We start from the raw sequence: 140,789 nt of genomic DNA on the forward strand, positions 1-140,789 counted from the left end.
TCCACATCTATCAGATGTGATTGATACTGTGCCTGAGTAAACTGTGATAAACCAAAGGGGAATGTACATTTTTATCCTTTGCCTTAAATTCTACATAAGATGGTGAATAACTCCGTGATAGCAATGATGCAGAGAGATGCCACTGCTCGTGCAGCAATTTAGTGACTATAACCGGGAGTCTAATAATAACAATAATAATCCTTACAATTTCAATAGGGCCTCATCTGACCTTTGTTGTCAGTGCTCGGGCCCTTTAATTGATAATGAAGATGCAGCCCTGTGACAATAATTAAATTGATCAGATTAAGCCTTAGGAAAAGTGTAAATACCTGGTATCAACCATCAGGCATGGCCACACAAATATAGTGTAAATTCACTAAATGTCTGTGTGTCTTCATTAGGCTCATTTCCTCATTCTCAGTTGTTGTAATTTAAGAAATTTGCCTTCTCACATGATAGATGTCACAGCTACATGATGCTTATCAAAACAACTCTTTCATAATCATTCATTAGGGCCCGAGCACTGACTTCAAAGGTCAGGTGAGACCCTATTGAAATTGTAAGGATTATTATTATTATTATTAGGGCCTGAGCACCGAAGGTGAGAGGCCCTATTGAATTTGTAAGGATTATTAGGGCCCGAGCACCAAATGGTGAGAGGCCTTATTGAATCTGTAAGGATTTTTATTATCATTATTATTATTATTTCCCTTTTGGGGGCTTTTTCAGGGTCTAGACATGCTCAGAAAGTTATGAAACTTTGCAGGAAATTCAAGGTCTGCGGATATTTTAGTATTCTGGAGTAATTTGAAATGGGCGTGGCAAAATGGCTCAACAGCGCCCCCTGGAACCAGCCCCCAGGTTTCCACATTACCGATTTTCACCAAAATCGGCAAGAGGTGTATCATTTTGGCCATTTTGGCCATTTTTACTTGAATGTACTTGTCCAAGGGCTTTCATCAGATCAACTTCAAATTCAGATGAGTGTCATCACAACAATCTCTCATCATCATCTCATCGTCATCCGCTTATCCGGGGTCGGGGGAGCAGCTCAAGCAGGGGGCCCCAGACTTCCCTTTCCCGGGCCACATTGACCAGCTCTGACGGGGGGATCCCGAGGCGTTCCCAGGCCAGTGTTGAGATATAATCTCTCCACCTAGTCCTGGGTCTTCCCCGAGGTCTCCTCCCCACTGGACGTGCCTGAAACACCTCCCAAGGGAGGCGCCCAGTGGGCATCCTTACCAGATGCCCGAACCACCTCAGCTGACTCCTTTCTAAGTAAAGGAGCAGCGGCTCTAATCCGAGTCCCTCACGGATGACTGAGCTTCTCACCCTATCTCTAAGGGAGACGCCAGCCACCCTTCTGAGAAAACTCATCTCGGCCGCTTGTACCCGCGATCTCGTCCTTTCGGTCATCACCCAGCCCTCATGACCATAGGTGAGGATAGGAACGAAGATCGACCGGTAGATCGAGAGCTTTGCCTTGCGGCTCAGCTCTCTTTTCGTTACAACGGTGCGGTAAAGTGAACGCAATACCGCCCCCGCTGCTCCGATTCTCCGGCCAATCTCACGCTCCATAGTACCCTCACTCGCGAACAAGACCCCGAGGTACTTGAACTCCTTCACTTGGGCTAAGGACTCATTTCCTACCCGGAGTGAGCAATCCATCGGTTTCCTGCTAAGAGTCATGGCCTCAGATTTAGCGGTGCTGATCCTCATCCCAGCCGCTTCACACTCGGCCGCCAGCCGATCCAGTGAGTGCTGAAGGTCACAAGCCGATGATCCAATGAGGACCACATCATCCGCAAAAAGCAGTGACGAGATCCTCAGACCACCGAACTGCAACCCCTCCCCACCACGACTACGCCTCGATATCCTGTCCATGTATAAATAAAACTGACTTAAAAAATCAACTTTTCGTCACACCGTGGCGTGGCGTCAAAGTTTGATTAAACGCCATCAAAACACGAGGTTCTGTATCTCGGACAAACACGGTCCAATCCGGTCCAAACTAGACATGTGAGACAAGAGTGACGGCCTGATGACATCTACACAGAAATCATTACTTAAAATCACAGCGCCCCCTGGTGGCAACAGGAAATGTGTTTTTTGCATGTCTTACACTTGGATGTCTTCCTCCTCATCCATTGACCTCAACCATGTCAAACTGTATCAAATGGGTCTCAAGACATTGATAATGAAGATATAAGATTACTGTGACTTTTCGTCAAACGCCATATTAATGGCGTGGCATCAAAGTTCATCAACTCGCCGTGAAACACGATATTACTCTAACTTCCGTGTTCATGGTTCTATCTCACTCAAACTACATGTGTGTAACAACAGCCCCCCCCTGAAGATATTCATATGGTTTTAAGGAATGGGCGTTGCAAAACGGACTAGCGCCCCCTAAAGGGTAGCCCCGGCGCTACGATTGGCGGACTTGTACAAAAAATTATTAGGGCATGTGTTTTTACATTACAAAAAAATAAGTCTCTTGGATCGATAGGTTAAACCAAACAGGAAGTCCGCCATTTTGGATTTAGTGGCCATTTTGGCCATATTCCACATTTTTACTTTGACATACGTGTCCCAGGGATTTCATCAGATCAACTTCAAATTCAGATGAGTGTCATCACAAGAAGATGGAGATAAAACCTGACTAAGGGATTGATTTTTCGTCACACCATGTGACTTTGGCGTGGCATCAAAGTTCATCAACTCGCCGTGAAACACCAAATGCTGTAACTTCCGTGTTCATGGTTCTATCTCACTCAAACTACATGTTCGTATCAACAGCCCCCCCCTGAAGATCTTCATATGGTTTTAAGGCCGTGTGACTGTGGCGTCGAAGTTTGATTTAACGCCATCAAAACACGAGGTTCTGTATCTCGGACATATATTGTCCAATCGAGTCCAAACTAGACATATAAGACTAGAGTCCCGGCCTGATGACATCTACACAGAAATCATGACTTGAAATCACAGCGCCCCTTTGTGGATACAGGAAGTGGCATGTTTTATACTTTTATGAACTGCTCCTGGCTGTGTTACGATATACAACTCAAAAGAGCTCAGTCAAGTCATTGGTTCATGGTCAGAATTGTGACATTTCCTCAAAGCGTGTAAACATTGAGCTGCGGCGAAGGATCATCCTTCGCCAAAGGACACAATGTTGTCATAACTCCACTCTGCATTGTTCTATCACTACCAAACTTCTGTCACCTGATCAAAGTCCAAGCCTGAACAGCTCTGTGTCAATATTTCCTCAGTGTCATAGCGCCAACTACTGATTTGCCATGAAACAGGAAGTACTTTGTTAATCCACTCGGCATTATCCAACCGGCTCCGAACTACTGACCTATGATCACAATCCTGACCTGAACAGCTCCATGTATTAATATTAGTTCAAGGTCATAGCGCCACCTACTGATCAGTGTGAAAATTAAGTTGTGGTAACATTGTCCAATTGAGTCAAAATTGCTCACGCTTCATCAGAGCCCCTACTTGAACAGATCCATATGTCTGTGCACAATAATAGTGATTACGCCACCTACTGGCAACAGGAAGTAAGCTTTGTTTTACAACTATCATTCGACTTACATAAAATGTTCACAGTGTAATGTGCTATTTGATAGCGTGGACCGTAATGAGCAATTAGCAGGCAAGGATCAACGTTGCGTGACGGACGCAGGAAGTTAAGCGTTTATCCTTGCTGCAGTGCGCAACACGCATGCAACATGGAGACGTGCGCTTGGTCATCGATCGCTCTCTCCACCGACCGCAACAGGCTTCAACGTGCGGGTGCTCGGGCCCGCAAGTGCTACAACGTAGCCCTAGTTATTATTAGGGCCCGAGCACTGATCAAAGGTCAGGTGAGACCCTATTGAAATTGTAATTAGTGCCCGAGCACTGATCAAAGGTCAGGTGAGACCCTATTGTTATTGTAAGGATTATTTATTAGGGCCCGAGCACTGACTTCAGAGGTCAGGTGAGACCCTATTGAAATTGTAATTAGGGCCCGAGCACAGACATCAAAGGTGTCTGGTGAGACCCTATTGAAATTGTGATTAGGGCCCGAGCACAGACATCACAGGTGTCTGGTGAGACCCTATTGAAATTGTAAGGATTATTTATTAGGGCCCGAGCACTGATCAAAGGTCAGGGAGGACCCTATTGTTATTGTAATTAGGGCCCGAGCACAGACATCAAAGGTGTCTGGTGAGACCCTATCGAAATTGTAAGGATTATTAGGGCCCGAGCACTGATCAAAGGTCAGGGAGGACCCTATTGTTATTGTAAGGATTATTATTATTATTCAGGCAAATGAATTGGCTTTTTGATGGCTTTAACATGCTCAACTTCTTACCAAAATTTGCAGAAAGTTAGAAAGTGGTGAAAATTGACGTTTTCTGAAGGAATTTTCAATGGGCGTCGCAAAATGGCTCAACGGTGCCCCCCGAGACCCCTGGAACGTGTTCACATTGACTGGTCTTCACAAAAATCGATATACAGGTGTATCATGACCAGACAAACAAAAAAGTCTTAGGTGCAATTGGAAAAACACAACAGGAAGCCTGCTATCTTGCATTTAGTGGCCATTTTGGCCATATTCCACATTTTTACTTTGATGTACTTGTACCAGGGTTTTCATCGGATCAACTTCAAATGGAGATGAGTGTCATCACAACAAGATGGAGATAAAAACTGACTGACGGATTTTTTTTTTTCACACGGTGTGACCGTGGCGTGGCGTCAAAGTTTGATTACACGCCATTAAAACACGATGTTCTGTAACGCGGTCCCACATGGACCATGAATCCTTTGATTTCAGTCTTCCTAGATCAAAGGAAACTTTATGTCTTGCAAAGGTCACGTCTCTTTCTCTCTCAGAACTGGTTATTTTTGTTTTTTCAGACAAAAAGCATGCAACGCTTCAAAATGCATGTGCTCGGGCCCACCCAGTGCTGCTTTGCAGCCCTAGAAATTTTAGTTATTATTATTATTATTATTCAGGCAAATGAATTGGCTTTTTGAGGGTTTTACCATGCTCAACTTCTTACCAAAATTTGCAGATAGTTAGAAAGTGGTGAAAATGTACGTATTCTGAAGGAATTTTCATTATTATTGTTATTCAGGCAAATTAATTGGCTTTTTAAGGGCTTTACCATGCTCAACTTCTTACCAAGATTCGCTTATTATCCTGACTGTCCTCCTATTTCCTCACATCCGGTGCAGCCTTGCCTCGCTTTTGATTGACACTGAAACAATTCAATAGTTGTGAAGCTGCCGCCCACAGCTCCACTGTGATTGGTCACTAATTTTGTATATATATGGGCCCGGCGTCCATCATCTTTCTTTTTATTAGTGCATTCTATTATTTCCTTATCACAGTAATTATCATCATATAACCGTTGCTCATCAAAAACAACATACATTGATCAATTTTGTATAGTCAGTTAGTACTAATCTTAACATGCATTTCCATTAACTTATTAAACCATTGTCTAAATGAAACCTCTAATTTTATTCTACTCTCTGCTGCCACTTCCTGATCCACCTGTAAGGTCTTCAACGCCTGGATGACAGCTTGTTGCTCATCATCCCCTGAGGGCTTGCTCTCTCTCTCTATCACTGGTGTTGTAGTGGCTATTTGTCTAAAAGATGTTTCAGTCAAAAATAAACTTTGCCTCTTTTAGTTCATTTTTTGAATTGGTCGGTGAAAGCTTGCCTTTCATAACGTGCACTGAAGAATGCACATCCACATGAAATCCAAAAAAGCCAACAAATGTTCCCTTTCCCAGTTTTCTTGTCTATTGTTCTTTGTTTTGTCGTGGAATTTTCCCAATAGTCAAGCACAAGTCATCACAACTGTTCTTTCTGGAAGTTTAATTCTACATCAACATATGGGCATCAACGTACAAGACCATGGCAAGGATTTCATACAATGAGCAGTGATATACAGGAGACACAGCAGTTTTAAACATTTACAGGCTCCTCCTGTAAGAGGAACACATGTTATCAATTAACCTGTTTGATCTTAGAAATAGGTGATCAGTATCCTGTCTTCTACTTGGTCTCAGGCCCCTTGAGTGAACAGTTTCAAAGTAAGTTTTTTTATTTTATTCCAAAGGAAGGCTTTGTACTTTGATGTCCAACTGAAGTTTATTTTACTTTGATGTTCCAAAGGATGTTTTTGCTTTAATCCAAAGGAAGGTTTTTAACTTTATATAGTGACTATTAGTCCAAAAGGTTTTGTCAATATAAACTTACCAAAACCATTCAGGTCTAGTTGTTTTTTTCTCAGGCAATTGAAGAAGTCGATTGTCCACGCTAAATTAACGGTTGGGTGGATTTATTTTCCCTTTCAAAAACAAAGATATACATATGCATCAGGCAGATGCAGCGTTTGGGTCTTTGTCAGTTTGGCCTAGATGTTGTGCTGTCCTTTCCTTTGTCGACTTCCCTCTTAGACTATGCATTGATGATATATATATGCAGATACAAATCCCCTTTACTTGTTAAATGGTTGTTTATTGTGGATGTTGCTTTTGAAGAATAATTATATTTCTCTTGTTTTCACAGATTTTTCTTACTGTAGAGTGAGCCTTACTTAACACCATGTCCAAGGACAAGAGTGGATATCCTGGTATGGGTGAGACCAAGCCTCTTCATGACAATGTGTACGGACCCCCTCAGCCAGGTTTCAGCATGCCACCTCCCAGCTACAGCCAGGCCACAGGGGAACCTTACCCACCAGCAGCTGGCTACAGTAAGCCAGGCTTCGCTCAGGCAGGCCCAGGTTTTGCCCCAGGTCCTTACCCTCAGATGCCTTGTCCTCAGATTCTCTACCCTGAGGGGCCTTACCAGCAAGGAGCCCCACAGCCAGGCTTTCCCGGAGACCCCACTGGTGAGTAGTTCAACTAAAGGTTTGAGGCATTGATGAGTAGAATTTTACCATATATGGTCAACCAATTTTTATTATTTGATACTTGAATACGCCACAAGTCATAAAGTTTGACATGGCCAAATTGTGGAGCTATACCTGATATACCGACTTTCAGTTTATTGGACATAAACCTCAATGGGCTCAAACATAACTGCATCGCTTTGCTCTATAAAGCTGTTTGTTGATTGATTGATCTGCACATTAAATGCACATTTATATGAAAATAGTGTTGCTGTCACAGGCAACAATAAAAATAGCTTGGCTTCACTTTAGATCACACTTAACACATCTGACTAAGTAATTAATGAGATGATCAATACCACACGTGGAGTGTGCTGAAAAAAACATCCAATTGTTTAGCTTAGTTTTTAACAGTTGATTATTTCATTTTTTTAACCTCTAATTGTTGTCATGTTACTGTTCACCAGTACCTGCTGGCAGCCCTGGTAACCGTGGTGATGTAGCTCCATCTTACTACGACAACGAGATGTTCACCAACTCTGGCTTTGAAGATAAGACCATTCGCCAGGCCTTCATCACGAAGGTCCTTTACCTTCCTTTTTCTTGGAGATTGAATGGATCTCATATAAGACTTAAAACCATATATGATGTGATGTTACTACAAAATACCAACAAAATATACTTTCCATCTCTAAAATATGCCTGATTTCTTTTTCCCATCAGGTCTTCATGGTTCTCACAGTGCAGCTGTCAGTCACTTTTTCTCTTGTTGCCGTGTTCACCTTTGTCGATGAAGCCAAGACCTTTATGCAACATAACCCGTGGACATACTATGTGTCCTACGCATTCGTTTTTGTGTCACTAATCGTCCTCAGTTGCTGTGGAGAGTTCCGCCGCAAGCACCCCTGGAACTTGATTGCACTGGTAAGAACTTCACATCATTCCAGCAGGGGGCAGTAAAGGAGAAGACTATACTAACAATAACACTCTTTCCAATTCCTGCTGATTTCCTCTTCAGTATAAATTCTCATTAAGGCCTGGACTTAGAGGTTGGCTCATCTGTACTCCCCTATCTTCTGCAAATTTAACTCTATATGCAGCTGCAGATTTTTTGAGAGTGGTGAATGAAGTAAAGTACTGGAGAACTTGAATTATCAGAAATGTTCAGAGCTGCAAGCCCCAGCCCTAAACTTCTTGTATTTTTTGGAAAATACCTTCCCCACTGAGCAGAACATTTTGGGTGATGGTAAAAAACATTTCCCTTGAGCTTACTTAAGGCTGAGGTCCCTGTGGACCTTCCAATGGTTTCTAGTTCTGGGGTATTGCTCCTGCCATTGAAAACAATTTTTTATCTAAATGAGAAAGGGAACCCTCAGTTTTAAACACATATTTGTAACTTTTTTGGTAAACACTGGAATGGACTTTCTTCCTGGAGAGACAAACAAATTGTACTCTTCATACATAAATAATATTATAATATAATAATTGTAATCATATGAACTATTTTCTGATCCAGTATTCTCTGGCACATGATCTTACACATTGAAAGTGTATCTTGAGTCGTGTTCATTTGCATTCCTTCCTGTGTCTTGCAGTCCCTCCTGACCCTGAGCCTCTCCTACATGGTGGGTGTGATCGCCAGCTTCTTCGACACAGAGACTGTCATCATGGCTGTGGGCATCACTGCAGTGGTCTGCTCTTCTATGGTCCTGTTCTCGGTAAAGGTCAGTAAACACAGACTGCCACTGGAATAAATATATTTTAAATGTCTACACTGATCCAAACATCACAACCTGGTTCTTTGTCACTTGAGTTAAACGGGAAGCAGGAGTGAGAAATCCTTCTGATTAGTTATTCACAGTGATATGCTCAGACCAGTCAATCACACTCACAAGTATTCAAACCACTAGATTAGATTCTTATGAATTATTAAGGCTGCATTTGAAGAACATTTCTTTTGGTAATCCAGATTTCTCTTGTCTTCTCGTTTTATCATGGCTCATATTTTACAATACCTTACTTTTCTTGGTCTTTTCTGAGCACATTTTCCTCTGTTGTTCTTTTCCACAGAACAAGTCTGACATCACTTCCTGTGGGGATGTGCTGTGTGTGTGCCTGATCGTGCTGCTGCCCTTCTCCATCCTCTGCCTCTTCATCCGCAACAGGATCCTGCACATCGTCTATTCCTCACTGATTGCTCTGCTCCTCACCTGCGTGCGTATCACACTTATAATGTGTCATCAGTTTGGAGAAGTTTAATCTGCTCAATAAGATAATAACATCGACAGAATGTTAGGAGAGTAAAGCAGAAATCAAGCTACTTTTTAGCTACTTTCCATTGAAAATATCTGTTAAAGGCTGTTCAACAACAGTTTAAAAAAACATCCTCTATTTCACACAGTGACCATCCACAGTCCAGTTATATGCTTGGTTTTAGCCTAGTTCACTTATGCTACTGCAGTACCCGTTCAAAATGTGCCTGTCTTTGTTAATGCTGTTCTGTACCACTCTAATAGTATCTGACGGATGATGGTGCAGAAAGTGTTGTTGTAGTTGTGTTACGCCTTTCTTAAAACCTTGGCACGTCCACTCTGTAGATTCTCTGGACTGTGTGACAATGTTATCTTGAATAACAATGTATAATGAGGGTACTTTCGTCGTGTCGCTTTTGATTGTGTATAATGGTCATAGATTATGACAATACATGGATATATTTGATATATATGTTACTACAGCATCTTAAATAATTGCAGATATACACAACTTTTATGTCCCTCATTTTAGATCCAATGTTTCTAAATCTATTGAAATGACTGATTCCATCCTCCTTCCTCTCTGCAGGTTTTTATTGTTGACACTCAGCTTCTCCTGGGTAACAAGAAGATGGCTCTGAGTCCGAAGGAGTACGTCCTTGCTGCAGTCATCCTCTACACTGACATCATCAACATCATCCTCTTGCTCTTGGTTATCATGGGACCCTCCAGTGTATGAGGCTGCATTTTTAAAGAAGAAAATAAAGCAGGGAGACAGAGAGCACTTGTGAAATGTCTTTAACATGCCCTTTTATTTCTGACTCCTTTTACTTTTCCCCCCATTTGACTCCTAATTTCCCTCATACACTCACTTCTTTGAAAGAGGTAGTAGGGCTGTGGAGGAGATTGTCATAAAAGGCAGATGAGCGGGACGCTATTTATCAAATTGCTGTTGTTGACAGAAAAGGATGATCTCTCTATTCCTCGAGTTAGAGATCATTGCTTGCTCCAACTAACTGCTTTCACTAACACAACACAGTGTCTATGTTAGTCCCGCACAACCCCTTCACCACAGCAGAATACTTGTTATCCTGTGAGTGCTCGGCATTAAACAGAGATAAAACAGGGTGGAGAGAGAGAGAGAGTGGAGAAGGCTTCTGTAACCTTCAATACTGATGTGAAACGTTTTTGCCTGAAGAGTGGAAATTAGTGCTAGAAATACCTCTTCATTCAATCTGTCTATTTCCCCAAAAGTATGTCTCCCTTTTCGAAACTGCTGGTGTAAAGTAACTCTGCATGGCAACACTGGAAACACAACTAAAGCTCTGTTACGATTCTCTTACCAGACCAGAGGAATATCTCTAGCTTGCTTTTCGCGGCTTTAACTAGTTTATTACTGTATGTGATGCCACTCTGCCCCTGCCACTGAAAGGCATTCTGAGGCGATTCATATGGATGTGCTGCTTTTTGGGAAACGTGTGAGCCGGTCTCAGAAGTTTGCTGACCCATTATAGTTACTTAAAACTTGACAATGGCTTAGAACGAAGATCGGTGTTGGATGTATCCAACAAACATGAACATAAATTAACATTCAGGAAGTAAGTTATCCTTTTATCTTTTCAAAAGGAAGGAAAATTCTACTTTCGAAGCTGAGATGTTCACTTATATTTAGTTTTTTTTCTTTACTGTTGTCACAAACTCCCTCTTGTCTGTTCATCAGTGTGAAGTGACATTTTGGTGTTATATATTTTCTTTCTCCTTGCAACTGTGAAATATTGAAGTGCTAGAATGTCTGGCCACTTTTATACCAAGCTAATCCAGGTTTCAGCGCTTCTGATATTCTAAAACAGCTAATATGAAGTCGATGGACACAGAGCTTGTAGGAAATGGTACTTGTATCTTTTCTGTTAATTAGGGCCTGAGCACTGACATCAAAGGTCAGTAAGTGAGGCCCTATTGAAATTGTAAGGATTATTATGATTATTATTCAGGCAAATGGATTGGCTTTTTGAGGGCTTTAACATGCTCAAATTCTTACCAAAATATGCAGAAAGTTAGAAAGTGGTGAAAATGTACGTATTCTGAAGGAATTTTCATTAAGCTTGAAATAGATAGCAGGGTTGCTTTGAAGTAGCTATAAGTGGTGTTAAGGAAAAACAAAACACTAAAATGTGACTGTACTTTAGTTTATTGTGGAACCATAGCATTCTGGTTGCAGAACATACAAAGTGTGGCAGGCTAAAGGAATCAATATGCACTGGAAGCCAAACGACTCCTACACACAAACACACACAACTTGAATGATTTATTTAACATGAAGATTTTTAATTCTGTAACTTCTGTTTTGAATTTTCACCAATTGCATGACTCTTTCCTCCCGTTTGCATGTGCTGATGATGCACACTGTACAGGTATTACAGATACACTGTTGTTTGACAGCCCTGTTAGACTTTTATTGTTTTTTAAATCTTGTGTTTGTATCCAACTAATGTGTATGTGTGTATATACAACCCCGTGGTAAGTTGTGGGCTTTGTAGGTCTGTTTGCATTGAATATTTGCATTAAATCAAAATTTAACCACATTCCTCAACACAGCTATTGGACTTTCATCACAGCAGATGCAATGTAAAGGTGTTAACTTTGTGTTGGTGAACAGGAAAGTGCACATCAGAGAAATGACATATAACATCCAGAGCTCTTTTGAGGGCTGTGCTTTTGATGGTTATTATTAGAAGATTAAATCAGAGCATCTATATATTGGAAATAATATATACTTTAGTTGATTCAGGAGTATCTGCACTTTTGCTTAATATGTCAGGTACAAATAACCCATGTCTAATTTAAAGTCTTTATTTCTTATGCTCAGTTGTCAGTTTATTAGGAACACCCAGGTCAAACTAATGCAGTCAAACACGAGTCGTGAATTAAGTCAACCAACCAGTCAACCACTCCACAAACTACAGCCTCCATAACAATCATACAGATGAATAATTGCTTCTTTCACAAAGGACAACTGTGGTGTTAGACTGCATTAATTAAACCTAAGTGTTCTCTCTTCGTCTTTCTTTTCTCTCTTTAATGAAGATTATATCTTCCAAATCCTGTACTAGTCAGGTTTAGCAAACTTTAACATAGTAGCTTTAAACGCTCCAAAATTTTAAGCTGCAGTTACAGTATTTATCTGTAACCAGTAACTTTTACAACTTTGAATAAATATATATTAGTTTCTTATTCTACTGCTGTGGTGCATTTGCATGTTAGAAACTGTTGGCGCCAACCGTTACTTCCTCTTGCCCGCCTCCCTTCTGCCACAGCTCAGGGTGAAGTAGGAAGTGAAGTCGCTGAGTCAGGTCAGGAAAACAGCTGGATCAACATGAGCACGTTTTCAGGTTGGTTGTCTTCAATTTATCTTGAGCTACAAACCAAAGACTGTGGCTGATTCACATCCATTTAAAATGATATAAAGAAATCTTAGATGATGCAGGTTTCAAAACTCAGCTCCGTAGCATCACCTGCTAAGATGAACTTGAGAAAACGATGGTAACAGTGAGACAGAAGAGGCAGAAATGTTCATAGTAACTGCTGAAATATATCTGTTTAGTAAGTGGCAGTATCTTATCATCTTATTTTTTTTAACAATTTATGTTACCTTAGTGGAAAAAGTCAGAAGTTTTAGCTAAAAGCTAAGCTAGCGTTAGCTGGGTCTCCATCTTTGTTAGCCTGAAGCTAACGCTAGTACTTGAACTGTAGTTTCCATGTGGTCGCTCAGTCGGTGCCGAGACAAAAACCATAGCTGTGCAGAAAAGCTTCTGAGTTAACGTCAGCCCAGCAAACTGTTTACCATGTTAGCTGCAAATCAAGAAAACACGTACAAATTAAGAAAACTAAACCAACAACTTAACGACACGTGTGCCAAAAAGCCACAACGCAAGCAAATACAGAACGAAATGAGTACGGAAATGTTTCCAGGGGACCCAAAAAAGTGATGACCCTGGTTGTAGTTCAATGCTTTGTGAAGTTATTGAAGTCAGCTACTTGTCAGCGGTGATGGTACTTCACAAAGCGTTGAACTATAGACCGTTTTGTCACTTTTTTGGGTCCCCCGGAGACATTTTTGTTGTCGTTTTGCTTTTTGCAGTGCGTTTCTGTATTTGCATGTGATGTGACTTTTTGCAGCGCATGTGTCGTCAAATCGATGTTGTTTTCTTAAGTTTCATGTGTTTTTTTCTATTAGCATGTGCTTTATTTTATTTGCAGTGCGTTGAGCTCTCTCGGCCACAGAAGAATTGGCTCATTAGCTAGTTACATGTTTTCAACTGCAAGTACTAACAGGTTTTCACTCCTCTGACATTTCTTTGTGTTTCACCATTAGGATTCAACCTTGAGGACATGGTTAATGTTACACCACCCAAAACAGGTAAACCAGTCCCAGGTGAATGAGGTGGACTACTCATGAAACGTTTTAATCAAGGCTGATCGGTTTTTATGTTCTGCTCTGTCAGGTGAAGAACCACAGGAACCCAAAGTGGAACAGCTGATGAGCAAACTGAGGCGGCTCCAACAAGGTAGAGTTTCACTGACTTTTGATTCATTCAATTGTTATTAAATCAGATATTTTAAATGGCAGGCAATTTACTGCTTTAGAGAAATGTTAGTGGACATGGAGGGTGGATGTTGCTGGAGCCTGATAATAAGGAATTACAATAATCAAGTCTGGATGTAACAAAGGCGTGGTCTAGTTTTTCTGAGTCTTTTTGGGAAAGGACATTACTCAAGTGAAAGAAGGCGATCCTCAAAATTTGTTTTAAGTGAGAATTAAAGGACAAATCGTAGATTACTCCCAAGTTCCTGACTGTTTCATTGGAAGCAAGGGCAATGTCGTCTAGTGCAGCTATATCATTATATAATGTTTTTCTAAGGTGTTTAGGGCAATGCATTAGAACCTCTGTTTTATCTCAGTTTAATAAGAGTGAATTGCAGGTCATCCAGGTTTTTATGTCCTTGAGACATGCTTGAAGCTAAATTAATTGATTAAACTGTTCTGGTTGGATTGACAAGTAGCAAGTGTCATCTGCATAACAGTGGAAATTTACCAAGTGTCCTGATAACGTTTCCTAGTGGATGCATATATAATGAATAAAATTGGGGCGAGCACAGAGCCCTGTGATACACCGTGGTTAATTTTGGTGCGCACAGATTACTCATCATTAATTTGCACAAATTAGAATTGATCTGAAATGTCTGATTCAAACCGGTTTGGGGTGGTTCCTTTATTGCTAATTAACTGTTCAAGTCTCTGGAATAAAATGTGGTGGTCAATAGTGAAGATTAGAATGCTGCACTAAAATCTAACAGAACGAGGACAGACACAAATCCCTGATCTGAAGCTATTAGAATGTCATTAGTGACTTTTGCCAGGGCTGTCTCCGTGCTGTGATTGGCTCTGAACCCCCACTGAATGTCTTCATATGCATAACTTTCCTGGAGAGGGTCCGACATCGTCTTTGCAAAAGCACACACTGACTCAACGTTAACTTTAGTGACCGCCGACATACGAAGCCGGAAGTCGTTGCTGCCGACGTGAATTACCATCTAACTGTGTTTACGTTTAGCTTTAGCCAGCAGCTTCAGTTTGGATTCGCTGTCGCCGGCTCTGGCCCCTGGCAGTGACTATGGTCGCTGGTGTCGCTAACCTCACGCTTCTCAGGACCGAGTCGCCAATGCGTTTACTTCTCAACTAGCGGGGCCTTGTTAGATATGAGATTTTGACTCAGCCGGATCGGGATGGGGGATTTCTATCTTGTCACTGGTTAGTCTTTGTGAAGCTGCATTTCCGCTTCCGCTACCCGGTCGCGTTGACTTATCTTTTCTTGAATTACGTGAAGGTCTGAGCAAACCGACCACACTAACCACGTGTCGTATATTCTCACGACATAACTCGGTCGTACACAGTAAAAACGCGTCAAACACGGAGGTCTGAGCTGGAATGAAGTCTTTCGTAAAATGCACCAATAGCAAGGCATGTCGAGCTTCCGGTATGCTAATGAGCACGCACTTTCTTTTACGGTTTAAGCGAAACAACAGCATATTGAAGAAAAACACAATAAACTTACGATCACGATCTGAGAGTAAAGAAAAACGCGTTGTAGTCCATGTAACCAGTCCAAATTCAGCACATCCACTGAAAGTTGAACCGTGAGTGAGGTTGCTGAACGCACAGATCATAGAGGAACAATCAACGTCATTCCAGTATCTTCAGTGAGGTACATCCTTACCTGTTACTCTCTAAGGAGAGTATCAGATCATGATGAATGGAGAAACATGAGATATGATTAATATCTCCGTCTTGTAGGGAACTGCAACACCCTACAAGAACCATTCTGATCCTTTTTTTACAATGTCTAAAAGAAAGAATAACAGCTCAATCCTGAATAGAGGTAAAATACTACTCTGTTCTATTTCACGTCACTCAAACTATTTACACTATTTCTAACTGAAAACAACTCGTCGCTTTTGCCAAACAATAGCATATTGAAGAAAAACACAATCAAATTATGATCACGATCTGAGAGTAAAGAAAAACGCGTTGAAGCCCATGTAACCAGTCCAAATTCAGCACACCCACTGAAAGTTGAACCGTGAGTGAGGTCGCTGAACGCACAGATCATAGAGGAACAATCAACGTCATTCCAGTATCTTCAGTGAGGTACATCCTTACCTGTTACTCTCTAAGGAGAGTATCAGATCATGATGAATGGAGACACATGAGATATGATTAATATCTCAGTCTTGTAGGGAACTGCAACACCCTACAAGAACCATTCTGATCCTTTTTTATAATCTCTAAAAGAAAAAATAACAGTTCAAGCCTGATTGGAGGTAAAACACTACTCTGTTGTATTTCACTTCGCTCAAACTATTTACACTATTTCTAACTGAAAACAACTTGTTTTACTGTACATCACAATATCTCTTTACGTTTATGTACAAAACAGTTTACATACTCAGCATTTATTTTTCTTCTATTGCCTTTTTTATAGTTGTATTCTCTCACCGACCTCATTCTGAACTGCCTGCTGTTTTAACAGCTGAATTTCCCTGGTGTGGGGATCAATACATTTTTATCTTATCTTCACTCAACAATATCAAATAATGTGAAACTGAAAACTAAATAAGTTCTCATTACAACAATTCAAATCTAACTCTAATAGGAGTTGCCATGTTTCATTTGCATTGTGTTTTGTTCAAGGTAAACGAGCCCTGGAAGAAGAACTCAAGGAGCTGATGTCAGCCTGTGACTCATCGCAGAAAGAACTGGCTACTTGTAAGATACACAATCACATCTAATCCTTTGGTCTGAGCCACATGGATTGTGCCCACTGGTTGTATTTGTTGCTGAGATTGAAGCTTTAAGTCGACCCTTTACACAATTTGTTATGTGTCATGTATGATGGCATTTGGTTGTTTTTGCAGTGCAAACTGAAGGTTACCAACTGGAGGTAATGCATAAAGAAAAAGAAGGTACGGGTTACAAACTGCTTGTGTGTAGTTGAGTCTTTACATTCCAGAGAGTATTCAGAAGTCATACCTTTAGATAAGGTTTAGGTTGAGTATGAAAAACAAGCTGTTCATATTTTGGTTGATGCACCAACAATACATGTATGAGCACATTTATTACTAATGTTTTCTTCAGAGCTGTGCAGGAAGCTGCAGTTCCAGTGTGAGGAGTCTGAGCAGGACTCCGCCAGGTGAGCTCTGCAGCAGCCTGATTAAGATGATTATTTCATGTCTTCAACTCTGAAAAGTGTGGTTCAGTGTTCTGCTGAAGTCTGAACATGATCCTTCTCCATGTTTGTAGGCCTTAAATGTGTATTTAAGGTATATAACACTAGATGGCAGTCAAGAGTCAGGGCAGCCTCCTGAATATTTGTTTTTCTTCGTTATGTCAGACACTTCCTGAAGAAATATTAATAAATTCTGACTTATTGAAAAAAAACAGGCCTGTTATTGGGTGTGTCAGCTTTTAGATTTTTGTTTCCTTCAATAATTGTACTATTTATCACAACCTTTTGAATATCTTGCTAAAGTATCTATTCATAATGTTGAAGCTTGATATTGAGCAACTGAAAAAAGAAACGTTCTTTTTCAGTGGCATATCCACAATACAATCTGGCTATTAAAAATAATATATGTATTTGTGTGTCTGTAATCCCTTAACAACACATTAAAGTTGTTGAGATGATCATAGTTCAAAATAAAACCCCTTTGGTAAGTGTTGTGTACACATTGTATTTATATATTGCATTGCGTGATTACTTGTGTGTGTTTTGCAGACAATTAAATCAGAACAAGAAAAGTGAAGAACTGCTGGAACAGTACAAATGTGAAATCCAGGGATTCAAACTTAAACTCCGAAAGCAGCGGTAATTGAATGGCTGGTGCAGCTAATTGTTTTATTTTGAGAAAAATCCAAAGAATAGTTTGGAATATGTGAAGTTTATACCTTTTTCTTTCACGGCAGGATGAAGTTTGAGAAGCAACTTCATCAGCTGATTGAGCAGCATAAGAATCTGCACTCTATCTTTGTAAGTTTATGAAAAATGAGTAGTGCCTTCCGCCTTATTATACTTCAAATAGAACAACGAAAATGTGACTTGTTAATTTCTGTTGTCCTTCAAATTGATATTTAGTCTCCAGAAAGGCTCCCAGATGAAATACAGAGTATCGAGAGCACAAAAAGTCAACTGATATCTGCTGGTAAGTCCCTGATCAATATCCATGCAGTCTTCTGTAAGTGAACTTGCAATCAAACATTTCCTTCTGAACATGCCTATAGTATTAACTGTGTCCAGTCTGTTTGATGTGGTCTTGTTCTGTGATTCTCGTAGAGCAGCTGAAGTTGGCTCAGCTGTTCCACCTCGACGAGGAGCTGGAGGATGTGAGGAAACAGGAGCAGTTGGGAGCAACAGCTGCAGAGACTGTGGAGCAGAGACTCCATATGCACTGGTGCATTTAGTGAATCACAGGGAATGGTGACTTGTTGTATCCCCACCCAAACTGTAGGATTTATACCACTGACCTCCAATTAACATGTTTACCTACTTAACTCTATTTATTCCTGTGTCGTTAGCAGAGTAGTTACTGCTTTTATATTAACAGTTCTGTAAAGCATGTGCTTGTTTTTATATCCAGTTTGTTGTTGGAATATATGAGAATTTCATGGGTTATTGAAATTTATAACAAAATATCACATTCTGTGACCAGTGAGTAGTTTTTTCAGATAGATAGATGCCAGTAGTTGAATCCTGGTTGCTACAATGCTCATTTTACTTTTAATATTCTGTATTGATATAATACACAGGTGTTCATATTCAAGTGTTGAGGTACTTTTGTTAAACTTGTCTTATTTTCTGTATCTAATAAACCAAAACAGTAAAGTCATTCAATACAACCCACTTGCCTACTGTGCACATGTGTACACAGCCACATTCAATTTCAGTTTAGACAGATTTAAAAATATTTAATAAAACACTTTTTGCAGTATTTCAAATACAATGTAATACTCTCTGAGGTTTTAAAAACACATTTACCCTGTACAATTGATTTCCCTTAATGAATTACTTTTTACAGCAAAGACCACATGCTTACAGTTCAAAACTGACATAAGGCACATTGATAGTTACAGCAATGGTGATCTTAATCGAGTTTGTTATTCATAATATCCACAAGCTCTTTTTATATAAATACTGCGTGTACAATATAATCCTGCATGGAAAATAGTGTACCCCCTGAAGTGTTAATATAGAAATAAATCCTCCTAGCTTTTGATTTACAGTCGAGAAACAGGCCGCAACAGGATTCGATGAGCTGTTGGGCAGCCTGGGAACTGCACCATAGTAAAAGTAAATCTTTGGTTTAACAGTGTGACCAACAAAGGAGTTAAAAGTCCTGTGCAGGGCGTAGTTCTCAGAAGCTGAACGTCTTATATAACGAGGCATGGCCCTGTTCCAGTACGCAAATGTACCTGGCCTTTTACTCTTCCCTTCCTAAGAGATGATGACCAACTCTAAAGTCCAGGGAAGAAAGATAAACAGGGGCACAGCATTGAAAAATTGTAAAAATTGTCTTTTTTTTTCTACACAGATTCATGTCACAGGTAAGTACTCAATATTTTTATTTACATTGCATAAGTCAAAGACTGGTACACAAACATTATTTTAACCCCTCTCCCTCGATGCAAGCTCTTAAGGCTCCCTCTCTAAATGGTAACTTGACACTTTGGACCCTGAGAAGTGGGTCCACGCCTTAATAGAAAGGTACATAACGCACTCTCGAGAGGATAAGGTTCATCAGAGGCTTTCAATCAAAAACGACAACTTCTGCTGCTGCCTCAGCATTAGATTTACACATTAGAAAACACATTTTCTCAATTTCTGATTTGCTCTCACACTTTATAATTCCACATACTTGCCCTAAAATGTTCACCCTTCATCAACTCTTACTCAATTTGTCTTCATTCCATCTTCTTTACTTTTTTGGCTGGGTTAATAATGGGAATGCCCCCCGGTGGGTTATTGGCACATGGTGAATCCACTCTCTCACATTCAGGTTCAAACAAGTCCCAGTTACACTTACACATACAAAAACACACAACACTTTTGCAGTGATTTGCTGATTTTGAATTTTGACTGACGAGTATTTTCTTTTCCAGGGTACAATATGTCCTATCTTTCCCTCACCTCTGATTCCCTGTCACGTTCATACAAGCTCAGTTACAAGTAAAATGCCCAACCTGTTTTTCGGGTAGATGCAACATCAGCCCGTGCAGCCAGTATGAAAGTGGAGTGGCTTGTCTCTCTCTCTCTCTCACCATATAAGGTTGAAGTCGTACCCAGTCTTGGCAAATGGGCACATTCCAAACTCAATGACTTGAGTTTGTTTTCAGCATTTTTGTACATACGTGTAGTCTTTTCAAGTTTTATTACTCAGTGTGAAAATCCAGGAGAGGCTGCAGTGTTGAGCCACAGAGGTACTTTGATAGTGTCGCTGGCACAAACGGACTTTTTGATCATCGTGCATAAATAGTTTCCATTTAAAAGGGCTGCTCCTCCATCTTTCGTTAACCCAGGTTATTCCCCATCTGTGAACAGAACAACAGGTATAACAGTAAATGACACAGAGAATGAAGCCACGTCTGTCTCTCTTTACCCTCCACCTCCTCCTCATTATCGCCATTATTATCGGGCGTCAGAGGAAACTCTGCTCAGGTTAGTGACACTTTAACCAATACACAATGCTCAATTTAAAGTGATAATCTATAACAATGATATCTGCATATTAAAACAATGAACATTAGCTCGTCCACCAAAATCTATTTTTACAGCTTATAACCAGACACTGTTCGTCGGCCATTACTTGGGAATAAAAACTATTTTCTAACTATACAAAAAACGTATATTAAAAAACACATTTCTTTTTGCAAACTAGCTTAAATTCTGAGTTCAATGGGAAAATTAATATGAATAACTAAATGTGATTTTAAACATATATGACTCATAAGTAGCAAAGACATTGTACTCATATTTTACTCTAATAGCACCAAATACTATACTGCTGTAATAGATCAATTCTAGTAAAACTGAATTTTGTCTGTATTTTGAATATGTGGCTTTGATGAACATGATTCAGTCTAAACCTACAATCCGACTACTACATTTACTACTTTACATAACACTTAACGCATTTGTCATATTTCTTTCTACCCTATCCCTCTACACAACAAACATCATCCTTGCAGTGATAGACTACCTCAAAGCGGCTGTAGACCTTCTTCTCCTTCCTCAGACTCTCTATCCTCTTCAGCAATCCCTCCCGCTCCTGGACGTTACCCGCCGGCCGCAGTAATCGATTCCTTTTTGCGGAGTTCTCCAGCGCCTTCTCCGCGGCATTTTTATCTCGGTCTGCTTGCGTTTCTTCCCGCTCTTGACGGTGTTTCTGGCTGTTGGCCGAGATCTGCTCCAGAATGACTTTGGTGTCGTCTCGTAGGTTGCTATTGAACAAAACAGAGCTGCCCGGGGCCTGGTACCGGGACGAGCCTGACGTCCCTGTCAATGTCTTGTGATTTGCAGTAGTTTGGTCGGTAGTGGTAGATGCTGTGCCACGAGCTGATGAACTCTGCTTTGTTCTTGAATCTTCAGTGACCTCTTTGACTATGCTCATGCCCTTATCATCTCCTGAAGATTTCTTATCTTTTTCCTTCGGCCCAAGGAAACCCTTTAGCCTCTGTGTCTGCTTTTTGAGGAAGTCGAGTGTTTTACCCTCACCCTTTCCCTCGCCAAGAGTATTGATGGATGTATTCGATCCCATAGCTTTATGGAGACCATCCTTGGAATCACCATGTGTTAGAGTTGAAGAACTATAAGAGCGGCTCTTTTTCAGTTCACTCTTCTCTGCATCTGTGGCGTCTGTGGTCAGAACCTCCTCACCACTGGAGATGCGACGTTGGCTCAGTCCTTTGAATTTCAGCTGATCCCTTATGAAGAGCTTCGGTGAAGGAAGAGGCTTTAGTGACTTGAATAAATCCTTCTTCAGACCCTCTGAGCCGTTCTCCTCTTTCTGCGTTTGAGATGTCTCTGAAGTCGTCGGGCGAACAAAAGGCTTGGGACAGATTATAGAAGGTTTTAAGGAACTAAATGAGGGTCTGCGAGTCAGCTCTGCTAGTTTTGCGGCAATGTCGGGCTTCTTTGGTTCAGGTTCTGCAGAGCTGACAGAGACAGTTGAGATTTTCGTTGTTTTTATCGGAGGTTTTTCAGAGAGGTCTGGCTTCTTTTCAGCCGGCTCTGGGGCTTTTAGTGCTGATTCTGTGTCCATCTTTGGAGCTTTTCTTTTGGCAGCCAATTCTTTGAAATACTGTAGTCGACTGGCCGGGTCATTAACATTCAGTGATGATGATGTTGTGACTTCAGATCTTTCAGTGGTTGTGGTTGTCTTTACATCCCTGTAAGGTTTCTGAGATTCCTCTTTTGCTTTAATCTCAGCTTTCAATCGCATCTCCTTCTCCTCTTCCTCTTTCTTCTTCTTTTCTTCTTTCTCTTTCTCTTTCTCTTTCTCCCTCTCCTGATCTTTTTCCTCAACCTTCTTTCTCCATTCATAAGGCTCACGAGACAATGACCTTCTCTTTTCAAGGATCTGGGACACAATCGAGGAGGTGCGCAATGTGTCTAACTCCTCATCTTCCTCTGTGGCTGGTTTTAATCCCAGGCTACCACTGTGCATCTCAGCTTTGGAAGATGAGAAAATTAGCGAAGAACGGAGACGAGAGCTACGTTGAAGGAGTGGATTGACACGTGAACGAAACGATTCGTGTTTGGACAGGAAGAGATCTGGATTCTCTTTCACCTCAACATCCACACCCACTTCCCTTGCCCTCTGTGGATCTCTCCCCACCTCCAGTGCATATGGCCTCAAGTCACTGACTGAGGGCTGCGGATCCTGGGTTGTTGTTGAGTCTTTATTGCTGCTCTCAGGTAATTTGGGCTTTCCAAAGCGTGGTCTCAGGATGTCTGGTCTTGGCTTTGAAGGAACTGTAGGTGGCTCCTTTATTCCAAAGCGAGGACCTGAATTTTCCACAGCAGCGGTGGGCTGCTGATCTTCAAATGCATCAGGCCCCAGTGGTTGGGGCAGGCCTTCTTCTCCTCCGTCCTCATACGCACTAAGATAGGAATGGATTCTCCAACTTCTTAGGCCCTGCCTAACACTTGGATCTGGATCCTGCTCTTGATCAGATTGTTTGAAAAACTGTTTCTTTTCAGGTGGGTGGGGCTGTGTAGGTGAGCTCTGGCAGGCATAAGCCTGACCTATTGTTGGCCTCTTATGGGCAGAGCCTCCTCCATATCTCCCAGCTACTGGAGGCCTCTGCTGACCCTCAGATCCTATCAAGTCCTCAGATGAAAAGTAGTCTTGGCCATAGTTTCCCGGTGGAGGCTCCTGATCTGAGCGATAGCTTGAGTTTGAATATTGGTCAACGGAGAGGTGTGAAGGACCCCTTTGGAGTCTGTCGTAGTGTCCGTAGCCAGAACCTGGCCCAGGCCCTTCACTGTAGAAATGGCTACTTTGGGTATGCTCCCTGTAAAGAAATTAAAGTTATTGTTATTTGAATGAGTATGAATTGTGCTCATGTAAATTGATCAGATACAGGTATTAAAGTTCGACTACCTGTGAAAGTCTGTCTCATCCAGATTATTCATGACCCTGCTCTTCATGTATTGCCTCGAAGATGTGTAGCTTTCCTGGGTTCCCTCTGCATAGCTGTGCCTCTTGAAGCCAGTGGCACTCGTCTCCATCTGCTTGGAAACTATGGATCTTCCCTGCTCAAGATAGGACTGCTGCATACGAAACTGTTGCTGAGAATACTTCCCAATTGTTATTCCTGCACCAGGCTCAACGGTATGACGAAATGGGTCGTTCCTCCGGAAGGGAAGTGCAAGGTTCCGGTCAGAATCTCCATAGGGGAATCCAGAAGTAAGCTCAGGCTGCCTACGGAAACCTATTGGGTTACGCAAAGACTGGGTCCTCTTCAAACCGAACTGGCTGCCAAGGTAACTGCTGGTGTCAGGTTTCGTAAGTGCTACATCTGACGGGTCAATGACTATAGGCTCTGACTGAGCAAAGAGGATGCGGAACTCTTCATCAAAGGTGGAAACCAGCTCCCCGAGGAAGAGGTGGGCAATGCAGCGGTGGATCTTCTCATAGGACCACATGAAACTAACAGAGAACAAGTTGTGTTTACAGATTGAAGCGCATGGTAGTCTTGGCAATTGAGTAGACTCATTGTTAGCACAATTAACTGACTCACCTGTAGTTCCCAGTGATTACAGCCCCACAGTCTACCAACAGGAAACGATCTTTCACTTGTCCCTTAAATGATTTGCCCGTCCGGGAGTAATAGGTCGTTCCTGCCACAACCCTGACACGCATCATCTATTAAACAAAAAAATTGTAAAAATAATGTGTTCCAAGTTATTAAAAATAACAATAAATGCCACAGGATTGCCAGCTATTTGTAAAATATTGTCACAAATTGTTACGTGAAGCCAAACTCACATGTATTAAGTCCAGGTTGACTTTGCAGTTGATGACCATAGACACAAAGTGATGGGCTTCCTGCTCATCCAGCAGAATGTAAACAGGAACGTGTCGAGCTGCTGCGTCCAAGAGGTCAGCAAAAAGGTCAACGTCAGTAAAAATGTCCATCACCACGGCAATAACCTGAAACAGGAGAGCAAACAAACTAGTCAAGGTTTGTTCAGTATAATATGGTCCTTTGTATTCTGGCTATACATTTACACAATATAGCATATACAGGTTTACGACATACTGCACAAAGATTAAACAAAATTAAGTCTAGCCCTTTATAATCAATGAATAACACCTCGTGGCAAAACACAGTATCAGTCATACGTTTTTACAACAATTCTTTCAGTTTTTATTGGCATTTCAGCAGTTTAAGTCCAGTGAATAATTGTACAGGGGTAAGTTGTTAACTGCGATATACCTACAGTAAAGGTTAAGATCAACAACTGAAAAATCATGTAGATTTCATAAAAATTGGGCCTATTTCAGGGAATAACAAATTGGTTGCAAGCAATTCCTACAGGTGCCCCAACATATGTTAGTGAATAAGAACCCCTCTGTACTGGGGCAGTGTAGGACAAAAATGTGTTACTACACCTTCTGGTGCATTATCCGAACAATCCTGTGGGATGTAGTGTTGTGAGGACAAAGACAAGACACAAAGGAAGACAGACTGGTTGTTCAGACTGGTCGGTCAGGGCTTCAGCCTGCAGCGACATAATGACCCCGAACATTAGAAGAGAAGAACGACTTCCGTGACTTCAAACGGTCCCAACAGCAAAGTCTTAACCTCATTAAGCTGGTTTGGGATCAGCTGGACAGAAAGTGAAAGCTGAGAATCCTACAAGTGCAAGATATTAGTGGGAACTTGTACAAAAGTATAAATTTCCACTGTAGGAAGAATGATACAAGTGTGTCCGGCCTAATTCCTCGTCTTTAAATGTATTATTTATTTGTTCTTTGTTTTAATTTCAGAGGGAAGTTAGACTCTGTTCGTTTTGGCAATAAAAGAAAATGATTTACCAACTTAAATAAAATACTTTTACAATTAATAACTTACATTTGAAAACACAATTCATTCACCAACTGAGTTTTTTTTTTCAGTGAACTGGAAATATTGAGGCAGTCTAAAACTAAATTTTAGAGCATCAGCAAGACAATCAGCTCAAAATGTATAAACCAAACCTGGGCTAGTAAGATTAATGACTCCTGTCTCTAAGAACCTGTTTGTCCTCTGTGTATATTTTGAAACACTTCACTTTGTGCATGTAAGTGACACCCTCGTAAATTTTGTCCAAAGTAAAAGCGTCAGACCTAAAATCCAGACACTGACAGAAGGAAGGACAGCAACATGACCCACCACACCGACAGGTTTGACTGCTCGTGATGTTTGGCATACACTGCGGCTTCATTTTATTTTTAATTTAGCCAAAGGCCAACCACTTAGGAAAATCTTCTGAAAGGGAGTGGTGGCAGTGGCAGATAAAAAGTAAGATTAAATAAACAAAAGCTGCTTTCAGACATGCACTGCACAGTTCCTCTGTATTTTCTCCGGAGGGGGTGCATGTGTCAACGCAAAATTTCCGAGTGAGACGATTCTTTAGTCTCTGCCGAAATCCAGGGGAGGACGTGAATCACCGTGAATGAGTTGGGGGATTGATGATGCTTCTAACACGCGATAAATAAAAAACAACCTCTATCTCTATAGTGAAAAATCGCTGTCACACACGTAGAAGACAACAACGGAGGTGTAAAGAGGATTTGTGGTGATGAACGATGACGCAGGTGTCTGTGTGGAAATCACGTGATTTCCGCAGCAGAGTTAATACGTCGCTTCCTCTCTCTGTCTGCTGCACCTGGCTGCGCTCGCCTGAACAATGTGGAGGATTGGTTGCTGCAGTGAACGCGTCTGTAAAGAAAACTCCCCCCTGTGTTGTGCATGTCTGAAAACGGCTAAAGAGTCACTGGCAGCCATTTATCTAATCTCTTTTTTTTGAAGACACCTGATGTGTACAGTACATACTGATAAGAAAGAGAAAGAGAGGATACTGGTGTGTTGATTTACTATGTTGTGTGTTTAACACCCATCCGTGTACATCAGACATTAGAAGAAGTGTACACATCCCTACACATTAAAACAACAGTATGAAACATGTCTAAATTTGTATTTATTTAAGTTCACTACTTTGATCTCGACTTCAGATGCCATCTTTTGATCAGGAATACCTGTTGAAAGCAAACTGGTTATGCAAGTCTGTCGTCTCAAACGTACCCCTCCCTTTTACTCACTTGACGTGCATTCTTGATGAGTCTCCTGGCATGCTCCTTGATGCTTGGCATGTCTGGGTCCGAGGGGTTGACCAGAGTCGTGACCTCTGTGGGTCCAACGAAGCTGGGCTGAGGCCAGCCTAGGTCCAGCCCTGGGGCAGCCAGGTCGGACTGCATGGGCCAGTAGGTGTCGGAGGAGCCATCGGGCACAAGAGATCCCTCATGGTATGTCAGCTCTGGTAAGCTGGAGCTCTGACTGGGCAGCTGGATTGTGGACTTGATGAATTCAATTTCTGGCTGTGCCAAGAAACTGACCACATCTGCGCTCTGGAGGAACTCAAAGTACCCCTGGTGTGACCGGAGACACAACCAAAATGATCACATCATAAATTCTAACATGGCAAAACTATCATAGACCAATAAAAGGCACAATTTGGAAACTGCAGTCTTACCTGTATATCGTTTTCTATTAGGGCATCGATAGCTAGGCGGTACTCCTCGCGGTAGTGGGGGGGCAGGAAGTTCGGATCCAGGGGGTTGTCGCCTATGGATGAACACTGAGATCGGTGTGTCATGGTTGAAATTCACCCAAGGGGGGGATTCAGATAAGGTGAGGAAAGGGAAGAGGAATTTGAACCTGTGCAAAAAAATCGAGAAAACAGGAAAAGGTTAAAGGAATTGACCCCAACGTCTGCACAGCCCGTTGTTTGTGGTTTAGAGAAATATCATATAGTATTCTTGAATGTCAAATATACAACAATAAAATATTGTCCAAGACATATTGCTTTAGTCGCTGCAAATACTCTGAACTACTCTGTCCATATTCCAACTAAATTTCTTTCAGGCAACGAGAGGAAGGAAACTATTTGTGTGTAAGGATACACAAGCAGACAGGTTACCCCTGACCTCATAAACAAAGTGTCCATTGTCTCTGAGTCAAAGCCTGTGTAGTCAGTTTAACGAATACTCCTTTGAAATTATCACACACACCTTCACCAGTAAACAACACCACCTGATTACACTCCAGCAGTGTCATGTCTGTTTTCTGTATTCTACCGGGAGGCTGGTGGTTTGTTTCTGTCAATGTCATTAACACCACGTGAATGCATCATAGAAATTGTTTGTATCAAAAATAACTGTGTTCGACTTGATGACATCGAACAATAATAAAGAACAATACAAAATATCTGAGCTTATTGTGTGCATCGTGTTTGGTATCTTATATATTGTTTTATTTTATAGTAAGACTGTGATTCAATGTTAAATTGACTTAGTAATCTTTCAAGGCCTAATACACGCAGTTTAATTTGATGTTGTTTGACATGACATTAACACTTTTATGAGCCATAAAATATCCTGTGCTAGTGATTAACTGAAATTCAATCTGTTTTTTTGAGAAACCCACATTTAAGATGAAACAGACATGTGGGAGGAAGAGAAAGAAGAAAGTCAAGTGAGAGAAAAGAGACACGTGAAGGGAGAGGAGGGAACGGCACAAAGAACTGTAAAGACAGGTTCTCTCGTATCTCCGATCAGAGAACTTGTCACGCTGGTGCGTCATGCTTCAAGCTGCTGCTCAGGCCCATCCCCCCAAAATATGTCAGTTATGGCCAAAAATTGGATTGAAGAGAACGATGAGTTTGTTATAAGGAAGGTCATCATCATTTGAACGTAATTAAGGGATTGAAAGGAACACTGCTGCGTAAGAACTTATGAATGTGTGATTGTTCGGTTGGATTAGAGAGCAGGGTGAGTTTAGGATTCACTAATCCACCCAGAGATGAGGGACAACTTCTCCAGAGAGGCACGTGAAATATCATGTAAGGAGGATTAAACTAATGAGATACATCACCGACAGTAAAACAAAGTCCCGGTTAGAAAAACAAGTCGAGCTCCAGAGAAAACTATGTCCCGCCCCTTTTAGTAACAGCCAATCGCTTGCTGAACAAAGAAACATGGCAAGTCTGCCGTGTTGTCCTCCTGATGCAAGCGAGCAGTTGAAGTTGGTAACTTTTTTAACAATTAAGGGGCAGTGGGGGGAAGAGGAGGAGAACAAAGAAAAGTGAGCTGTAACAACTGTATATAAAAAAACATCAAATTTAATTATGGATTAATTCGTAAAAGAGGCCGGGTTTTGTGACACCTTGCACCTGTGTAGTGGAAGTGTAACTAGTGGAGAAAACTTTGAAAGTGATTTTCTACACATGTAGGTTTGTTCGGTGTTGGTGGCCTATAGGGGCCTGACCTTGTTATCCTGAACATAACAGTAAAGATGGCTGCTCAGTGGTGAAACCGACCTATCAGCAACAAGGTGTTATGCACCATCAACTGAACCGACCAGGACAACCCCTCATTGATATTTCATGTGGTCCTGACAGCTGCACCGGGGATGGGTCATCTGAGGGGTTAACAAACCAAACTGGACGTGTTCAGTGCAGCTGGTTAAGATACAGAGCAAAGAATCTACTTTGGTATCTTTTGACAATTGCAGCAGGTTGTCAAAACAGGATTTTTTTTGACTGCGAAGATAAATCACCAGGGAAATGCACAGGAATGTCTCAGGAACTGTGGCTGACTGACGACATAATCAGGGTGTGTGTGTGTGTTTGTGTGGGACCTGGGGTCTGGGTGGGAGGGTGACTTTTTTAAAATGTTACATACTTTTAAAAGTGTGTGTGTGTATGACATGTTCTAAACATTCTGAACTTCCACACACTCTTTGGTAATCTGCAAAGGGCCCAAGTCCCGACCTGCAATCACTGGGACTACTGGGTTTAGTTAGAGGTCCTGTGAGTCACCCAGCAGCCCGGCCTCGCCTGGGGACACAGCTCTGCGGTGATTCATCTGCTGGCTAAAATGGCTGACATCCTGTTTCCTTATTCATTTCTAGCAATCGTAATTTGCTCTTTGCGGTGGCCTGTTGAGCTTTCCACTGTTTAATGGTGGACTTGAAGCCATGCTGGCCACGCATGCAGGGAATCATTTGACTCGCGCCAAGTTTCTACGAGTCACAAGCACTTGGCTTCTTTATTTTAAAGTAATCAAACCGCCTTGGGCCTTATCTGTACAGAATCACATACCTGTGCTCTGTCATAAACTGAGAGATGTGCACCTGCCTGTCAAAAGCAGCTAGAAACCCCTGCGAGTGCGTTCATGAAGCGGTTAGTAAGGCTGCTATTGTCTCTCAGTTAGAAAATAGGAAAGCTCACAGGTAGTCAGGGACCAGTGCAAATCAGCCCTGTGGTGAATATGAGACCTTAAGAGCACGGCAGCAATAAGCAGAGCCCAGGGGTGTCTTATTCAGCTGGCTGACCTGTAGGTCAGAGCAGGATGAAGGAGAACAGCCCAACGCAAGAGGCCCGAGAGACTTTCTGCATCTCACCTGGCCGAAAGGTTGGATATTCAAACAAATATGTCTGCTTTGTTTGTTGTTATAGCAACTGAATCAAACTGAAGAAAGTGACACACAACGGTGGAGATCTTCCACTCGCTCTCTCTCTCTACGTTCCACCTTTAGCTATGAAACTTTCTGTTGCCCGCACAAGGACGAGCCCATAAACACTAAACCGCATTGAAACAGTAAACCGCCTCAGGACAGGTGGGCGGCAACCAACTGCAGATACTGGTGCCTGATAAATCCAATATTCAGATGCAGCCAAGGTTTGCTCACCGAGCGTGATAACGGCTCAGTCCCAGCATTCCTGCAAAAACTCCGACATTAGGAGAGGTGAGGGAGGAACAGTTTTATGTCTTGACATGTGAATCGGGAGAATTAAGCCTGAGGAGGCGCAAACTTTTCAAAAAACAGTTTTCACCGATCTCTCTCGGTCACACATATATCTGAACACACCTCACTAAACAAACACTTAGATTGATCCGGCATTCCCCTTTGGTCGATTCGTTTTGTGTGATAATTCGGTGTAAGAATACCTGAGAACAGGTTTGGAAGGAAGAGCCAGTTGTGTCCTGATGCTACTGTCACGACCTTTCAGTGCCAAGGTTATGTCAGATTAACACGCACACAAATGTGAGATAAGAGCAAACAGAGCAGCGGGCGAAGCTTGTGTGTCATCTCACATCAGTGCGTCCGCTGAAGGCCGCACAAATGACAGCTCAAGGTCAGGCGAATGCGTGCCGCATGTGTGAAAACACACGTTGGAGTTTATCCTCCCTTTTTTCTAACCAGCAGCAGTGCAAGAAAAACAGGTCCACTGACGTCCTCGTAACTTTTTCCAAATGCCTAAATGTCTGTGGTCAGCTCGAGCAGAAAGGAAAGCAAAATAGTTTTGACATTGCTTTCCATATTGTTTCATGTTTGCACGATTCTAAAGAGATGCTGACCCCTTAATGAATGGTCTGCAGCCTTGGCCATATGGATGGTGTGACAGGGTGAAATCTGTAATAAGAAGCGCACATGCACCACAAGAGCAGCTGGCACGAAAACCTTTTCCCTCCAAATTATAAACACATGTTGGACTATTCCATCTCCGTGACTCACTGAATGAATTTCGGCACAGCTTTTAAAATGTTACGTTGAAGTCAGTTTGATCTTTTTTCCTTGTAAAGTTAGAATCAGAGCCTATTGGGCGACAGCAGCTTCTTCTTCTCCTCCTTGGCCAGCGTAGTATGATAAGAAGGCCAGGGATGGATATTATCTCACCATTTATCCTCAGGTTGGCCTAATGACAGTGGCGCACAAAGCATTGTGCAACCGAGCCATTGCACACGCTTGTAAAAGTGTCTCTGCCTTTTCAAGCACAATTCACCACCCACGGCTCCCATGCAGCTCAACACAGACAAAGCCCTCCTCAGTCTCGAACCATGTTATTTCTCAAAGTGGCAGTTTCCCAGCCCCCCCCCCCCCCCCCCCCCTCTCTTCAGTGTCTTCAGAGCACTGTGGAAAGTGGGCAGCACAGCTTGTCGGAGCCAGCCAACATGGAGCCTTCTGTGTGTTTAAGTCTGTTTCAACAATGCTGATCAGGGTTTTTTTTCTTCACAGCAGCTACCTGGATGACTTAATCCTCCGAAAACAACAGGCTTCCTATGAGAAGAGTCACCTGCTCACCACTCACATTACTGGAGCGACAGATAGAGAAAGAATGGAACAGACATGATAATGACAGTTGGAGGAGGATCAAATACAGTGGAGTAGAAGAGAGCAGGACACAGTTTGAGCAGAGACTAAAAGAAGACAGGACACAATAGATCAGTACATGGATAGTCTACATGTATTGAATAGAACAGAATAGAATAGATCAGAATAAAATAGAACAGAATAGAATAGAACAGAACAGTGTTTGTTTGAATAAGACAGGAGCATAGTCTGTATGTATGAAGTAAAACAGAATATAATAGAACAGAACAAAACAAAACAGAATAGAATAGTGTTTGTTTGATTAGATCAGGACAGAAGGTATACCGTGTATAGAATAGAATAGTGTGTGTTACACAACTATAATATAATATAGTAATGACAGTATAGAGAGGAATAGATAGTGATAGAGTGTCTTTATCCCAGGTTGCACACTTCCTCTTTACTTCCACTTCGTACCTCCTGGAGCTTCGCTGCAGAACTCGTCCACTCTCTGTGTGTGTGTCCTGAGAAGCTCGGTGTCTCCTTCTCTGGTGAAACTGCCGGTGCGCGTCTCGCTCCCTCCGTCGCCTGCGTCCGTGCGTCACATTCCTCGGATCGGGGTCGGATCTCCCGCCCTGCCCCCCCCTCCCCGATGTGTGTGTGTGCAGCCTTCCACCGGCACCAGGGTCTCCTGAGCTCCAGGCCCGGGGCTGAGCGCTTCACTCGGCGGTGTGGGAACCTCGGGGAGCCGCCGCCACTAGAGGCACGGAGCTGAAAGAGGAAGAAGAGGGCGCAGGCTCCTGTGTGTGAAGGCAGGGCTTTCCCACCGGTGAGACTCCTCCCAAGCATCACTGGAAACAACGAACCCATTGGAAGTTCACTCCCAGTATTTCAAATGTGCTGGCCTTCATGCCAGGGCTGCTGCTGCTCGGTGTTTCCTCCAGCAGGAGTTGGAGGAGACCTCTTTCTTTTGGATGTGACAGTTTGGGCTCTGAGCCAATATTGTTCTGGTAAATCAGAGGTTTTCACCCCGACCTGCTGACTCTTTACATTTTTTTTGTCCCAGCACTTTTTGTCCTGGTTGTGTAAAAAGGTCGAATGTTCACTGCTGTCAGTTTGTTGGGTCATTTGTCGGCAGGGTTACGAAAAAACTGGCTCAACCAATATCCACCAACAAGATTGACAACTTGCTAAATGTACTGTTTTTATATAGTCGAAGATATTTTTTTTATTTTTGCGAGTTGCATTGTTTACTCACATCGGATTCTCCCGACTTTCTGCAGACTTTATACTAGGAGACCAGGTGGAGGAAGTCTGAAGATGATCCGGAGCTTCTCCTGAGGCACAGCTGCCCCCAAAGGTTGGGGCCTGGGCCAAAGAAGAGCCCTTTACAATTTGTTGTGGTTGTGGATTACAGATGAGATTGAATTGATAAATACATAATATAGGTTGTCAGACCACTTATTTTGCTCTTCTATATTTCTACTATAAGAGGCAGACAATCATGTGTAGGGCTTTTTGTTCTTGGCCTTTTGCAAATTTTTCTGGGGTAATTTACGTCACCAAGACATATTTGTTCCCTATGTTGACCACCGTGTTTGCACTGATAATGAGTTCACTGTAGTTCCCCGACAAACAACATGTCATCCCTGCTGTGTACTTATGTATGGATTGTTTGACATTGAACTCCTGTTGAGTCTTGAGTCCCTGGAGGTTTATCAGCATCAGGCCCCAGGTTCAAGCTGCACGCCACGATTTGTGAAAGAGGAAATAACACAAATCTGTCACTTAGAAATGCAAAATTGGATTCACAATAACAAATATGCACAATTTCCCAAATCAGTGCTCGAAAATTTAAATTATAGTTTGTTGTTTTTGGCTATAACTGTTCAGGTAAGACAAGTAGCCTATCGTAGGTAATATTGTCTCATTTAAGCGACTTCGATGGATATTCTTATATAAGGAACATACTGAGTCAGTTTTCTTCAGACTTAATGACTGTACCAACAACTATTTGGCCAGTTTCCATTATACTATAAACAGCAATTGTACCCTCAGTTGATCCTGCTCCTCATTAGTTGTACAATCTGTCTCTGAAACCCAATAAAAATATTTTTCAGGTCACGTATCTGTCTCAGACGTTGTGTAAATCCATCACCAATTGTTTTTTCTCCACAGCAAAACATTTGTGCTGAATCAGCAGGACTCCGACAGTTCCTTTTGTGCTGTACATGAATCCTCTGCAAAGCCTCCTCCTTGCTGCAGGCTGCACCGCTCACTTTCTCCCTCCTTTAATAATAAGGGCTGGATTTGGGAAGCCCATGGCTAATGTCCATGAACACACTGTGCAAGTCAAGTAGATCCAGGGTTCAACTATTGGTCTTGGATGTCCCAGTGCAAGTATAGAAACCATTACTTGTACTAGATTTAGCAGACTATTCTCACAGTTTGGGCCAAAAAGAATTGTGATTATTTGGTGTGAAATCCTCTCTGATGTTATTGATGTTGTAATATGATGAAAAACTACTTCTCAGACTCAATAATTTATTGGTTATTTTCTCTTTCCCCTCATTTTCTTTGAACAATTTCTCTTCTGTCGTTCTAAATCACCTTTTCTGTGTGTGATTCATAATACGCCACCAATCCTTACAGGAACACAAGCTGTAATACGGGTAAAAATGTACACCAGTGTGTTTGCACTTTATTTGAATTGTCCTTTGTCCTGAAACGTGTCTATCAGACAGAACACACCTTGTTCATGGCCTCTGATAACAACCCACACACACTCTTGGGAGTGTAACTGTGTTCAGTCCTGCTCCTACGGGCGTGCCCACTGCTTGCATGTCTGCCTGAGCACCTATTTCATACTGAGTTGTTGGACACACACACACCAACACACACACACACACATATTAGGGGCCATGTTTCCAAGGTCTCTCTGTGCCTGTTTTTCTATTCATGCAAATGTGCAACATTCTGTGTGACGGAGATATGAAGCGAGAGTTTGCATGCAGGCGACTATGACAGTGCAATAAACACAAAGTATTTTGAGTGTGTGAAATGATTTGATAGAAGTGCGAGTGCCAACAGAGAAGGTCTGCTTAGGTGAACCAGCTCTGATAATAAATAGTAGCAGGTATACAGGCACTGAGACGCAGGGCGCGGCCACTCCACGGAATGTGCTCAAGGCATCTTACCACACCCAACCTCCTTCTCCTTTCCTCTCCCTTTCTCGTTTTCTCTCTCTCTCTCTCTTTCGTTCTCTCTCTCTCTTTCGTTCTTCCTCTCTCTCTCTCTCTCTCTCTCTCTCTCTCTCTCTCTCTCTCTCTCTCTCTCTCTCTGTCCTACTGACTCAGCCTCCCCCCTCCCCCCACCTGGCAGCCATTGAACAGGTTTGCAGGTCCAGGCAGAGTCCGGGGCAGCAGAGAAATCCTGCACCTCAGCATGCCTCCAGCTGAGAACTCGGTCTTATCTGGATCTATTTGAATTCAAACTAGCTTTATTGATTTAGCTGTTACAGGTTAATGTTAACAATGCAGATTTGTGCAAGCAGAGTACAAACTCCAAAGATAGATCAAGTGCACAAATGCATTTGTCCTCCATAAAAGTCCACATGTCTGACTCTCCAATTGTTTGAAACTTTACTTGATGATTGATCGTTACCTTTCTTAAACATGTTCCCTCATTAGTTGTTTTGGTGTTTGTGGTGCAGAGCATTATCTAACACTGTGGTTCAGAATCTGCCATGAGTAATCCGCTGTGTTCTGAAGACTGCAAAGTTATGTCATTTTAATGCTCATCAGACCAATTCAGTGGCACATCTATAACATCTTATAGCACATCTTTCATATTTTGGCTTTTGGATTTTGTCACTTTTAAAAAGAAATAGCCTGTGTTTCTCCCTGTTTCCAGTCTTTATGCTAAGCTAAGCTAAGCTAAGTGGATGCTGGCCACACCTTCATATTTATACAACAGATAAGAGAGAGGTATCAATTTTATGATGTAACTCTCAGCAAGAAAACACATGTGCACTTCCAGAGTATCAAACTATATCTGTAATGGTAATAGTGAATTGTTAAACATATAGAAAACAGTCAAATGCAATTAAACATATGAAGATATACATTGCATGGAATTTAAAAAGTTTGTAAAAAGACATATATTGTCTGCGCAAAACTGAAGATTTGAGAATTTAGATTATTTTCAACAGGCTTTTCATTTTTGCATGTCTTGTTTACAGTCCCACCATATTGTCTATTAGTCCATCCGTCCATTCATTCATGTAGCCATACTTACATCCATTATCTTTATTGCTTTTCTTTTGATGGTCCCGGGGGAGCTGAAGCCATCTTCTATTAGTCCTCCAGTTTAATATCTATCAGCCGAGGAAAGTCACACATACACTTGAAAGCAAGTTATGGAACATGTGGTGAGAGAGTTATGTCAACATTGAGAATGAAGTCTGTATGGTTTTCGCACAGTCGAAGCTTGAGTCCAATGATAATGTTGTATACACCCAATTGTCCAATCACTATATAGACTGTGTATAGTGGGAATGAATATGACATATTAACGTCATACATGTTATAATGTTTCTAATATTTTATTCATTCCATTTTACTCAGGGAGGCCCAAGAGAGACAACACATGGTACTTTTGTTCCTAAGTAGATTTAATTAGCGTTTCCTCCGATCAATAGAAATTTGCTCCATAGAAAGATGATACAAAGAGGTTACTCTGTGAGTGGGCTCTTGTGTGGTCTCTCTTTCTTCTCTCTGTTTGGGGCCTGCATCTCTGCGGCCCTGTGAGATTTCCCAGCATGCTTTTCTCACGCTGTAATGTCACACCAGAGTATAAGGTGACTCTCTGGAGCCTGGGGCTCTGAGGTCATCTTTGCACCAACCTGCCTGGAGGAGAGGTGCACAAGAATGGCCAGTTTGACACTCTACAGTGGCTATATGTAAGAGTTACACTGTTTTTGAGTTGAGTGTGTGTGCACACAGTCACATGTTAATGAGACACTACACCCTCATTACCACCCACCATATAATGACATGTCATTTCACGATATGTTTCTCCAGTCTGCGTCGGGTCCAGTGACTGAGACCCACAAAATGTGATCCTTAATGAGTGAATCAATATAGTTAGATATAGTTAGTTAATTTTTAGGTGTGTGTATGTATATGTGTGGGTGTGTGAGTAAGTGTATGTGTATGTGTATGTGTATGTGTATGTGTATGTGTATGTGTATGTGTATGTGTATGTGTTTGTGTTTGTGTTTGTGTTTGTGTATGTATATGTGTGTGTATGTGTATTTGTATGTGTATATGTGTAAGCATGTTGTGTGTATATTTTTGTTTGTACTTTAGTTTTTTTTAAGGTGTGCATGCTGCGTGTGTGTGTTTACTAGGAGACTCCGACATGCATTACTCGCAGTCGTATTTTTATTGGGTGGAGCATCACTATGAACTATGAACAGTTCCAGCTATAGAAGGAAAGTCCCCACAGTGAGTGAGTTTTTTCATTTGCAGCGTCACTGCATACCTGCGTCAGGTGTTGTCATTTTCCATCTATAATTACATCTCATGAAATGACAGTAATGATTATTTAGAAAACACTATGCATAACTTTACAGACAGGATGCACAAACAAGGATTCTATCTATCAAACCAGCTCGACTCTGGCATGAGCCGTTGTTTCTAGTGTGACCAACTCTAATTAATAATAACAAAAGCTTTGAATCGTAAATCATCCAAGAGCACATGAACATATCCACAGACTTAAACAAGACTTTCCGTTTTTAAAATATCTTCACAGGAAATCCTCCATTGTATATTACAGAATGTGACACACCCACAAAGGTCCTTGTGAAGGCTTGGTCTTTACCTTTGGACTTTCTTTCAGCGGGATCGGCTGCGCAGGAGCACCACAGCGAGCACTCCTGCCTCTTACAGGAAGTTCAAGCGTTGATAATGTGCTTGATGTTGAAATCACGCATGCTTCTCAGGTTAAGGTGTGAAAAGCACTTTAGAGGTTCAAAAATAGCAGACAGCAGCACACCAGAAACATTCAAAGTGGAGATGTGACAAAGATCAGTGTTTGCAGCATCGACTCTTGCTATTTATTTTTCCTTGAAAGTGAAATGCAGGCTGTAGATGAGAGAGGCGGACGGGACTGATAGTGGCATAAACATGAAGCAGGGCGCTGATTGATATCAGTAACCAAACAAAGCAGGTTAACAAGGCAGTAAAAACCAAGCCTATTTGGGGCAGGTGTTGTATGCAACCACAGCACAGTGTTGAAGGATTAGTTCAGGAAAATTAGTTTAACCTGCTATTTAAATTGGTGTAGGCCGGTAGATTTAGTTTACTGTGAAAAGCGTACTGAACTCAAAAATGGTGGATACAAGACGCCTATCTTTATTTATTATTTATTATCTTTCTTATCAGCTGGGTAACCACTGCTGTCTTATGACACTATTATCACTGTAAATATTTTTCATAGTTTCCCTCTGGCAGGACAAAGTTGTTAATCTGGTCCAGCAGATCTATATGTGGTTTCGTAAGGCAACTGAGTCACTCTAGTAACTTTTAATAACTTTTAATGGAAACCTTAGAAGATTCCAAAAATAAATGCTTCCCCTGTGCACCAGAGTATTCCAGCCCTGTGTTCAGCAGCTCTGCTATTATGTTCCCCTTTGCGTTTGGTCTGTGTGAAAACCAGCAGCTGTGTCATACTGCTCCCTAGTGAACTGAACTGGATTGTGTGCAATGAGTTCTTGCATCATATTTCGAAAGATTACTGCAGTTTCTGTAAATGAAACCAAAACAGAACTGAATTTTTTTTATGTGCTGCAAGGACACAATTTGACACGAGTATGAGGAAAAAACTCGATAAGAAGAAACTTAGATAAGTTCCTGGGCAAAAATATGAAATATGAAAATGTTTTTTTATGTCTGGGGAAAATATGAATATGAAAACACAACAGCTGAAACAATGTAAATGGGCTTGAGATGAGTTACTTGGCAGGCTTTTTAATGATATTAACTTTTGTCATTTAAGGTGTTTGATACAATACCTGCTTTACAAAATCCCTGCAACCAAACGTTATTAGTTATTAGTAAAGACAGAAATTATGTTTAAAATGTCATTAAACATATAACAGTATAACATAAAAACAAACAAAAATAAATAAATGATCAAATAAAGAATAAATACATAAAATACCAGAATATGATCAATAACAACAGGACACTAACTTTAATCACATACAATAATAACACAAAGTAAAACAGTGTGCTCACTTGTTTTGCTTTTTGCTAAAGGTTAGTGTCTGAATGCACAAATTAAATTATATCATAACATCACGTGGCATCAATGAGTCACCATTGGGGAAGGGAAAACGAAACTCTGATGGTAAGTTTCGTTTTCCTGAGTAGCAGCTGATGAGACACAATAAATAGAGGCTGCGCGCAGAGGACATTACAGACACTCCTGCAGAAGTTAAAGCGTCCCTTTGCCTCAGCTTTGAATCTCCGAGACCAGAAACTCTTCAGAAATCCCATCGTCGAGGAACCATGCCGGTATCAACAGGTAAGACTGAATACTTTTTGCATAGTAAACTTTGTTTGTATTCTTCTTAGTTTGGTGCAACCTGTTTTCGTTTTGGTGCCATCGCTGCGACGTCTCCAGTGTTTGTAGTTTACAGCGTTTCTTATATTTTAGATCTAGTTCATTTATGATTAAAAAATATGGAAGAAGGGTGTTAAATATTTTTTTTAAATGCTGAATTGTCAGAATTATTTGGAGCTTCATTTTCGTACAGTTTGTTAATTTTTCCAGTTGCACAGAGATACATATTTTTTATGATTATTGAGCTACAACCATAGACTGAAAATAAACATGTTATCACTTCCTCCCTCTACCCATCCATACATGCGTTTAACCAATTGCAACACAGTCTGAGCAATCAATCAGGAAATTTCACCACATTACTATAGCATCAAATAACTAAATCCAAACTTACATTAAAATGAGCACTTTTGCCAATATCGGTGTTTTAAGAACTACCTGAAATGCTAGAAACCATTCCATATTTCGTCCATGTCCCATCCAATAACGTAATACTGTAGTCAGCCACCAGATGGCAAACGAGACGCTTTTGCTTCACTTGTGGGGAGCTGCCTTGCCGTCCATTTTTAGAAACAGTCTATTAACTACCACCTTGACTTGTACTTTAACCTGTTTCTTTTTTCACATCCCTGCAGAATGGGCTCCAGCCTTATGGCGGGACACTTTTGACGAGATGCTGAATGATGACAATGAGCTGGACTATGGAGACCAGTGGACTCTCAACTTTAACTACAGTCAGGCCGACACAGTCACCAAAGAGGAGAAGAAGAGAGGCTGGAAGGTCTACTGCCACAATGCCCATGGAAAGTATGTATACAGCTATATTCTCAAGATAAATAACTTTACAGTATATCATATACCAAAGATGGACAACATGACAGCTCCCCTAATTGTCTTGATGCCCCCTGGTGGCCGACTGCAGCATAGTTGATAGGGCATGGACTACACATTTTTCTCAAACATGGTTTCTGTCAGGTTATTCCTATCACACTGTTGTATGTACAAGTGATACTTTTCCCAGCAAGTTTGTTTTCAATATCTGATTTGATTAAAATGGGGTGAGAGGTCATGATTAACAGCTGAGACTGACGTTTGCCTGTCTTCTTATGTCCCTCAGTTTCGAGTGTGCATCCTGCTCCAAGACCTGGTTCTCGGCTAGGATAGTGGTGTTGTTTCGTTACCGGCTACAGAATGGTCGAGGGATAGTGATCATGCGACCCTTCGGTCAGACCTGTCGCAGCTGCAGTAACGATCAGTTTCAGCGACCTGGTTTTCCCCAGGATAAAGTGGAAATGGCTTTTGATAGGCTGTTTTCCAAAATCCGGAAGAATTGCTACGGAGAAGAGTCGGATAATGATGATGATGATGAACCGAGAGAAGAAAAGCTGACCAAACCCCATGAGAGCTCCCTGTGTGAAGCCTGCATGGCGGGCATTTGCTCTCAGAATAAGAACAAGAAGGCAGTTTCGAGGTGTGCGAACTAAACACTCAACAAAATCACGACTGTTTGCTGTCCTGGCTCCTGAATGGTTGAACGAGCTCCCTGATGACTTCAGGACAGCAGAAAGTCTATACATCCTCCGCTGCAAACTAAAACCACATCTCTTCCGACTATACCTTGAACAAAAAATTAAATTAAAAAAACTATAGTTTATGCTATAAATTTAGTAGCACTTAAATGGGACTTACTTATAGCACTTTGTGGTTTGGCTATGTTGAAGAAAATTGTACTTTCTTTATTCTTGTTGTTCTGGGTTTGTACCCTCATGGTTGAATGCACTTATTGTAAGTCGCTTTGGATAAAAGCGTCAGCTCAATATATTGCAATGTAATGTAGAGAGAGAGAATGGCTTAGTCTTAGTATGACAGGTGCAGAGACTGACAGTGACAGTTTTGTGCAGGTACACATGCTCTTTATCAGATAAGCAATGGAAGTTATTTTTTGTAGCCACATACATATTGTAAGTGGCAGTTAAAAAGTTGTAAATAAAGTGTTTTGTTATTTGGTTATATATATTTTTGTAGTTTTGTGTATGCGTAAGTGGTAAAAATTACTTTTACTTTATAACACATTTGCTCATATCTTAACAGTTATATTAATTAAGTTCTATTATTTCTTTATACGTGATAATGTTAGATTCCAGTTGTACAGTCAAATATTTCCCGTTCAAAGGATATGGTCATTCAAAAGTTAAAGAATAATCAACATAAATTAAATGCTCTTCACTTTGGCTGACCATATTGAAATAATGATTTAGTCTAAGAATTGTGTTACTTGATTTGTATTTATCAAGGATATAAAGGGTGTCTAGTTATGTGAAGTTATAAACAGCCTATTTTCTTACTCTTCTGCTTGGTTAACCATTCAAACTGTATGGGATGATATTGTACAGTTATGTAATTAAAGCCAAATCAAAAAAATCTTTAATCTCAAGCATCTATCTTCCTGCTGTTAATACACAAAATACACAAAATTGTAATTTATCCTAACAAGGTTGCACAAGACGCTTACATAGCTGGCTCACTAGCTAGATCAGTGACATGAAAGTAAAACTAACATTGACAAGTGACATGAAATAAAACAAATCTAATTAAAATAAAAAATATATCACTATAAAACTAACTTGTTAGACTCATGACATGAACTACCCTTAAAGATAACCAATGAAGAACTAACTTACTATATCATCAAATTTAACATTAGAAACACTACAATTTCAAATATTTAATTGTTAATAAATAATAATTTGTTATCGTGTCATAGTTAGTTAATTTGAAATGTGGTTGTGTCCACTGACATCATTATTGTTTTAAAATGTATTTAATATGTTTAATATCAAAACTTTGGGTTTCCGTTTAACGCAACATTATTTCAAATCCAAAACTGGCCAAATACAAATTGAAAATTTAACGAATAAGTAGACAAAAGTACGATTCAGCGACATAAACAAAATTATTAAAAATAGAAAATTAAATTACTCATGCATAAATAAAAGCAAATGAGCAGATAAAAACATTACAATAAACCAAGTCTACTCATGGAGTAAGGTAGATTTACTTCTCTGGACCAGTACTGGTTTTTGTGTTGAAATACTTCAAGTGGTATAAACATGCAGCAGGGCGCTGATGGATATCAGTAACCAAACAAAGCAGGTTAACAAGGCAGTAAAAACCAAGCCTATTGGGGGCAGGTGTTGTATGCAACCACAGCACAGTGTTGAAAGATTAGTTCAGGAAAATTAGTTTAACCTGCCATTAAAATCGGTGTAAGCCGGTAGATTTAGTTTACTGTGAAAAGCCTACTGAACTTAAATATGGTGGCTACAAGACGCCTATCTTTATTTATGATTTGTTCTCTTTCTTATCAGCTGGGTAACCACCGCTGTCTTATGACACTATTATCACTGTAAATATTTTTCATAGTTTCCCTCTGGCAGGACAAAGTTGTTCATCTGGTCCAGCAGATCTAAATGTGGTTTCGTAAGGGGACTGAGTCACTCTAGTAACTTTTAATAACTTTTAATGGAAACCTTAGAACATTCCCAAAATAAATGCTTCCCCTGTGCACCAGAGTATTCCAGCCCTGTGTTCAACCGCTCTGCTATTGTGTTCCCCTTTGCGTTTGGTCTGTGTGAAAACCAGCAGCTGTGTCATACTGCTCCCTAGTGAACTGAACTGGATTGTGTGGAATGAGTTCTTGCATCACATTTCAAAAGATTACTGCAGTTTCTGTAAATGAAACCAAAACAGAACTGAATTTTTTTATATGTGCTGCAAGGTAACATTTTGACACGAGTATGAGGAAAAAACTTAGGTGAAGAAAATTAGATAAGTTGCTGGGCGAAAATATTAAAAAGGGAAATAGTTTTTTATGTCTGGGGAAAATATGAATATAAAAACACAACAGCTAAAACAATGTAAATGGGCTTGTGATGAGTTACTTTGCAGGCTTTTTAATCATATTAACTTTTGTCATTTAAGGTGTTTGAAACAATACTCGTTTACAAAATCCCTGCAGCCAAACGTTATCAGTTATTAGGACAGACAGAAATTATGTTTAAAATTTCAGTAAACATATAACAGTATAACATAAAAACAACCAAAAATAAATAAATGATCAAATAAAGAGAAAATACATAAAATACCAGAATATGATCAATAACAACAGGACACTAACTTTAATCACATACAATAATAACACAAAGTAAAACTGTGTGCTCACTTTTTTCGCTTTTTGCTAAAGGTTTGTGTCTGAATGCACAAATTAAATTATATCATAACATCACGTGGCATCAATGAGTCACCGTTGGGGAAGGGAAAACGAAACTCTGATGGTAAGTTTCGTTTTCCTGAGTAGCAGCTGATGAGACACAATAAATAGAGGCTGCGTGCAGAGGACATTACAGACACTCATGCAGAAGTTAAAGCGTCCCTTTGCCTCAGCTTTGAATCCCGAGACCAGAAACTCTTCAGATATCCCATCTTCGAAGAACCATGCCGGTATCAACAGGTAAGACTGAATACTTTATGCATAGTTTGTTAATATTCTTCTAAGTTTGGTTCAACCTGTTATGGTCGTTCTGGTGCCAACGCTGCGACGTCTCCAGTGTTTGTAGTTTACAAAGTTTCTTATATTTTAGATCTAGTTCATTTTTGATTAAAAAGATTGAAGGGTGTTAGATATATTTTTTTTATATGCAGAATTGTCGGAAATATTTGAAGCTTCATTTTCATACAGTTTGTAAATTTTTCCAGTAGCACAGAGACACATATTTTTTATGATTATTGAGCTACCACCACAGAATGAAAATAAACATGTTATCACTTCCTCCCTCTACCCATCCATACATGCGTTTAGCCAATTGCAACACAGTCTGAGCAATCAATCAGGAAATGTCACCACATTACTATAGCATCAAATAACTAATTAAATCCAAACTTACATTAAAATGAGCACTTGTGCCAATATCAGTGTTTTAAGAACTACCTGAAATGCTAGAAACAATTCCATATTTTGTCCATGTCCCATCCAATAACGTAATACTGTAGTCAGCCACCAGATGGCAAACGAGACGCTTTTGCTTCACTTTTGGGGAGCTGCCTTGCCGTTGATTTTTATAAACAGTCTATAACTACCACCTTGACTTGTACTTTAACCTGTTTCTTTTTTCACATCCCTGCAGAATGGGCTCCAGCCTTATGGCGGGACACTTTTGACGAGATGCTGAATGATGACAATGAGCTGGACTATGGAGACCAGTGGACTCTCAACTTTAACTACAGTCAAGCCGACTCAGTCACCAAAGAGGAGAAGAAGAGAGGCTGGAAGGTCTACTGCCACAATGCCCATGGAAAGTATGTATACAGCTATATTCTCAAGATAAATAACTTTACAGTATATCATATACCAAAGATGGACAACATGACAGCTCCCCTAATTGTCTTGATGCCCCCTGGTGGCCGACTGCAGCATAGTTGATAGGGCATGGACTACACATTTTCTCAAACATGGTTTCTGTCAGGTTATTCCTATCACACTGTTGTATGTTCAAGTTATACTTTTCCCAGCAAGTTTGTTTTCAATATCTGATTTGATTAAAATGGGGTGAGAGGTCATGATTAACAGCTGAGACTGACGTTTGCCTGTCTTCTTATGTCCCTCAGTTTCGAGTGTGCATCCTGCTCCAAGACCTGGTTCTCGGCTAGGATAGTGGTGTTGTTTCGTTACCGGCTGCAGAATGGTCGGGGTACAGTGATCATGCGACCCTTCGGTCAGACCTGTCGCAGCTGCAGTAACGACCAGTTTCAGCGACCTGGTTTTCCCGAGGATGAAGTGGAAATGGCTTTTGAGAAGCTGTTTTCCAAAATCCGGAAGAATTGCTACGGAGAAGAGTCGGACAATGAGGATGATGACTCACCGAGACAAGAAAAGCTGACCAAACCCCATGAGAGCTCCCTGTGTGAGGCCTGCATGGCGGGCATTTGCTCTCAGAATAAGAACAAAAAGGCGGTTTCTGGGTGTGCGAACTAAACACTCAACAAAATCACGACTGTTTGCTGTCCTGGCTCCTGAATGGTTGAACGAGCTCCTCGATGACTTCAGGACAGCAGAAAGTCTAAATATCTTCCGCCGCAAACTTAAACCACATCTCTTCTGACTATACCTTGAACAAAAAATAAAATAAAAAAGTGATAGTTTACGCTATAAATTTAGTAGCACTTAAGTGGCACTTACTTATAGCACTTTGTGGTTTGGCTTTCTCGAAGAAAATTGTACTTTCTTTATTCTTGTTGTTCTGGGTTTGTACCCTCATGGTTGAATGCACTTATTGTAAGTCGCTTTGGATAAAAGCGTCAGCTAAATATATTGCAATGTAATGTAGAGAGAGAGAGTGGCTTAGTCTTAGTATGACAGGTGCAGAGACTGACAGTGACAGTTTTGTGCAGGTACACATGCTCTTTATCAGATAAGCAATGGAAGTTATTTTTTGTAGCCACATACATATTGTAAGTGGCAGTTAAAAAGTTGTAAATAAAGTGTTTTGTTATTTGGTTATATATATTTTTGTAGTTTTGTGTATGCGTAAGTGGTAAAAATTACTTTTACTTTACCACACATTTGCTCATAACTTAACGGTTCTTTGAATTAAGTTATGTTAGTTATTATTTCTTTATAAGTGTTAATGTAAGTTTCCAGTTGAACAGTCAAAGGTTTCCCTTTCAAAGGATAGGGTCATTAAAAAGTTAAAGAATAATCAACATAAATTAAATGCTCTTCACTTTGGCTGACCATATTGAAATAATGATGTAGTCTAAGAATTGTATTACTTGATTTGTATTTATCAAGGATATAAAGGGTGTCGAGTTATGTGAAGTTATAAACAGCCTATTTTCTTACTCTTCTGCTTGGTTAACCATTCAAACTGTATGGGATGATATTGTACAGTTATGTGATTAAAGCCAAATCAAAAAAATCTTTAATCTCAAGCATCTATCTTCCTGCTGTTAATACACAAAATACACAAAATTGTAATTTATCCTAACAAGGTTGCACAAGACGCTTACATAGCTGGCTCACTAGCTAGATCAGTGACATGAAAGTAAAACTAACATTGACAAGTGACATGAAATAAAACTAATCTAATTAATATATCACTATAAAACTGTGATATATATATATATAAATAGTGATATATATATATATAGTGATATATATATATATCACTATATATTATAGTGATATATAATCCGATAATAATTTGTTATCGTGTCATAGTTAGTTCATTTGAAATGTGGTTGTGTCCACTGGAATCATTATTGTTTTAAAATGTATTTAATATGTTTAATATCAAAAGTTTGGGTTTCAGTTTAACACTACATTATTTCAAATCAAAACCTGCCCAAATACAAATTGAACGAATAAGTAGACAAAAGTGCGATTCAGCGTCATAACAAAATTATTAAAAATAGAAAATGAAATTACTCATACATAAATAAAAGCAAATGAGCAGATAAAGACATTGCAATAAACCAGGTCTACTCATGGAGTAAGGTAGATTTACTTCTCTGGACCAGTACTGTTTTTTGTGTTGACACACTTCAAAGCTGTTTAATTCAGATTTGAACAAACTGTGAAGAGTGGTTTGTATTTTGTTAATCTGCAATTTTTCTTTTTTTTTAAACATATATTTATTGGTTATATATAGTTTTATACATTTACATCGATTTACATACATAGAAGAACCTTCCCCAACCTGAACATATGGCAGCATAAATGGGAATAAATAATACAAAAGTCACAGAAATTGCTAAAATATGATTACAACATAAATTCAAGTACAAAAAATTACAATGAATTAATCATTGTTATCTGCTATTTGGATTAATTATTATTTTTTTACCAAATAATTTCCGTGTTACCAAAACCAGGAGCCAATCAGGTGAGGACCCTCGGTTGTGACAGTTGGCGTCTGCGCATGCGCAGGGCTCCTTCCTTTCTGGCAGCAACAACAACAGTCGGCGCGGATCGACGGCTCCTCTTCGCTCCCAGCGGCAGCATCACCGTCGTCCTCGCCGGCTCCGGCGGTGGCAGAGAGGATGGTCCAGCGGGGAAGCCCCCGAGGCTGCGAGTGACAGCGACCAGGACGATGGCCCTCGACGTTCGCTGGTTCCCGAGTGTACGACCAGTGACCGAGTGAAACCCCCGTGTGAGTAAAACGGTGATTTTCGGTGTTGTCCCCGCCGGAGGTAGTCGAGGCTAACGCGCTAACCTGACCCGGGCGGAGCTGCTAGCTTCGACTCCCCGCAGGAAGGAGGGCTTCTCCCGGGGTGGGAAGCGGCGGCACCACCCGAGGTGAAGCGGGTTTTCCTGTGGGCAGCGCTTCGCCCAGCGGTGGCTGTCCAGCTGCTTTGCTCGTTCACTGGCGCTGACAGTGTGTGTTGAACAAAGGAGCTTTAACCCGAGGGGCCGCATGGACACAAACACACACACACACACAGAGAGAAGTCTGCTGCTGTTTGTTTTGTGTGATCCATTTCACGCTGACACAATTCTACGGGGGGAACCACACGAGGTGTGACCTGGATGCTGAGCCCACACACGGTGACCCAGCTAATTAAATGCCGGGGTAAGTTGCTCTGTGGTTCATTAATGTGCCTCTCGCCGGACTGGGACTCTCCCACAGAAGTTTCATGTCTCTTCTGACAACCTGACTCTGTCCCTGCAGCAGCAGCAGCAGCAGCAGCAGCAGCACGATCCACCCATTCTGCTGGTTAAGCTGTTAATGTGTATCAGCTGACCGCAAGTTGTGATGTGAACAATGACAGCACAGTGGCTGGCTTTTGTCTCGGAGACATGCTGCACTCACAGTAATACACTGGACTTATATGGCTCCTTTAAAACAACACAGTTTACATGCTGCTTTACAAGGTAAGAGTGAAGACAACTGGAAGGCAATCTGAAGATCACACAGCTTGAGAGCACAGACACGAAATGTGTTACTGTCAAAACCAAATGGAATAAAAAAGTATTAAAAATCTAAACAAACAGTCAGTGTGAGTGCATTCATCCACCAAGGCCCAACAGTCCCCTTGTGAAACACATTTAAATTCAATAGATCCAGATTTGTATTTGGATCTGTATAGTTATCCGTCTAGTCGTTGCTTACAAACTAACAGACATGGGTGAAATCATTTAATCATTACCTACTTATATCGAAACTAGATAAAAACCTGAGAAAGCACACCCTAAGAAACGTGTTTTTCAGAGTTGTTTAAAGGATGGAGTGGCGTTTGATTGACAGATCTCCTCAGGGAGATTGTTTCAGACAGCAGGTTCCCGGACAGAAAGGGCGGTGTCACCTTTGGTCCTCAAACGGGACGGTGGAATGGTATGTGGCATCTTGGCTCAGGTTATGACCGGGCACACATCGTATCCAAATAACTGAAATGTGCTTTTCCAGAACAGACCAACGTGCTGATATCACCGGAGTAGTGAGTGTTGATTTGACTCTTGAGGCTTTGGAGCTGAAATGCTTTGTTCTTGTTTGGAATTCTTTCAGTAAAATCTGCCATCAATCATTGCTGTATCTCAGAGCTGAGATGCTTATCAGTACAATAGTATTATTATCTCAGTGTGACAGGCTTTTCTCATTGCAGGACTGCAACCGATGACTGTTTTTTTCACAATATTTTAATTGTTTAAAATGTAAACTTTCAGTGATTTTGGTCATTGATGAAAAACTGCCAGACACTCCAAAGATCAATCTTGACAAGTGTGGATTTGCTGTGTTTCTTTGTTCTTCTATCACAGCAAACAGGAAATAGTTGTGTTTTAGAGTTCTTCCCAAGCAGAACAGGATATTCTCTTCTGCTTTAAGAAGTTGTAATGGCCAATTATTTTTGATCGGAAAACAGGTTGTTTTCCTGACAAGTTGTTATTAATCTTTTGGTTGAATCCTAGTCACACTTAAATTTCACCATAAATATCCGTATGTTTTGTAAAAGAATGTGTTGTGTGATCTTGTCATCATAACGCATATTGCTGTCTGCATTAGAAATAGGTGCCTTGACTTTGACTTTTTATGCAGATTTCAAGACAGGATTTAAGTGTTCGGTGCCAAGAGTTGAGTGGTTGTTGAAAAGAATGTCCCCTTGTTGGGACTTTTCCACAAGCTCGTTGGAAAATGTCATGAAAGTGAAGGAGACTTTATGAGGACTTAGACTCGACAGCTGCGATGCTGAGAAACTCAGACTGATCTCACACCAGGCCTCTGTTAAAAACAACTTTATTTATTATACATGTAAGATAAGTACAGTGACAAACTTAATACTGTAGAATAACAGTTCAGGATTCATTTATAGGATGCTGGACTTTTTAAACCTTATACATTGAATTATCATTTGCTTAAAGGAAGCAAAAAGAAAAAAGATCTCGAAAATTAAAACAAACATGATTTAAACATTGGAATGATGTTACATTAATAAAGAACATAAAACTCGAGTCATTAAAATAATAATTTAATTAATCAAGGAATTGTGCTGGAGGCCAGAGTAATGTGAGTATATGGCACTCATGACTTTTCATATAAATTTGTTAAATATATAATTTTTTTGTTCACATGGGTTAGTGAAGCGTTGATGTTTCGTTTTAATTAATAAGGTGATAATACTGTGAACAAGAAATTCAACACGCTTGCTTTTTCAACATTACTCATTACAATAGTAATGGATTTGATGCTAATGGAAATAATTCAGGAAGTAGCAACGCTCTTTTACTAAGCGCAAAATAATTTTTGTCGTTAGCCAACACGACACTAAATTGTCCTGCTGATCGTGGTCGTGCTTCATTCTCTGCTTCATCTTCATTAATGTTTATATGGGGGTTTGAGTAGCATTACTGCAACCTAGTGGACTGGAGTTGCCACACCCTATTCGTGGACTCGTGTTCCATACGGGGGGGGGGGAATCAAGTGCGATGCCTTGTGGTAAAACGTCTGGTTCAGTCTGGTGTTTGGCTTGAAACCAAACCGGTATGGCCATTTTTACACTGGCACAACACCAGTCCAGACTTCCTGTCCTTATTCAGTATGAGAGACAGAAAGAGAGGCAGAGATGCGCAGAGGACTGAAGTGAACTGGAAGTAAACCGGTGTGACCAAAACAGAGAAACAAGCACACAGACTGACCTATTAACTATAGTGAACTCCCGTCAGCAGCACCACCCCCCCTCCAGATATACACAAACACACGCGCACACACAAGATCCAGTCCACTGCGTCCATCACAGGAGCACAACTCACAAAATATTGGCTGTTATTTGTCGGCGGTGGCAGCTACTGTGCGACCCCGTATGTCTTCCTCTGTCAGGGTGTGTTTTCTCTGTCTGTCACCGCACAGAAACGGGAGGCAGACGAGGGGAAGGCAGCCAGCCGCGTTATTCAAATGTTCTCCAGCCCGGGCAGCCAGTGGCCAACTGTAGCCGGGGCTAAGAGAGGCTCTTTGTGAGGCCCAGACAGATGGCCATAGAATGAAGACTGTAATGATACTCTCAACGGCCCAATACACACACACACACACACACGCAGGCACATCCACTGACTCAACTCATTACAGGGTGTAATGGTGTGTGTGTGTTTAGAGACGGGACATATGTGCATGTATGTTTGTGCTAGTGAGAGAGAAGGAAAGACAGAGAGGTAGAAAGGGAAGGAAATGAAGCAGAACATGATTATGGACAATACACGACAGGAGAGAGTGCGAGTTTGTTTGTTTAACACCTGTTTCTCTCGACTGCACTGTTTTCACCTTAGTGACGCATTTGTTATTACCTCAACCGAGGAGGTTATGTTTTTCACCCCTTTTCGTTTGTTTGTTTGTCTGTTGGTTGTTTTTTTACATGAGTAAGATTATACAAAAGCTACCGTTTGGATCACCACTAAACCTGGTGGTTGAGGTGCAGGTCAAGTAGGAACTCATACGATTTTGGTGCGGCTCTTTATCGGGGGGCTGATCCAGAATTTTTTTCACTTTCTTTAAATTAGCAAGATAGGGTGTTATTTCTTGCTGTGGCCATTTCCCCTTATATCTAGGGAATAATTTATGGATCTTGATAGAAGAAAACGTATTAGCAGACTGATATCTACAGTATAAGTGTGCAATGTGGTGCAGTTTGATACAATTTATGGGGACTATTAGGCCTTGGTGGAGGTATGTGCTCGGGAGTGTTGTTATGTGGTATAAATAATACTTATCATGTCATCTTGGTGAGTTAAAGTCACGGGGAGATAATGAAAAGATGGTGATAACTTACAGGAGGGTGATAGGCTGTTGCTAGGCAGGTAAACTCAGCTGCAGCAACCATAGCTGTGATTCTTGTGATTCTTTGGTTTAGCCCCTGGGAGGCAAAGTAAAACTGGTTTGGGCCCCGGTGTGTTAGTGCCGCACGGCTTCACACATTCACACTCGTCTCTTCAGTGATACAGTACGTCTAAACTCTTAACTCAGAGCCTGACTGAACTCGCAGTGGCCAGCTGAGGTGATATTGACCATGCGTTTCATCAACTGACTACCAAATCGATGGCTTGGATATCATTAACTTTCCTCTGTGGCCTGCCGGCTGTATAATTATCTCTGTGTCTTTCTGGCTTCTTTCTTCTGTCCCTCTGTTTCCCCCCCCTCCTCTATTTCTGGTAAGATAACATCCTTGCTGCAGCACATCAACTGATCGATGGATGGACTGATTGATTGAGCCTCTCTCTCCTTCCACCTCCCTCCCCCTGCTTCTCCAGCTCCAATCTCCTGTGTTGTTATTTTAATTTTTTCTCCATTTTCATACCTTCCTTTTCCCCCTCATTATTTCTATTCTTTCCTCTTCTCGTTTTTTTGTCCCCCTTCCTTTCTTTTCCTCTAATCAATCTTACCCTCTCTCTCTCTCACTTGCAGGGCAGGATAACGCTGAACCATGTTGCTCTAAGTTGTCACCTGTGGTGAACGGGGGAGGAGGAAGAGGAGGAGGAGGAGGAGGAGGGAGACGTAGGCAGGCAGGCAAGCAGGCAGACGGGCATCTGCCACAGCTCCCTTTTAGGCGGCCTTTCGCACGCTTGAAGCCATGGGCAACACAGCCACCAAGTTCCGCAAGGCCCTGGTGGGTGGCGACGAGGCCCTGGCCTGGCAGCTGTATGAGGGAAACCCTCAGTTCAGGGATGGCCTGGACCCAAACGCATCCTATGGAGAGCAGTACCAGCACAACACGGCCCTGCACTACGTCTGCCGCCACGCCATGACACGTCTGCTCAGGTAACACTCGTGGCTTTTTTCTTTTTTTTCTGGGTTTGCATTTGTTTGAGAAATTCAATTGAATCATTCTTGAGGCCCTGGTTTATAATGCTGTTATGCAGTTGTCTAATAGAGTTACAAAGGCAGTGAGTCATATTAAATTGAATAATACTTAGCAGAAAGTCAGCTTTCAGAGTCACCATTTTTGTAATTGGGTTTTTAGGGCAACTTGCTTTACAGATGTACAAGAAGGCCGGCTGCTTATATTGTTCATGTAAATGATGTTAAAGGCAAAAATAGTTTATTAGTCACGGGGGGGAAGTTGGGCGCTTTCTAATGATGTCATCAGGGTTACCTTGAACTGGGCTTTAGTCTTCAAACGTGGGCATGTGGAGTAAGATTTGGAATCCTTTTGAAACGGAGCAGACTAAAGAGTAGTGACGCACACACACACAAACCAACATACTCTTCCTCTAAAAATGTCATGAGAGCAGCTATATAGCAGTGTAACATAACCGTAAAGAAACGGGTCAATCTGAAAAACATATGGAGGGCAAGACATCAGTGTGTCGTTTTGCCCCCTGCAGGGATAATTAAGCTGCTGGCCATGACCAAGACAGCTGATTCAGTGACTCAATAGCCGTCCTCACCTCCTCCTCCTGTTGCCCTTTCTTTCCATGATCAGAGGAGGAGGGGGGGGGGGGGGGGTGTCAGAGGAAGCTGTTTGAAAAGGCCAGTCAATTATATGTGCATCTGCATGTGCGTATGTGTTCTGGGGAGGGAGAGAGGGCAACTGTGACTCCACATCTGCTTAATGTGACCAAGTCTGTGGATATAACGCGGTGAATCAATTGGTGTGCTATTTGTGTCCCTTCCCACTAACCTATAATGGGTCAGAGACGTGCTGAATGTAGCTCTCGGCCGCTGATAAGCATCAAGAGGAAATGCTCCTTTGTTCCAACTGCTCAATTGGACAGAGGCAGGCAGAGAGACGATGGAGAAATCTCAGACAAAATAAAGACTCGCGAAGATCGAGCGTGGGCTGCAGGATGCAGAGTCTTGTTTTCCAGATTATTTTTAACATGCATCTGCCTCATGTTTATTTGTCTCTCTTCCAGTCGTCTCTGTGGGCTGGATTGGCTCGTAACCCCATGAGATGTGCAAATTGGGAAATAAGAAGTAGAGCTATTACTGAGGGGAATGGGTGTAGTTCAGGAAGTGTTGTGCTTCCTCCACAACAAGGGATTACACAGTATTAAAAACATGTAAATAGCAAAGTTATTACATTTATTCTTGCCCGTATAGCTTCTTCTTCCCTTTTTTTATTTTACCCCTAAATGTTTTGTGTTTCTCCTCTGAAGTTTCCTGCCATTGTCAAATCATTGCCCCGTGTGAACAGTTTCAGTGCTCGACTGTTGCAGCACAACGTGACAACCCCTCGCCTGTTGTTTCTCGTAGACATATATTAGGGCCATCCATCCTGAACAGGCAGCTTTGTGAGTGGGTCTGTGTGAGTGCGCGTGTGTTTTGTGGGGTCGAAGGGTTTATTCAGTTGTAGTTAAGTGATTATTGCTGTGAGGGTAAATTAGCGGTGGCTTGTGGTAGACAGGATAAGAAGGTCATGAGTGCAAGAGCAGGACAGCGTTGGGAGAATGGGCTGAAGGGCGGCACAATGAGGCAACAATCAGACCCACTTTCATAAGTGGCTACTGCTGGTTCCAAATGTGATTTACAACATTTAGTAATGGACTCAACGAGTGGAAATCCAATGTCAACCTATTAGTTTCCTTTTTTGTAGTAATTTGCATATGTTCAGGTTATAGAAACCTTTTTTTTTCTCTGCATGTTAACATACAAAACTGCCATGACGAAGAGTAAGACCAAAGACAATGGAAAAGCACATTGTAGAGGTGGGGGGGAAACTAAATAAAGGATTGAATGGAAATAAAGGAAGAACGAGAACTTGAAGGGGGAGAAACAGAATAGGTGGGGCCAAATTATAAAAAGTGGAAAAGCTAATTAGCAAATGGAGGTTTTGAAAGACAAAGAGCAGAGAGGAAACTGCAACCACAGCTGGGCTCCCGGTGCAACTGGCACATCCATCACCATCAGAGTGTGTTTGTGTGTGTGTGTGTGTGTTCGCGTCCGCCAGCCAGCATGTCCATTATCTCAGAGATGTTAAACAGAAATAGTCAATATTCTGCCATCTTTCTTCTCTCCCCCCCTCTCTGGCTTTCTTGCTCCCCACCAACATTCATTTCACAGTCCACCTCCCTTTCATTATCCATCCTTCATGTCTTTGTGTAGCTGCCTTTTAGACCCGCGTCCAACCCCGGATAATCTTCTGAAATTATGGGAGGGGCCGGATGTGAGAACACAAATCTGCAGAATTTTTCTGTCCAGCCCCTTTGTAAGGACTCTGAGAATACACTGCCAATATACGACACACACACAAAACATGAAACAGAGGTGCTGTACACGTAGAAGAGGGAAATACAACAAGATGAAAGAGCGTTTAGTGATGAGAGCGTCGATGGGCCGGGGAAAAAAAACATGTTTTACCTCTCTTTACTTTTTTCCTCCACTTTGTCTATCTTCTCTTTTATTCAACTACCCTTCTTTCTTGCCTGCATTTTGAAGGTCGTTCCTGTTCAGCAAAGAGGGGAACCCCAACAAGCGTAACGTGCACAATGAGACGTGCCTCCATGTGTTGTGCCAAGGGCCGCAGATCCTACTGCTGCCAGAGGGAGCGCTGTCACCACGACTGGCCCGGCCACAGAGGGACGAGCAGCGCCGTGCAGACTGCTTGCAGGTACAAACTCCAGCGTACACACTTGCGTGTTGCTTTGTTAAAAAGTTGTATCCTATAACATTGGAAATTGCTTCCATTCAAGTAATGTTGTGTGCGTGTATTTGTGGGTTTCCCCCGCTGTCAGATGATCCTCAGCTGGACCGGAGCCAGGCTGGAGGGAGGCCAGTACGAGAAAGCCAACGTCAATGCCACGGACAACCACCACAGCACCTGTCTGCACTACGCTGCTGCTGCAGGCATGAAGAGCTGTGTGGAGGTGAGAGAAAGTGCTCTGAAATTCAAACCCACATTAGGACGAGTAATCGTTCTCTGTGCGGCAGATCTGTCTGTGTTTTCTTTAGGATTGGATTTGGCAAAAGATTTTTACAGCCAGTGAAAGAAGTAGGCTGAGCATTATGTCTGTCTTTGAATTGTGAGCATCTGCTTTGTGTTGCATTACTGTCAGACCCAAGCACTGCTTCCTCGCTTGTTTTATTTTATTTTTTATTTTTTTAACTTCATTTTATTTCCTTTTGTCAAATACACTCATACAGTACATCGTTTTTAACATGAAATTAGGTATCACAGGCTCAAGTCTTAGGTTACTGGGGTTAACTGTCCATGTATGTCTCGGGTCCAAGCCATCATGATCCAAATATATCAAAATCAAGTTACCGATTAACAATGTCCACAGACACATTACATTTCACATAACATTTCATCAAGACATTATTCTGAGATAGTATGACCTGCATGTGTCCATTGCTTAAAAGGGGTCTCGCTTGTTTTAGATTTTAAAGCTTTTGAATTGGGGAGAAAATCTGCATCTTGACTTAAAAAACTATCAAGCTCGGTCTGGGGAAAAACAACCCACATAACCTTCTTTTTCACCATTAAAGAAAAAGTGAACAAGTTTCTTTTCCCTTCTACGTTCTCTTCTTTCATTGTTTGTGCAACCTTTCATAAAGTGTGGTTTCTCCTCTTTCTTCTTGTACACCTTTTTCTCCCTCTTACATTTTGGAGGGTTGTTGTATTTATTGGATATCATTGCAGTTGCTCACCTTCACTTTCTGTTTTTCCTGGCCTGTTGCCTCCCCATCTCATACGTTTCTCTGTTTTCTACCATCTCATCTTTCTCACTCTCTCTCTTCCCCTTCTCTTTTATTTTTCTCTAATGTATTTTGTTCTCTCTTTCTCTCCTCTCGCTCCTTATCCCTTCCTCTAGCTGCTAATCCAGAGTGAGGCAGACCTTTTTGTGGAGGACGAGGACAAGCTGACGCCGTGTGACCACGCCGAGCGGCATCACCACACTGAGCTGGCCCTCAGCCTGGAGTCGCAGATGGTTTTTTCCTCCTCTACATCTCAGCAGTCAAACACAGACGCACATGGTGAAACCAACCTGCTGCAATTCAAGGAGGTGAGACAACAGTTTCGAGATCCAGGGGGGGTGTGCTGCTGCTGCTGGCGCGACCTTTATAATGGTGTTATTTCTATGCTTTTTAATCACAAATCTTAGTAAGTCAGCAACTTACTTTTGTTTTTATATATATTTTAGATATAGCCACCAACGTAACACAACAACAAGCTCACACACACAAGTGTAAGGAAGAAACATAAGAGAATAAAAAGCTACATGCAGGTACTTCCCACAGACACACACTCAAGAGCTGCAATGATGATAATTTTCTGGTTCCAGCTTCTCAAATATGAGGATGTGGAGCTTGACTGTCGTTCCTGGTTGTTGTCGGCATTCCTAATATCCTTTTGAAGTTTCGTAGACTAAATAATGACTCAATTAATCCACAAAGTAAGCAACAGATTAAGAGATATGTCACCAATTCGTCATAAACTTCTCTCTTCATATGTCAAAACAGGTTCTTACAAATAGAGTAACCTGAGAACGGACACACCTCGTGTTTCTCATGGACGTAGTGAAGCAGGGAGCACCAGCACATTTTGTGGAGCAGTGGCTGATGCCAACTGATAGCAGTTTGATGTTTTCGTCCTGCAGCCAAAACTATGCTAATATTTAAACTCTTTCCCACCATGACCCCCCCCCATGATCACTGCCTCATATCCCGGCCCTTTTAATTTCTCACGTTTTCACTGTCACTATCAAAACACGAAACACATCTCATACTTCTACTTCTCCTGTGTTTGTTTGGTTTCTTTTTATTCTGAACTTATTTAATTTCTTCTCATAATTACCTTCCTTCTGACATAGTTTTTTTTTCCTCCTCTCTCTTGCTCCTCTTCATTCAGCCTTACGAGGGACTCAAGCTTCAGGACCTGCGCCGGCTGAAGGACATGCTTATCGTGGAAACGGCAGACATGCTGCAAGCCCCCCTCTTCACCGCCGAGGCCCTGCTCCGAGCACATGGTGCGTTTGTCTTCTAGAGAAAGTTGATGTCCGTAAACCACTTTCACTAAAACCACACACCACTGCAGTGTGGCTTCAATATTTATTATAAAAAAAATCGTCCCTGTCTAAACTCCCTTTACCAGACTGGGACAGAGAAAAGCTTCTGGAGGCCTGGATGTCCGACGCCGAGGGCTGCTGTCAGCGCTCTGGTGTGGCCATGCCCACCCCCCCGCCAAGCGGCTACAACGCCTGGGACACCCTGCCCTCCCCCCGCACCCCGAGGACCCCGCGCTCGCCCCTCACGCTCACCTTGACTTCTCCCACCGACAGCTGCCTCACACCTGGGGAGGAAGGCCTGGCTACGGTGAGACACAGAGTGATGACAAACAGATACAATTATTATGTAGCATCTATGTTCTAGGTTACTCCTCGAGAATTGTTTTTCGTTGAGTTTATTATTTAAGGACTGTGGGGTAGGTTGTGGTGGCAGAATTATTGAAACTCCTAGATACTATGTGGTTAGATCTCAGTCTCATAATCTCCCGTTTATTTGAATGGTAGCCATGTGTTATAGAATAGACTGAATAGACTGACGAGTGTAAAGACACCACAGACCTCTAATAAAAATCTTTCAGGCTAGTTAAAGTTTAGACATAGTGCCAAGCGTCTCACTTACAGGAAGTTAATGTCTAATCTTACCAGAGCAAAAGAAGGTCATCGGTCATCTTTCCAGCAAATTCCTCTGTCTGCTCTTTGTTGTCGCGCATTACCGCCTGTTGTCTACTTTTCCTATTGACGCAGGTTTAATTACACATCCAGTACTTTGTACACCTTAAGTTAATTTGTCTGGCTGCTAAACCTGGCTGTGGTTTAACTCTCAAACGTTCAGACATCAAGCTGTTAGGCTGCTTCTACCAGAAAACTTTGTACATAAAGAACATGTGGGTGTGTTTCAGGTAAAAGATGGGATTATCTCGATGGAAATGACTTTATACTGTCTCGCACTGTCGCAGTCTGTTTGATTTTCTCCTTCCCCTGTGAATTATGATGGAGGTGACATTGCAAAAAAATGTGTCATTTTTATAGGTGTTATTATGCCATTATATAATGTAAATTGTGTTATTTGTCTCTCTTGTCTCCCTGCAGTGTGGAATCTGTCTCTGCTCTATCTCAGTCTTTGAGGACCCAGTGGACATGTCCTGTGGACATGAGTTCTGCAGAGCCTGCTGGGAGGGGTACGGTCTTCTGTGTTTGTGTGCATGGGAATATTCCTGTGTCCTTCAGTGTGTTACTGTACGTCTGCATTTGCATGCAGTTCATAAATGTGTGTTTTTCTCACAGGTTCCTTAACGTGAAGATTCAGGAGGGTGATGCCCACAATATTTTCTGCCCGGCATACGAGTGTTACCAGTTGGTGCCCGTGCATGTGATAGAGAGTGTGGTTTCCAGAGAGATGGACCAGCGGTACCTACAGTTCGACATCAAGGTAGAAACACAACCCCTTGCCCCTCGCCTAACTTCTTGCTACATATTTGTTTGAAATTAGTTTCTTCATATCACATCTGCTGGTGCGGTCCTTCTATTTGTCCTCCTTCACTTCTTTTGGCATTATTCTGTTTGCTCTCTTTCTCTTTTTCACAGGCATTTGTGGAGAACAATCCTGCCATCCGCTGGTGTCCTGCAGCGCGTTGTGAGCGAGCAGTGCGGCTCACCCGGCCGGGCCCCGGGGACAGTGACCCTCACAGCTTCCCCCTACTTCCCTCCCCAGCTGTCGATTGTGGCAAGGGTCACCTCTTCTGCTGGTACGCTTTATGATGCTGTTAAGAGTTAATACTAGGGATGTCACGAGAACCGATACTCCGGTACCATGTCGATGCCAAAATTCCAAAAACATGACTTTTTTTTTGCACTTGAATATACATATTCTTTCAGTCATTGATAACTGAAATCATAATGTTACCAGTCTTTTCTTTTAATTTATTACTTGAAGGCTATATAGCCAATGTTTTTTTTTTTTTTTTTTTGCATTGGTATTGAATGGTGTGGTATTTATTGCTATGTGACATCCCTACTGTTTACACACACTTCTCAGTTATGATGCCCAGAAATTCATCTCTTTATATAAACACTTAGAACATATCAATGACAATGTTGCTGATGTGTCACTAAGCAAAGCCAGATACACGTCTTCCTTGTGCAAGTATAAGGAAATATAATATGCAAGTCATCCACTTTATCTTTCTCCTCTATTTACAACTTCTCCTGTTTACAGGGAGTGCCTTGGCGAAGCCCACGAGCCATGTGACTGTCACATGTGGAGGAACTGGCTCCAGAAAGTCACAGAGATGAAGCCCGAGGAGTGTGAGTCTGTCCGACTTATTGTTTGTCTTCCCAGGAATTGTTTGTGTTGCCAGTGATCATTTGAGCTGTGTCTCAGTGAGCCAGCCCCACAGTTAACAGCAGCTGTCAGAGCTGCCTAACAGGATGCGTCTGATTTATATTTACAACATGGTGGCAGGTGTTCAGGTCAGCGATATTTGCCAAATGTGTGGGTGTGTGCTGGAGGGTGTATCTGCAGGGCGGGTGTTGGGCAATTGAAAAACAGCTTGAGCTGAGCTGTGTGTAATTGTGTGCACTGTCCACAGTGGCAGGTGTGAGCGAGGCCTATGAGGATGCTGCAAACTGTCTGTGGTTGTTGACCAACTCCAAACCGTGTGCCAACTGCAAGTCGCCCATTCAGAAGAATGAGGGCTGCAATCATATGCAGTGTGCCAAGGTATATGCACGAAGCTCTTTGTCTGCTGCGAACATGTGTGAACATTTTGTATAGATGGCTCTGTTCACTGACTGTTAACATTTCCAATATTTGATCATACTTTGCACCGTGTTTGGTTACGATAACTACAATATCTTCTCTCTCTACCTCGCTCTGTAGTGTAAGTATGATTTCTGTTGGATCTGTCTGGAGGAGTGGAAGAAGCACAGCTCGTCAACAGGAGGCTACTATCGCTGCACTCGCTATGAAGTCATCCAACAGCTAGAGGAGCAGTCCAAGGAGATGACTGTAGAGGTACAAACACAAACACACAGAATAAACACACTCAGATGATCACATAAATCCCTCACACGCACATGAAATATAATCAACGCACACATTTCCACCTGAAAGATCTTTGTCATCCCCTGTCACATGATGAGGAGCATGTTCATAACCCCAACAGCGTTACAAACACGAATAAGATTATATGACCAACAGCATTTACAGATTTAATATGGAACAATTCTTCATGACATGTCTGAAAAAAGAACAAGACATATACATACTATTTGTTTTGTTGACTTGTCTGCTCACATTATCCAAAATGTTTTCAACAATGTTCCAACCCAGGGAAATCCCCAATTGTATTCAAGGTAACGGGATGTTTCACTTTGGTCGCCTGTTAATTGCGTCATATCCGCCGTACCCGTGGCTTTGCCCATCCCCCCCAAAAATAAATAACACACCGCTAACCAGTTGGCTGTACTTCTACTTGTTTGCATTGTATCACTTGAGTGTTAATGTGACTAAATGTAACCGGAATAAAACTGTGAAACATAACCTCATCCGCGCCTGTGTCACGTCGGGTAAATCTTGATATTCAATGGTGGAGAAGACAACCAAGGCATCAGCAAATAGCAAAGAACTTAAATATTGAACAGTTCCTACTCTCACGTACTTACAAACCCTAACTTGATTTTGTTACAGGCAGAAAAGAAGCACAAAAGTTTTCAGGAGCTGGATCGTTTCATGCACTATTACAGTCGCTTCAAGAACCATGAACACAGTTATAAGGTAACTCTCTCTTCACGCTCACCTGCACAATTGTATAATTGTGAAGAGCTGTTTGGAGTTTCTAAAGCACCTGTTAATGGTCACCTCTGAATATCATGATCATTGCATATCAGACTTCTCCTCTCTGTCCATTAGTTGGAGCAGAAGCTGCTGAAAACGGCTAAAGAGAAGATGGAGCAGCTGAGCAGAGCCTTCATTTGCCGTAAGCTTCTCCTACACCGACCTCATCCTGTGGTTGGGAAGAGCTGTGTCAGAATAAATGTAATCATTATTGCATTGCTCTCATCCTCGACGGTGCTTCCAGTTGTAATAAGTGTGTGTTTGTGTGGTTGTTGTCTGGTGCAGGTGAAGGAACTCCTCCAGACACGCGGTTCATCGAGGACGGCGTGTGCGAGCTGCTGAAGACGCGGCGCGTGCTGAAGTGCTCTTACCCATACGGCTTCTTCCTGCAGCCGGGCAGCACCCAGAAAGAGATATTTGAGCTCATGCAGGTGATCTAGAAAGATGATTTTTTTTTTTGTACCTTTATGTATTTCTGAAATACTAGACGACAGGCCAGGGTCATCTTCTGAGGATGGTAAATTTCCAAAAAAAAAAGAATTTGAAGTTTGACAAGATGTTGAGATACTTTACTGGCATCTTTCAGAAAGTTACCAACAAATAGGACATGTTTTTATGCATATTGGGTAAATAGATAATTTGTCATCAGACATTTTGGGCAGAGCAACTTCCTTTATGGCCATGTTTTAAAAGAGCAGTGTAATATGTAATGCAAATACATTTTCTTTGCTTAAATGGAAGATATGTTGTCCCTTATCAGACCGATCTGGAGATGGTGGTGGAGGATCTGGCGCAGAAGGTGAACCGGCCGTACCTGAGGACACCGTGCCACAAGATAATCAGTGCAGCCCGGCTGGTCCAGCAGAAGAGGCAGGAGTTCCTGGCATCTGTGGCCCGTGGCGTTGCCCCTAACGACTCTCCTGAGCTGCCACGCAGGAAGTGAGGACAAACACGATCATACATAAACAAAATGTGTTTTTTTTCTTTGCTCATGTTAAGAAATTCTCAGAAGAGAGGAATTAGGGTTATAAATACCTATAAGTTTGTGTTTGCTTTTCTTTCAGCTACCCTGGAGGATCATGGGACTGGGAGTATCTGGGCTTTGCCTCTCCTGAGGTAAACAGAGAATCTCACCACAGTAAAACACTGCCTTTACATTTTACTAGGATATTTCTACTTTCTAGGCCATATAATGCATGAATACAGCTGCCTCTGACTTATTTTGCGTATGTTTTCAGATGGGGAGTCGTCACTCGGTGCTGGGTGCGGATCCAAGAGAGAGACAGTCGCAGGTAACGCACCTTAATTTTCCTGGCATTTTGTGTATGTGCATGGACTGAATTCCGATTTGCAACACAGCTGCTTGGAGCTGCTTGGAGCTGCTTTAGTAGTAACCCAGTTTGAATCCCTCTCTGCAGGATTATGCTGACATTCAGTACCGTCGTAGACACCGGCCGCGGCGCAGAGGAGACATGCTGAGTCTGCACAACCTCAGAAGCAACAGTAACACACCAGAGACCAGCAGGAGAAGTGACAACACAGGTCTGGAAAACAGAGAGTTTCATGTTCTTATACAGAGACGTTTTTTATTAAAAAGTGTATATACAGTATACTGCACAGGAAACATTTACACATGCATGGTACCATATACATCAGGTTTTTTAGAGCAGTGTATTTGTGTGGACTTTGCATCCCAGTCCAACTCCATTCCCTGCCTCATTTATAAATTCTGACTTGTCACTGCACCAGACAACCAGCTAATGGGATTTGAATTTATTGCTCCATGAATCATGGTCTGTCAAACGCACACAGGCATTAATGACTGGGATCAATTGGCGGTCAAGCCACGAAACAGTGGCGCGGTTTTAACGCAACATTTTCTGTTCCAGAAGCTCCTGAGAGGAGCGAGGGGCGTCGGAGAGTGCTGGGCTCGCTGGATGAAGACGACCCCAACATCCTCCTGGCCATCCAGCTGTCGCTGCAGGACTCCCGCAGAGAGCGCGGCCTGGAGGGAGCGCTGGACGGGCGGCCGGAGCTGGAGCGCGCCCTGGACAGAGTTCAGGAGAGGAGGTCGGGTCCAGTGGGAGACCTGGGAGAGGTTGCCTTGCACTCCCTCAACACCGATGGTCTTATAGGAGCCAGACGCTCGTCCTACCCTGCCTCTCTCCTTGACCCTCCTCGGCCGCCACACAGGACAGACTCCACCTCCAAGGCTCCCACGGCCATCCCCCTCCCGCCTCCGCCTCCCTCTCTCTGCGCAGAGCTGCTGGAGTTGGGAGACAGCCTTATGAAACTGGGGAACATAACCACTCCTTACGACTTAAACACACACACGCAGGAACAGCTCTGCTCGCACCACACATACAACCACGGCGCTCTCACTGCTCCTTATGCCGCTGAACCTGCTTACAGCGACTGCAGCCATAGACAAGACCATATCACCATCACAAATCCCCGCTATGACGGCAAAGATCAGAGTTACTGCCACTCCAGTGCTTATTTGGCGGACACTGAACACACTGCCTCCTGTGCACGAGATCGCACCCAAAACCCCACACACACCCCCGCCCTCCCTTGTGCATACAACCGGGAACACGCAGCCACCTACGACAGCACCCCCAAACCAGACAGCTCTTACAACCCCTGCCCGGAACACAGTAGCTCTTACACTCAGGAGCGGCCCGCTGCCTACGCTCTTGAGCGTCCATCCAAAACAGACCCCCAGGACCCTGTCCAGTTGTGCCTCCCGTCTCCAGAGCTTGAGCCGGAGCTGCTGCTTTCACCGGTGATCCCCCCGGGGGGGGCTTTCACCCCCAGCGACCCACAGAGTCTGGAGGCCCTGGACCCCACAGCCAGTGCCCAGCTGCTGGACAACATCATGGCCTGGTTCAACAACAACATCAACCCGCAGAACAACCCCCAGAGCCTGGCCCTCATCCCCTCCCCGCCCACCACAGAGACCGAGTCCTCCCCTGACACACACACCGAGACTGAGAGCCAGACCTCCAGGGGCGTGACCCCCGCCCCCATCTGGCAGCCCCTGGAGGGCGAGCCAGAAGCGGACGGAGAGTCGGCGAGTCCCTATTTAGGTGATGTCGGGGCGGAGGCCCAGAAGGCATTGAGGCCCAGCACTCTAGAGCTGGAACACAGAGAGGCTGGGATGGAGGGTGTGCAGGAAGGGTGTGTGGCGGACCTGTCGCTGGACGAAGCGCGCACACACCCGTGCTCACACTCCCAACGCGGAACCAGCCCGGCACACACTGCCCCGGCCACAGAGACAGACTTAGAGCTCGGTCTTCAGCTGGAGGTGGACCAATCACCTGAGGAGTGGGAGGAGCAAGTGCACCTGGTGTGACGGAGTAGACAGAAAGTTGAATTCAATCGAGGAAGATAGAGATGAGAGAGTGATGAAACGGAAAGAGGAAAGAAAATCATCACAGAGAGCGAAGCACTGATGGAAAAACACATTGGTCAGAGAGGCCTCACTGAAAGATGTTGGTCTTAGCAGGTCGAGTGTTTACTGTATGTAAGATACTGTATCTAGAGAGGATATGGCGCCCTGCAGACTGTCCAGCAAAGAAGATGTCATACGCAGTTTGATTTATAATTAATTATTATAATTATTTTTAAGTGCTTTTGTCTGTTTTGAAAACAGACAAACTATGCTTTGAAACCGAGTGTTTAAAACCGACTACGTCAATGGAGAGCTATTGATATCACACATGAGACATAAAATGCTGCACGTGTTTTTTTTAAATTTTCTTATTTTTTATTTATTCCCCACCAACTGTATTTGTCTCCTCAGTTTGTTAAGGGTGAAGTCTTGGTGCTGCTGAAAATCCAAACTTGCCTTGTTAACACTCACACTTCATTCACAAACACAAACACACACACACACACACACACACACACTCACACACTGACACACTGACCCGAACCACAGGCTTTTTCAGAGCCCCAAGAGCCAAAACACAATGATACCTGTAACCTTGGAGCTCGTTAGCGTACTGTACAATCAGAGGGGCCTAATTCAGAGTTTTGGACCTTCACGCACACTGTGCCTGCTTCACGAGAGCCAACACACTACTGATCTCTGCTGTTCGGGAGGCCGCGCAAGAACCACGATACGCCCGTCTGCTCGGTGAACTTCACTCTGGTGCGACAGGCTTTATCTGTATGTTGTGATGGTATCAATTCTTTTGTAAAACTCGAGATGATCACAGAGGTTGAATTGTCTTGTCCCTCAACTGTCGCTCTGATCTTCAGAGTAGCCGTAGGAATTCGTTGTCTTGCTCAAAAGAAACCGCAGCATCATGGGTGCTTGTTTCCAGGGGGGGTTAATCGCCTTTATTTTTCCTGCTCGGTGCAACATCCTGCTTCTCATTCCACAAACTTCTGTGTTTATCAGAGAGGAGCTTTCATCCATGTTAATATTTCAGTATTTTAGCTGCTTTGGCTCAGTTTTCAAACGACAAAATGCTTTATGGGTACACGATGAAAAGATTCTCATCAGTGTTGCATTTTAAAATATAACTATCCTCACTGATTTTGGAACTATTAACTTTCTTAAATGTCAATAATTACATAAAAAAAATGGATCTATTAAACAATTCTGTTTCAATGTTAATACATATGAAGAAGTCTGGAGTCAGACTTAACACAACAGTTAGCTGCATTCGTATAATTTGTTTAATTTACCACAGAATGTTTCCAAACTCCTCCATATTCCTGGGAAGCGTCACATTAACCCACAATGTGTTCAAGGTTGGAATGTATGAGTTTGTTTTCACATTGAATCTGAGCTTAAGCTGCTAAAATGCTGTAAATAACAATACTTCAAGTGTTTCTAACTGCAGACGTTTGCTGTCTCTCTCATATCTTTCCCACTACTGACGGCCAGTAGAGTGCTGTTGTGAGTTGGCAGATCTGTTGGGATTTTACTGTAATTTATCCATTTTTATTCCTTATAACGGAGATGAAATCTCTTCCAGTTGAGACCAGTCGTTGGGTCCGTGTGCCTTTTCGGTTGTTAATCGTATTTGTTTTATTTGTCTGTATTTATTCGTGTCATTACCTTTTGAAAGGAGTTGCTAATGAACGTAAATGGAGGACACACCACTCTGGCTGTTGCCACAACTACACTGAGGTTCTTGATGCACATTAGTATTGTTTGTCCTTTGCGCCCTGATTTATCTGACTCCACTTCATCCCCAGAGAGAACAGGTTCATGTTTCCACCAATTTATTTATTCAGAAATGTTTTTGAGGCTCTATTAATGAATTCATTGCTTAATTATTCACCTATTTGAGTTTCCACGATAATTAACAACCACTTTATCTGAATGTTGCTAGTCGCCCTCTGAATACTTCTTCAAACGTGATGTAGGACTCTGACTCCTGGCTCAGACGTTATCTCTAAACATTAACGCCCCACATTGACGTTTACAAGATAATTGAACACTGCATTTTGTGTTGAGATATGATATGGTGCTTTGGGGACTGGGATGGTAATATTAATGGAGTGTTTTGAATTATAATCTGGTGGCATGAAAAAAAAAATCAAATCCTGTACAAGAGGAAAGAAATCTGACTTTTGTTGAAATTCCTCACTCTACGTTTCCCAGACAGACGTGACATGCAATCATGGATGCATCACTTATGTGCTTGAGGCTTGTTTTAAAGTGAAATCCTCCACAGAAAAGAATGTTCTCTGCTCTGTGTGGAACATTAAGGCGTGAAGGTGCTGGAATAGGGCGTAGGTTCTGATGGAGACGTTTCAGACTCTTTTCACTGCTCGATCAACGGGACTGATTCTGGGTTGCATGGTGCTACGGAGGGAGCACAGAGTCTGGGTTCTTTTTAATTTGCACACGCATGCTGTTGATGCATTGCACTAATCCAGTGCTGACAGGCAAGATGTGGAGAACTGATGAGTGATGCTTTTATTATTATTATATTGTTTTTTTGTTTTCCTTATTAGAGTTGGATTCATGGCATCAGGGGAATGGTCCTTTGCCATTTTGTAATCCATATATAATTTGTATATTTTAATGGTCCATCAATGAACAACATCAGACTTCAACAATGAAATAAAAAATGAAATTTGCACTCATTGATAATACTTGATACATTCCCAGTCGGTCCATGAGAGCGGTTTGATGTGTGGCCAAAAACTGTAAATGAAAGTGTCAGTGCAAAGTTAACTCTCAATAAAAAAGAACTGAAAGCGTGTCGCTATGAGTTCGGTGTCAAGTTGTCTATTGCAGAAATCTGCAGAGGGAAGAAGAGGCTGCTTCAGATGTCGCTGCTTCTCCTCCGTTCCCTTATCCACACGATCATTCGAGCATCTTATTCCCGACATGGACGACTTGTCTGTGAGTCACGTTCCACTTGACTCCAGCCATTAACAACATGTCAAATCAAGTAAAGTTGTTTCATATTCTGTAAATTCATATTTATTCTGCAGTAGTATAAACAGTTGCATCAGTGGATTGGGTGTAATTTCAGGAGAAAAAAATCACTGTTGGTCAAAGACAACATGATCATTATTTAAATATTGAAAACGTTGACTGTCAATTAACAGACAAATCTATAAAGAATTAATTCAAGTCATAGCTGTTTGACATGCCATCCGTACTGTGCCAATCAAATCCAAACAGCTCTTTAATTAATTGTATTAAATAATAAACCCTCAAAATGTTTTGTCTGTCCTTTTAAAACAAACACTGCAGTGGAAACATTTCAAACTTAGGTGATTTTATTGTTACTGAATAACAATCTATGAAATATTAACATTCCAGCAGGTACAAACTGATTCAGGTGACCTTTTATACAAGAATCAGAATCAGAAAGGATTTATTGCCAAGTAGGTTTACACCTACCTGGAATTTTCTTTGGAAAAAAGGTGCATACATTTAACATAAAGTATAAAAACACACAAAAAAAAAAAAAAAAAATCATGTGTGTTTTCATTATATTTCGACAGAGTTGCAGGATCTTTAATTATTGAAACAGGAAAAATATAGTTATGAATACAATATATAGAAGTTGTGAGGAAAGTGGTGGTGAAACTTCCTGACCCCACCAGTAGGCGGCGGTGTAGTCCGGTAGGTCCGACGTTACGCCTTCTCTTCCTGGTCTCGCTCTAACTACGTCACAACCCCGCGACGGAAACGTGAACAATACGACAGCGGCCCGAGTGTAAAATCTGAGCCGTAATTTTTTTCTCATCGGTGGAGGATCGTTGTCTCAGTCCGTCGCCATCATGAAACTCGTCAGGTACGTGGACGCGGGGAGATTCGCTCTGTGCAGCTCCGGGCTTCAAGATGAAGGAAAGTGCCGAGAGGCGGCGGGATGGATGCGGATGTTCGGAGTGAGGCGGGAAGCGGAATGAATGGAGGCTGGTCCCGGGCTCCTCTCCTCCGCTTCCCGCTGAGCTCCAGCCTCCGAATCAACCCCACAACTACACACGCATGGCTACACGCATACAGACACACACAGATACACACATGCATAGTGCTTTTATTAATTATCGAGCCACTATCTTATCTCATTGGTTATGTTTGCTAACTAGCTTAAGTTAGCATCGACACGAAGCGTTAAATCACTTGTAGGCCGCGTCTACTGTTGGCTTCACACTTAACTTAAACTTTCAATTAGCTTGTTTTTATTTATTTATGTGACTTCTTAAAGAAGTTGCAGCTCTTTGTTTATATGAAATCTAGGCCCCGCTTCGCCTGTGTGCGCCATTGTTTTGGTGCTGCTAGCTCCGAGGCTAACGGCTAACACTGGCTGCCTTCAGGTTATACTCCATGGACTTGAGAACAGAGTTGTGTTGTGTTCTCATTCGCTGATTCCCCTCGCAGGTTTTTGATGAAACTCAGCCATGAGACAGTCACTATCGAGCTGAAGAATGGAACCCAGGTCCACGGCACCATCACAGGTGAGAGGAGCTTCCTGCAGCACGAAGATGTGTTGGGCTTTACAAAGTTCATTTGCAGAGTTATTGCAAATGAACGTATTGACTCGAGTTATCTTTCTTTTTTTTTACTGATATCAATATGCCATAGCTGAATGTTATGCATGCAAACACGAGTATCCTGCTCACGTAGTTGTAATGTTCACGTTGTGATGTTTAGATTAAATGGATAATTCACCCTCAACTGAAAACTCTCATGATCTACTCGCGTCTAAGCCGATGGAGGGGGGGGGGTGAAGTGTTTGAGTCCACATAACAGCAGCCAAATCCAATACAATTGAAGAAAAGAAACATAAAATGCCTCCATACTGATCCTGTGATGTCATCTCAGTGTCTGTAAAACCCAACATTTTAATCCGACATGAAACAAGGTAATTTGCCCCATGATTGATCCTAAATGTCCTTTGATGTCCTCCTGAGGAGCTGCTGGTGTTGGATCACAGAGGACACACTTAAGCTGAAAGTGTTCAGCAAAAATCCTTGTTTCAAGTCATATTTGAATGCTGGAAAGATGAACATGAATTCAGCAGTTTTTTATAAAGCTGATTTGATTTATATCGATATATGTAGATCTCTTTTGATGTGAAAACAATTATCGTGATACACTTTTCCCATCGCCCAAACCTGCCATCCCTCTTAAACTGCTTTAAGGCAAACAAGGGTAATGAAATGCAGCTCAGTTGCTCTGCAGAGTCTTCACTGTGTTCCATGTTCACAACTTTCCTACGTTCATTCATAATCTGTGTTAATATAGCTGAACACGTACTTTTTCTCATTGTTGATTTATCTGTCCACTCCCTGAGAGAACCTGGCTCATATCTAACTGAATGTTCAATAGTCAGTGGGACATAGAGATGAATATACTATATACTCAGATAATGAGTCTATACAATGTGAAATCACTATCCAGATCTAATGAAAAGCATTTCAAAACTTAGACTCTGTCCCAAAATACAGTTTGAAACCCTTGTTTCCAGCTTACATTCATATTATGCATTTGTAATGTTTCATGTAATCTTTAACAGCTGAATTCAGTGAGTCACTGGAGCACATAACTAGAGGGGATGCACTGTGCAAAATGTGTGTTATGCATCAACAAGTTGGACTAGTTTGCTTTCAATTGTTTGTCGTTCATGCTTAAAGCTCAACTGTGTCTTTGCAGTAGTTCAATAACACCATTGACTTGATGTGTTTCCTGGTTTGGCGGTTGTAAAGCAGATGATGGCATTTTGGGAAGAGAAGCGAGATATGTGTCATACAGCCACAATCTGGTGTTTTAACCTTTGTGTTTTTAAGATTCTTTGACTTGTCTCCCCGTTCATAATGTATTCGTGTGAATGCAGAGAACATGTTTGTTCATCTTCACATGTTTGTTCCTCTTCTATTTCTCATTCAGGTGTCGACGTTAGCATGAACACTCACCTGAAGGCTGTGAAAATGACTCTGAAAAACAGGGAGCCCACTCAGCTCGAGTCTCTTAGTATCCGTGGTAACAACATTCGCTACTTCATCCTGCCTGACAGTCTGCCACTGGACACCTTGCTGGTCGACATCGAGCCAAAGGTCAAGTCCAAGAAGAGGGAAGCCGGTGAGTGTGGCAGAAACATCACAGGCCAACAAAAACATGAGAAGAACCCAGTATCACTGGTGTCTCTGTATTCAGTGAAACGCTTTGTGTTTGCTAGTTTAGAGAATCATTGGCCCTGGTGTCTAGTTTTTCATTGCTGTGGTCTAAACGTTGAGTGGTCCACATCGATATATATGTATTTGATATGCTGGTGAAAGTTTGATAGATGAGCTGACTGTTACTGGCTTGTCTTCTAGTGGCTGGCCGTGGACGAGGCAGAGGACGAGGCCGCGGCAGAGGACGGGGACGAGGCCGAGGCGGTCCAAGGAGATGAGCACCGGGCTGTACAGTTGCTTCTCACATCCCAGCTGTTTGTACAGGATCTTTTTTCTCAGAGGAAACCTTTTTTTGAATTTCAGTGTCTTTTCTTTATTTTTCCTTTTTGTATATTAAAAGTGCTTCATATGAAGAGGATCAACTGGACTTTGGGCGTTATTACAGCATTGTTGACTGGGTGTTTTGTTATCCAGTCAGATACTTTTGTTTTCTATACGTTTTCATTACAATAAAAAAAGTGTCTTTTGAATAGAAATGATCTCCATGAGTAATGCTACAAAAACTGGGAAAATGAGGGATTAATAATAGCTGTGTAATAATGGTAAAAATGAACTGAAATCATCAGGAGTTACCGTACATTTTTACCATCATTCATTGTGACCACAATGATGGTTGAATCGAAAAGGTAATATGTGCATGGTTAAACGTCTATATGGTCATATAAATATCAGAACCCTATGACCATAGAAAATGTTAATGGGTTTATTCACTGTTTATATTTAAAATATTTGGTAATAAGGGTTTTCACTTACAAAGCGTCTAAATTTCTTCCCTTAAGGTTTTCAGAAGTTCTTCATACTTTATTCATCTCAAACTGGTCAATTCCATTGTAACAGCAGTAAGGTATCAGGCACACCACAATATTTAGAAATTATAAGATCAAAACTAAATTATAAAAATGCAGAAACTACATATATAAAATGATATATACACACTGTGTAATGTTCATACTTATATATTGTAAGTAAATATTTAGAATTTGTTGACTAAAGTTTTATAGGGAACAAAAGAAAAATTATTGGAATAATAAATTGTATAGTGAAAATATTAACAGTATTTTAAATTGATGCAATTGAAGCCTTAGTGATAAAGCTCCACCTACAGGCTGCAGTGACTCTATCCTGTGATTGGCTGACAGTTTTGCAGGCTGCTGTGAGTTGTAGTCCTATGTAGATGAACCGGCTACTACTCCAGTCAGACCAGCACAGACACAGGCCACAGACGGTCCGCCACACTTCCTGTCTTTCACCAGGCTGAGAACACACACCGACATGGCCGCTCCCGGTCAGTTCATGTATTTCGCCTTCGGGAGCAACTTGCTGAGGCAGAGGATTCAGCTCAAGAACCCGTCCGCCATGTTCTGCTCCACCGCCAGACTCAAGGTAACCGAGCTGCTTTCTTAAAATCGCCTTGTACTCCAGGAGCGACGAGCCCCTCATGTGTTCTCGTCTTCTACCACCAACACTGACAAATAGGGCACAAATCAAACCGACCGTTCATGTTGGAATAACTAACATTAATAATAGACATTCTCTGGTCGCCAGAGCAGAACCCGTTTAACCGACGGAACGTGAACGCAGCATTGACAATCACATAACACACTGCATAACCATGGGCTACCACCTGCACGCGCCTTTCCACAGTGTATTACGGTCTGCTGCTGTCATCCATCTGCACTGAGATTGTCTATAGACACTAATACACAGTGGCGTATAAAGTACTTGAAAGCCATACTTGAGTAAAACTACAGATATCTTACTTGAAAGTGTCTCCGGTAAAAGTAAAAGTCACCCGTCAGAAAATGACTTGAGTAAAAGTCTTAGAGTCGCTCATATTAAATGTACTTAAAGTATCAAAAGTATCTGGTGTTGAAATGTACTTAAGTATCAAAAGTACAAGTACAAGTACCAAAATTAAAAATGCTAAGTGCTTTTTATAGTAGGCCTATAGAGACACAAAACAACCCAAAATTGTTCTCTTCAGGATTTATTTCAACTGACTGAAAAATTATAACAACACTATACATATATAATGTATAATTTAACAAATTTTGAACCCGAGATGCTGAAGTTAAAATAGTATTGGACAAGAGCATCTTAACTTCTAGAGACAACAAAGAATCAACACAACAGAATAAACAAGTGCCTCTTGAGTCTACCTAAGAACACTAATAGACCAAAGTATATCCACTAAAAAAGTTTGTAAATATAACTAAACATGGACCTTTCATCAGTAGCAGGAGTGATACACAATCCCCCTTAAGATAACTCGGCAAAGGGAAACTAGGAAAACAAAATAAGATAGTTTATCTTTTGTTAACAGCCTGGACAGTGCTAGTACAGAGAAGAAAAAAACACTGTACACAGCCTGGTTTTGCTGCCAAATTTCAGAGTGAACAAGGAAATAAATAATTGAAGACCAATGTTTTTTTTTGAATGCTAAATTACATCTCCAAAATACATCCAATTGAATATCTTCAGGTGCAAATTTGGTTGCAGTATTTTGGTGACTTTATTTTGAAATTTATAAATGATCAGTGTCTTGCTTGACGGCACTTCAACACGAAGCTTTTGTGTCTATTAGCTTTGTAACTGCCTGTATACCTGCCCACGCATCTACATGTAAGCCTGTTTATTTATCATTAGACTATCTTCACTGAATGGGCCTGTGTTTGTGTTTGCAGTTGTTTCCAGCAGGGTGACAATACACCTGTAGGGTATCTTTCCTGTAGGGACGGCAAAGTGAAGACACAACTCTGCTTGAAGTTGTACACATTAGCCAGTTTGTACAATACATATATAAAGACTCAACAGCTTGTAAGTTGTGTTAAGTCAGCACAAGGGGCGACTAAGGATTGGAATTGGCAATATATAAATATATAATATCTTTGCAAAATTATATTGGCATTATAGTGACTGGAAAACTGGGCCTGATTACCCAGGGTTCCATTTGGCGAGGTCCATTAAAAAACCTGAATTGTGTGCGTGAATATGCAGTATTCCACGACAGTGTTAGTTTTTGGTTGGGTTGGCTGAAAGTTGTTTTTGCGTTTGCTTATATAACTGTTTGTTTTTCCATCTCGACTTGTTTTAAATCTGTTTGTTTTGTTTACGTGGACGTGTAAGACTAAGTAGACACAGCCAACCAATGATAGTCTATTTGCCAACAGTTTTTGTTTAAACCAACTACTTCCAATATTTTCTTTAAGACAAATTAACCACTTGCTGCTTCGAGCTATGTATTTATGTGCAGATGTTGACACGAAGCAGGAAAGGGAAAACGAATGAGAATCGAAAAAGGAATACCTTCAAAAAATCATGTAAAATCACCTAATAACAGCCCTCAAAAAGCCAATTCATTTGCCTGAATAATAATCCTTACAATTTCAATAGGGCCTCACGTCTGTCAGTGCCTGTCAGTGCTCGGGCCCTAATAATAAAGACTGAACCGAGCTCCTGCAGGAGCGAGAAGGCAAGAGAGGTGCGTCGTGCGTAAAGGTGCACAACCTCCGCTGCTCAAGTAACGAGCCAGTTTTGAGAATGTAAGAAGTAGAAAGTACAGATATTTGTGCTCAAATGTAACGAGTAAAAGTAAAAAGTCGACAGGAAAATAAATACTCAAGTAAAGTACAGATATGTGAAAAATCTACTTAAGTACAGTAACAAAGTATTTCTACTTCGTTACTTCCCACCACTGCTAATACATACAGTCTGTAAATAGTTAGCCAGGTTCAGGGCTGTAGTTTGAGTTTTTCTGGGACTATTATGTAACTTTCTGTAATTGCTAAAATAGTCAAAAATATAATAATTATACATTTTTCACGTCTGTGTCATATCCTAAATATTGATACTGTTCTTTTAGTTTTTATGTCACATTGTTCTGTGACATAACCCCCCCCCCCCCAGAATGCTGGTCTTCAACATACCTCACACTCCTCCGCTCCCCTCCCTGGTTACCAGTGGCTGCGTGTATCCGCTTCACGACACCAGTACCGGTGTACCACGCTGCCAGGGGATCGGGCCCAGTCCAGACCAGGACATGGTTGAACCAGACACCCCAGACCACCCACTCCGCTCTGCACTGACCAATCGGCGGGCTGTATCAGTCTGTTGATTGATGAGAATTCACCCTGTCAAATAAATTAACAAACAGGATAATAGAATAGAAAAATAAACAGTGGCCCTTGTGTATTTATTAAGTTGAAGTTGATGTTATTGTCTTATATTGGTCCTCTTAAATGATCACACCCCCCACCCCCCCTATTAAACCGGCTGCAACAACAGTGTCTGGGACCAACAGCAGAACCGTCCTGCTGGGACTCGGCTGAAAACACAAACATAACAGCTCTTTACATCTACAGTGGAATAAAAGGCATTATGTCTGAAATGCACACATCCCAGCCTTTTGTCCTCCGTGTGTGTGTCTGTCTGTCTTTGTCCGGGGTCACCTTTGTCAGAGTAAAGACCAGTTGAGGGCAGCTTGTCCATTTGGAGATAGAAACTCTCCCCAAATGGGAAAAAGCTGATTTTGGGAAGGTTAGGATTTAGACGAGTAGTTGTTATGGATATAGAAAGTCTCCAGGAAATGAATGACAGTGTAAGTTAACTATGACATGTGTGCGTGTGTGTTGTGTGCCTGCGTGTGTGTGTGTGTACAGGACTACAAGTTGAACTTTGGCCTGTGGAAGGAACACGTGGACAACAAATGGCACGGCGGCGTGGCCACCATCGAGTCCTGTCCAGGCGCAGATGTGTGGGGGGTGATCTGGGCTATGAGCGATGAAAACCTCACGAGTCTCGACAAGTGAGACGCACACACACACACACATCAAAACACAGCTGCTACATCAGTCCGATAGCTGATATTTCTCATTATAAGTGACACTGCATGTTTCTTTTTTTTCTGTGACCTCAGACAGGAAGGAGTGAGCAAGGGGATATACTCACCACTCAACGTTACCGTGGAGACAGACAAAGGGCAGATATTCTGCAGGACGTACCAGATGAACAATTTCCACGCCTGCCCCCCCTCTCCTCAGTACAAACAGGTTTGTATGTAAAAAAGCCGAATTTCCGAATCAGCTGCTCTGGACATTTCCCGGACCTTTTGGTTGCCTGTGCCCTGGTGTTATCGAAAAAATGTGAGAATAGAGCAGGGAAAAGTTTGTGAGTGGGCGTGTCGATGATGTTTTCAACACATGACGGACGCAGAGCGGAACTGAATATCTCAGGATGAGACAGAGGGAAGAACCAGACAAAGATGTCAACTTGGAAATACAACAGATTTGAAAGCTTTTGGTGATAGGGGCAGATGTGCTTCAAACAAAAACATGTGATTTCTTTATGCGTCATGTCCTCCCTCCTGCTGCTCGAACCAGGTTCCCCCCCCCCCCCCCCCCTTGCCTGAATGTTCTGGACACTGTCCTGCTGTGGTGAACACATCTGACAGTGACCATCTCCTGCTGCGTTCCTCACGTGTGAAAGACAAACTCTGGAAATTGTCCGCACCCAATTGTCAGGACATTTCCAAAGTTCGTGTCTGAAAACAGCTTTGCTTACCAGTTCCATCTTTTTAATCATGTTATTTACCAAACGTCCCTCTCGCTGTGTTTCCTGATTAGGTGGTGTGTCAGGGTGCAGAGCAGAACGGCCTCCCAGAGCAGTACAGGAAGAGCCTGGAGTGGATTCAAACCAACAACTACATTGGCCCCTCGGTCCTCGATGAAATCAGAACAGCTGCGGGAGAATCTTTTTAAAAGTTTGCTCTTGAACTTGGGGGGGGGGGGGAAAGGGAGCTAATGACGGGACCTTATGGTCTCGAAGTTCACTTCACAGCAGTTTCTGGGGCTTTCAACCATATTCTTTTAGTCTTCATCATGAAGTAATAATGATGTAAAATGTAGTGATGATGAAGGCTATAAGAATGTGGAAAAAGCTAGTAAGTGGACCTTGATTTTAGATTTTTTCTGTCAAACAACTATTTAAGGTCAAGACCAACTGTAGCACTTAGGCTAATAAGGATAATATGCAGATGAGGATAATAATGCATCCTGCTAATAGTCAGACATTTGGCTGGACCCAACAAACACCTGATTTTGTATCTTTCTGAGAGTTATGGTGAAGCATGTCTTTTTTATTTGAGAGCTGAGATAATGGACGATTGAACTGAATGAAACTGTATGAGTAGTAGAAGTGTTTCTCAGGAGAATATTAAACAAACTAAGAACCTTAACACCTCACTGTTGCCAGCCTCTTACTGCACTGACTTTATATTGACTTTCTGTTCGGTATTAGGGTCATATTGAAAAAAAAAAAAAAAAAGAATAAAATGTTGCATGTTTATACTGTTATAGTCACATTACCAAAAAAAAAGTCCTTGTTATAATTAAGTCGCAATATTACGAGCATAAAGTTGTAATTCATCTTTCAAAGACCACAAATTTATGATAATGTGCTGCTGATGAGCCAATAGATTGTTATTTGTGAAACCTATCCTACAATATAACTTAAAATGAGGAATGTGGAGAATATTATTAACTGATCTTCTGATATTTCCCCTCTAAAATGACATTATTATGAAATTACAACTTTATTCTTGTAAAATCACAATATTAACCATGAAATATTAGTTTACTCATATGACTTTAAACTCAGATTACCCCTCTTAAAGTGTCCCCTAGTACTTTGTTGTATTGTTTTGTTCCTGCCGATAAATGCATCAAAAGTCTTTTTGCAGTCACCTTCATGTTAAAGATACATTTGAGCTAACACAGCCGGAGTAAAAATATTGAATCACAAATAGAAAACCAAAAGAATTGAAGGATTCATGTAAAAAGAAGCCACTTTATTTTTTTTTACAACACAGTGGTCTTGGACAGTATGAGAATTTTGACCTCTCCCTACACTCTTGAACCTCTGGGAATTATTGAAAATACAAGTTAAAAAAACAGGAGAACAGAATATTTACGGTGAAAGAATCCACACTCGATAACATTTATGTTCTGTTGAATCTACAGTATGATCTATGCAAATTTGTGGACTTCGCAAATCATGATTTCACACGACAGTCAAAAAAAAAAGAAAAGTTTATGCAAACGACATGATTCAATTGAGATTAATAATAGTAATAACCAAGTGTTCTGGGAATCGAGCAAGAACGTCCACCGTTACAGTTTGATGGAGCTGGTGAGCAAAACCCATTTCCTCCTTAAACTGTGTCAATGCAAAGAGGGAAACTGCGTGAAGAAACAAAAACAATAGAGCCGTGCACATGAATGAAATAGGTCCAATATGTTACGAAAAAAGAGAAAGCCAAATAACTGAACTCTACATGGAGGTGTGCACTTAAGTTTTAATATTAGAAGATAAGAACTGAAATCACACTTTTTATACAAAGGGGTTTAAATAAAGGGTGAAAAAAACAGCTACCAGGCACAAGTCAGTGATGATGTCATAGTCAGTAGATTGAATGCGATACTGCAGCTCAGTGATCTGCACCACGATAAACCTGTATCTTCAATATGCTTGTATATATTTTATATCAGGGAGTATCACAACATGACTCTGTGTTTATGTGGAAATAATGTTATGGGCCACTGACAACATTCTAAAGTCAAATGAAACACTATTAATGATGGCTACTTAAAGAAACTGCTCAGGTGTAAGTTAGGAAATACACTGTATCCGCACCAGGATCAACTCCTCCACTGACTGTCAACACAAAAGGCCATGGGTAAAGTACCAGAGTTCAATCAGAGGGGTCGGCTTCGGAGTCCTTTTCTGAACTCATTCCATCGACTCCACCTCCCCTGCAGCTTTCTACTTCCCGCTCACATCCATCGGTTCCGCTGCGTCCTCACTGTTCGCCGCCGGCGCCGTTTTATCGCTGTGCGGCTGCTCTCTGGGCCGCAGCTGTGGGAAGAGCAGGTTGTGCTTGAGTTTCCTCACTTCGGTCATGTTGAAGCCCAGGAGAATGGCCCCGGTGTTCCTCTTGAGGCTTTTCATGCACTTGCTGCGCTTCTTGCTGAAGAGGGCCACCAGCTCGGGCTTGGTGAGAGAAAGCCTCCTGCACAGCTCCTCCGTCTCCGCTCGGTTGGCGTAAGGGTTCACGTTGAAGTATTTCGATATGAAGTCTCTGCGCTCTTCTCCGCTGCGGCGCTCCACCAGGGTCGGCTCCAAAACCAGCTTCACCGTGGGGTCGCTCTGGACCTCGGGCTCGGAGGGCTTCGGAGGCAACAGCTTTTCCTGCTCCCGCTTCTTGCGCATGGCCGCCTTGACCTCTCGTTCTCGTTTGTTGTCCTCCGTGGCCTGCTTCAGCGCAGCCTCCAGCCGCTTCTTTGACTGCTGCTCCTCTGTGGTTTCCACAGGTGCAGGTCGAATCGCACGAGTCTGAGTTATAGATGGTGGAGTCTGTGTCATAGTCATCCCTTGTGGCATCTGGACAAAGTAGAGCCCGGACGGCTGAAGGATCTGCTGAGCTGGTTTTGGAGGCTGCTGCTGCGGCGGCAGCGGTGCTGCTGCAGGTTTGGGTGGCTGTGGTTGTTTTGGTGAACATCGGCATCGCTGAATGTGGAGCATCACAGCCTGCTGGGTGACCTTCCCTGTGTACACGCCGTTGCAGTATATGCACTTGAAAGCCTCTGTCTTCAGGATGGCGTGGATAGTAGGAGCAACAAAGTGTTTCTGTTTCAGGTGCTGCAGGTGTTTGGAGTCATTCGGGAACTTCTCATCACAGAAGGGACAGTACATGCTGTTGAGTTTCGCAGGAGCTGAACAGAGTTCTGACTGGCTGGTGGGCTGCAACTTAAAGAAGATCAGGTCGAGCGTACTCGTGACCAGGGCAAGGTTGACCTCTGCGTCTCCGAGGATCTCTTTGGGTGCAGTGGTGTAGACGTCAAAGTAAGGGAATAGGATTCCGCCGGCACCTTTGGAGTAGACCCTGAACTTCTCCCTTAGGAAATCACAGTATGCTTTGCTTGTGGGATTGTGCTGCTTCACGTGCTCGGCGAGTTGTTTGATTGAGTAGAACAGGGCTGAGCAGTACAAACAATGCAGGCCGTGCAGCAAGTGCTGGAAGACGCTCTTCTCTGACATAAGGGTTTTGCATGTTAGACATTTGACAGTTTTGTCTGGCATTTTCTTCAGGAACGATGCTCGTGCTGCTAAACTTTCTGACTTGGACGATGGGGATTTTGCCTGATGGGCGACTTCTGTGTGAATGTCAAACACGTTGGAAGGAAAGAGTTCATTACAGAGGGGACAGGTAATCCATTTCTTAGTCTGTGGTACGGAGTTACTGGTTTGCTCTACGGCCTTGAGAGGGGTGCTTGTGCTCTGCGAGACGGGCATCGCTCCCTGCAGTGGAGCAAACGTGTACGTGGGCATGCCGTTCACCCTGTTGCCGGTCGGAATTAGGTGATTCAGCAGGGACTGGGAAGTCAGCATGGTGCCTTGCAGGTTGATTTGGTTTGTTGATGCATTTTGTGCAACCACAGCAGGCTTGGGTCCAGCTCCAGCTGCCATGTGGGCCTGCATTCCCGACGGGAGCAGGAGCTGCTGTGCTTGTGGAGTCTGATGTGGTTGAGCAGAAGCCTGAGCTAGAACCATCTGGCCCTGTTTCAGAGACACGGTAGACATCGTGGGCAGCTGGAGCATGGACTGTCCGTGGGGTAAAGCGCCTCGAAGCGATATCGTGGCACCAGGCTGAAGAAGACCTTTGGCCTCGGCACTAGCTAGCTGCACCAGTGCCGACGCTTGAGGGGGCAGGAAAGCTTGGTTGGTTCCAGGGGCACAGAAAAGAGTTGCAGTGTTTGTAGCTCCTTGTAGCTGCTGTAATGTCACCACAGTCCCAGTAGGTTGGCCATTCGCTGGTAAAAGCAAGGACTTACTGTTGAATATTTGAGCTTGCTGTATTTTGGGAGAGATATTTGGGAATGTCAGAAACAGACCATTTCCATTGGGTGTCGGTTTGATGGTGTAGTTCTTGTTCTCGTAAATCAGGCTCTGAACTTGTGTGCTGACCGAATAATGCGACGGCTCGACCAGCATGTGATGCAGCATTTGGTCTAGATTCCCCGTGTTCGTCTTACACACTTTGCAGCAGTAGATCTTTACAGAGGTATTTACTTGAACATTTAATCTGTAACCTATATACTGTTCCGCCAAACTCTCCAAGTGCTTGAGAATAATGTGCTTCTTCATCGCAAAGATCGAAGAGTTCGGAAATCCACATCTGCGACACTGATACCTCTCGTTTCCGCGATGGGTGGGTAGAGACGGGTCCCTGGGCGCTTGGATCTGGGCGCCGAGTTTGGCGTGGAAGAGCAGCATGTGCCTCTTGACGACCTTGGGGTGGCTGATGAAGAGGCACTGGGAGCAGGGGGCCAGCGCGCAGAAGGACTGGACGTATCCATGGCAGCGGGTCACGTGACTCCTGAAGTTGTAGATGTTTTGGGACGAGTACTTGCAGAGGTTACAGCACAGAGAGCGGGAGCGATAACGCCACTGAGCAGAAAGAAACAGTCGGTTAATATCTCAGTGAATCAAGTTCCAGTTATAACATTCTCACCAACCTACATATCTTTAACAATACGGAATAAATACTCCACTAACACGAGGTATTCATTATTTAACAGTTACTCAATCTAGCAAATAATCCGCTATCAGTGATATTTTGTTGATGTGTGTCACACTCACCTTTTTCTGTAACCTCGTACTGTATCCCTCCGTCAGATCAATCCACTTAGTTTCCTGGAAGACGTCCTCTTCATCTTCGTTTGTCTCAGGCACTTCATCGAGATTCTGCACAGTAAACACAAACAATGATTCAGCATAAGAAACAGTACAATGAAAAACGTGCGAAAAAACAACATTCAAAATGGTTGATAGGGAAATTAAAAGCAACAGAGAGGGGATAAATATAGCATAGCCTGATGTTAAATATGCAGAAATATCTAAATACATGACGATATCTGACGAGTATCATATTGACATTAACACAACCTCTCCGTTGATTAGTCTTGCTCGTGGATTTGTGACATTCTCCGGATTAGATGCGTACTACGGAAAATCTGCCAGTAGACATGACGTCATATCCCCCAGCTCCCCCCTCCTGTTGCCATAACAACCCAATAGAAAACCCTGAGAGCATCTTTCTTTTAATGTGTCAAATTTAAATCTGATTGGTAGTTGTAATTAAACAATCAAACTCAAAAAACCCTAAGAAATGAACCCTAAACTGATTATTATTTTGAAGCTGTAAAGTGGTTTTGGATTAGAGTTGATTGGATTAATAGCTGACGTTAGAAATCAATGCAATGATTGAACATGGTGGATTTTATCGACTTAAATCACCACTTTCTTTTATACTGATGGTTAAGATTTGCTGTGATGTCTGACCCGCCCCCTGCATTCTAACCATTATTCATCTGTAAACAACTTGTCCCTGAAAACAACTCTACATACCTTCAGCAGGTTTTGACAATCCTCCAGGCCAATCTCAGAAAGAATGTTTTTCACCGCCTTGCGCGCCTTTCTGATCTTCTCAATGTTTCCCACCGGAACCTGATACATTTTACCTCACAGGCCTGAAAAAACACACAAATGGTAATGGGACAGAGCATTAATACACAATTATTACCACGCTATGATATCTATACGTTTACTAAATACATTCAAAAGCATGTGACAGTGGGGTCACGGGACAGTAACCACTCGTTCAGTATGGTAACTTAGTTTGACACTTTGTGACGCTGCTGTAGATTCAGCTGCTCGGTGAAGGAGGACTACATTAGAGTAGAATAAAACAGGAAATTGGAAAATACTGGAAACAAAAGGTGAAGGGAGACACAATCAGTGTCATTAGCTGAGGTCAGTTAATCCATGCTGTGTGTGTGTGTGTGTGTGTGTGTGTGTGTAAACTAAGAAGGCATCATCAATTTGATTTCATCTAATAATAGTTAGAAAAATCGTTGTTAAATGTCCAAGATGCTGCTGATAGAATGATTTAAAAAAAGACAAATCACCAGTGTACTGTAGTCACCATCCTTAAGTGTTTAAATAACAAACTGCAGCATCAACATCATCCTCAATCGGACCCACACTTTCCTGTATAAATAAAGAACACAACATGCCTGTGTACAAATCACAGCGACACAACAGTTGTTGTGCAACAGCTGATTTCCCTACGATCCTCCTGAATAATAGATGAAAACTCGCACTTCACTGGGATAAGATGAGAACTTGCAGCCAGTTAACGGTGCGTGTTCGAATCCCAGTCACAGCCCAGTGTGCTAACGCTGCTGTGTGAATGTGTGTGTGTGTCAGCGTGTGTTGCCCACATCGGGGTCACCACAGCAGCGGGTCAGTGAGCCTCCTCTTTCTCCTCTTCCTCCTCCTCGGGTATTTACCTTCGTCTTGTTTCCCGTGAACGTTTGCGTTGGATCCGGCAGGTTCCACCGATCCCCACTTCCACCGGCCTGTGTGTGTGTGAGTGTGTGTGTGTGTGTGTGTGTGTGTGTGTGAGTGTGAGTCGACAAGCTGCGTCCGCTGCCACTGCCGCGCGCACACTCATCCGAGCAGCATCCTCCGGTCACACGCACGCGCCTCCGGGACAATGCGCGATGGTTCCCGAGGTTCCCGCTGTTACGTGAACGTCTCCGCCGCCGCTTCGGTCCCTTTCTTCCTCTATTGAGAGGAAAAAATATGGCGCACAAGTTCAGGATCTGACGTAGCCGGGCTCATTTGCATACAGCCCAAACTGACCAATGGGAGGCGCCTAGGCCTAAAAACGGAATAACTTTTTTATTCCTCCGCCGCCACCGTCGCCCTCTCATCCGGGTACTCCAGGTGATGCCTCTCATCCTCCACTGGGGGCCTGTCATGTGACCAGTCACCTGTCCATTGGGCTTTTGGCTCTTACACCGCATGGCTAGGCCGGGGGGCGTGGCTCCTGCGACCCCTACTGGATGTCACGTGGCATGTGACCAAGGGAAACCAATGAGCTGTCGAGTAACTGAGCTAAATGGGCGGTCCCTCAATCATGATGTCATCTCATGCCATTTTGTTAGCCTATAACATCGACCCACCATTTTGAACAGAGAGGGAGTGGAAATTACAGTTAGAAGTAGCTGGGCTAGCATAGCGCCAAAAGTTACAACCTTTTGATTCAATTTTTGATCAGAAAAACTTGAAGGAGCTAGCTTTGGCCGTAAAGCCATTTTTAGCCAAAGCAAGGCTAAGTTTACAAAAAAAATTGTGCGGATATACTTATGCCCACTGTTGAATCAATTAAAAACTTTTTGAATACTCAACCTTGTACTCGGCCGTCACGCTTGACATCTTGCAGATTTGTTCACTTGCGTAAAATTTTGCGAAACCAGGGCCGTTACGAAATGACCGGACCATTTGTTGAGCTACGAATCCTTTTATTAGCTATTACGCATGTCATTAATCGTCTGTCGACTTTAAATTTGACTGTGAAAAAGGTTTATCGAGATCAAATGGCGTGAAGCAATTCTGTGTTGGGAGTGATGCAACGATTCGGTTCAACATCTGACTGATAAGGTCACATCAGCCATTGGGCCCTCTGGTCAGGCAACGCAAACCAGGATGATGTGCTTGGTGGGCAGAAGGAGTCGTCTCCTAAAGGTCAGAGTGACTCAGTTCCACTACGTTGACTCAGTGGTGAAGAAGCAGATCTTTCACAGCGAGATTCCCTCTTGTCTGACCAATACAAGGTTATGCAATTAAACCAATCAGAGAGCCACCAATCAAAATCAAGAGCTCTGAGTGCAATCGTACTCTGTCAGACTGAACAGGCTCAAGAACTCCTCAATCATGAAACTGCGACGCCATCCCCTCTGTGTTGTGACGTGAGTGAGAGCTTTGTTCCTGGCAGACTAATAAATCACCTTTTATTCATCATCATCACCGCCACCTCGATCAAATAGAGAATGACCACCTCTGCTTCATACTGTGCGCTCACTCAGCCCCTGATGACATGTAGTGAGTACCAGACTAAAGTGACTGAGACACATGAATGCAGTTAAAACAGCTCCTCTTAGGGAAGTGATTCCTTCACTGGTTATCCTCTCTCCCATATAACCCACAGGAAGTGTTTCTGTGGCGATAGTTCATAAAGATGATGGAGAAATCAATGGCATCATCTTGCTGACATCAGACATGTGTGCAAACATTTACCTGGATATCTCCTACTCTCCTACTAATGATGTTGAGGTTCAGAATGAGTAATGGCTAAAGACATCTGCTGCAATGTTTGACTCTGGAAATATGTTAATGTCAAAACTAAATCTTAACAAACATTCAGACGAGGATAGAAGCTAGAGAACACAGGTGAGAGCTGATTGAACATGCTCATTTAGACTGACCTTAACCATTTAACTCAGTGTTATCTAAATTGTACCTGCGACTTTTCTTTGATTGCTGAGTTGCAAACGGGTGCTGAGAATCAAAAAGGCTTCGGCAGCGTATAAATGATTAGATACTCAAATGCACAGGTGCAAGAAGGTGGAGATGACAAACTGTCAGTGCTGAGCTCTTATTCTTTTACTGCAGAGTTTTGCATATTCTGTGTTTGTAATCTAAGCCCATGGGCTAACGGTTGTTATTACGACAGAACAGAGCAACAGTTGATTACACTCAACTAATTACCAGTCTCATTTACACTGAAACAGAAGCAGTTCTTTTTTCTTCTTCCCGAAAACGTATATATTTGTTTTAAGTGAGAGTTGCTAAATAATAATAATCAGTGAGAATCATTGTTGTCCATAGTTTTTATGCATCTTTTATAGGGACTGAGCCGGTGGCTTAGACTTCATTTTTATTTGATAATCAAAACTATTCTATACTACTGCCATCAAAAACATTTTATCAGTATACTATTAGGATGAATGGACCACAAAGGCCAGTCGAATTAGATAGAATACACAGTTCATCTAACAGACCATAACACAGAATGTCAACTGGTAAAACTACATATCACTAACCAGCTTTAACCATTCAACTTCAAGCACTTTCAATTTAGTCGACAAGATGCATTTACGAGTTGAAAAGCTGAGAGATTGCAGGAGACACAAACAGATTTACTTAAATGTGAATTTGTGTGGAGAAAAAAAAATATACTCAGCACTTTCAATGACCGAAGTAGTTAAAGATTAATAAGATCTGCAGAAATGTTAAATTGGTTACAGCAGGAAGGATCTCAGAACCTTCCCACAAAAAACACAGCAGCCCTAATCTGGCCTGCAGATTGCTTCTTATATTCAGAACTGACAGAACAAATTCATAACTGATCAGAAAAATATGGTTGCGACTCATTTTTCAAACAGTGACAAGTTTATCCAGAGCATGAGTAGCAATCCACAACTGCTCCGACTCCCAACGCCAAAGATCACACAAACACAAGATGAATGATTTCAGTCAGAAATGTATTAAATTAATCACTTTAACAAGCACAATTTACAGTCAAACAGGCTATGGTCCATTAGTGCCTTAGACAAGCATTTAATTAATACATTAGTAATTTTTAACACGAGGGCAGGATTTCTTAAAAACTGCAGTTGAGTCAGGTCATCTTTAATATCATCAGACATGATTGAGCTGTACAAGTGACTGCAATATGTCCCTCGTATCTTTAGAGAGGCTGTGAGGAAATGTAAGCGTTTTATTTATTATTTGTGTACAACTAACATGTCTTATTACAAAAGATAAAGACATGTAAGTCTATATCCGCTGCATTCACAACAAACATGTTCGAGCAGGTTTAAGAAAACGATCCTTTGCTGGTTTTTCAGTTCCTGGGAGAATGGGGACCAATCCCCATTCAAGAGACACTGATATGACGAACTTATAACAAAAAACAGGGCTGCATTGTTAAATGTCACAGTATTTCTTTAACCTAGAAAAAGATCTTGTGCATATGAAACCAGATTGGCATCTCTCTATTAGAGGTGGGGAGTGCGTTTGGGTGTATGCAGCTTCTCCGTGATGAAGCTCTAGCTCAGCGTAAAGAGAATCTTCATAGCATTTCCTTCAAGCGCTTTGAGTAGAGGGGAACCACTGAGGGCACATGGCAATCACAACACACTTATATCCATGTAGCGTTTAAGAAAACAAAACAAAACATTGATATCTTATCAGGAAAACACTGTTAGATGGGCCACAGCATAATACCTGGGCGAAACACACAAAGACGGAGCATTAAATATGTCCCGGTAATATCTGAATCCAATAAATAAAGATGCATTGAGGTGAACTGCAATAAAAGAAAAAGGTTACATCATTGTCATAATTTAATTTAAACTCTGCAAAGTGAGGGGTCTGAAATACAGAATGGACACAAGGCATTGATCCTTTGTACAGACAATCTACAGACAAAATGTGAGTTGGACAGATACAGGATTTACAAGACTGTCAACAGATAATCAAGAAAGAACAGGATTGAAATCAATTGTACATTTTGTAAACTGGATCATTTTATAATTAGGAAATCAACCACCCCAAACAAGTTGGAGGGTCCCATCTCCAGAGAGTCGTCCATTTTGTTGCATAAAGTCATTTGAGCATGGGCTGGAGTTCTTTCTAGCTGACAAGTTTTTGGAGTCCATCAGGGGGAGGAGTAAAGATACACATTTCTTCCAGATAACATTTAAGACAATTGAGGTATCAAACTACAATTGTTAACCATTTGAAGGCGGTTAGAAAAGTCAAATTCCTGGAAGAAATAATCGGACGCTGCGTTTTCTGAGGTGGCTGGAATGTGGACTACATTTAGCCCCTGGTCCTAAATACCACGCTGACCCCTTGACTCACTTGGTGAAAGGACAGGCAAAGGAGGGTCTGTGCAATAGAATACAGGACAGGGGCCGAGGGTAGTTACGCACTATACTGGACCATGGAGAAATTCTTCATGGCAATGTCCAATGCCACACCCGCCTCCTGCATTTCGTACCTGTGAACAACACAAAGCATCACGATCAATTCTTGGAAAACTGTTCATATTCCGTCCAATGATTGCTTTAGTGATGAATCACTCACGTACTCACCAGTCAGAGGTGGAGACAGTGTAGTAGACAGGCAGCTGGGGAGAGCAGGAGAGGGAATCCTCCAGGCTGCACACTCCCATGTTGGAGAAGAGAAGCCAGTCTCCCACACTGAGCTGGGGCAACAGGCAGCGATCCACCACCTGGTCCAGATCATCCAATGTTGGGCCCCACAGGCTGCTGGGATAGACCGTCTCCTCAGCACACAGCCCACGCTGCAGAGAGGAAACAGTGTCGTGAATATGTGCAATGAGGGAAGCAATAGTCAACTTCTGTCACAGTTAGAAAGCTTTACTGCACATGTAAAAAAATACCCTTTAAAATAGGAGAGGAGCAATACACGATAATCATTTCAGTCTGCAAGCGAAGAAATTATGCTTTGTAAAAACATTTTCATTACATGAAACATGGACGATTAACTGTATTCCGGTGGTGGCTAAAAGTAGATGTAATGATTATCTGTCTACTGCTTATTATCTAGAAGACAAACATAATGTCAATAACCACTAACTACAACTGCAAGCCCATAAGTGCAAGGGGTCATGGTGTGTACGGAGAAGTTATTACCCTGAAGCATTACAACAATTTCAACGTCAGTCTTGTTTACCTCGAACTCCAGCCCTGCTATTACATAACGCCGTGTGATTAGGGTTATTTTTAGTTGGTTTGGGAATGTGAGGTTCATAGAGGAAATTAATTATTAACAGTCGCTGACGGTCCTGATCTGGCTGGAGTTTCAGTTCAGGTATCAATCTGCTGTTTGTTTGACTAAATGTCACATCAGAACGCCATTTTAGACCCAGACTCAAAGTAGTCGAGTCTACACAGATCACTTTCTGAAAGAACAGGGACCTCATTCCTTAAACGCTTACAATGAATTAACCCCTTTCCCCAATACAATTTTCAGCTGCTTCATTCATTCTTGAATGAGGTTGACTGGGAGGCCTACTAACCTTGTGCACTGACGGAGCAGCGATGGAGTTTCCCACCAGCTTCCGGCTGAATGGGCCATAAACACCCTCATTCATGTAGTACAGGAACTCAGTATCCTCATTGTTCTCACCTGTGAATGAATAGTGAGTCACCGTGTCAGACAAGTAGAACATTACCCACAAACTGAGGTCTCAAGAGTCAGACTTGACCTTGAGGTCAGAATTAACCCAACTGTGGTGGAAAATGAAGCAAGTGAATTCAGCAACTCACCCTGAACAAGGCTGTCCCAACAGTGGGTCACCACTTTTTTGCCGATCACGTTGACAGCCAGGCTGAAAGCTGAGGCCACATAGAAGTTGCCGGGCTGAGCCAACACTTGCACACCAGACATTGGGGAGAAGTAAGCATCCAGCAGCGGCCTGACTGCAGATTCAACCTGCACACACCATGTTCAACAAAATACGCAGTCAGAGTGTGTTTCCAGAAAAAGGAAGCAACACGAAATTACTTTGTGTGTTTCAGTGGCAGGTAATATAAATAACGATTGAGTCATTGTGTTGCTTAAATTGTAAATGTGTTAAAACTTCTACCACCTATTGATGGTTGATAAACCGTGTGAAAGTAATTTTCACATTAATCTGCATTTATTCATATTTTTAGGAGATTTTACATTTTATTACTTTGATAATTGGCATCTCCTCTAAAGTTGATCTGGTCTGACTAAAGCATCATGAGTCATGTCCCAGCTGTTTAACACGAACCTGTTCGAGCTGAAACTCTGTGCCTGTGAATCCACCACCAATGTCCAGGATGTTCATGTTAAAGCCCAGATCGAGCTAAACAGAAACAGACAAACGCTGAGTTATTATCCTTCACTAAAAAGAAACTGAGGTTCAATAAAGAATCTTGTATTGCTATATTTATTACATGGTATAGACATTTTCTAGACTGTACTCACCCCCATGTCAAACACACAGCGGGCGTCCGACAGTGCATGGGTGTAAGCCTGTTGTAGGTCTTCGCAGGAGCTGGGGATGTGGAAGGTCACGCCCACCACCTCGATGCCTTGCTCCTTGGCTGCCTCCAGCAGGTGCCGGCAGCTCTTCAGAGAGGAGCCGATGGCCATGCTGGTCTCAGCCGCGTGGGCCTCAGTGGTCAACTGCAGCAGCAACCTAGAAGAGACAACAACAACAAAAACTAATTTACCAGGGATCAACTCATGAATTAATGATCTGTCCAAGCAAGACAAATAACGTTTGCTGCAGAATTTCATCACTTACTTTGCACTCGGGTGTAGACGGGAAATCTTGGCCAACTCTGCCTCATTCTCACAAACAAGGTACTGGATGTTGTTCTTGGCAGCGTACTTGATGTGGGCCAGCTGTTTGCACACACCTGACAGAATGATGTGTTCTGGTGGCACCCCGTGCTCCAGAACCAGGTTCATTTCAGCCTGAGGAGAAAGAGGATGATCACGTTAGATAAACTGACGCAACAAAGTCTAAAAGCCACATGAAAATCAAAAACCAAGTGTTTTGTGCAAGTTGAAAGGGCGACAGGCGTCAGCTGACCAGTAATCAATTAGGTGCTTGTAATGTAATGGCCCACAAATCTTAGGAGGCATCATAAGAGGATAAAGCACTGAGCCGTTTGGAAAAAGAAAATAAATGAATCAGAGCAGATTTTTACCTTGTTGGTGCAAACAAAGCCCAGGCCCAAGGAAGCCAGCACCTGGGTGACTGCAGGGCTGCTGTTGCACTTGACTGGGTAGTAGGGCTGCAGCTGTGGCACTGTGCTCTGCCAGCATGCATGCTGCCGCATCAGGGCACCAAGATCGCCCACCACAAACGCCCTCTTCTCCACCTGTGAACACAAGAGAAGTTGAAGATGCAGCAAATTCAAAAAAGCAACTGGTCAAACTACTTAAAAACACAGCGGGTTATTGTTTATTCTTCTAAAAGCTGAACTGACCAGAGTCTGCTCGCAGATGTGTCCGTCAATGACATCGTCAAGGGTTACTCCTCCCTCCAGGAGTTCAATGATGTAGCTGGGTTTGTCAGCGAGTCCTTTCATCTCAACCGTATTCCGCTAATCCGACAATCATAAAGAACAGATAAACAAGTCAAGGGGTCACGACTGAGCCAATGGGGTCCTGCCGGTATGCAACAAACTGGAAAAGACAAAGAGAGAGACAGAAAAAGCATTAGCATCACCACAATAAATATGTTTAGTTTTAATCAGATTGAATCACATATTGAATCATCTTATCACAGGCATAGCAGCTATTTAAAATTAGCCATAACATCTACACATTACACGATGTATGAAGAATTTTGAAAAGTCTTCTTTTATTTATAGTCTCACAGAATTTCTCTCCAAACAAGAAACGCCACATCCGTTTATGTGCAATTAGTAATTGTGTAAACTCCAGACCCCTCATTGTGCTTTTATGTAAATCTATTGATTTTCAAAAACAAACCTGGTAACTCACACAGTGGTTTGCCAAATTCTACGCAGGACACCGTGATCCTGGACTTTGCTATGACATGTATGCATGTGTGCACACACACACACACTCAGTCACTCACATGGACAAGTCAGGAGATGGACCTGTCCCGCTATCAGCTGGGATCCCAAGGTGGCTCAGCGTTGAAGTCAAAGTGCTCCCGGTAAAGAGCTGCCCCTAAGCCCTCTGGGTAGCGCTCATACACCTGTGCAGAGACAGGGGAGCCCTGTGGGACAAACACAAGAAGATTAGGTCTCTCAACACACAGTCACTGTTTAAAGAGGACATGTACTGTACAATGTTTATCACAGCAAGAAAGGAAAACGGTGGTGCACTGTCTAAACTTGTCTGTCACCCATGGATTCACATTTGTCCTCACTGTGGTCACAGTTTGACAGGTTCAGTTAAACATCTCCCACACTTTTTCGCTTAGAGCAATGAAACAATTTGAACATTTCACAACATAACAAAGTTCAATAAACATCGATATATTGCCCCTGTATGATCCGAGCACAGTGAGGAGGTGTGACACATAATTGATCTGCAGTTATACAGTGGCTGTCATTCTCTGCCCATAAAAGGCAAGTGTAAAACCACCCAGCAGCAAAAATCTGTCTATAACCCCAACAGAAATAGTAATTTGATCTAATCTACCCTGACAATTATCAATATCCGCATTTAAAAAAAAAAAACTTTTGTCCACATCTCCCAGCTTCAACTTGTATTGTGGTGTGAAAGAAGTGAGGTTAAGTCTTGTTTTTTACTTTGAAATCTAGTGGGGTACAAGTTTAAAAAAAAAACAACAAATATATTCAAGTGCTTATGAAACCATAGTAAAGAAAAACACCAATAAAGAAGAGTTTAAAGCTTTCACTCAGGAGTAAGAATCAGTCTTTAAACTTATAATTACATCTATTATGATAATTATAATTATTACATGATGAGAAAACAATCATATTAATATAACTTCACGATCCCATCTTTTCTGATTTATCTTCTTTTAATAACTATAACTTCACGTTGCTGCGATTGTCTAACTCCAGCCCGCGCATGCGTACTAGCGGCGCAAATGGAGTCCCAACTTGACAGCCGATATATCCACGAACACTATTATCGTTAAATAAAAACAACGTGTCGCCAGGACAACACACTGAACATTAGCTGTACTATTTGTACACAGGACACACACACAAACGTGTAACCACACAGCGAGCACAGCGGACGTCATGGCGAAGGACATGGCGCTAGCGAGAGAGAAGAAGCTCGTGTTAGCGCCGCGGGTTCGAGTCCTAAACCACCGACGAGCAGCAGCACGGACACAACACACGGACAGGAAGTGGACCCGGGTGTCACCGCAGCTCCGGGAATGGCCGGCGAAGCGAACCACAGCGGGGAGACCCGTGAAAACCCCCAACTCAATGAATCGGTCTGTCATGTGTGGCAGGAAGGCAGAAGGAACAGCCCGCCATGTTACGTGCGGATCCACGGTAGCTCAACCCGGGGAAGAGCCTCCCTCCCTCCCCTGCTTCTGGGTACTCACGTGAGATAACGGCCAGAATGTCCTGGAAAATCGTTTTCTCTTTTTCGGCGGAATTTTTAAAGAGTAGTGGGCCCAGCGGTGGAAGAAAGAACCAGGGCTGGTGGGGCCATATGTGCTCGGTGGAGGGACGGTGGTGGAGGGGGTCGGGCCGATGTCTTCTCTCCGGGCTGCTGGGTGGAGATCGAGTGGAGCCGAGTACGGGAAGCGGGGAGGGTCATCCACCGAGCCGAGCGGGGAGGGGGCGGGACCCGGCTGTCCGATCCGCCAATGGGCGCGCGGGTTTTTTCCTAGCGCACGCCAAATATAGCGTTTCCGGCGCTGCACGCAAGGATCAGCGATGTTTGTTCACATTACGTAAGAAGCGTAAACTTTCCGTTGCTGACGCTCCTCCACCGCCCGTGTTGTGATCCGACAACACAGATGCACTTGTGCGGCTTCGCATGAGAGACACAGGGGGATGGAACCTTGTGGAGAGAAAAAGTCTTGTTTCACATTTTCTTCCTACAAAACTTGGAACATATAGTTTTACTTAATAGATTTCCAAAGTTCATTAAAGGGATAGTTCACCCAAAAATGAAAATTCACTCATTATCTACTCACCACTATGCTGGTAGAAGTGTTTGAGTCCACAAAACACTTCTGGAGTTTCAGGGGTAAACAGTGTTCCGGCCAAATCCTACACAGTCCAAGTAACTCGGGGACTCATTCTTCTGACGTAAAAGAACTACAGAAAAAAAACAGGATAAGCTTTAACGTTGTATGTTTACCCTGTAAGCAAAACTTTGGACTATCCATACTTAAAGGTTATGTATGCATTATTATTTGCCACTAGGTGTCGCCCAAGCCCCAGCTTCAGAACGAAAGCTACGTCGGCCCGTCGTTTCGGTCCTAAGCAAAGCATTTTCCTAATAAGCAAAGCATATTCACTGATCCATGGATGTTCTTACAGTGAAAATGGCTCTTAAACGCTTAACGATATATACAAACAGCAACAATTAGCCCGCAAATAGAATTCAGCTAGCTGCTGTGCACACTGGTCTAATGGGTCCGTCACAGCTCATCCACTGGCCGTGCTCTTGCTTAAGCTGGTAAATGTTTTCACTCATATATGACATTTCAATGTTATCACTTAAATTTAGGATATCTCAGATTTTTACACTTTAGAATATATCATTACTAAATTTACAAATACTTAAATCTATCTGAGAATGCAGGCTGGATGCTGGTTACAACTGTTTCCTTGATGATAACACAGCCACACACACCATGATAATCACCAACATACATTCCTTTTCATTGACATCTTTACGGTCAGTGAATGAAATGCCGAGATGTTCATCCTTATCTTTCTTCAGAGAGCATTCATGAGCCTTGAAGCCATTCGAGTGTTCGTAAGCCGACAGAGAAAGTGGAGGGCGAGAAGGTCAGTTGGCCAAAAGCCTTCTAATCCCAATCCTCAATCAATAAGCATGTTGTTATCCTGACCCCACTGATTCGCCTGTAAACCCTTTTTCTGAATTCACACAAAGACGTAACGAGTTTTTAAAACAATGCCGTGGACCTTACAGATCTTTCAGGACACAGAAAAGGAAAAGTATGCCTCCGTCTGTCTTTGCTTTTTGACTTTCACCAGGTTCCTTCTTGTGTCTGATGGAATTCTAAGATTTAAGAGCTTATTGAATACTCTTGTTGATTAGTCCCTAAGCCTCTGTCACACTCAATTCTAGCCTCATTGTAACCGTGATGATTGAATGTGTCATGCCCTCCAGTTTGATGGGATGATATTCATTGAGCAAAATGTATTTGATTAAGCATGGAAGTCAGGAGTTTGGAAAAACGCTGAAAAAACTCCGCCTGCAGCCTCCTTAAGTCGTATGACTTGTGTTGCTGTGGTGCCGGTGCAGTGTGTGTATCCGTCTGCCCGTCCTATAGCTCTTATGTTGGCTTTATGACAGTCATTCCAAAGGACACTGTGTTCACTAGACAGTGCACACAACACTGGAGTCTACACAACCAGGAAAGTCCTCTGGCAGCGATCTGACATTAATATTTTGAAATATCTCATTTGGCTGGCCTCCATTACTGTTTAGAGAGCAGGGGACATGGTTCAATGTATGGATTCATTCTATGCGGTTATTGCAAAGAGCCCTGAAGCGCATACTATAAATAACTGATCATATTGGGCCATAAGTTATTTCCAGGAACTGGCTTGTAAGGATATCTATTTGGTACTAGTGGGAGTCAAGTGAAGGTTTATTTGAAAGTGCAGGTAAGTAAAACAAGGCAATAATCTGCCAATAAAATGATAGTTCAATTCAGTAATGATATATATATTCATGATTAAAATTAAAATCAGTGTTGTGATGTGTTGCGTAAAGAAATAACAGATGTTTGGGTTATGAATGTACAAATATAGTATCAAGAACAGTGGAAATTAAAGTTTGCATAATCATTTTTATTGGGTTGGATGCTGTTTTCTTTAATACTGTCCCGTTCCCAAATCAACAATGCAACCCTGTGTAGAGTGTAAAGCATCGTTCACATCAGGGTCCGTGACGACAGGAGCTAATGAGACTTTGTTTGTGCTTCAGTTCCACTTAGTTTTACTAAATGCCTCCACTGTCCTCAGGTTTCCGAAATGTAATTGGCAACCAGAAGTAACAGATATAAACAAACAGCGTAAATAATCGATTAACTACAACCCCGGCAAACCCACAAATCCAAAATTAAAACATTTTCCAAGATACGAAGGCTTCACCAGGAAAAATGATCAAATTGTAAGAATGAAGGAGCGGCCGTGGGTTTCAGCCAGTAACTGTTCATATGGCAGAGATATCAGAAATGTCACAGATCTTTTTGAACAGATGTAGAAACGATTTATCCTATAAATAATTTGACCTCACTGAAAATAATTGACTATATGTTTATAATTAAACTCACATTTCATTTGAGATTTATGGACAGGACTTGTTGAGCAGTTGACTTCTAGGTATTTGCTTTAAATACAGTCTGTGCTGTACTGCCACACAACGGTAGCAACTAGACTGTATATATAAAGTCTGGTCGGAACTGTTAGATAATGTAGTGGCTACATTTGACCACAGGAGGTCAATGTTGAGATTGACACACCGAGCTGTCAAAACAAACGATCACGCTGCATTTACGCACCATCGGAAATTATGTAATCAGCATTGTAACGAATGGAGAGCAAGTAATCATGTGTAGCCTTCCTTGGCAATAAAACCCGATTCTGATGCTGATATGCATATGCACCTATATACTTTATGAATAGATAGATAGATAGATAGATAGATAGATAGATAGATAGATAGATAGATAGATAGATAGATAGATAGATAGATAGATAGATAGATAGATAGATAGATGATAGATGATAGATGGATGGATGGATGGATGGATGGATGGATGGATGGATGGATGGATAGATAGATAGATAGATAGATAGATAGATAGATAGATAGATAGATAGATAGATAGATAGATAGATAGATAGATAGATAGATAGATAGATAGATAGATAGATAGATAGATAGATAGATAGATAGATAGATAGATAGATAGATAGATAGATGTATTTTATTAATCCCAGATTGGGAAATTATTTTTTCACAGCAACAGGGGCACAGGGGCATTGCACAAAGAGCGAAGAACAAGAGACTAAATACAAGAGATGAAAAACTATGAATAAGAGACACGCGTGCAAAGTTGCAGTAGTAGTTTGCAAAGGTAAAGAATGGGCATATGACTAAAATAAAAATTTAGATTTAAGATGAGCAAAAACACTGCTAGTTATTGCAGGAGTAATCAGAGAGTTTTGGTGTGGACAGAAATGAAAGGGGCTCATTGTTTTGAGGGATCGCACTCTATGACTGTAAAGCACCTATAGTGTCCAGGTGTGAATTAATTAAATTAATGAAATCCCTGCTCGACACGGACATTTTCTGTCTCTGACCTTTGACTTTCACGTCTGGATGCTGTAAATAACGACGGTCCGCGAACGCGTGAATTCGGCGCAGAAGAAGCTCGGGCGGCGTGTACGCATGCGCAGCAGCAGCATTGGCCCGGTCAGCTGACACACTAGATCCGTGTTGTAGGATTGAAAACCTGTCGCGATCCGAGGCTATGAACCCGAGGCTGCGATCACTCGCCTGAACAGAACCGTGAGGACCGAACCCTGCAGCAGCTCGACTCCCCGGTGAGTGCGACCACACACACACACCGGACCCGGGACGTCGTGACGGACACACACTGCGATACACAAACAGGCTCTTGCCCTCAGCAAGATGCTAACTCTGGGTCCAGGCACGCAGCAGCAGCAGCAGCTCTATTTACCTGCGTTCTGTGTCTGATTTTCATTTAGAAGATGACCGACAAAACTGATCTGAGCAACAGCAGCTGACTGTGTGGTTGTGTTTGTTTTAAACGATGAGCTGGATCAGTGTTTAGCCACCACGCACACACACACACACACACACACTCACACACATACACACACATACACACACACACTGATCATATGACAAACAATCAGCAGACGCGGAGACACGTCTGTTCCTGTTGTCCTGATACAATCAGTCAGAGCTGTACTGAGACATGAGAGGAAGTCCTGCGATCTGAGGCAAAGGAAAACTGAAAAGAGGAACAGAGGCCGTGGTAATGTGACTCTGACTCATGGAGGGACAAGTACACTGGTGGTTTCAGTGGGGGGAAAGTACAACTCTTTACTTAATCAAATGTACTAATCATGACACTCAAAGTGTATTTTGTAAATCAAAGTAAAACTACAAATCTATTCTATATTAACCATTCCCTTTACATTTGATCATATACTGCATTAAATTATTGGGTTATAATAATTGATGCATTAACATAGAATGAGCATTTCTACCCTGGTTGAGATGGAGCCAGCCTCTGCTACCAAATCTACTGTCGGTAACACGTGTTGTGTTTGAAAAGAGTCACTGGTAACTTAAACTGTGAGATAAATGTGAAAAGGTTTTCCTTTGGCATTCTAGTGGAGCACAAGGTTTAAGGAGCGATAATTAAACATATTCAAGTACAAATGCCTCAAAACTGCACTTAGATGTGAAGGTTTTAATTAAAAAAGAAGCCGAATATCCCCTTGTTAGGTCTTGTCAAATTATTCTAACCTTCGTCATCAACTATGTAAATTTATAGGGCAATAATATTATGACATAATAACACATTTGGAGAAACCTCTGGGGATGCTGGTTATTGATCAAACCTAACATGAATCCCTGGTGTTTCAAAATAAATGTCCAATACATTCCTGCAAATTTTTGTTAATCGTATATAAAACAGCTGCCATGATATGAATAAAACAGCAATATTTCTGATGGCTGTCAATTGTTTTAGTTTCCCTGTTTCATCATCATCCATCTCTAAAAATAAAGCACAACCTCATGTCATACCCAGACTCCCTCTCAGTCAGAGCCAGCAGCAGATCAGCATCCTGGACAAATAGGATTTATAAACAATGTCTCTCTTACCTTCCTGCCATCAGAGACCCAGTTGACAAACTTCCCGCCCGCAGCCATGACAGAATTCTGGTTGATCTCAGCTCCGGGGGAGAAGACGTGTCAGCAGACGTGGGACAAGCTGATGGTCGCCACCGCCCGCAACAACAACCTGTCCACCAACAACAAGTTCAACATCCCCGACCTCAAGGTTAAACACAGCTGTCCTCTGTAGGAAGTGCATGAGAGGATGGGAAACGAGTCCACGAGGCATTTCGTTATAATCTTGTTCTCCTGTCTCCCTCAGGTCGGAACGCTAGACGTGTTAGTGGGTCTGTCCGATGAGCTGACTAAACTGGACACCTTTGTGGAAAGGTAAACTTCACAAGATGCACTTGTTTAAGAGTTTCTTTGTGATGAACACACATCACATTTTGCTGACCCTCTCTCCTCTTAATATCTCTGATTCCATCATGTTGATCTCCAATTCTCTTCCTCACCCTCATCATCATCATCCTGTTTCAGTGTGGTGAAGAAGGTCGCTCAGTACATGGCTGACGTTCTGGAGGACAGCCGAGACAAAGTCCAGGAGAACCTACTTGCTAATGGAGGTAATCCCATCAACCTATAGACACATACACATGTCTATGTATGTGTCTATATGTTATTGTACGTTTTGTTTTTATTTACCATCTGCAGATGTAAACTAGCCTGCACTGTCCCTTTTTATATACATGAACATAAATAAAACCAAATGATAGGGTTCTATATATGCAGCTTTACAATCATTATAGCACATAACACCCATGTAAGTGGATGTGATTAATGATTTATTTATATGTTCTACTCTTTGCAGTTGACCTGGTCACCTATATCACCAGATTTCAGTGGGACATGGCTAAATACCCAATCAAACAATCCCTGAAAAACATCTCTGAGATCATCGCTAAGGTTTGTTTTTAAAAAGAAACATCCGATGACTTGTACACACAGTTTGTTCTCTGGTCAGAACGGGAAAAATGCTGCTCAGTGGAACCGGGCTCTAACAGGCGCCACCTTCTCCTGTTTGCTTCACAGCAAGGAACTCAGATCGACAATGACCTGAAGGCCAGAGCTTCAGCCTACAACAACCTGAAGGGAAATCTGCAGAACCTGGAGAGGAAGAATGCGTAAGTACAACACGTTTTAGAACAGGATAAGATGGAGGATGTCCCTTGTATGTTTGTTTGCGATTTACATTATTGCCTTAAATATATGTCATACTCTTCCTCAGATTAAGATAACTTTCTTTATACGTGGCCTTGAATCTTATTGTGTCAAAAGTCAAATACTGTTTCCCCTTCTCAATTTAGCAATGATTATAACATAATAAATACAGTTAGATCTCCTTGTATAACAACGGAAGATGAGATTAGAATAGTTGCTGAACGTTGTTCATAGAGACGTTTCTCATGTTTCCTGTGTGTTGTCACGTGTCGTCCTGTAGGGGGAGCTTGATGACCAGGAGTCTGGCTGACATAGTGAAGAAGGAGGACTTTGTACTGGACTCAGAGTATCTGATCACTATGCTGGTAGTCGTCCCTAAGTAAGTGCACCCACGTCACTATGTGTCCATCCAATATGCAAAATTCCTGAAGTGGTTTTCTTTTAATAAGTTGTTCTAACAAAAGGACTATTTTAACAACACAATTTCCGTTACATGCAGCAAACCAACCACATTTTGCATCTTCTTACATTAAAATGGTGTCTGTTTTTAATATTTTATTTGAGAACATCAGTGCTGCTATCGGCCCTAAAATTCCACGTTCAAATGTAAAATCCGCTGCTGTCTTCTCTCCCTCTCCTCTCTGATCAGGATCAGCTACGCAGATTGGCAGAAGATGTATGAAACGCTGGCTGAGATGGTTGTACCTCGCTCCACTAAGTAAGGATCACTACAGGAGTCTGTTCTTGTTTTGAAGAAGCAAAAAGTCCTGTTTGATTTATTTGTCTTTATTTCTTTAACTGACCTCAACTTTGCCAAAGATGAAGCAAATTCCTGTTGTCTCTATACAATCCATTATCTCCATCATCTCATTTGTGTTTATTATTAATCTACATTTTCTTTCAATATGGTGAGTTTCCAGGATTTATGCAAGTGTAAAAAAAAAAATCCATATAAAGTTTCCCCCATGCACTGTAAAGAAATATTTGTAAAAGAACTAAAAGTCATTTTTTTAGTTTACAATTTTAAATCTCAGTTCTTCTCAACATCCTGAGATCAGGCGGTTTGACCCCTCCTCTCGCTCCCTCGCTCTCCACTCGGATTCCTCCTTTGCAAATTGGACACATTACACGGTTGACCTGCAAAATGCAATTGACTCATATTAGAATAGGAAACATAATGTGGTTGACCTGTGGAAGGTAATTGACCTTTTGCCAACATGAGCAGGTGATTTGAGACGGCAGGATGGACACGGGTCAGTGGGATGTGGTAACCTAGCAACATGTATCTGCAGGACTGATATTGAGCACTATCGACCTGGAAACAGGAAACTTCCCGTGATTCCCGAGAGAAATTTTGAGTCGTGAGGACATTTGTCGAATAGTTTTTCTGTACTAGCAAATTCGTCAAACGGTACTGACTCTTAATGTTTATGTAATACTTAATACAAAACAGCTATTTAGTTTATGAAGTTTACAGTAAACCTGTGTGATAATTCCCCCCGTAACAAATACTGCTGATTTGTGTGATGTGTGCGACGCATGTTCCAGTTCTCACGTTGCTCTGTCGTCCTCTGTCCTGTCCTCCTCCAGGCTCCTGTTCGAAGACAACGACAGCGGCCTGTTCAGCGTCACTCTCTTCAGGAAGGCTGTGGACGACTTCAAGCACAAGGCCAGAGAAAACAAGTAAATGACCCCACTTCACTTTCATCACAACAATTTGAGCTGTGCAAAGGGTCAACATGTGGTTTTGGTTTTTAGCCATTTGTTTTGAACTGAAGCTGATCTTTCCGTGATTGAGGTTTGATTACCCTTTGGGAAATCCAAGGCAGATCAACAGTTTTAATGACAGCTCAGGATTCAAGTTAACACATGCACTACCTTGTTGTTTGCTAAAAATTCTAAAATAAACACATAGTATGTGCTCACATATATCCTATTTTCTGGAGTGCACTTGAGTGTGTGTCTTGTGTGTCTAGTCGTGGCAATCTATGTTTGCTGACATCTGATTGCCAGGTCTGTGCTGTGTGTCCTGACCCAGGTTTACAGTGCGTGACTTCCAGTACAATGAGGAGGAATTGAAGGCAGACAAAGAAGAGATGACACGTTTGTCCACTGACAAGAAGAAGCAGTTTGTACGCCTCCTGTTTTCCTCATCTTTCCACCAGTATTTTATTGTGCAAATATAGTCTGTATTTACACATGTAAAAATGACAGGAAAGAAACATGGTACATCTTAATCGAGTTCATATCTCTATGTTGGTGTTCATGTCCATGTGTCATTGAGATGCATGTAGAAAAGGATTGAAATGCTGCTGCTGTTCTTTCAGGGGCCGTTGGTGCGATGGCTGAAGGTGAATTTCAGTGAAGCCTTCATTGCCTGGATTCACATCAAAGCTCTGCGGGTGTTTGTGGAGTCAGTGTTGAGGTGAGACAGTTAAGACCTGAAAGCAAGTGATGTTTACAGCAGGTGTACGGCTCCCTTCATTCCTGCTTTCATCTGTGCACCTGTGCTATCGATATGTGTCGTAGATACGGACTGCCAGTCAACTTCCAGGCCATGTTGATTCAACCCAACAAGAAGAACATGAAGAAGATGAGGGAGGTGCTGCATGACCTGTACAAACATCTGGACAGCAGTGCTTCCGTCATCGATGTGAGTCTGATTAACACACACACTCTAACATGCATCTTGTCGGCAGGGTCGGTTGTGACCCTCTCTCTGTGTGTCTCTCTCCTGCTTTCGCACTTAGACTTTGTCCTATCAATAAAGGCCAGAGGTGCCAAGATTATATACTTATATATATATAAAACAAAATTACAAAATTATTCTTTTTAGTTGTTGCTATGGACAAACATCCCACCAAACATTTTCTTCGCTGGACTTCAGTTTGCTGTTCGTCTTTCATCTTTTTCTATTCATGCGTTATGATGGTCTGGTGTCAAATATATAACAATACATAAAATATTGAAATATATCAATATGTGAAAGATATATATACACTAATCATTTGTTTTTATATCTCTCCTTTGTGCCTGTAGGCCGCAATGGACATTCCAGGCCTAAATTTGAGCCAGCAGGAGTATTACCCCTATGTTTACTACAAGATCGACTGCAACCTGCTGGACTTCAAAGTCTAGATTCATCGTCGTCATCATCATCATCATCATCGTCATATACCGCAGTGATCTGATGAGCTTTAATTTATTTCCAAAACCTCTCTGTGTTTCCTCTCATGTTCCTGGCACATTCCTGGGTGTTATCATATCAGGTTGTGAGAAACCAGAGGATTGATTAGTGACTCTACGTAAAGTCAGCTAAATCACAGGAGTAAACTGGTCTCCAATCATATCTTCTGTTCTAATACACTTGAATGAGGTTCCTCTGTCGTCACTTCCTGTTTGTACCATCCCCGTGGAAGTGAACAGCATCCACCAAAACGGTTGACATTCCCTCAACAAAGGTCATGTAAAATGCTGCATTTTTATTGGCGTCCACCCCCCCTGTCTTCCTGCTTCATTTAAAGTCACCTGAGCAGAGCAAATATGGGAAAATACGGGAAGAAAAAAACTAATATATGTTAAATATAGTATTTATTTCAAGATTCAAAGATCAGTCAATGTGTTTTTGTTTGTTGAGTTTTTGTAGGTGATGTGTTTTTAGCTCCACGTAAAGGACCGTCTGTTTACAAGTAGATGTTGACCATTGTTTCCTCCCCCTCTGTGATCCTGTGAAATACGGAGTCATTTTACAGTATGAAGATGCAATATGTTTTCTGCCTGTTCGATCCATTGATTTCTGTATATGAAGCATTTTAAGAATAATAATAATAGGTCTATGTGAAAGTGCTATATTGTCTGTATAATTGAAGATTGAACTACATATCTAAAAATAAATGTGAGAATAAATACTCTGTGTGAAAAATATTTGGCTTCATTTCACTTTGTTTATTTTTTATTATATTCATAGTGCATCCATTCTTAAGTTATACTGCTTATTGTTTGAGCCAATCCCAGCTGAGCGAGAGGCAGGACACGGACGACATACAGAGACCCACAATTAACACTCAGACCCAAAGGCAGTTTAGAGTCTCCAGTAGATCTAACCTACATGTATTTGAACTGAGGGATAAAGCCAGAAAACAGAGACTATAGACATGAAGGAAACATTCAATTTACAAGGGTCTTAAAGGCATAGTTCCCCCAAAAATTAAACTTCAGTATCTACTCACCACTATGGCGATGGAGGGGTGGGTGAAGTGTTTGAGTCCACAAAGCACTTTTTGCAGCCAAATCGAATGCAATTGAATTTAATGGTGACCACTTCCTCAAATAACATCAACAAATGTGATTTAATACCCTTTAATTGAGATGACACTTATCTTGTTTTTGAAACACATGGAACAAAAGTTTGTATATGTTTCTAATCCCAGTGGAATTGATGACTTTATTTTGAAGTATTTTGTCATATATCTCGGTTGGCAGCAGGCTACAGGCTTGCGTAGGTCAGTCACATGAACCAGCGCGGAGAAATGCACTCCCTGGGCCGCAGGGATGAGCCAGCCCCACGCCACTACGCTGCCATGGGTGGAACCAGGACACCAGTGGACGCAGGAGCTGGGTGCTCATGTGTAAGTTTGGCAGGCTGTCGTGTTGGCAGGACTTCAACCACCTATTCATTGCACAATATCTAATAATATGTAAATTTATAAACAAAAATGAACCATAACCATTTCAAATTAAATATTTAAAAAAAATTTAATTAAATTAAATAAAAAAATTAAATTAAATAAAAAAAAAAGCCTACTGCACACATCCTGCGCAGAAGCCCATTGCGCACATCTTGCGCAGAAACCCACTGCGCAGGAATTGCGCGCGCAGTTTTTTAATTTTTTTTATTCATTTTATTTAATTTAATTTTTTTTTCTTTTTCTATATTTTATTAATTTAAATTTACATAGTGTAATATATTTTGCAATTAATAGGTGATTGAAATCCTGCCAATTTTAAGAGTTCAGTATATTGCCGGCACGAAGATAAGAAAGATTGGGAATCGAACGTGACCTCCGTGTTGAAGAACGACCGCTCTACCCACTAGGCCAAACTGCTTGCTGACTCCCATGAGGAACTAAGCACAAAAAGAAGTTGGACAAATTATCGTGTGTGAGTATTCAAGGCTGCTTTTTATACACACTTCAGAAAAAATATTTTCTACTTTACTACCTTACTTAAAAGTTACTTTTATATTTTTGGATTTAAGATACTGGAGGATTTAACATGCTTTAAAAACCTATTATTAGAGAATAACCCAGTAGTTTCCAAACTTGTCTTCTGACGCCTTACAAGTATCACAGTCTGCTGCTGCTTGTTTCCATGTGATGTCCTGAGGCTGCTGGCTGCTGGGTTCCTCTGCTGCTCTTGCTTGGTTTGTGCAGCTTGTGATTAACTAAAGCTGTCCATAAAAGAAAATCTTTATTATCCTTCAAGGGCAATTTGATGTACAACCAGCAACCAGTGCACAACAAAAATAAACCAATATATACAATGTAAATAAACAACAATATAAAAACCCTATAGACTAAGTAGCAGGGGAAAATGAGCTTTTAATTAATCACTTGTGCACATGTACCAACTTTCTAGAGGCCAAGTATGAATTAGGAAATGTGAGAATGGATTTAAAAAAAAAGAACTGTACTTGTGTAACAGTGTATTGTATATAGGTGCATCATTGTCAGCTGTATAGCCAGTTACAGTGTGTAAGTGCAATATTGAATTAGCTTGGACCCCTAAAGAATGTTTGTATTAAACTATGAAATGGTCTCAATCTCCTTATTCGCCTTCCTTCAATGTTTCTCCTCCCTCTACCTCTCTCCCTCTCTCAGCAGAAAAATGACAGTCTGGAGGTGGGATCGCATCAGATACCATGCAGCGAATCCAGCCAGAGCAGCAATCCAAGTCGCAAACAGAACCTGTCCCATTGGGTGTCGGAGGTCGGCCATGGCGAGTTGACTGGCATATGCCGTTCCACTCGACGCCGCTGGATGCACAAAAAGAGAAAAACAAACCTTGACAACAACAACCTCACAACAGTTCCTCATAGCAGCATGATGCATACAAAGAAAGGTATAAAAACCTACTCATTTTGGCAGCATAGTAGGGACATTTGCTGATGTCACCATCCGTGGCTCCGTGGACAGGCAAGCCAGCATCTAAAACATCCTCCTGGATGGGCTCCCTGTGTGAACAGACACACTGTGGTGACAGACTGTGGTTAGAGTCAAAGATGAATCAAAAAAAGATTAAATTATCAGGTACACAATTCAGAAAGCACCGCAAAGTAGAGGAGGAGAAGAAAGAACAATATAGAGGTAAGAATCACACCGAGAATCATTGTTGACATCATTCATGTTTATTTTTGTCGACATGACATGATATGCTATCAGTACAGCTGATTTCAGACTCTTTATATTTTTTGTTATATATTTTTATTGTTTTTTATAGCTTACAATTTTGTCTGCCTGTGTGTGCATCTGTATACAGTCCAAAAGTTATTGTGGATGCATGACAGTTTGCGTGTGTATGTTGGGGGGCGCCAATTTGAAATCTCGCCTAGGGTGCCAACATTGCCAGGACCGGCCCTGCTCCCACGCACACACACGCACACACACACACACACACACACACACACACACACACACACGCACACGCACACGCACACGCACACGCGCACGCACGCACACACACACACACACACACACACACACACACACACACACACACACACACACACACACAAACACAGCCAATCAGCGTTCAGGCTGGATGCAGTTTTAACCCCCACACCCCTGTGATGACGCAGGCAGCTGTGGTGTGTGTTCATGCTGCTCAGCTGTGTGTGTGGAGGGAGGACATCGGCACCAACCATCAGCACCATCACCATCAGCAGCAGCAGCAGCAGCAGCAGCATCTCCAGGCCGATGATGGAGACGGGTCCACGGGCAGAACTGCAGTAGAGGACCCGGGCAGCAGCAGGAGGAGGAGGAGGAGGATGAAGAGGAGGATGATGCCGCGGCTGTGCTGAGACACGAGCCCGAGTTCAGTCCTGTGTGTCCAGCTGCGGCGTCACCTGCCGTGGATGCTTTTCCCGATGGGCTGCGGAGGGAGTCGGGCGGATGCGATCATCGAGCCGAGGTACCACGAGAGCTGGACCAGGGAGACGGAGTCGACGTGGCTCACCAACACCGACATAGAGACTCCTCTGCCGGTGGCGAACAGTAAGACCTCCACCCCCTCCTCTCCCTCCTTATTTATCTCTTTATCCTTCACTGTAGGTACCACAGGCCACATTCCACTCAAAACCCAACCTCTGCTGCTCTGTGATATGATACAACATCACGGATAGGATCCAGTGAACCCTTCAAAACACAACTGCCCAGCTGTCAACTCCCTGACATGGCAGTTTAGTTGTTATCTTCAATGTGTGTGTGTGTGTGTGTGTGTGTGTGTGTGTGTGTGTGTGTGTGTGTGTTGTGTGAAATAATCCAGCTGCTCTATACTGTGCTCCTGCAAGGTAAAGCTCTGGAGGCCGGCGTGAGAGAGAAGAGGACGGTGAACACAGGGACCCAGTGTGGGAAGCAGGGCCTCAACACCTCCGGCTCCAACCACCAGAGGAGACCCAGACGCTCCCTGAGTGATGTAGGTGTCACCTGCAGGTCTGACAGCATGTGGCCGCTCTGCTTTTAACACCATCACTGCATTTTGACATCGCTCCGGTGTTGCTCTGCAGAATCAGAAGCAACTTTCCTAAGGAATTTGACCCCAGAATGTACTCAAACACGACGGCTTCCGTGGGATAAATGTGCATGCGTCCATTATCTATCCTTATGTATTCTATGTATATCATGTTGAGGGTTGGAGGTGGGAGCTTGTACCAATCCCAGCAGACATTGGGCGAGAGGTGGGGTACACCGGGGACAGATCCACAGCGCAAAGCAGGGCTGTTATGTGTGACTTATATCTTACATTTACAGTCCAGATTTACAGGGACAAACACATAAAGACACACACAAAGAACAACAAACATACATACAGACTATAGAGCTGGAAAACAAGCATGTGTCAGTGCCTTTATGCAAAATCTGGTGATGAAGTAAAGCTAGAGCGTATGGTAGCACAAATGCTACTGGAATAAACTGCTGTGTGCGGGAATAATCCGCCCTTCTATTTACAAATCAGAAATTTGAAAGCTTTATTGTCATCGCACAAAATACTACAGCGAAATTTGCCGTGCAGCACCTAGAAAACGCTATATACATTCCTACACACTCACCCGTCCACATTCATAATTAATAACTCATAGTAAGAAAGATAAAAACCATCAGAGCATCACATCAGACACATCATAATGAGCACTGTAAAAAATATTGGCACATGAGTAAAACCGGTAGATTGCACTTCAAGATAAATAGTCTCTGAGTCAGTCCTGAGATATTGTGATGATGCAGAGAATGTGGCAGTGGGGGTGCGGGGGGGATGTGTGTTCATCAGAGTTCAGTGATGGCTCGTGGGAAGAAGATGTAGACCTGAAATGATTCAAATATAAGTAGTTATACAGAGGTTTATATAAACTTTATCCAATCTAATAATATTCATAAATATCTATACTGAAGATTGAGAATAATAATTAGTATATATAGTATATTGTTTGTCTAATGTTTTATTTGAAGAGATCTGCTCTTAGAATACAAATAAATGGGTTTTAACACTATAATGCGAAAGAGATAGAAATATTCTTATGTCTTTGATTCAGTTTGGTTTCTGTTATTGAGGATTATGTTACAAATGTTTTCGTCCTTTACAAAACTAATTTAATAATTCAAAAAGATCAGTAAAATCAATTCTGTTGGCTAAACAAATGACAATTCCAGAATCTCAGAAACAACAAATGTTGTGTTACATTTAGGCTATTTAACCCTCCTCTTATGGGCTTCAACAATTCAATGTTCAGTGACTCAGACCTGAGTTGTCCAACTTCGCCCACTCGTTCTCTGTCCAGTCCAGTTTAGTGACATTTAAATGACGTGACCTTCAAAATCCTACTTCTTTTCTTTTCTTTACAGCAAACTGCTCGTGACTCTAAGAGGAGGGCGTCAAAGGAGGCCAACGTTTTGTCTAAGGATGGCCAGTCTGTCAACATCAACAGCAGCGAAGACGCTGAACCCGGGAACGTGTGTGACGAAAGATGAAGAAGAGCCGAACTTCTGCGAGTGGAAAAGATTGGCCCAAGCTGTGAGCAGTTTACCAAAAGATGGGAGGGTTGGCTTTAACCGATGTGTGCGGATGACGCTTGCTAGATCGTGACTGCTGAGCTCAGTGATTTACAACAAAAGCACCTACATAATGTCTCCATCCAAAGATCTCGGGATGCTGCATCTTTGCTGTGCCATTGCGAATGCATGTGAGAAGCAGAGAGTGGTCCACGAACACTCTCACAACGTGCTTCTCTGCCATGCTTATGGTGCCCGGTCAGGGAACGCGTCACCATGTGAAGCCAGTTTTACGAAAAGGAAAAAAAAACACACAAGAGCGGGCCGTCCCATATGCACATGATAATCACAATCTGCACATCAAATGTATTCTGTGTGGGGCCTTCCTCGAGAATTAGCTTCAGTTCTTTGTGCAAGTGTTTTCCTTTCTGCTGCGAATGAAAAACAAAAGTGTGGGAAGCGATGATGACGATGATGTTTAACCTCAGTCGATGCTGTAAATGATTTTCATTTAGGACAACCTGAAGTGCTGTTTAAGAGTCTTGAAGGCTGAAGGCTATTTTTCCCAGCCTTTGCAGGATAAAGAAAACAAACACACCCGCATGTGCCTACAATTCATTTTAAATTTGAACCGCTCCTGTGTTCACTTTGAGAAGTTATTTATTTTTCAAACTTTGTTCAGTGCTGTATTTTTCTTTTACGTCTTCTTTTTATGTGGTATTATTTTACACTTTTTTTTAACCACAGTGTATTGTAACAATGTGTCATTTTTGTGGCTTATACTGATCTGCATGTATCAATCGATCATAAATTGATTCTGCATTGATGACAAATAAGTCTGTGCACAAATATAACAATCCAGTACACATGAAAACAGTTCAGGATGAATCGTCAGGTTGTTTTGCAGCCACCAGGTGGCGCTGTTGACAAGCCAGGGGTCTTACTAATGGAGGAGCCACAAGAGGACAACAAACGCCTCATAAAGAGAACTATTCATTTAATTAAGGATCTTCAGTTCTTCTCTGCTGGAAAGTTAATTAAAGTCACTCTGTTGCTCACGTCTTGTCCCTTGATGATTGTGTCCTCGCCAAGTGTTCACTGAGATGATGATGATGATGATGATGATGATGATGATGATGATGATGATGATGATGATGATGATGATGATGATGATGATGATGATGATGATGATGATGATGGTGATGATGATGAAATTTGTACAGGCCAACTTTGTTTTGTTTTTTATGGAAAAGAGAATTTGAACTTTATCAAAAAAGATCCTCCACAATTTCCCCTCTTTGTATTAAAATTGTTGTCAGCTTCTGGAGTTGTGGAACCAACAAAATTGACATGTGCTGTCATTTCTCATTAGCCACAGGCAGGGGCTATTTATGTATTATGGATGGATGGATTTGTATTAATAATGGATGTGTTGTTATATATCTTAAAGGCCTAGCTCAATACATTTAGATATACATCCATCTCATTTTCTTTTCCCAAGCTCCACAATCACATTAGTTAATTGCAGTAGATTGTTTTTGTATGCCTATCAGAATTTATTAATATTTTAGTAATTGATTACTTGCCAGAACATGTAAGCATCATTTTAATGCAGCAGGTGGCTGATATGAGCTAGTTTAATTCACTGCATCCTACATTCTGTTAGACCTGACCGGTGGATTAATAGTTTACGATGCATAATCGTTAACAATTGTTGTGTGAGCCTAGAATCTGTCTCCACTATATTTATCTAAATAATCTAACCATCTAATGTAACACTTGTAAAACACAGTAAGAGGAAATAAGACTTCACTGACCCTGGAGTGAGAATTATCAGCAGATAAGGGGCCAAGAGGTAAGAAGGCTAATGAAGAATTATATGCTATAGATAAATAAATAATAGTATAATAATAGTGTTATCCCGTTAGATACGGCCTCTGAAGGATGCAGCCCCTGAAATTAGACACGGCTATTGTAAGTATTGTAAGTAAAAGAGCCGTTTTTAAGACAACTGACAGGAAAGAGGCACTTTAGCTAATGCGTTCTTTTACTTTTGACTTTCCATTTTAAAAGAGGATATCATGTTAATAATGGATGGCGCGTATTGGTTTCAATGCCCTACAAATGGCCCCTAGTGGCGGGATTTAACACTCTGGTTTCACAGTCATCTGTAATCAAGCCCATCCGAAGAATTATGAGACCTTTAAAGCATGGAAGGACACAGCTACAGTTAGCATTGTTAGCAAAATACCTTGTTTTATAGGACAACTGACAGGAGAGGGGCACTTCGGGGACCAATCAGATTCCAGCACACCTGAAGCTTTCTGGTTTTCTATTGGCTGAGGGTTAATGGGTGCGGTTGATAAGCCGTGTAACCGGCGGGCGCAGGGACCCAGCAGAGCTCCCTATCTCTCCCTGTGAACCGTTGGTGCTCCTGTCTCTCAGCCGGGGACACATCAGCTGAGACGCGGGGACAAGTCGGACGACTCACGGCCGTGCGGCTCCGACACATTCACCTGGACACTCGAAACTCTTCTTCGGGGACATGTGGCCACGGTGACGCCGCCATGGCCAAGCGACCGGGCACCGACGCCGGGATGCGGACACCGCCGACCCTTCTCCGGGACTTCGCCGCCAACCTGGGCTCCGGGAATCTGTTGAACACGGACTGCGGGGACGGAGCCGAGGAGGTGTCCCTGGAGGACATCCTGAGCCTGTACAGCCAGCCCATCAACGAGGAGCAGGCGTGGGCCGTGTGCTACCAGTGCTGCCGGACGCTGGCGCAGAGGCACCGGAGGAAGAGCCCCAGGTCGGCGGGGGCCTCGGCCGCCGGGTGGCCGCGGAGGATCGAGGGACCCGGGGACGTGAGGATCGGGAGGGACGGCGCCGTGGAGCTGCGCTTCGGAGACAGCGCAGGTAAACGAACCGAGGCCCGGGGGCAGGTGGCTGTTATTTACCCCGACACGAGAGCCCGAGTAGCCGCAGTTTTCTGCAAGACAAAGCGTCCCCCCCCCTGTTATTTTTCCAAGGCTGCCATTAAATGAAACGCTTCTCCATCCGACTCCTCTGATCGCAGGCCAGGAGCGGAGCATCCCCCCCCACACAGAGGCCATGTTGTTGTGGCTGTCTGCTTCCAGCCATGTGGTGAATGTGTTTACAGACGTGCCTGTTAATAATGCATCGTAGATCATCGCTACACAGCTCCTGGGAATCATCATAATAATATTAATAGACAAACACCAGGGAGGATGTGTTATCGTCTCATTATAAAACAACAGACAGGTTCTGTTCTCACAACCAGAATCTGATATTTGCATGATGAACAGGCTCCACGGCTCCAGTCTGGCTGCTCTGGGCCCGTGTTTGAAGCCCAGCTCCTGCAGCAGGTCGGTTAGCTTCAGTAAACATTGGACCATGTGATGCATTCGAACTGCAGAGCACCGCGGGAGCCAGGAACGAGCCTGCAGTCAAACTAAAGAGATCCCCAAAAAACGCTATATGCAGATGAGTCACTGCTAAAAGCTTCATTTATTAGTGTCATTTAGATAGAGACGCACAGGTTGTTGTTGTTGTTGTTAGTGGAGGAAAGGTTCAGTTGTCCAGTGCATTCAGAGTAGGGTGTGCTTCAGATGTTTAAAACGAGGAAATGCACGTTCGAGGTCAAAGGTAGCGTGCACACATGCTGCATAGAAGTCATTCACTCAGTTCTGAAGGAATAGTTTGTGTTTCACCTTTTTAACTATACACATCAGAGCTGAAGTTATTGAGTAGATAAATGAATCGGTAGGAAATGTGAGTATAAATTGCACAGTTTCAGTGGTTCCTTGCTTGTTTTTATAGTCTTCTATGGTAGAAAGGTGAATAAGTTTTACCTTGTGGACTGTCGGGTGAACGAAGCAAACGATGCGGCAATGTCAACATGAGTCTCTGACATTTCAAAGCCAATTATAAACCCCAAAGAACACTAAGAGGAAGTTAATGGATAATGTAAAGCAATTGTATTCCGGATGACTTTCTTGGATCCATTTTTAATTTACGCTTGTGGTGGAAGTTGAAGTCACATGTCTGAGCACCTTAAACTCATGTCAAATCATCACACTTTTTGGGTGGTAGTGTCACAGATCTTGATTGGCTGTTTTGGTCACATGAGAAATCTATGGAAGGAAAATTCCATCTTTCTCTGATCCAAATAACAGGGAGAGAGGACCTGCTCCTGATGTAAATATAACGTATTTAATTATAAAGGGATGATTCTAGGGTAAAGAAAACAACAATTTTAGATGATTACACAATTGTTTAAACGTCACTAGGATCTTTTTATATTAAATTTTTGCCAACAGATCCCTTTCACCTAAATCTTACACACTGAGCTTTTAATCGTGATCGGATATGGTTGGAATTTCGGTTCCTTAAGTATCTAATATGACTTAATCAGAAAAATTAATTTAATTAAAATCTGTTACAGACTAAAAGTTTGATGATTTGGTACAGAACGACCAACCTACTAAATCTAGTATAATCCAGTCTCAGGTATTAACGAAACCGAGGGTGCTCTTGTGTGATATAATGTAATATTGAAAGTGTATTGTCTACTCAAGCTTCCAGCAAAGATTATAACCGTCTACGTCAGCGCGGGTGTGTAGTGCAGGTGAACACAATGTCTCCGAGCCTCGCACCCTTTCCACTACATTCCATTAATATGTGAGAGGTAAAGGTGGGTGTGGGAGGAGGAAGTGTGGCAGTCAGTGGAGCCTCAGGCAGGAGTTAACGTCCTCCCTCCCTCTCCCTCTCTCTCTCTCGCTCTCTCATGGGAACCTATCAGCCACCTGCCTTCTTCTCCCCCCCTGATTACTTCTTCACCTCACGAGCCGACGTCTCGGTCCTGTCCTCCTTCATCTCCCTGTATCAAGCTTACCAGAAACGTTTGCCATGTGTGGAAATCACACTTTCAGTAAAAACATACTCGTCAGACTTGTCTTCCCATGTGTCATCGCTCGGCCTGAAATAGAACCAATGTGATGATTGGAGGCACAGCTTTAAAAGTCTTTGACTGCAGATGAGTTTAGAGATTACTGGGGAAAGTTCTCTGCCGTGCCTCTCTCCAGTTGTTGATGTGTTCTGGGTGAGCTTGGCCACGTCCTGATTCTTATTAGACCTGGAGATGAGTGAGATCTGTGTCTTATTTAGCCTCCAGCAACTCAACCCTGGGTTTAAAGAATCTACTTGCCCCAGCAGAAAATATAAGCTTATGCAACCTACGTATAGCCTGCATATATGACTCAGTGAAAATGTGTCATGGTTTGGCCGGAACCCAGACCACCAGGGATCGAGCTCCACAGCCTCTCTACCCTGCTGTTGTGGTCAATTTACATGTAATCTCTGCAAACAAGGAAGCATTCATGTTTTTTGTGGTGCATGCCTAAAAGAATCCCACTAACAAGCAGCACAGAGCCCAAGTCCAGTGCTATCGATGCACTGCTCCTGCTGCAGTCGGATCAATTCACATGAAGAGCTTCGGAGAATTTATTCACTCCCACTCCTCGTTGCCGGAAGGAGCCGGAATGATGCATCGAGATGAAACTTGTTTACCCCAAGATTGTCAGTGATTCATACCTACAGGAGGGCTTTTTGTTGATTTGGCACATGCTGTATATTAACTGAAATGATATCCGTACAGTTAATGTGGTTAATTATCTCATTGAAAGGGTTTAAGTTAGGATGGAACCTCCTCGTCCTTATTTGTTTATTAGATTAGAGGCCAGTGATAGATGAGACCGAACTTTCCATTTTTATCTTTGGTCTATAGCTCACTCTCTGCTAAACCCTTCCAGCAGCAGAGATTTTGATTTTTTTTTCCTTTGAATAACAGAGTGAGGGTGACACTGAGCTCTGCTCCAAATATGCCGCTGCGATTCATTTTCTCCTATGAAAGACGAGGGCCCTTGCCACGCCACTTCTCTCCTGCGCTTGGACAGAGGACTCAGTGTTTTCCTGATGAGCGTTGGTGCATGACGGTTGATGTCTGGAGACCTGCACAGAATCGCTACAGAAAAACTGTAGTTGTAATTTCTTCAGTTTTGAAGCTCTGCATTAAAAAAAACTTGTCCGGACTGGAAAAAACATAATCATTCCCTCAACCGATGGAATTCAGACCGGAATGGTTTCAGCATTCACGGAAATGTTAAACCTGACCAAAGCAGCTCACTTTTTCCATGATGCCCTGATTCTACACTTTGAACTGGTGAAAGTCTGCAGATCTATTGCTCTGTTTGTACTTTCACCCCTGACGTTACTCTCTCAGTCAACCTTCAAATCACTGCTTTCTCATGATAACTCGTCAAATGTAAAAATATATCTAGTAGAGGTTTAATATTTAAATAAGTGTGCAAAATCAATACATTTTATACTATTTATATTAGATTTTTATATTATATTATATTATATTAGAAAGTACTGGTTAATACCATCTCGTTTCTTGTAATAAACAAATTATATTTAAAAACAGGTTCGTAGGTTTTTGGAAAAACCAAGAGGCCACATTCAGGCTCAGTCTTAAAAAGGTCACTGTCATGGTTGAGTTATTGGTGTCTTTACTTTTTACTTACCATTTTGAAAGAGGTTACCTTGGTAATAATGGATGGCGTGTAATGGTTTTGACGTGTGTCCCCACAACTGGCCTCCAGTGGCAGGTTTTGACACTTCATTTTGCCTCAGGCGGCAGCTCGCAGAGAAAACACAATCATTTATTCACTCCCTGGTTTCACAGTCATCTGTAGAGCTATAATCATGCGCTCCAGCTTTTCATCTGCTCCTGGGTGGCTGCATTCTCACTCGCAGCAGGAGAAGTTCAATCTTTTATGTTCTGTAACTCTGTGTGTGTGTGTGTGTTAACTGTCTGTTCATGGAAAGATGACTCGCACAACTGTACAGTACATGCATTTTTTCACTGGGTGTTTCCCTGGTTGATTGTTACACTAACTACATAACTACATGCTTAAGTAAAAATCATCCCTGATCATAAGTGTCAATAACATCCCTTCTGTTTTCTGTCATTACAGATGAATACACATCGGCCCCAACGTCATTAGAGGTGAGTTCCTCCAGTCACTTAACCATCAGTGGTAGAAAATGAGTTTTCTGTTTCAGTGAGTGCCGCTGAAGCTGTTTTGCCGGTTTTCTATTAACAACATTCCAGCAGCAACACTCAACACAGAGAATGCAGTCTGTGTTTTTTTTTACCTTGAAGTTTTGGTGTCGATGCATTATTTAGTTCACTGATCACGCTGACTGAGACAAAACAGTTTCTCAGCTTTCCCACCATTGATGCTATTAGTGAGCATTCACACCACAAATAGACTGGTGGGGCCCGTGAGGGAAATGTTTCCTCTGCATCGAGCCGGTGTAAGAAGACATTCTGGTGGTATTCTTTTTCTCGCGTGTAGGGACTATTTTATCTGTAGGAACTGCTAGAGAATTGCTTGTTACGTCACATCAGTACAGTCTAAGTACAGGCATGCATGATAAGCACTTTCACCTCCAACAAAGAGGTTATGTTTTCCCTCTGGTCCGTTCATTTGTTTGTTTGTCAGCAGGATTATGCAAAATCTACAGAACAGATTTCCATGAAACTTGTTGGAAGGATGTTGTATGGGCCAGGAAACAATCCTTTCCATTTTTGTGTATATGCAGACAAAAAGGGGGCGGATCCAGGAATTAACTTTCAATTTCTCAAACATTGGGAGATGGGGTGCTGGGGAAAAAAATGTAGGGACTGATTTCTATGAGTATGTCCATTTTGGTGAGGCTTGACTGAATTTAACAGGACAAAATCTCGGCTTCCAGCGGCTGCAGAGAAAGTTTAGTCCATCACAAATCAGTTAACCTGTTCAAAGGGGTTAGGGTTAGGCACGGTGCATGGGCATCCCTTTGCGTGTTTTTTACCCACAGACTGAGCTCTGACCTGGGAGGCTCATGAGGGAGTTCACTACAAGTGGCACTCTCCACTTTGACTTATTGTGTGAGCTGCACTCTAATGCAGAAGAGTGCTTTAAAGGAGAGCCCATCTTTGTTCTTCTCCACTTTTAGTTCATGAATGCGTTACTTAAAAAAAAAAAAAATTCAAAACACACTCAAACTTCAGCACCAAAACCACGTGAGGGGAGTATGTGGCCAGTGTGTATTTGGCAAAGCTGTGTACATTATATAATGTTGGGAGGAGAAGTCGCTCTCTTAAGCTTCCTTATGTGTACACAGACTAATTACACAGAGTCCTCTGTCAACTCCTAGCGGTCTGGTCCTCCTTCATGTTTGTTTTCGTTTTTCCTGTGATCACAGGCATGCACAGTATGTGTGTTCTTAGCGTGGCTCGGTTGGAAAAATAATTCCTCTGTCAGCTGACGGTTGGAACATGAGTGAAATCTCATGGCGGAACTGTGACGACTCGATCATGGGAGTGAAAGTGTTTGAGTACGACTGTTTTCTCACCTCATAGTCATACATTGACCTTGTCTTCCATGGTAGTTGGTGCTGGACTGCTCCTCGCATGATGACAGTGCTCATGCTGTGATACTCGGGACAGGGCGTGTTCGGTTCCTTAGAAATAAATTCTTCGCATCTGTGTAATGGACACACCTTGGTTATTTTAAGTATTTGTTTTTTTTTTAATCTTATTGATTGGTATGTTGCTCAAGTACAGATATAACAACCTGTCACGGGTGTGAGGCAGTGGCTTGTGTTTCTTAATCAGTTGTTTGCCCTGCACGCTAAAAAACAGACAACAGCAATATGGCTGGTAATCTCTGTCTGTCAGTTGGTTCACTGTTGTGGTCAAGATGGAATTCAGTGTCCTCCTCGAGTCCCTTTTTGCAAACCTGCACTTGCCACATCAGCATAGCTCTGAACAGGACTCGATCTGTTTCTGGTTTGACCAGTCACATTTGAGCAGGCTTTGGTTGCCCACAGGCAAACCGTTCATTTGGAGAGCAATAGAGTCTGAACACATTGACTGAAATACATTGGCTATTTTAATATATCTTCAGTCATATGCCGATGGATGTGAATAGAAGTTGCCCAAAATGTTGTATGGACACCTACAAAAAGCTGTTTGTGTTCTTTGTGGAGAAAGGTTTGACTTGTGTGATAAAAGAAACTAGTCAGACGGGTGCAGCGAATGAAGGATGGACTCTTGGCTTGGATTATCCACCATCTACACAGGAAGTCTCACAATATTGGCTTGGCCATTGCCCCCAGAGGCTAATTCATGATCTGATGATAGCTGATGGGTTCCGAGATCGTCCGATGCATAACCTGGAAATCTCTCAACAGATGAACTGACATGAAATTTGCGTTCATCCTAGTGGAAGAAGCCCATTGATGGTTGAACCTCTGTGTTAAGTGCTAATATTGGCTCTTCAACATCAGTAATACTGCAGAGCAATGCTTTCACACATTTTGGCCTGAAGGGTTTGTTGTGTCTCAGTCTCTTGCGTCAGCGAGTCAGCCACTGCCTCCCTCACGCATACCTCTGCTTCCACACGCCCAAGTCTTTTGCAGCTAATCACTGGCTTGTCAGGAATTGACCCACTTTCCCACTCACTTACACCAAAGAACTTGTGTTGGAATAATCATCAGTGATGTCTAACAAGATTCTGATTAGGTTTATTACATTAAAGCTGGTCGCTGGTCATGAGTTAGCTTTTCCTTCTTGGTGCCGTGCTGTTATTTTGGTGATAGTTGGTGAATATTTCTAACTGGAAACCAGGCTCCATGTGAGACTTGCACCTTCTGCTGCAGCCCATAAACACAAGATTAACCCAGTTTGTCTGCAGTTGAAGATTAAGGTGAGATTAGCTATAGTATCCTGTTACAGGTTCTCCAGGTTGCCAGATCTTCTCAGGACTGCGCAGCGCAATTTAGGGCCAAGACAATTAGTCGGCCGGCACCATTCACAGGGTTAAAGCCTTGGATTTTGAAATTGATCCTAATAGAGCTTCAGTTTTGATTGAGTTGGTCAGTAAGCAGTCAGTAAGCTATTAAACATGTCGTGAAATGCCATGATTGACAGCTGAGACTGGCTCACGAGTGCTATCACTACTGCACAGACAATGGCCCCAAAAGACGGCAATATCACAAGATGGCAGCCTCCGTATCTGCGATATTTTGGCTTCATTTTTGTACAACGTGAGGAATTGGTGACACATGGTCCATATACAGTCTAGGTTCTATACGAATACCGGCTTTCCTTCTTCTCCTTCCTGACGTCAGACTGCACATTTTGAGAGGAGGAAAGTGATGATTTTCATGTAGTTTGTCAGATTCTTTTCAGGGTCAGTTGCCTGCTTGTTTGTGGATTCAGTTCAGACAGCAACCCCTGGAGTGACACCCAATCTGATCCCTGTCTACCTGACATACCAGTGACCTCTTTATGTTGCACTCTGCTTTTATCCTAATCCATCAATGGATTTGTGACATTGACGGCTTTACTTAAAGTCCCCAGTTCAGTTCGTATTACAGTCCCAGATTCTGCCTATACAGGCATATTCACAGAAAGCACTAACCCCAAAGGAATCCACATATCGAGTAATCTGAACTAATTGAGTCTGGGGTACTTATTTATATCCACTGCAGAAGAAACATTCCTCATTATCTTGTCCAGTCAGGCCTGAGACATGAGTAGAATTTCCTTTGTTAGTCTGCCAAGTTTATGGAGGAATCAGATCTTTTACTGGAGATGTTTTGCAGTAGCTGCCATAAAGTTCAGGGTGGTTACTGGAATGAGATAAATTGGTTTGTGTGAAGGAGACAGATTTTCTCCTTGTCATGATAGCTGCCAATCACATTTGTGTGATGTGCAGAGCCACTTTGAAAATTCAGACAAACCCATTAGGGAGGGCTGGGTTATTTTGCAGCAGATTAATAAAAGGCTGTGGTGAAATAAAGTTGGGTCTTTTGAAAAATAAAGAAAAGCCTCTCATCTTCTATATGTATCACACTGATGGCTGCGAATGATGACCTGTATCATCATAGGTGGATGTTGAATGAATCCATAGGGACATTTTCTCAGTCCTCAGCAATTTCCAGTTGACTTCAATTGACTTGGATGCCGACTCAACACCTTTTGACCACGAAAGGAGCACAGAGCCTGTGACCATGAGGAGATATTTAAAGAGCAGCATCGTGTTCTGTCCGTCCACGGAAGACAGGGAAACGGCGATGCTGCAGACCGGGGGAGGCAGAGCATCTGCTATTGCGGTGGAAACCTCTAGATTTAGCTCTGGTTATGTAACTGTCTGTGGAGTGGTGGCTTTGCTCTACTGCTGCATCAAACGCTGAAGGCTGCTTATCCCACTGCTTTGTGAACTCAGCTGGCCACAGAGACACTCCAAAGGCAACAGTGCGATCGTGTTAACCTCAATCTGCTCAGTTGCAATGCATGAAAATATGAGCTCATAATATTTACAGCAGCTATTCAGTGCTGTGCTTCCCTCCCTGTCCTGCACCACCTTTAACTGAACCTTAAATCTGAAGCAGCATGGACGTTTATGTCAGCTTTACATTTGACAAACTGAGCTCTTTAAAACAAATACCTCATTCTTATCCCATCTGTGTACTGGTTCCCACATCGGTTCTTCTTCCTTCCTGGATGCTGTTTGATTAGCTATTGTATACAACTGAAGATACATATATATCTGTAGTTTATTGTTTCAGGATTATTATTTTTTTTGCATTTTTCCACTTTTAAATTAAACTTGGAGACGAACACAACATTTTGTTAATTATAAATAGAGCTGTTGCATTTTCCCCTTTCTGATAACGATACCTGGGCTTTGCATAGCTGCCAATATAATTACAGATCCTGTACTTGTTTCATGGATATTACCAGCTGTATATTGTGGTATATAAAATTGAAATAGTTGCACGTAAAACTTGTACAGGACTTTATTTTGTGATGCTGCGTTGGAACCGAATGAATTTCTGGCCGTGATTGAAGCACAGACAGAAAGCCTCCCTCCGACAGTAGCACACAGCCTCAGGGCCTCGAGCCACAACCATCGTCAGTATTTATACTCAGTGACCAAACTCGCCTGCTTGTCTCTGTGATCTGTTCGGCCTTGGAGCAGACCGAACAGATGTCCTTAATTATCTGTCTCACGTTATTTAGTTTGGTCATCAAAAGGCCAGTGTTGAGGCTTGACCCATTTTCAAGGAAGTGGAAAAAACAAGACTTCAGTTTTTGAGTGGGCACAAAGCTTTAATAAAAGGTCAATTTCAAAAAATGTTTTATAACTTATTAGCTATTTTGATTCAACGTTATCTTATGTGTTCCTTCAGGAGATGAACGTGATTCATGAGTAAAACATTTTCTTCATCTTAATCATCGAATCCTGACACACTCCCTCTGACAACGGTCGGAAAAATGGAGATTCTCTAGTATAATATAAACCACTGTTGGGAAAACCACATTTCTTACCCTGGGCAATGTCTCATATGAGAGCCTAGTATCTTTTTATTTGTTAGTGTAGTGTTAGAAAAGAGGAGGGAGGCTGGAGAATATTGTGAATGGACATATTCAGAAAGAGCCACATTCATGAGGAGGATTTGTAGAATTTACACGTTTATTAAGTAAACTGATAAAAACCTGCGTCAACACTGATATTAAATAGTTTTTCCTCCTTCGACATCAAGATGACTCATCTTGCTGCATTTCCCAAGAAGCATTCGAAACTGTCGGAGCCTTTGTGGGTGTCTGAGGCCTCACTGGTGGGAACACACTGTATGTGTGTTGCATCCTCTGTGGCAAGCCTTCACCCCTCCTAGGTGGAGCCTAGTTTCTATTAGTGGCTCAGGCGGTTCCTGAAACCCAGCAGTGGGTTCTCTGGACGTCTTTCCCAACTCTTAATCCGCACCGTCATTCCCCCGCCTTCTTCTGCCTTGCTGCCTCCTTTCCTCATTCCTCTGTCACAAGTCTTCATATGAGATCATCACGTGTAATTGGAAAATCAAACTGTTTTTCCCTCCTTCCTGTTTCAGATGTTTTCCCCCATTCCTTCTCAATAATATTCTTCAGTATAAAGAGCTGAATTATATATCTATATTTCCTTTCCTTTCATGTCTGTAATATAGGCTATCTATAATGCCACCAGGGGGCAATCAAGACGCTTTGGCTTAACTTATAGGTGGCATTCATTTTGTCTGTCTTAAAATACAGTCCATGGTCTATTTTTGTGTTGGCAGGGAAACTGGATTCAAACAACTAGTGTCTGAATATGCTCAGGCATATTTAGTATAGTAAATATTGCTCATTTGGAAATGTAGTCTAATGCAACTGAAATATTGGACATGGACTCGAGGATTTTCCATATTTCAGCACTGATGATAATTTTAAGGAGATCCCTTGCATTGTCTGTCACTGCAGCATTCCCCGACTATCTCACAGCGCATGTTGTCCCACAGATGGATTATGAGGTTACATAATCAGACACTAAGGAATAGGATATTTATTTTAGCCCTGGAACAGGATTACCAGCCGTGCACACAGACAGTTGATAAACGATAACATAGAACGCCACAACATTGATCTTTGCTCAAAGAGATTAGGATCAGTAGATTAGTGCCTGGGAATTTTTTATGGGTTTGGTTACTTAAATTGTTTTGGTATTTTTAAGTACGAAGTGTTTTTGTTTTTTTAGGAAGACAGTGTGGAGTTTAATTGTAAATAAGAGACAAGATGACACAAATTCAACAACAACTGGCACAAAGTCGTGATACACTGCTGTTTAGTATTGAGCAGTTCTGACCAGACACAAAATAGTGAATAAAAAAAATGTCATGTTTATTTTTGATACTACATCATTACAACTCAAGGCCCCTGCAGCTTGAACAGTACTGACATGAAATTGGTCAAACTCTCTGTTTCAGACGTGACTTACCGGTGTTAACGTTTCACCTTTTTCATTCTAGATCAAACAAAGCAGAAGATCGGCACGTAGCTCTTTGAGTCAGGTGATGCAGAACTTTGTAGTTTGTCTTAGGGTTTCAAAGTCAGGATCGTCTTTATTGTCCCACTGTCAGACTGTGACAACAGCACTAAAAACACAGAGCAAGCCTGTGCCTTTCACATATGATGAACACAGCAGCCTTGGGTCAGACACCTTCAGGAAAATGCCCAGAACATTAAGACAAGGGCTGCTGCCTGGGTAGAGCATGCAGGAGGAGGGACACGACCTATAAACTCCACTGCACAAATCACATGTTTTTGTTTACGGCACATTTTTCTTTCTTTATAAAGATGAATGAACCATTGAATTATCCTCTGGATTATCAAACAGACAGTCATCACAAACCTGAAGGAGACTGTGTTTATTTATTATCTCATGAACAGCTGTTGTTTATGGATGATGAAAACAATCCAGTGGAAACATCTTGGTTGCTGAAGTAATTAACCCCAAACCTGCTCAGTCAACACCCTCTCTCTCTCTCTCTACCTCTCTCTCTCTACCTCTCTACCTCTCTCTACCTCTCTCTCTCTCTCTACCTCTCTCTCTCTACCTCTCTACCTCTCTCTACCTCTCTCTCTCTCTCTACCTCTACACTCCCACGGCCGAGCACCAAACCCAAGAGCAGCCAGCCGTGCCCGTCCACAACGGCTTCACCCATATCAGCCCTGTTTTTGTTTTTTTAGACTCCTCCCCTCTTCAACAATGTGGCTCCATTCCTTTTAAGTATAAGAACGTACAGTACACGAATCAGTCACAGTGTGATGGGATAGTTTCATTGCCTTTAAACAAAAGCCATCGAACAAAAGCTTAGAGGTTTTGTTTGTTGTTGCTACATTTAGACCTGCAGTGACGCCATGTGGGGCCAAATATGGTATAAAGCAGCACTGGGATGTCACTCATCAAGGAAAACTACCACTTTTAATCACTTAGTTGATTAAATGGAGTTTCTCAGATTGTAGTCGACAGAATAATGGAACAATTGGGGTTATTTGTCCCGTCAAACAAAATGTCTGGAAGCGAGATGAGCTCAAAGGTACATTAAGGACAAGAGATGTGAAATAATTCTGATTCGCAAACTTGATTTGAGGGCATTGGTTGAAAGGAGCTACCAGGAGAAGACATGCTGCAGTGAAAGAACCGCTTTGTCTCTTGGTGCCACGGAGGTAGTTTGAGACATTATGATGAGTTGGATCAAGCTGTAGAAAGAGATGGGTCATACCCGGCTTATTAATGAGGGGAAGCAGTTATTAAATGAAATCATCCTAAGATTATGGTAATAATCAGGCGGTTTGGAGGAACACTGTGGCCTCGTTTCACATCGGCTGTGGGCACATGACCCGTCTTCTGGTCCGTTCAGGTGAATGGAGTTTACTGTCAATGGACTTGTTTATCCGACCAAAACAGGGCTGCTATGAAGTCGGGTTTGCTCCATGAGAATGTGCTGGTGTGCCATTGATTACAGATCAGCAGGGGCAGAGAAAATTGACAAAAACGGACTGTAGAAACTCAATTCAGAGGAACTGTTTTTAATAATCATTTTGTAACAAATGTTTTTTTTCTTCTTTACAGGTAATCGACTCACTGGGCGTCATGATCTACAAAGCTCTGGACTTTGGCCTCAAGGAAAATGAGGAGCGCGAACTCAGCCCCCCGCTTGAGCGCCTGATAGACATGATGACCAACAATGAAGAAACGGAGAGCGACCCCTGTCCTGACGAGGGCTACGAGGCCACTGAGGAGGAGGATGAGTGCGAAGGGGAGGAGGAGGAGGAGGAAGAGGAGCTCGTTTCCACTGCCACTACCGGCACAGTCGGCAGCATTCGCGGCTATCGAGATATTATCTTGGTAGGTTGTTGTTCCAAAGTGTTCTCGCTTTTTCCACCCGCATTTTTTTAGGTCAGGTCTGTAAACAGAGCAGTACGTCCACATGTCATTATCACTCCAGCTCAAAACAAATTTCCCTGATGGAGGCCGTCACGCTGTAAATTCCCCAAGTAGCTTCAGAATATGAGACTTGTAATTAAAACTTTGTAAACACGCCGGTATTTGTGGAATAGGCTCAGAAACTTTCACAGCGTGTTCCCTCCATATAATGAACCTGGTGTAGGATATAAATGTTAGGTCTGTTCGCTGCCATGCGGCGGCGGCCTGGCCCCTAATTCCTCCCAACAATGATTCTCTTTGAGTGTAGTCTGCAACATGTTGATATGACATGGCCAGATTAGGCAACGAGACATTCCTGACTGACCTTCCTCGCTTGCTGCTGTGGTGTCAGGCAGAGGCAGGTTGGGTCGACGAGGGTTCAGCGAGACGTGAAGCTGACTGGTGTTGACAGGAAAAGTTGCCTGGTGAATGTGCAGAGTGGTGCATTAGTAAAATGGAGCAAACTGAGGGAGTGCCCACACCAGCCAATGTCGTCTTACCAAAGCTGTCAATCTGAAGCTGCTCTCAGACGTGCACTGAGCTCCACATAATCTCCTGACATTCTTCGGATATGAGATCGCAAATGTCTGCGGAGTTTTTACCACCAAGCCTGCAGTCAAAACTCTGGATAATGTCTGAATGAGTCCATGTGAGAAAACGGTGCAAAGATCCTCTGCAGGATTCACCCCAAGCAAATTGGCTTGTTTCTGACACGTAACGGACGCAAAACTGAAGAATTAAAAACAAACAAAAAGAAAACCTATTCACGTAGAAGACCAAAGTATCAAGAGGGCGCCGCCCATCACCTGAACACTCCTTATGTTTCTGTGTTCTGCTTTGTTCATGTGTGGAAAGCAAAGTTTGCAGAAAGTCGGGACCCAATTGTGCCAACATCCTCTGGAGTTGATGTCAAAACACAGCTCATTGTTCGGATTATTGTCCAAACATTTAGCTCCTGATGATCGCTCACCAATTGTCACGCACAGAGAGACATCAGTTTGACCTCACATCTGTAAAGAGTCACATTAGCTCATGTTGCGGTTAAACTTCTTTTGTGCCTCATTTTTTTGGGACGATAAATATGTTTTTATGCTTGATAAATAACATTGTGTTTGGTAGAAACTGTGGAAACCACAGATATGAATATATATTAGCATGTCGGCAAATACTCTCACTCCCCAGGTGTCGGTTTACGTGGGAATTTCCTCTCAATGACAAGGAAGAAGACACTTTCTGCTGAGTCAGACGTGGCTGTGGCTCGCCCTTCAGAGGAACACGAAAAATGTCATTCGTCCGGTTTATTCCTTTTGTTGTCGCTGGAGTTGGTTTGGCTGCTCATCCACTACTGTGGCAGGCAGCCTTTTATTATCACTACAATCACAGGCGAATCATAAGGGTCAGATCTTTTAAATGGCGTTCAGGTGATGCCACGCACACAATGTCGCTGCTGTACTGGACAATCAGGTTCGGGCTGTTGTTGATTTGTTTTTCTACTTCACACGGGAAAAGGTTATAGCTGCACGAGTGGTGTTGATCTGTGGATGGTAGAATTGCTAAGCCGACGGATCGCCATGACAATTTCTAGAACCATTCATGTTTATTGGGGGGGGGGGGGGGACAACCTGGCTTTTCATCTAGCGACACCACCAGGTGACCCGTGGGGCTTCAACACCTGTTGAATGCATTATCATGAAATTTGGCTCAGACATTTCTCCCCTTCTCTCTGGATGATTCACACTCACTTTACTTTGACTTTCCGTGCAATGAAGTAATCAGGCGATTTGGTGTTTTTTAAAAATGGTATGACGTGAAGCAGTACTTCAACATTATTCTATGGGCCTATTATCACCATTAGTAATATGCAGCTTCAGAGGCGGGTGCACAAGGTGAGCACACATACAATTGTTCTGTTTCCTCTGCAGAGACACTTATGACCATGATGCACCAGGCAATTAAATGGAATTAGATATTGGTTATTACATGTTATGCCCAAACACACCCATGGTTAATAAAGAGAGTAAATAAATCATTTTGAACCACCCACTTCCACAATTAAACCAACAAAAGTGAATTTAGTCACACCTTAAATGTTCTTTTGCTTTAGAACATTTACTTTAATCATTAAAGTAGTGACTTTATTATTTATACAATTTGGGTTTGGCAGAAAATTGACTAAATGCAGATTGTTAAATCAAATAAACAAAAGTTTTTAGGATTACATATTTATCTGTCAAAAAATAACTTTGCGCATGGCTTTTGGTGTGTATATATTCTTTTTCTATACAATAAATAAATAGTTGGTCACACATACTGCTCTTTTCCCCTCCAGATATGTTCTTCCCACCTGCCCAGCCCATCAGACGCTCCCAGTCACTACCAGGCCGTGTGCCGTGCTCTCTATGCCGAGACCAGGGAGCTGCGCACCTTTCTGGAAAAGATCAAGAATGCCAAAGAGGTAAGACAGTCCGGCCTCTGACCGCTGCAAGTTAATGAGGAATCTGGTGAGGGTACTTCACAGACGAGCAGAAAAACAAACCATTCCATCTGCTCATCCATCTGAATCTTTCTTTTCTTTTGCTGTGACACGTGATTATAGTCTGACATGTGCACTTAGTCATCTACACCTTTTTAAGACTTATAAAGAAACTTAGACACTCCCATTTAATAATTTCTTCTCCTTCCCAAAGTTCGCATGAGTCGTACTCAGTTTGTTGGACCCGTTTACACATCACACACCTGTCATAATACAAAAGAAATTGAAAGAGAAAAAAATATCTGAGAAAGTACCAAACTCTAGTCTCTGGGATTTTACCAGTTTTCTTTTTCCTTTTCTTTATTTAATTGGTTTAATTAGGATATGTTTGGTCAACAGGATTTTTATTGCTGTAAAAAGAAAATCACAGAGTCGTGCCCAGAAATAACAACAGCGGCCGCCCACAGGGTCCAGACCTGTGTTGGTGTCCCTGTCTGACCCCCCCCTGCTCAGGGCATCTGAGAACTCTTCATCTCTGAGACTTGTTGGGGATGATTTAAATCCAAATAGACATGATCTGGCACCACGCTGCCGGCTAGCTGGCAGATTTGATTCCTGTAAATGAGAGTATTGCTTCCGGAGTAATGGAGTATGAGTAGTGAGAGACTCCCTGTGGAGATCTTGAGGCAGAATGTCTCAGACAATCAACCAAGATGTGTTGGAGTTTGCTTTTTTAATTAACATGATTAATTCAAATCATTAGATTGAAGAAAAACATGAAAAAGAGTAGAGTCTTATTTCAGAAAAGACTTGAAGGTAATGGATATTGTGTGTGTAGATTTATAATGTGTTGTGCTTTGACTTTATTCTAATGAGAGGTACAACACATGTAGAATAGAATAGAAAAGCTTGTGTGAGAATTGGAGTGTGTATATCCGACGGGACCCGACAGACTCAGGCTGGGTTCAAACATTTTAAAATGATACTCAGGTTTGGGTCACGTTGGCTGGTCCATCTATTTTATCGTTTTATGCTGCACATGCCTGTCATCGGGGAAAACACCAGGCTTTGGTCTGGTTCAGACACAAAAAAATAGTTTTCATAGAGGCGTGACGAATAATAATGTCTCTTTAGAAAAACATGCATTTGTGAAAGTGACATACAAATCATTGTACACATTTGTTAATCGTATTCTTCAATCGTATATTATTTTTGACCACGTTGAGTCTATTTTCTCTCCTTCGTCCGAAAACCTCGGGCTCGGTGAGTTTTCTCTTGAGCTCGGTCGGGTTCGGGCAGAAAAGAGCAGCCTGAGCCGCTCTAGGTTTTCTCTTTGGCTACAATGATGAACACGTGTTGTGATCAAACAGGTTTCTACTATAATCAAATTTGCAAAATACATCATTTTAATGAACAACTTCAAAGAACCTATCCATGAAAAGTGCATCATAAAGCAGATGGGAAAACATTTCCTATAAATAGGCATCATATGAAACTCTCATGCACCGACTGGTTTGTGTTGGATGTGTCCACATGACTTGTCAGACGGCAGAGCGTCCGTGCACAGTATGAACACACGGGCTGCGACTTCAGCGGGAGGCGTGATTCATGTAAACGTTCTTATGTAATATATGGTTATTGGATCAAGTGTAACATTATTACATCAGTTAAAGGAGCTTACAGGAGGGGACTGCCGGGCGACTGGGGCCCCTCTGCCCCTCCTGTAGCACTGGATGTTCCATGATAATTGCTAATGAGTAACAGTACACACCATCTCACATGGCTAGGATTTAGGAGGATGATCAACAAGTTCTTTAACTTTTTGATATAGCTTTTACAGTCATATAATACAAATAAATAAGACTTTTATACGTCTATCCATTCTCTCAGTTGTCATCATCTACTTCTATCAGTCCTCTCCTCAGTCTTCTTTGTCACTTTGATGTCCATTTCTCCCTCTTTTCTTTCAGCTGTTACAAACTCTCTCTTTCTTCTGTCAGTGTATTTTAATTTCTTCTCCTTTTCTTTCCTGCCTGTTGAAAAAACACAGAAGCCAGTAGTTTTCCACGCTTAGTTTTACTGGTTTAAAAAAAAAAAAAAATGGAAAGATGAAGGATAAATACTGTACCAACATGTTTAAATATCAGAAGAGATCAGTCAAAAATATTACGCTCCGGTATAAGGGATGTGTTTGAGCAGAAACATGGGTGTGGAGATGTGAAGATGATGAGAAGAAAAGATGCCCATGACGTTCTATCTTTTGATTTGAGAGTCTGTCGCTGGATGATATCATAGATGATGTCTGATTAAATTTTTTTGATTAACCTGAGGTGAACTGGAGACAAGAATGAAGAAGGGTTAGTTTGAGATGAGGAACACAGTTTTATTTTATTATAGACTCAGTCAGAGTGGCTACCTCTCTTAGTCAGAACACACTCGTGCCTTCAGTAGGAAACAGATTAAGTGAAAGGATGGTGTGACAGTGTGCTTTAAAATACACGCGCACACACACACACACACACACACACACACACACACACACACACACACACACACACACACAGCAGAGGGCTTGTTACCAAGTCCAGGGTCACCACATGCTACAGACTATAATGAACAGGAGGCACATGTTCACATGGAGGTGGATTTGGTTTCTGCAACAGTCGTAGAACTTAAAATAACCGGCTCGTACAGTGAGGGTTCGGCAGACAGACCCATTAATAGCACTCATTAGTTGGTCATTGATTTCTCTTCTTCCCTCTGGTACAACTGTCAATATAGGATGAGACTGATATCGACATTCCCTTGCAAAATAACATCCATCGAGGAATTAACCAGACGGCTGGAAGTTTGCCATTGACCTTTACTTAATACCAGCCAGTGCTTACTGCATATCATAACAGTAGAAAAATATTTTAAATTTCTTTTTTTCATATTTCCTGTTCTTTTATTGACTAGAACCTTCGGAAAATGGAAGGTGAGACTCGGGAGGAAGCTGTTAAAGACCTCGATGACCTGCAAAACGCTGACTGGGTAAGAAGGATACTGCACCAAACACCAATGGATTAAACTATGTGACCATGCATTGGTAATTTTCCTACATGTGTGCTGCAAGTTCCTGCAAACTGTATTAATTATTTAAGTCCCTCCAGGCACGGTTCTGGGTGCAGGTTATGCGAGATCTGCGAGACGGCGTAAAGTTAAAGAAGGTTCAGGAACGCCAGTACAACCCACTGCCCATCGAGTATCAGCTCACGCCCTACGAAATGCTGATGGACGACATCCGCTCCCAACGTTACAAGCTGCGGAAAGTCATGGTGTGGATTTCATCATCCCTCACAGGCTCACCACAAACATTGATTTTATTTTTAGCTGGGGGCAAAATGTACATTATGTCCGTCTCCTGCACGTGAAGCTGAAATCTCAGATGGTTGTATGTATTTATCCTTTTTCTTTAATAAGTCGTTATCCATATCCTATTTTCCACTGTTGTCCCAGGTGAACGGAGACCTCCCTCCGAGGTTAAAGAAGAGCGCGCATGAAGTTATTCTGGAATTCATCAGGTCGCGACCTCCTCTCAACCCTGTGAGTAGTAAACCACGCTGTGCCACTAAATGGTTCCCGTTTGTCAATTATCAAGCATCCAGTTTTAAATTTTGTACCGAAGTTTATAATTACGTCTCCAGTTCTGCCATCTCGTGTATTTTTAGTTTGGGAATATTTAGAGAAAGATTGATCTGATACATGCTGTTACAAAACATGCAGTCTTTCTGGGCCGTTAGGAGGTAGGGAGGGGGGGGCAAATCTCTTTTTGGTCTCTGTGGTAATTGCAGCCGAGCACTCACTTGTGTGGTTGTCATGGCAGGTTGCCGCCCGTAAACTGAAGCCCCACCCTGTGCGACCCCGGAGCCTCCACGAGCGCCTGCTGGAGGACATCAAAGCTGAGAGGAAGCTCAGGCCCGTTTCATCACCGGACATGATCCGCAAGACTCGCCTGGGTGAGACGCCGACACATCCCAGCACACAGGCACAGATGAAACATGAAGAATAGAAGTGAAACACTCTTCTGGTTCTAAATCTGTCATATCTGAAACGAGCCTCAGGTGTTTCTGATGGGACTGTGGCTGTTTACAAACTGCATGGAAGCTCCTCTCGAAGCAAAAAACCATTAACCATGACTTCACTGCTCTTAACTGCATCCATCATTACTCTGTTTACTTCAACACTCCCCACGTTGATCTCTTCACCTAATCAGACGAGTCCCAGTGTTCAAACAAGGCCGACTGTGTCTACAGCTACTTGTGCTCTGCTAAAGTTACCGACCAGTGTTGTCTTGTTTCAACACTGTTGACCTTTTGTCAAAATGAATCCATTATGTAATGCAGCCTTTGTGGTATTCTCGATAAAACCCAGCAGTGCACGAGAGGCTCTGTGGGTATGAAGATAATGTGTTAAACCATTTAAACTTTAATCAGATAAAAACAAGAGAATATCCAGCAGTCAGTACCGTGCAGTGCCTCTACAGCACACAAGACGCCTTGTGTTGGGAGCTTAAGGAGGGAAACATGCAGCAGTTGTTTTGTAATCAGATACGTAGGAGACGGTACATGTGTTCCCCCGGAATACTGTCTGAAAAGCTGATGTTAGAAAGGGTATTTTTTTTAGGAAAACCTTTTTGGTATGAAAGTTTTTAAAGGTCAATAGAGAGGTGCAGAAGTTCATTTACAAAAGAGTCACTGTATTTAGAGAGGCTAAGAAGAAGTGATTTCCGTTGCATTAGCCAGAGCTAACTTAAATCTCAGCGGATATTTCAGGCTCCCACAGGAAATACAGCGATTTGTAACATATGCAAGATTTCAGTTTCGAGGGATGTCACTAGTGTCGCCAATTCCAACCTAATTAGGTTTAAGAACATTATGAGTGGTCAGAAAACCAGTCGGAGTTCATGTGCATTGGGTGAACACTGTACTTTTCTGAATGATGTTTTATTAACTTGGATGACTCATTGACTTCCAGCCATTTTAACTCGTGGATTTCTTTTTCCCCTCTCTGCCTCCATCTTTCTTTTTACTTTCCAAACACGGGCGTATCTGCCAGTCATGCGGCCTCTTAGCATGTCTTTCAGTTTTGACTCATCAGGTAAAGTTGAATGTCAGCCGTTGTGCTCCTACTGTCGCTCCTTTGTGTTTCATGTTTTTAAGGTCAACCACCTGCTCCTCCCTGATTCAAACACGCATACTCCTCCTTTTTCATTTCATGCTTGTGTCATAGAAATTGGGTGTGTGATACACTGCTGTCACTTGTTAGATGTTGTGATGCATAAAGCTACTCTACCCAAAAGGAAAGATGGGTCAGGAGAGTGCGACTTAATCTCAGGTTGTGTGAAATTGTTGTCATAGTGTTTATTAGAGCCCAATTGATTTATTGCTTGGCAGATAAAAATGTACTACTACTACTAATAATCATATCTTTATTTACATAGCACTTCTCAAAACATAGTAACTAAGTGCTTCACAATCAAAAATACATCAAATGTAACTTTAAACAATATAAGAATAAACACACTAAATGTGTGACATGATTTAAACATGACCTCCCTATAAAATATCAAATCCGCTTAGAGTTTATATTTGCTGATATGTGCTGATAAAAAAATATTTTACAGAATAAACGACTCTGAAATGTATTATATTTCTCATTACAAATTATATTTATTTTCTAAATTAAAGTTCTATATATTAGGTTGCATTTATAGTTATTTATAATAAAGTATTATGGCTGAACGGTACAATATCAAGCCTCAGTTATATTTCTTTGTGATAAAGGTTTGATAACGTCATCTTTGGAACCAATGCTGTTTTTGATCTGTGTATATCGGCTGATATATTCGGATCAGAAATTCCCTTTAGTCCCTGCTTCAAAAGAGCAGCTTATTCAGCATGTTATGAGTGGTTTATATTAAGAGTTTGAAAAGCTGTTGGTGTAGTAGTTCCTCACAGTCACTCTTTGTGATCTTGGTGATGAGTCTTTGAGCCAGAGCCAGTAGAGTTAAATCACAGCTCATCAGTCTGCAGCCAGTGTGACCTGCTCGTCACCCTAATCCGCTCTCACTGTGGAATATGAGAAACTTACATAACACCTCAGATAAACAGTTGAGTGGCAGATGAGTCTGGTTGTGACTCCGCAGTTCACAGAACGACCCCTAATCCAGACGGACATGTGAGAATAATATATATATATATTAGAGCTGTCAAACGATTAAAATATTTAATCGCGATTAATCGCATTTTGTCATAGTTAACTCGCGATTAATCGCAATTAATCGCAAATTTGTATCTATTCTGAATGTTCCTTCATTTATTATTTTTCCATAATTTTACTTTCGTTTTAATGCTCTTATCAACATGGAAAAGTGGATTGGCTTGCTTTATGCAAATGTTTTATATTATTTAAAAACAACATTGCCAAACTTTATAAATAAAATTATAAAGTGCACATTTCAGGTAAACAAGGATACCATGGCTTAATATTTTCATTTTTTCAAGTTTGCTGTGAACATAGCAGTCAGTCCTCTTATTTCAGAAACAATGAACCATAACAGTTAGGTTACCAATAAAAGGTAAGCCTACTACTTCTTTGCTTTAAGCTAGCTACTCAAACAGACAAGCAACAAATAACAAACAAACAAAATACACAGGCAAGTGTCGGCCTACTTTGAAATAAATGAAACACAGAACTTTGTAGGGCTATTTGAGTCCTCCCCTTATTTGTGGAAAATGTATGAAATAAGAAGTACCCTATTTTTAAATAAATAAAAACATATAGCTGCAGCCTAATAGTGTAACGGACTGGGTTTATGTTTATGTTTGGTTTTGACGTATGCTCAGTAAAACACTGTTGAAGGAGCGCTCTGATGTCTGACGGTCAGTGAAGGGGTCGGGGTGGGACATGTGACTGTTTGGACCAATAGGATGGGGGGATCGGGGATCAATGAGGAAGTGAAGTGTTGATGTCTGCGAGTGACGGAGTAACAGCGAGAGGTGCAAATGTTCGTGTAGAGGAAAATACCAGTTACTAAACCACGAAGAAGTTCCGTGTCCTGTGGGACGCTACAATAGCTTTAAAATATATATTTTAGGTGGCGAAATATTAAAACAAAAAGCGAGAGCAGGTCAGACTGGAGGCGAACACAGATACTGAAGCTGCAGCTGCAGCTCTGCTTTAACTCGAGTTAAAAAAATTGACGGCGTTAAAATGGGTTTGCGTTAACGCCGTTAATAACGCGTTAAATTGACAGCCCTAATATATATATTTTGTGGTGTGGCTCATCGTCTTATCTTCACTTCCCTCTGTGATTCGCAGCTGTGCACAAAACATCTGTGTGTCGCCCCTCACTTCCCACCTGCTCTGACAGATGCTTGCTGCCGTCGTGCCCTCCCTGTGGTTCCAGTCTGCTGTTAGGGACTTTGATATTAGTGTGTGTGTGTGTGGTTGTGATGAAGACTGTCTTCTCTTCTCTCCTCTTCAGGTGCAGGGAAAAGCATCAGCACTCCTCAGGACCTGTTCCGAAGCTCAGGTAAACTAAAGTGAACATCAACGCTGTGATCTGTTGTTTTGGCTTTAACTTTTTTGTTATTACTTATTATATTTTCGGGTTGTTCGTCGCCGTCTTGTGAACAAGATATCTCAAGAACACCTTAACTGAAACTGCACTGGCTGGCGATGGCATACACATGGCAGAAATTCTAATTTGTTCTTTGTAACCCAATGTACTCAAAGCTTTTTAAGTGTTGTTTGCTTTAGGAGAACTCTAACTTGGTACACGTGGTCTGTGTATAATGACTCTGTGTGGTGTCATATATTTACATTACAAAGACAGCCGTAGTTGACACAGTAGTAGCCTTGGCCAGCTGTTCAGACAAGGAGACAGCTCATTTCTGGTTCACTCGTGAAGCCGGAACCTGAATCCTCTCCTGTTCCCCCTTTGACACACAGACACTCCCGACGCACCCAGGAAGTTCACTGTCAGCTCCCAGTCTCTGGCCAGCAGCACCAAGGGACCCAGTCAAGGTGGAGGCCTGCAGCCGCTCTGCCAGAGGAAGAGGCTGCTCAAGGCGCCCACGCTGGCCGAGCTGGACAGCTCCGAATCTGATGTAAGATGATGACTAAAATAAACACTTTGCTAACTGCTGGATAATGTTTTTTTCATTTCTACAAGAAGACGATTAAACCCTATAAAGTAAAAGACTCTGGACATAAATGATGAAAACTTTAAACTCAAAGTGTTCATAAAGATGGAAAACATGACTGCTCCACAAAAGTGAAGCCAAAGTGTCTCTCAAAGATTATTTCTTTCATTTTACGTAGTTTTACCTAATTTTTTGTTAACTTGTTTTAATTTGATATTTGATGCTATAAAACAAGGTGAAATGTCATGATTGACAGCTGACACTGACTGTGTTTAAATGTTTTGTGTAACAGGAGGAGACCTCACGGAGCAGCTCGAGTATATCCACGTCTCTAATGGAGGACACGTCCCCAGAGTCCGTCACAGGGAAGAAGGGTAGGAGTGTTACCTCGAATATACTTATACTCTACCTTTTGCCAAATATTCATTGTAATCACTCTTGTGTTTTCTTTCTTTCTTTGTCCCTATGTCTCCAGCTCCTCCAAACTTCCTGCCCGTCTCCGCCACCCCGCAGCCAGACAAGCGTCGGTCTCCACGGAGGAGGCACACCCTGGAGAAGGACTCCCCCACCAGCGTCCGGCCCTTTGCGCCTCCGTCCAGACAGACCTCCAAGTCTCTGGTACGTTAAACTATAATATGATGTTACGTTCTTTACTGTTGTACCTATGATATCCCCAAATCTGATCAGATTAGTCAATAAAAAGATATATCTATACAAAATGCAGGGGTTTAGTCCTCAACAGGGACATCGTGTATTATATAACGCAGTCCGTTACCATGGCTACGTCTCCCGGACGCACAATATATGTCTGTTGAAGCTGGTCCCGTCCTGTGACTGGTCATTTGTTTGGCATGAGGTCACTGGTTCTCTGAGCTGCTCTGTGCTGGTTGTATGATTCTCCTGAGGTTGATGCATGTAATTGAAACCACAGGACAGGCCGCTGCTGCGAAGGACATTTAGATGGAATGGGTTCGTTCTCACCACTTGTTAGTTAAATGGCCGAGGCCCCAGTTCCAAGCAGCTAAAGGTCGTCTCATCAGAAGACACGAATAGGTTTCTCGTGAAAATGTACTTGCTGTTTTTGAAATTTCACAGTATCTCCTACTTTAAGTTTTAAAATAAATTTCTCTTTTATTTCTATTTTAATTATGATCCAGAGGAAAGTTGCTCTTGAGTACAACTTGTCATATGAACTGTTTTTTAAACTTTATTAGTCTGATATTGCTGATGATTCACTTTAAAACAACTTGGAAGTCAAGAAAGAGAATAATTAAACTTTTAAAACATCTAGGGAGACTGAAGTAGAGCCCGACCGATTTAGTAAAGTTTATGTAAAATCCAGAAACCTAAATATATCTCTTCTCTGCATTATTTATTCTGCAAAGTTTTCATATCTGCAAATATAAACACGGATGTCTATGAAAGGCTCCAGTCTAAAAATAGAATTTACAGTTTTCCAGTCTTGCATCTTTTCATTGTGTGATTCGAGCTCAGGTTCTTCTCACATTGAAACCAGGTGTTAGATTTCTCTTGTTTCTGTTGAACAGTAAGATCTTTGTTGCAGCCCCCCCCCCCTCCCTTTGTAGTGCTCATGTCTCAATAACGTGTTTACACTGCTCGTCTGTCGTGTCCCAGCGACTTACTCGCAGTTATTTTCTGTCTTGTAAATTGCTGCAGCTGATGGCGGACCCCAGCGCCAAGGTAACTTTGTCAAAAACCCTCCTTATCCATCACCATCCATATTGTTTGTGTAGGATTAGTCTCGGGGTCCAAACAGGAGACAGCACGTTAGTCAACACCAGCTGTGATGTGTGCTGTCCGTGAGGGAGCACAAGAAATGACCTAATGAGCTGAACGGCTGCCATGTTAGTGAACAGTTTTCCTTGTGAGATGGACGCTGTCAGATGATGAATCATGAGACTCTGTTACTCACCGTCTGTTGCTTCATGCCACGTATGAAAAGAACTCATGCTGGGATGGAGGCTGGAGAGAAATCATGTATAAGATATCATGTTTTGGACTCTTTTCCTGTAAATAATGAAATAACTGACAGAGCCTAACGTGCTCATTGAGTTGTATGAAATTTCATGAAGTGATTAGCTTGTTAGAATCCGAGGTCGTGCTCCTGTGTGAATGTCCGTCCTGTTCCCTCTGGTCAGGTGGAAGCTGCCAGTGGAGCGCAGGGCTCGGTATGTGACCGGTTTAACTGCATGTGATCCCATTTTACCATCAATCGCTCAGAGCACCGTGTGGGGGGGGAGACTCATCCAGAATACAGTACAGACTTAAAGCAGCAGACTTGGGTGTTAGGTGAATCAGGGCTGAATCCAGGATGTAGAGTAACAATGCAGGAGAGAAAGAAGGAGGCTCGTCGGGGGGTTAATTGGGTATATTAAACTCTCTCCCTACCTTATTCTCTCGTTGCACTCTCAAGCAGCAGTTTATTAAATCCCAATCAGTCAAGGATAATCGCATCTACACGCACTTCTTGTCCTTCCTCTTCTTTTTTTCTTCCTCTTCCTGCCCCTCTTCTTCCTCCTCCTCTTTTCCTCTTCCTCTTCCCCGTTCTTCTTCCTCCTCTCTTCTACATTTTTTTCTTCTTTCTCGTATTATTCTCTCTCTCACGCATTAATGAGACCTTGCGTCGTGACCATTTGTGTGAACAGGAGATCTCTCGAGTCTTATTTTAGATTGTTTTTAAATGGAGCTTTAGTCAGGACTAGAGCAAAGAGAAAGGAAACTTATTATGAGAAGCTGTGGACCACCAACATGGCAGGTGTTTTGTTTGTCGCTGGCGGGATCATTTCACATTGTCGCCTGCTCTCACCTCCACCATCTCACTGCATGTTTGCTTTTCTAGTTAAGTGGTGATTGCTGGGTGCTTGTGTTTCATTGGATTCTAAGTATTTTTTTAGTTTTGCATGTAGCTATCTGTTTCACATCATCTGTTCACGATCTGTGAACGCTGAGGGAGTTTGCTGACGCGTGGAGTCTCTTCTTCCAGGAGGAGTTCTGTTACCCGGCGGAGTGTCTGGCCCTGACGGTGGAGGAGGTGATGCACATCAGACAGGTTCTGGTCAAGGCGGAGCTGGAGAAGTTCCAGCAGTACAAAGAAATCTACAACGCTCTGAAGAAAGGAAAAGTAGGTCGTCTTCACTCAGCCTGATGTTTTCGGACTCATTTAAATGACAGGTTACTTCACCACATTCTTTCCTCTCCAGCTTTGTTTCTCATGTCGGACCAAGAGGTTCTCCCTCTTCACCTGGTCCTACACCTGCCAATTCTGCAAAAGGTACATTGAATTATTTTAGAAAAAAATCTGTGACTCCAATATTCCTTCATATCTGTCCTACTTGACACAGCTCGAAACAATTTTCATCATGGTCTTAAAGTGTAACTTGTTTAAAATCTGCATTAGTCTGAATGACAGCTACTGTTCAATAATATCTAACTAAATGGTCAATTTTTATCTTTTCCAGGCCTGTCTGCTCCCAGTGCTGTACAAAGGTAGGAGGCTGTCAACGTCTGTATATTTAACACACTCACAATCACTTTGCTGTAAAAAGGATTTCAACTATGCGTCATGAGAACTGTCGTGTTTTTCTATAAATACAGAATAAACGGTTTTCATCATTTTGTCTATCTTTCTCCTTCAGATGCGTCTTCCATCGAAGCCTTATTCCACCTTGCCCATTTACTCCCTGGGCCCCAGTGCTGTGGCTAAAGGCGAGGCAAGGAATGCGTCCGCCGAGCCTGAGAAGAACCCGTTCGGTTCTGGATTAAGTCGACACAGCCTACGCAGGAGTGTTAACAAGTATGTTACTGTGGAGCTTGCAAAGTCTGCCTTTATGGGAATTCTTCAGATTATTATATAATTTAGAGTTAAGTGGTCTAAAGGTCACGGTGATCTCATAAAATGTTTAGACAGAAACTGCAATGGTCGGCAGGGACATACAATGGCAGTGATGTAATTCCAGGAGGAAACGTACAAATGTCGTCGTTTTCTCTCTTCATCCTCAGATCGTCCAAACATGGCGGCGGCGGCAGCAGTAAAGACGAGCGGTCCGAGGACGAGCCGGATCTGCCCAAGGAGCTGACGGAGGACTGGGTCGCCATGGAGGTGTGTGTAGACTGCAAGAAGTTCATCACGGAGATCATCGCATCCAGCAGGCGCAGCCTGTGCGTGGCCAGCAAGCGCGCCCGCCTCAACCGCAACCGCAAAACTCAATCCTTCTACATGTCATCGTCCAACTCCGTCAACTTCCGGCCCTCGGAGCGCACCATCAACGAGGTGTAGCACTGCTCCTGTGCACTTTTGTTACGCTGAGTTTATTCATTCCATGAAGAATCAAAGTCTCCTCTTACGCTACACGGACTGGTTTACCACAGTTTATGTAAATAGTGATTTTAAAAATGAAGCCATGAATATATCCCACCCCAAAGGTAGAGAAGGTTCTTATACCTTACCCCCCCCCCCCCCCCCATCTCAGGAAAAGATGGCACGCTCTGATTGGTTTTGACTAGTCAGTAGCTGCCAGATAACGAAAGAGAGCCATGTTTCTATCAGCGGCAGTGATGGACACGCTGAGCTGCCGATGTCGCTGTTGTGAACCAGGTAAGAGAATGTATATTTGACTCGAGAGCAGGGTTAGATGACACAGAAAGCCAAAGGCTGCAGTGATGTTTGTGTAAATAGCATCGACGCCCAACCCTGATCCTGATCTTAGCGCTCAATAAGTTTTCCAGTTCCTGTTTACTTGGAGCACTCAGGAAGAACAACCGATTGTCTTTTGTGACAGAAATGCACTGTTGATCCTCGTGTCAGGTCTGCCACGGTCGATCCCCCCCCCCCCTCCCCCTCCTTTTATTCTTCCAGCCACAAGTATGCCAAATGTTACATCATCACTCACTTTTAGTCACATTAAATGCATTATCACTGTTTATCACAAACACA

At 42.3% G+C, this 140,789-nt stretch overlaps 12 protein-coding genes and 2 non-coding genes across 15 annotated transcripts; 11 read left to right on the top strand and 3 right to left on the bottom strand.

Moving 5' to 3' along the window:
* The first annotated feature begins 6,621 nt into the window (after window positions 1-6,621).
* On the top strand, window positions 6,622-9,901 carry LOC133026463 (protein lifeguard 1-like). The gene is made up of 6 exons (XM_061093357.1): window positions 6,622-6,910; window positions 7,378-7,493; window positions 7,634-7,834; window positions 8,506-8,634; window positions 8,981-9,124; window positions 9,752-9,901. The coding sequence occupies exons 1-6, from the start codon at window positions 6,622-6,624 to the stop codon at window positions 9,899-9,901; spliced, it is 1,029 nt and encodes a 342-aa protein (XP_060949340.1).
* A 5,513-nt stretch (window positions 9,902-15,414) lies between these two features.
* Window positions 15,415-15,547, top strand: LOC133026538 (U8 small nucleolar RNA). Its single transcript, XR_009683204.1, has one exon. It is a non-coding gene; the product is annotated as a U8 small nucleolar RNA (small nucleolar RNA).
* A 310-nt stretch (window positions 15,548-15,857) lies between these two features.
* On the top strand, window positions 15,858-15,990 carry LOC133026547 (U8 small nucleolar RNA). The gene has a single exon (XR_009683212.1). It is a non-coding gene; the product is annotated as a U8 small nucleolar RNA (small nucleolar RNA).
* Window positions 15,991-19,220: 3,230 nt separating this feature from the next.
* fam83hb (family with sequence similarity 83 member Hb) lies at window positions 19,221-27,137 on the bottom strand. Its single transcript, XM_061093093.1, has 7 exons — window positions 27,015-27,137; window positions 26,584-26,910; window positions 24,265-24,429; window positions 24,017-24,141; window positions 23,377-23,925; window positions 20,971-23,287; window positions 19,221-20,302 (listed from the first exon to the last, which is right to left on the bottom strand). Exons 1-7 carry the CDS (start codon window positions 27,135-27,137, stop codon window positions 20,282-20,284), a joined length of 3,627 nt encoding a protein of 1,208 aa, XP_060949076.1. The 3' UTR covers window positions 19,221-20,281.
* Window positions 27,138-39,102: 11,965 nt separating this feature from the next.
* On the top strand, window positions 39,103-41,280 carry LOC133025839 (receptor-transporting protein 3-like). Its single transcript, XM_061092607.1, has 3 exons — window positions 39,103-39,229; window positions 39,904-40,075; window positions 40,386-41,280. The coding sequence occupies exons 1-3, from the start codon at window positions 39,214-39,216 to the stop codon at window positions 40,750-40,752; spliced, it is 555 nt and encodes a 184-aa protein (XP_060948590.1). The 5' UTR covers window positions 39,103-39,213; the 3' UTR covers window positions 40,753-41,280.
* A 2,368-nt stretch (window positions 41,281-43,648) lies between these two features.
* LOC133025840 (receptor-transporting protein 3-like) lies at window positions 43,649-45,826 on the top strand. Its single transcript, XM_061092609.1, has 3 exons — window positions 43,649-43,778; window positions 44,452-44,623; window positions 44,933-45,826. Exons 1-3 carry the CDS (start codon window positions 43,763-43,765, stop codon window positions 45,297-45,299), a joined length of 555 nt encoding a protein of 184 aa, XP_060948592.1. The 5' UTR covers window positions 43,649-43,762; the 3' UTR covers window positions 45,300-45,826.
* Window positions 45,827-52,320: 6,494 nt separating this feature from the next.
* On the top strand, window positions 52,321-67,817 carry LOC133026072 (ankyrin repeat and IBR domain-containing protein 1-like). The gene is made up of 20 exons (XM_061092904.1): window positions 52,321-52,563; window positions 55,183-55,354; window positions 55,479-55,610; window positions 56,559-56,750; window positions 57,596-57,713; window positions 57,839-58,059; window positions 58,842-58,930; window positions 59,037-59,181; window positions 59,337-59,497; window positions 59,968-60,056; window positions 60,341-60,471; window positions 60,631-60,765; window positions 61,441-61,527; window positions 61,663-61,729; window positions 61,873-62,018; window positions 62,348-62,526; window positions 62,652-62,703; window positions 62,826-62,879; window positions 63,006-63,129; window positions 63,477-67,817. Exons 1-20 carry the CDS (start codon window positions 52,376-52,378, stop codon window positions 64,940-64,942), a joined length of 3,948 nt encoding a protein of 1,315 aa, XP_060948887.1. The 5' UTR covers window positions 52,321-52,375; the 3' UTR covers window positions 64,943-67,817.
* A 916-nt stretch (window positions 67,818-68,733) lies between these two features.
* Window positions 68,734-71,723, top strand: snrpd1 (small nuclear ribonucleoprotein D1 polypeptide). Its single transcript, XM_061092816.1, has 4 exons — window positions 68,734-68,864; window positions 69,452-69,528; window positions 70,961-71,152; window positions 71,389-71,723. The coding sequence occupies exons 1-4, from the start codon at window positions 68,851-68,853 to the stop codon at window positions 71,463-71,465; spliced, it is 360 nt and encodes a 119-aa protein (XP_060948799.1). The 5' UTR covers window positions 68,734-68,850; the 3' UTR covers window positions 71,466-71,723.
* A 682-nt stretch (window positions 71,724-72,405) lies between these two features.
* ggcta (gamma-glutamylcyclotransferase a) lies at window positions 72,406-77,034 on the top strand. The gene is made up of 4 exons (XM_061092905.1): window positions 72,406-72,630; window positions 75,906-76,051; window positions 76,163-76,295; window positions 76,869-77,034. Exons 1-4 carry the CDS (start codon window positions 72,520-72,522, stop codon window positions 77,001-77,003), a joined length of 525 nt encoding a protein of 174 aa, XP_060948888.1. The 5' UTR covers window positions 72,406-72,519; the 3' UTR covers window positions 77,004-77,034.
* A 1,036-nt stretch (window positions 77,035-78,070) lies between these two features.
* adnp2b (ADNP homeobox 2b) lies at window positions 78,071-83,704 on the bottom strand. The gene is made up of 4 exons (XM_061092821.1): window positions 83,655-83,704; window positions 82,711-82,832; window positions 81,943-82,047; window positions 78,071-81,750 (listed from the first exon to the last, which is right to left on the bottom strand). Exons 2-4 carry the CDS (start codon window positions 82,816-82,818, stop codon window positions 79,066-79,068), a joined length of 2,898 nt encoding a protein of 965 aa, XP_060948804.1. The 5' UTR covers window positions 82,819-82,832; window positions 83,655-83,704; the 3' UTR covers window positions 78,071-79,065.
* A 2,972-nt stretch (window positions 83,705-86,676) lies between these two features.
* azin1b (antizyme inhibitor 1b) lies at window positions 86,677-93,461 on the bottom strand. Of its 2 annotated transcripts, XM_061092429.1 has the most exons (11): window positions 93,287-93,461; window positions 91,829-91,972; window positions 91,212-91,410; window positions 90,930-91,103; window positions 90,521-90,693; window positions 90,199-90,412; window positions 90,002-90,076; window positions 89,511-89,676; window positions 89,261-89,370; window positions 88,311-88,522; window positions 86,677-88,216 (listed from the first exon to the last, which is right to left on the bottom strand). In XM_061092429.1, exons 3-11 carry the CDS (start codon window positions 91,311-91,313, stop codon window positions 88,141-88,143), a joined length of 1,302 nt encoding a protein of 433 aa, XP_060948412.1. In that variant the 5' UTR covers window positions 91,314-91,410; window positions 91,829-91,972; window positions 93,287-93,461; the 3' UTR covers window positions 86,677-88,140. The 2 variants fall into 2 exon arrangements, with proteins under 2 accessions (XP_060948412.1, XP_060948413.1); XM_061092430.1 differs by lacking the exons at window positions 91,829-91,972; window positions 93,287-93,461 and adding an exon at window positions 91,732-91,818.
* Window positions 93,462-97,368: 3,907 nt separating this feature from the next.
* LOC133025796 (V-type proton ATPase subunit C 1-A-like) lies at window positions 97,369-103,914 on the top strand. The gene is made up of 13 exons (XM_061092547.1): window positions 97,369-97,502; window positions 98,832-98,995; window positions 99,092-99,159; window positions 99,310-99,395; window positions 99,641-99,735; window positions 99,862-99,953; window positions 100,271-100,369; window positions 100,640-100,708; window positions 101,581-101,673; window positions 102,029-102,122; window positions 102,318-102,415; window positions 102,520-102,643; window positions 103,030-103,914. The coding sequence occupies exons 2-13, from the start codon at window positions 98,864-98,866 to the stop codon at window positions 103,126-103,128; spliced, it is 1,149 nt and encodes a 382-aa protein (XP_060948530.1). The 5' UTR covers window positions 97,369-97,502; window positions 98,832-98,863; the 3' UTR covers window positions 103,129-103,914.
* Window positions 103,915-107,122: 3,208 nt separating this feature from the next.
* On the top strand, window positions 107,123-109,232 carry LOC133026464 (brain and acute leukemia cytoplasmic protein-like). Its single transcript, XM_061093359.1, has 3 exons — window positions 107,123-107,261; window positions 107,558-107,682; window positions 109,107-109,232. Exons 1-3 carry the CDS (start codon window positions 107,123-107,125, stop codon window positions 109,230-109,232), a joined length of 390 nt encoding a protein of 129 aa, XP_060949342.1.
* A 2,495-nt stretch (window positions 109,233-111,727) lies between these two features.
* Window positions 111,728-140,276, top strand: spire1a (spire-type actin nucleation factor 1a). The gene is made up of 18 exons (XM_061092917.1): window positions 111,728-112,169; window positions 116,312-116,343; window positions 124,820-125,095; window positions 127,503-127,628; window positions 130,605-130,679; window positions 130,799-130,963; window positions 131,145-131,231; window positions 131,512-131,644; window positions 135,175-135,222; window positions 135,642-135,799; window positions 136,128-136,209; window positions 136,311-136,453; window positions 137,995-138,024; window positions 138,840-138,977; window positions 139,057-139,127; window positions 139,315-139,342; window positions 139,492-139,649; window positions 139,856-140,276. Exons 1-18 carry the CDS (start codon window positions 111,821-111,823, stop codon window positions 140,130-140,132), a joined length of 2,376 nt encoding a protein of 791 aa, XP_060948900.1. The 5' UTR covers window positions 111,728-111,820; the 3' UTR covers window positions 140,133-140,276.
* Window positions 140,277-140,789: the final 513 nt, after the last annotated feature.

This window comes from Limanda limanda, chromosome 19 (genome assembly GCF_963576545.1).
Source record: "Limanda limanda chromosome 19, fLimLim1.1, whole genome shotgun sequence".
NCBI classification, from domain to species: Eukaryota; Metazoa; Chordata; class Actinopteri; order Pleuronectiformes; family Pleuronectidae; genus Limanda; species Limanda limanda.

Excerpts from the sequence above, each read along its gene's own strand:
- LOC133026072 (XM_061092904.1), top strand. The coding sequence starts at position 52,376 with ATGGGCAACACAGCCACCAAGTTCCGCAAGGCCCTGGTGGGTGGCGAC. Across the intron at positions 61,730-61,872 it reads GAGCAGAGCCTTCATTTGCC|GTGAAGGAACTCCTCCAGAC; the intron begins GTAAGCTTCTCC and ends TGTCTGGTGCAG. Across the intron at positions 62,880-63,005 it reads CAAGAGAGAGACAGTCGCAG|GATTATGCTGACATTCAGTA; the intron begins GTAACGCACCTT and ends CCCTCTCTGCAG.
- LOC133026463 (XM_061093357.1), top strand. The coding sequence starts at position 6,622 with ATGTCCAAGGACAAGAGTGGATATCCTGGTATGGGTGAGACCAAGCCT. Across the intron at positions 7,494-7,633 it reads GCCAGGCCTTCATCACGAAG|GTCTTCATGGTTCTCACAGT; the intron begins GTCCTTTACCTT and ends TTTTCCCATCAG. Across the intron at positions 7,835-8,505 it reads CCTGGAACTTGATTGCACTG|TCCCTCCTGACCCTGAGCCT; the intron begins GTAAGAACTTCA and ends TGTGTCTTGCAG.
- adnp2b (XM_061092821.1), bottom strand. The coding sequence starts at position 82,818 with ATGTATCAGGTTCCGGTGGGAAACATTGAGAAGATCAGAAAGGCGCGC. Across the intron at positions 82,048-82,710 it reads ATTGTCAAAACCTGCTGAAG|AATCTCGATGAAGTGCCTGA; the intron begins GTATGTAGAGTT and ends TTTACTGTGCAG. Across the intron at positions 81,751-81,942 it reads GTACGAGGTTACAGAAAAAG|TGGCGTTATCGCTCCCGCTC; the intron begins GTGAGTGTGACA and ends CTTTCTGCTCAG.
- snrpd1 (XM_061092816.1), top strand. Across the intron at positions 69,529-70,960 it reads GGTCCACGGCACCATCACAG|GTGTCGACGTTAGCATGAAC; the intron begins GTGAGAGGAGCT and ends TTTCTCATTCAG. Across the intron at positions 71,153-71,388 it reads GTCCAAGAAGAGGGAAGCCG|TGGCTGGCCGTGGACGAGGC; the intron begins GTGAGTGTGGCA and ends CTTGTCTTCTAG.
- LOC133026464 (XM_061093359.1), top strand. The coding sequence starts at position 107,123 with ATGCTTTTCCCGATGGGCTGCGGAGGGAGTCGGGCGGATGCGATCATC. Across the intron at positions 107,262-107,557 it reads TCCTCTGCCGGTGGCGAACA|GTAAAGCTCTGGAGGCCGGC; the intron begins GTAAGACCTCCA and ends TGCTCCTGCAAG. Across the intron at positions 107,683-109,106 it reads CCAGACGCTCCCTGAGTGAT|CAAACTGCTCGTGACTCTAA; the intron begins GTAGGTGTCACC and ends TTTTCTTTACAG.
- LOC133025796 (XM_061092547.1), top strand. The coding sequence starts at position 98,864 with ATGACAGAATTCTGGTTGATCTCAGCTCCGGGGGAGAAGACGTGTCAG. Across the intron at positions 99,396-99,640 it reads GAACCTACTTGCTAATGGAG|TTGACCTGGTCACCTATATC; the intron begins GTAATCCCATCA and ends TACTCTTTGCAG. Across the intron at positions 99,954-100,270 it reads AACCTGGAGAGGAAGAATGC|GGGGAGCTTGATGACCAGGA; the intron begins GTAAGTACAACA and ends GTCGTCCTGTAG.
- LOC133025839 (XM_061092607.1), top strand. Across the intron at positions 40,076-40,385 it reads TGCCACAATGCCCATGGAAA|TTTCGAGTGTGCATCCTGCT; the intron begins GTATGTATACAG and ends TATGTCCCTCAG.
- ggcta (XM_061092905.1), top strand. The coding sequence starts at position 72,520 with ATGGCCGCTCCCGGTCAGTTCATGTATTTCGCCTTCGGGAGCAACTTG. Across the intron at positions 72,631-75,905 it reads GCTCCACCGCCAGACTCAAG|GACTACAAGTTGAACTTTGG; the intron begins GTAACCGAGCTG and ends GTGTGTGTACAG. Across the intron at positions 76,052-76,162 it reads AACCTCACGAGTCTCGACAA|ACAGGAAGGAGTGAGCAAGG; the intron begins GTGAGACGCACA and ends CTGTGACCTCAG.
- azin1b (XM_061092429.1), bottom strand. The coding sequence starts at position 91,313 with ATGAAAGGACTCGCTGACAAACCCAGCTACATCATTGAACTCCTGGAG. Across the intron at positions 90,077-90,198 it reads GCTGTGTGTTTGACATGGGG|CTCGATCTGGGCTTTAACAT; the intron begins GTGAGTACAGTC and ends GTTTCTGTTTAG. Across the intron at positions 88,523-89,260 it reads CTGCTCCGTCAGTGCACAAG|CGTGGGCTGTGTGCTGAGGA; the intron begins GTTAGTAGGCCT and ends TCCTCTCTGCAG.
- spire1a (XM_061092917.1), top strand. The coding sequence starts at position 111,821 with ATGGCCAAGCGACCGGGCACCGACGCCGGGATGCGGACACCGCCGACC. Across the intron at positions 130,964-131,144 it reads ACAAGCTGCGGAAAGTCATG|GTGAACGGAGACCTCCCTCC; the intron begins GTGTGGATTTCA and ends CTGTTGTCCCAG. Across the intron at positions 138,978-139,056 it reads ACGCTCTGAAGAAAGGAAAA|CTTTGTTTCTCATGTCGGAC; the intron begins GTAGGTCGTCTT and ends TTTCCTCTCCAG.
- fam83hb (XM_061093093.1), bottom strand. The coding sequence starts at position 27,137 with ATGACACACCGATCTCAGTGTTCATCCATAGGCGACAACCCCCTGGAT. Across the intron at positions 24,142-24,264 it reads TCAACCTGGACTTAATACAT|ATGATGCGTGTCAGGGTTGT; the intron begins GTGAGTTTGGCT and ends TTTGTTTAATAG. Across the intron at positions 23,926-24,016 it reads GTAATCACTGGGAACTACAG|TTTCATGTGGTCCTATGAGA; the intron begins GTGAGTCAGTTA and ends GTTCTCTGTTAG.
- LOC133025840 (XM_061092609.1), top strand. Across the intron at positions 44,624-44,932 it reads TGCCACAATGCCCATGGAAA|TTTCGAGTGTGCATCCTGCT; the intron begins GTATGTATACAG and ends TATGTCCCTCAG.